At 41.7% G+C, this 144179-nt stretch overlaps 2 protein-coding genes across 3 annotated transcripts in view; both read right to left on the reverse strand.

Moving 5' to 3' along the window:
* The window catches only part of ccdc142 (coiled-coil domain containing 142), a 48765-nt gene extending 46502 nt beyond the window's left edge, over window positions 1-2263 (reverse strand). Inside the window, exons 1-2 of one of the 2 annotated variants that reach the window (XM_049586257.1) lie at window positions 1855-2263; window positions 224-303 (exon numbers count right to left, since the gene is read on the reverse strand). In XM_049586257.1, coding sequence (XP_049442214.1) covers window positions 224-284 — 61 coding nt within the window. In that variant the 5' untranslated portion in view covers window positions 285-303; window positions 1855-2263. The remainder of the gene's footprint in view (window positions 1-223; window positions 304-1854) is intronic. The other variant, XM_049586258.1, reaches the window with a different exon arrangement.
* A 9565-nt stretch (window positions 2264-11828) lies between these two features.
* Window positions 11829-104432, reverse strand: LOC125894714 (storkhead-box protein 2-like). Its single transcript, XM_049586303.1, has 5 exons — window positions 103111-104432; window positions 49026-49178; window positions 32484-33032; window positions 30590-32384; window positions 11829-23207 (listed from the first exon to the last, which is right to left on the reverse strand). Exons 1-5 carry the CDS (start codon window positions 103316-103318, stop codon window positions 23003-23005), a joined length of 2910 nt encoding a protein of 969 aa, XP_049442260.1. The 5' UTR covers window positions 103319-104432; the 3' UTR covers window positions 11829-23002.
* Window positions 104433-144179: the final 39747 nt, after the last annotated feature.

Here is a 144179-nt window from a genome sequence, read left to right on the forward strand (position 1 = left end):
TTGTGAACAATGTTTGTGAGGAAATGGTCTTTTGTGTATATAGAAAATGTTTTAGATCTTTGAGTTCAGCTCATGAAAAATGGGAGCAAAAACAAAAGTGTTGCGTTTATATTTTTGTTCAATGCATATGTATATATATTACCATTACCAATGTGTGTGTGTTTGTTTGTTTGTTTGTTTTTGTGTGTGTGTGTGTGTGTGTGTGTGTGTCTGCACATATCACCTGCTGTCAGACCAGGTTCTCCACCAGGATCTTTCAGTATCTCTGGATTGTTGTGATCCATCCCAGATAATGTGGCTAAGCTGTGAACAGACATTATTAGTGTTCCATGCTGCTTAAAGAACACTTTTAAGGGCGATATGTTGTCTGTGATAGTGTTGTCTCATTTCTAACTCAATACAGCAAAGTGTCACAGATGGACATTCTGCCTAAAAGATTACTTTCATATTATATTATATTAAGCCTCACTTCTTAATACCAGTACTGGTAATACTACTAATTCTATGATAACAAATAGGGTTGCAATGGTATGAGATTTTCACGGTACGAATCACCTCAGAATGAAGTGTGGTTTCACAGTATTACAGAATTATCAGTATTATTATCAGTCAGAATGATCCTTAAAGGAATAATAATGGATGTTTTTTATTTTTTCTTGAACAAATGTTTTATGACTATAATTGAAAATTGAAAATTCAGTATATTTTTTAATGGAAGTTATGTAAAAAGCCTACCCTTTGAAAATTACTTAAATAACAAGGAGAGTTGTTGCCCAATTGCATTTTTTCCACCAATTTCGTAAATAAGCAAATGTACATGGTATGATAACCATCAACTTTTTTATCACGGTATACCTTTAAACTGGTAAATCACTGCAACTTTAGAAACAAATTGATGCTGACTGATGTTGGTATACTGACTTATTACAGGCATTATTAGAGCATGGTTTATAATTTTTATTTTCATTTTTTCTGTTTTACAGTTACCAAGAAGTGAAGTGTTTGGTAGAGGTCTATATTTAAATCTCTATGGGGTCTGTTGCAAACAAACAAACAAACAAAAACCAAACACTGTTGTTATCAATGGCTCAAGGAAATATAAAATGAAAAGAAACAAAAATTCCATTGCGTTTTTCTTACTGTGGGTATGAAAGGCTTTGTATGGCAGTTATGTACAGTAATGTTACCTGTATTTAAGCAATATTTGAATGTTAGACTTACTCGTAGAGTTGCAGTGATACACGCTACCGCTTTCAAGGTATACTGTGATGTCAAAGGTGACAGTTATCATACCATGTACAATGGGTTATCTATTATATTGAAAAAAAAATGCAACTAGATGTTGATTCTCCCCTTGATTTTAGTTGTTTTCAAAGACTTTTTACGCATACTTCCATTAACAAAATGGTTTGAGGTTTCAATTACAGAAATAAAACGTTTGTTCAACCAAAACTAACCTTTCTGTTATCATTACTTTGAGTCATTCTGACTGATATTTTCTAAGACAGTTATCGTAGTGTAAAAATCTCGTATGTTGCAACCTTACTTAGGCTATTTGTTATGGTGTATCTTTACATTGTTGCTACGTTTACTACAGTAAAGGGTTTTAACAGTTCCTCCATTACTAAATCTTCCAGGAGTCGTACATAGGCTATTATAGTGAATTCTGTTTAACCAGTGGCACTGATTTCATGTGTAACTATGATGTGTCAAAGAACAATAACATTCATATCAGTAAGACCTAAGGTACCCTTCTCTATAACAGTTTTTATGTTTGACTCAAATAAAACAGGTGAGAGGAAGAGACGTGATTCTTTACAATCTCAAAGCATTATCGGGTCATTTCTAACTTACTCAACATGAGAAATGGCGTCCAAATGTCCATCCCCGCTGCATCCTGACGACTCGACAGAAACACCTGTGTGACCACTAACCTGTCTGTATCACTGAATGAGAAGCTGGTAGCTCCACAGTCAGTTAGCCTTATTGTTGTTAATGATGATAACAGAGCTATGTTCAACAGCAGCTACAAACTTTTAGCAGCTAACGGCTTTTTAATCCGTATCTACTGTTAATATTTATCAGATTCCTTCAGTCCTTCAGACCGCCAAAAGCCAAGTGTCTTATTACAGACTTACTCCTTTTCTAAGATGTACGTCTACCTGTTAATCCACTGCTCACGGAGGAAGTATGGTTTAAAATAGCATCTGTTAGCGAGGCCTGAAAACAGGATGTTCATCAGCCAATCAGGAAAAAGCGTCCACGGTTGTTATGGAAAATAGGGGAAATGGCGTTGCGTGCTTCTTCTTCTTCTTCTTCTTCTTCTTCTTCTCCCTCTTCTTCGGGCTTTTACGGCAGCTATGAGCCTTTACGTTGCAATACTGCCTCCCTCTGGTTTTCCTCATCCATTATCATCTTCCCATCCTGTTACAGTCTTCTGATCAGTTTCATTGCTTTCAAAAACCCAATATCCGTCTTCACCCCTCCGTCGTGTCCCCACCTCTATGGTCCCTACACTCATACACCTCTTTAATCCTGATCCCCGTCCGTCCTAACCTTATCCTGCAATCAGGACTCCTTTCTCTTCATACTTCCTGCATGAAATCACTCCCAACTAAAGAAATAAACTCCATCAGTAGCCTAACTGGTTTTGATTGTATCTGAAAGCCTCATTTGAATGACTGTAATCAGATGAGCCAGTGTTTGCGCAGACTATATTCCCAACTTGTTGTGATGTTGCCCTGCCACAAAAGAGCATTTTGATTTGAGAGGAACAACTTTCTAAGTGGCATTCCACGTTCCCAAAGCCAGTCCACGACGCTAGGGATGCCTCCTGGGCACCTCCCACTGGAGGTGCCCTGGGCATGTCCCACTGGTAGGAGGCCCCGGGGTAGACCCAGAACACGCTGGAGAATATCTCGTCTGGCCTGGGAATGCCTTGGGGTCCCCCAGGAGGAGCTGGAAAGCGTTGCTGGGGAGAGGGATGTCTTGGGTGCTTTGCTCGGGCCTGCTGCCCCTGTGACCCAGCTCCAGATAAGCAGATGAAAATGGATGGATGGATGGAACTTTCTCTGTCTGGACAAGTTCAATAAATTATTCATTAAGGTTGCTGGAGCTGCAACGATTAATTGATTAATAGTTAACTATTGAACTGATCGCCAACCAATTTAATAATTGATAAATTGGTTTGAGTCATTTAAAGCTACTCTTACCTTTCTTGCATTTCACACAGCACTTAGAAGAAATTTGAACATCCACAACTCCCGCCTCCCTCCAAAGTCCCATCCCCCTCCTCCTGCTACTCCACCTCCCTCCACAGGCCTACTCCCCCCTCCTCCATTTCGTCGTCATTACATGTATGATAGACGTAGGCGTTGGCAAGGTAATGTTAGATACACGAAGAGGAGAGCGAGTGTAACCTTACAACCAAGACAGTCAAACATAACCCTGGAGTTTTAAAACTCAACCAGAGTCAGTGATGACTGATGAGTTTTAGAATAAGGTTACAGTGCTAACGTTAGATAGTAGCGTTAATGTTACTAGTAAGTGGAAACGCACAAGGAAGATAACGTTTATGTTTCAGAGGCTACGCTACAGTAGTTAGCCATTAGCAACTGGTGGGGGGGATGTTACGAGAGCGGTTACATCGGTCGGAGGCCTCCACGTGCGGAAGACAGATAGGACGCTTGGCCAATCATTGCGATCTGTCCGAATACAATGATTGGTCGAAGTTTTCTTAGAACCATATGTCAATGGTATAATTAAGCAGTGGCCTGTGGCCTTGTGCCTACGACGGAATCACAGCCGTGATGATATCACAGTACAACATCACGAGCTCGAGTGTGATATTGCTTTTATACAACAGTTCAACAGTTAAATAAGCAAGGCTGATTAAGAAATGTTGAAAAATGAGGACAAAATAGATAATTTAAGCATTTTATTTGTCTTCTGCTAACAAAAATAGTTCCCTCAGGACTCCGCTGTCACCGTTGCTATGTAACGCAGACATGGTGCGCCAGGCACTTACTCTTTATACACATTTATCTGCACGTTTCCATTAATCGTGCAGCCGGTGAAATAAGTCTCTGGTGACTGCATGGTGGACTGTTGCTTCACAGGCACAGGTGACTCTGCCTTCTGATCTGACAGCTTGCTCCATCGTTTCCTGCTCTCCATGGATGGCTTCTAGTAGCTTTTTAACAAGCTCTCAGACCGGCAAGACAAAAGATATATTTTAGGGCCTTAGGGACTCCTAATTAGAGACTAACTTTACATATAGGCTACGTTAAAACAACATCATACCTGTGCCCACTCACTGTCATGATCTCTCTAGCTTCAAGACCTGCATCTGACTATGGCAAGCTGTTTTAACATTTAATCGCTAGACTGGATATTCATTACTGATATCTGCAACATAATTTTGCCTAGTCAAAACTTTGATTCAAGATATCTGTAATTAGATTTTGCCTAGTCAAAACTCTAATTACAGATATCTGTAATTCAGTTTTGACTAGTAAGATTCAAACTATTTTTGCCATTCATGTGTATGGGGTTTGTCATTATAGATATCTCCAATGTAGTTGCGGATATCTGCAATTGTTATTGCGGATATCTGCAACTGAATTGTGGATATCTGTAATTCCAGTTTGAGATATCTACAATTTAATTTTGACTAGTCATAATTCAAGTTCAAGATATCTTTAATTATCATCAGTTGAAGATATCTACATGGTCCTTTCTAGATATCTTGAATTGAGTTTCAGATAGTCAGAATGACGTTGTCGATATCTTGAATTCGAATTATGACTAGTCAAAATGACGTTATAGATATCCGCAACTGAATTATGACTAGTCAAAATGACGTTGTAGATATCTTAAATTAAAATTCATACTAGTCACAATGACATTACTACTAGTCAAAATGACGTTGTTGATGTTAAAACGGCTTGCCATAATCTGACAGCTTCTGTATGGCAGTCATCCTGAGGCTGTGATTGGTGTAGATAGCTGTTGTCCCCGCCTCTTTACACATCTTCGGCAGCATCTGTGCGGGTGAGTTTATTCCCAGCGAAACTTTAGTGTACCAGATATTGTCTGTGTAAGCTGCTGTCATCCTGGGCTTCAGATAAAGGGCATTTGCATCTTATGGAAATTTGTTTAAATACTTTCCCAGGGATGCAACGCAACTGCTGACCTATCTGACACTAACCGCCAGTTTTGATTTGATTGTTGATTGCAATCAGCTGTGAGGCGGAGTGATACATACACAGTGAAATAACCGTGATGTTGTACTCCAATATCATCACGGTTTTACTGTCTCTCGACCAATCAGATTGCAGGGCCGGAACTAACTGTTGTATAATTATAAGTTTGTATCTCTGGTGGAATTCACTTACATTTTAGTGTGCCATGATCAGCTTATTAATAACATTTTAACCTAAACAAAGAAAAGTGTAAATTTCCAGAAAGATAAGTGTCGCTTTAAAAAAAAAAAAAAAGAAAGAAAGAAAAAAGAGTAAAAATTCTCTGATTCTTAAATGTGAATATTTCCTGGTTTCTTTCTTCCTCTTTGACAGTAAACTGAATATCTTTAGGTTGTGGACATTTGAGGGCATCATCCTGACCCGACTGACATTTTTATAGACCATTTCATAGATCAAACAAACAAACCATCAGTGGAGAAAATAATTAACTGATTAATCAACAAAGAAGTTAATTGTTAGTTTGAGCCCCTGAAGTCATTTACAAGTAGCCACCTGCTGTTTCTTCCCCAGTGACTTCTGGACAATTAAAATACTTCTATTATAAATATACCCCAAGAAAATAATGTTTTATATTTCTCTTGCATTTCCACTTTAGGTTGTAAGTTACATTTACCATGTCAATGTTGCATATTTAATTAAAACTGATTTAAATATTTAGTCTGAATGTAAACTCAACATCATTGCTTTAGGGAGGTCACGTGTCCCCCAGCAGTACATCAGTTATTGTAATTTTAGTAATTTTTTAGTAATTTAGTAATTAGTTTTTATTTTTAGTATTTGTTTTCACTTCAGTTTAGTTTCACTTAGTTTCCAGAGAGTGGGTTTGCTTGTTTCAGAAGTTTTTATTGTTTTAGAATGTTTACATTTAGTTTAGTTTTTATTATTTAAAAAAAGATTTAAGAAGTAGGTATTACAATACCAGTGTTGGGGGTAACGCGTTACAATAATTTATTACTTTTAAGTAGTAATGAAGTGATATAACATTTCAGGTAATATTATTACATTTACAATGACAAACATATTATCACAGGAAATAAACTGTTGTTTTCATTTTTCATTTATCCACACCGCTCCTCTTCCACCAGTGTGTCATCAGAAAAAATATCATCTGAAGGTTGCTGTGTGTTGTCATTACACGCTACATTATAGGCCAAGAAGGGTGCCGGTGATCAGCACATCTGGGACTGTGTGTTATCATGTTCAGTGTGTTTCCATTAATACGCCTGCAACATCTAACGTATCCTATTTTGCTTTTGCGTCCTAAGGCTGCTAGAAAGTAGCAGGGATGAGGTAAGGTAAGGTAAATTTTAAATTGCCGTGGGGCAATTTGAGATACAGACAGTAGTCATGAGAACATCAAAACAGACAGTATGATACCTGACACACAGTATCCAGTATCACACACTGTCAGGAGTAAATCATGGACATTAATGGTCACTGCCGGTCAAGATAAACGAAGCAGACGGGACAAAGAACTGTCTGTAACACCTAGTGCTGCATTTAGGGAGCTGGCCTCTGGTTTGTTTTTTACTCCTACCAGTGATCCGCACATCTGGGTGATGTTAGCTGTTGGATATGTTTCCCTTCACATTCCCTACAACTGCACAGCAACGCAGGCACACAGTCCCATTCTTATGCATAACTCTCTCTCCGGTGCTGCTGTAGCTGACCAGCACACAGGTGGGTCTTCCAGCTCCGGTGTATTAACTTAGGCTCATCATAATGACTGACTCGCACGCCATTCTACTTGTGCTAACCTCAGTATTTGTTTATTGTGTTTCCTATCATAGGCCCAGAAATATTTATCTCATAATTATCAGACTTTGGTCCTCTGCCTGATCCTCCCTGTGTCCAAGGATATTCATTTATTTTAAAAGGTCTAGGCTATTTAAATGTTCTATACCATCAGGCTATTATTAATATAGGCAGGGGACTTTAATACAAAGTGGTAACCACTGTATGTGAATGCATGGATGGGTCAGACCTGCGCAGCACTGGATTTGAAATGAACTGTAATAAACTGGAGCTTCTGTGCTTTGATTACCTGCTGTGAAACAACATGACCCCCATCCATTTCCATTTAAAATCAACATTAGTTCTTCTGAGCTCATTTTGGTCAAAATAACACACAAGTAGTCTAATAAGTAACTTATTACTCGACACAGACAGTAATATTGTAAAGTAGCATTACGTTTAAAATGAAGGTAACGAGTAATATGTAATGAATTACACTTTGAGTAACTTGCCCAACATTGTACAATACAACAGTTTGTGAAGGCAGGTGACTCATAGTGCCAGTCTCAATAGACACATGCACAGATGCCCCTCATGCTTGTTGTTTTGACAAATTTGACCAAACTGACAAAGACTAAAGCTAAAGATATTTCCTTTAGATTTTTTGTTTTATTTTAGTTAGTTTTGTTAATATGCAATATTGTCGTTTATCATATAGTTTAAATTTTTTTTCTTAAGTCTAGTTTTCTTTTTTTTTGTTAACTAAAAAAATTTTTAGCACTTAAACTCAGCTTTCAGTTTAATTTTAGTTAGCTAGAATAACCTTGCAGTTTACAGTATAACCACAGCAGAAAGAGGAAGGAGGCTTTATATTTTGAGGTTGCATTGTTTTATCAAAGCAGAAAGGAACGAACAAGAAAACCTCTAAAGAATTCATTTTGTCTGTCTTCATTTATGGGTGAGCTGTTGGTGTTGAGAGTTGAATATAGCTGGATAAGATTTGGATGAAATCATTTGCATGTGATAATTTCATGTTTAGTGTAGGTTAGGAGTTGAGGTGAGGCATGCAGTGGAGATGGTCCATCAACATTACACTTGACAAGACAAAGGGATCATTCAGCGCATGCATCAAAGCATTTATGTGCAGCTCTGACAATCAACAGTTGTGCAGCAGTGTGTAACTGCATTGATCAAATAAACAGTCAGTATCATTTCATCTTTAGCATGAGGTTATTGCTCCTCAGAGTCAGACCAAAGCCAGCATCCACTTCATCTGTTTAAAGGCATTTGGCTCCTCCAGCAACCAGATTATGAAGAGATTATAATCTCTTTATTTCAGAAAAACAAGGATTTACAAGATTATTTTAATTCAAGAAAATAAGGGCAGAATTTTACCCATGAAAACATTTCTCGTAATTCTGAGATAATAATCTCAGTAATGCAGAAAAATAGAGCAGATATTGTTTTCTCAGTGTAGTGTAATTTCTCTTAAACTTTGTACATATGAATTCCACCCCAGACACAACAGCATTTAAGAAAGAAAAAAAAAGAGTTCATTAAAAAAATCAGTGAAATTCGTCCTGGCTCATGTTAATGCTTCTGAAATTGCCTACACATGTAGAAACTCACCAGTGAAGGTTCATGGAGCTGCTTGGGTGTGTGCATTATATGTTTTTGATATATTCACCCAGCATTCATTTCAGCAGTTTGCTTTGTTTTGGCACCATGGTCCTGTAGCAGCCTGCAGCTGTTCTGTGGGCTGACAAACATGCAGCTCCAGCAGCCTGTTGCCTGCTTGCACCACGCGTTGTGTCCTGTAATGTACTGTGATTGATTCTAATACAACAGCACCAGCTACTGGGTTATTTCAGTAATGATGATGGTAGTAGCTCTAGCAGCAGCTGGTTTGTGTGATTGTTGGCCAAAATGAATCAGTCAGACTCTGAGTTAAGTGTCTGGCTAATCTTTTATTGAGGAATTCCCAAGATAGTACGTGTCCTTCTAAACCAATTGTATAAACAGTGGGTACTAGATACAAATTTAATAATATCACACTCTCAAAGTGTCCATTAGTGACTGCTTTGAATTTTAATACTGTAAGTATGTGTTGCTAAGGATTAGTTGTAAATTGTTCTTCATTAAAACTTTGAATGCAGGACTTTTACTTGTGATGGAGTACTTTTAACATAGTAATACCTCTACTTTTACTGAAGTGAAGGATACTGGATACTTCTTCTATCACTGTGTAATACATACTAATTCTCATAGTTTTAGATTATATACAGTACAGGCCAAAAGTTTGGACACACCTTCTCATTCAATGCGTTTTCTTTATTTTCATGACTATTTACATTGTAGATTCTCACTGAAGGCATCAAAACTATGAATGAACACATGTGGAGTTATGTACTTAACAAAAAAAGGTGAAATAACTGAAAACATGTTTTATATTCTAGTTTCTTCAAAATAGCCACCCTTTGCTCTGATTACTGCTTTGCACACTCTTGGCATTCTCTCGATGAGCTTCAAGAGGTAGTCACCTGAAATGGTTTTCCAACAGTCTTGAAGGAGTTCCCAGAGGTGTTTAGCACTTGTTGGCCCCTTTGCCTTCACTCTGCGGTCCAGCTCACCCCAAACCATCTCCATTGGGTTCAGGTCCGGTGACTGTGGAGGCCAGGTCATCTGCCGCAGCACTCCATCACTCTCCTTCTTGGTCAAATAGCCCTTACACAGCCTGGAGGTGTGTTTGGGGTCATTGTCCTGTTGAAAAATAAATGATTGTCCAACTAAACGCAAACCGGATGGGATGGCATGTCGCTGCAGGATGCTGTGGTAGCCATGCTGGTTGAGTGTGCCTTCAATTTTGAATAAATCCCCAACAGTGTCACCAGCAAAACACCCCCACACCATCACACCTCCTCCTCCATGCTTCACAGTGGGAACCAGGCATGTGGAATCCATCCGTTCACCTTTTCTGCATCTCACAAAGACACGGCGTTTGGAACCAAAGATCTCAAATTTGGACTCATCAGACCAAAGCACAGATTTCCACTGGTCTAATGTCCATTCCTTGTGTTTCTTGGCCCAAACAAATCTCTTCTGCTTGTTGCCTCTCCTTAGCAGTGGTTTCCTAGCAGCTATTTGACCATGAAGGCCTGATTCGAGCAGTCTCCTCTTAACAGTTGTTCTAGAGATGGGTCTGCTGCTAGAACTCTGTGTGGCATTCATCTGGTCTCTGATCTGAGCTGCTGTTAACTTGCGATTTCTGAGGCTGGTGACTCGGATGAACTTATCCTCAGAAGCAGAGGTGACTCTTGGTCTTCCTTTCCTGGGTCGGTCCTCATGTGTGCCAGTTTCGTTGTAGCGCTTGATGGTTTTTATGACTCCACTTGGGGACACATTTAAAGTTTTTGCAATTTTATGGACTGACTGACCTTCATTTCTTAAAGTAATGATGGCCACTGCTTTTCTTTAGTTAGCTGATTGGTTCTTGCCATAATATGAATTTTAACAGTTGTCCAATAGGGCTGTCGGCTGTGTATTAACCTGACTTCTGCACAACACAACTGATGGTCCCAACCCCATTGATAAAGCAAGAAATTCCACTAATTAACCCTGATAAGGCACACCTGTGAAGTGGAAACCATTTCAGGTGACTACCTCTTGAAGCTCATGGAGAGAATGCCAAGAGTGTGCAAAGCAGTAATCAGAGCAAAGGGTGGCTATTTTGAAGAAACTAGAATATAAAACATGTTTTCAGTTATTTCACCTTTTTTTGTTAAGTACATAACTCCACATGTGTTCATTCATAGTTTTGATGCCTTCAGTGAGAATCTACAATGTAAATAGTCATGAAAATAAAGAAAACGCATTGAATGAGAAGGTGTGTCCAAACTTTTGGCTTGTACTGTATGTCAATCACCTGTGTCGATCACACACAGCTGGTGTCTGAAATCCCATTATACGGGACTAATAACACCACAGCTGAAACAATGTATAGTGGTGCAAGTGGAAATAAAATGTTGTCTTTCCTACCTTACTTTTACACAACAACAAGCACTCTTTTATGGATTTTGCTATAGCACCTAGAGGATACATAACACAGTTTGAACTGTTGATCATTTTAATTCCTCTTTACCAAATAAACTATACTGAAAGTCATTCTATTCACACTTTAAGCCACATCTCTACGAGGTGAACAGCCTGGCACATAGCATTTTCTTTTTACCTTCATCACTTTAGGACTTTCGGCTCACTCTATCATTCAACACACATCTTTAAATGGCAACTCATTTGATAATATGTAACACACCTTTCAGACCTCAGTTTGATGCCTGCTGGAGAAGAAATGTTGACACCATTAGCACCACAAACATCATATTGAACATGTATCCCACCTACTGGATATTAGATAAATGTATGTAATGACTAGAATTACTGCCTCATGGGTGTGTGCCTCTGCAAACCAGTCAAGCTGTAGTTTCAGTTTACTTACTATTACTTACTTACTAACCCTAATCCTAACCCAAAAACATGTTTTGTGAGGTGACAGTGAATTTGACCTTCAACCACCAAATATCTAATCAGGTCATTGTTGAGTCCAGGTTTGTGCAGAATACGAAGAAGCTCCTTCAAGGTGTTCTTGGAATACTGCGCTCACAAGACCAGCTGCACACTGAGCAAACACACAGGGTCCTAAGTTCTCTCCCGCCATAGCCCTGTTCTGCTGTCCATCTTTAGACTCCTTTTTCAAACTGGGCTCCAATTCCTGCTGTATTGTGTTCTCATAAGGTAGTAATGTTGACCACATTAAAACACACAACAGTGATATAACCAAACATTGTTATTTTATTATCTTAAAAAGTAACACAATCCCAATAGGGTATCACATACACTACAACAACGGTAACACCATTACTACACATCAAAGGGACTTTCAGATATTATAGACATTTAAAAAATCCCTCTTTTTATTGTTTAAATTATTTGACTAGGCATGACAGATAAACATCATTTACAGGTATGACATACCGTCACCATTAGAAACAATGTTATTGTTGAACCTCCATTTTTATAAACCACCACCGATGTTAAGGGAAGACATTTCATGGACTGTCAGTGTAGAAAAGGGATGGAAGGTTACAGGGCTGTGGCTGGAGGGGGCTAGGGGGTGATGGTGGGCCACTGGGCCAGACAGTAGCAGGGAGGAATCAGGTAGGGGGCAGTGCAATCATCAGACATGAAGGACGGAACCCATGACCTCCACCATGCAGGGGACAACAGCCCTCTGTTACTGGTCGAACAGGGACAAGAACCCCACTGTGGCTGTAGAACAGGAGCTAAAAACCCCAAAACTGTGGTACATTAGAGATTAAACTTCACTGTAGGGACAGGAAGTCAACCTATAGTGGTAAACCCAAAATTAGTGGCACAACAGGGTCTGAAACGACTGTATTTGTAGGAACAGGACACCTCTCTAAATGGTAATGGTGGAACAGAGACTAGATCTTGACTAACAGAATCTGGACTTATCCCTCCCCCTCTGAGTGTCTTTCTGTAGTCATAGGAAATAAAGCCCAACTACGTGGGTACAACTGGTACTACAGACCCTTCTGTAGAGGTTTAACTTTTACTAGAAACCTAGAGCAATTGTATAGTAAAGACCAAAGCCTACTGTGTGCTCTGTAATGGACTGGAACCCTTCTGTTGGGATAGAGCAGAGACAAGAACCCTATGACAAATACATAATACTCCTCGAATATTGCCCTAGAACCCTGCTGACATTGTAGGCTATGGGCTACAATCCTAGATGCTTGGAGAACAAAGGTTAGAATCTGAATTATTGGCAGCACCCCCAAGGGTTTCAGTCCCCCTTGGACCTTTTTTTCAGGCACCCCAGGGACTAAGACCCAAGAACAGCAATGAAACAAACTGTAAATCTCTTTAAATTGTAACACAGAGATTAGAATTGTTAAGTATTGATGGAATAGTGGCCATATTTGTAGAACAGAAATATCAGTCCACTGGGGAAAGAATATAAACCAGTATCCGGGTACAAAGGGAAAAGAAGGTGAAACTCTAGTGTAAGTAGTTTGATGCAAAGCATACTCAACCTTTTATTGCAGTGGTAAGACATTAGGTTGTACCCTTGAGTAGTGGCAAGATGCAGAGTAGGACTGAATGTAGTGGTCAAATGAGAACTAAGACCCAACAGTCTATAAGGGAGTAGAATCCTACTCCAGTGGTATGGATAATACTTCTTACGTCATACACAGAGACATTTGACTTGTTCTTTAATGGGATCAAAGGAATTTTCATATGAGAAGTGTTTGTTACATTTGTTCTGAGCACACGCTGGGGATGAGTTAGGGCCCTGTCACACCTATCTTGTTTGGTCTGGACTTTTCAGTTTGATCTGAACTGAAATAATAGGTGTAAAACTTTCCCGATCACAGAACAGACCAAACAGCCAAATCTTGGTCCAACAGAAAGAGGCGGTCTTGATCCAGATCAGACTAAACCATGGTTCACCTATCGTCAAGTGATAAGAATAGCGTAGTGTTTGTTTGTAGTGTGTGTTTGTGTGAGTGTGTGTGGTTGAATGACAGAGAGAGTGACGGTGGCTGCACTCGGAGCAGAGAGGTGTTGGCGATTGAAGCAGAGGAGAAATTACCAGTTAAGTTGTTGATGTACAGTGTAGGTTTTAGATTGTCCATGAACCATGCAACATAACAAAATGAGCCGCGGCAGAACATGGGCACAGAAGGAGATGACTTTATAAAGAGTCAGTTGGAAAAAAGTCACAAAAACTCTGATACTTTTCTATTATTTTCTGAGAGGATGACAGAGAGGGGATATGAGAGGATGGGAGAGCTTGTCTATTAATCAATCAGTGTCAAGTATAGGGAGACGTGACATTGCTATGCTACGTATGGTTCTTTAGTGTGTTCGTATAACGGCAATCTTAAACCAAAACTCAATGCGAACCGTAGTTCAGACTTTCAGGTGTGAAAAGGCCCTTAGAGATCCAGTCTACCATTCAGGAGTTTGATCCTACAAACACAATGTGTTTGAAGCTGGGAAGCCAGTGAGGGTTCTTGTCCTCGTTGCTACACTAATGACATAGTTGCCCAGACATCCAGTATAGTTAGCTGCGACAAGGACTGCAGGGCATAAGGAACTGAGCACCTCACATTGAGCAAACATGAGGAAATCTATGAAAATAAATAGAATAAAAACAAAACAAAACAACAGGTCCTACCATAAAGCGGGCAAGTTAAGTTAACTAAGTGAGAGTGACAAGTATTCTGATACGTCATCACTCTAACTAAAAGCAGGGACACTTGTATCTTTTGCTGAGGCACACTTAAAGGGTCAGTATACTCAAAACAAACTGAAAAAATGTCTAATCAGTTGGACGCCATAGTCAGATGACATGTTATACTCTATGAACTAGTTTATTTTAAGCATACTGAACCCCTTAAGGCTAATTTGCACTTTACACATAGCTATGAGAATCCATCTGCAGCTCATGTCTGCTGGCATCCATGCAGACATTTGTGTGGGCGACAGCACACTGACCAAAATGTATGGTCATGAGGAACTGGCTTTGGAGTATATCTGGAGTCTTACATTGTGCATATCCTTACTGAATCTGATCATCACAGTGGGTTTGCTTGCATTGCTGTATGTCAGGGTATTGTGTTACATGTCTTATTGGTGAAAAGGCCAACACTATCTGAAGTCCCTTCCTGGATCAGGACAGAGGTTCATTCTGCAGAGGAAGTCATGTACCACTAGAGGCTGTATTAAGGAGGAGTAGTAGTAGTAGAAGGACACTGTGTGTGTGTTTGTGTGGTGGGTTGGCAGATGACCGACAATGCTATCATGTACCATTAGAAAAAACCTTGTTAGTGAAGAAAGGGATACAATAGGGAGTCCAGCACTTTGATGTGTAGTGTGTTAGAGTATATATGTATGTGTATGTGTGTGTGTGTGTGTGTGTGTGTGTGTGTGTGTGTGTGTGTAAGTGTGCAGACATTCACAGGCTAGAGGCTGATGACAGTGTGATAGTAGAAAGGACGGGCTGTGTTTTTGCTGCTGTGGAGGTAGTTGTGGAGGAGCCTATAGGACGACAACACTGGGTTGACTGACAGCTCCCTGAGCCTATAGGAGGATGGGAAATGATTGACCTATAGGACTGCAGGATTTTTTTCGAGAAAGGTAGATCCAACTCAGCTCAGGTCTAGTTACAATGAGACCAACACGTGGAATCTCCCTGTGCCATAGTCAGTGGTCGCCCTGTCAGTCTGTCCTATCACTGTGAAATCCCAGTCGTGTTTCCCCATATGCTTCATAGAAGGGACTAAATGGCCGTTGTCAAATGTATACAGGTGAAACCTATTATACAAGTTTAAGCAATCATTTATTATACTTCAGCTCTCTCATCACCCTTTTTATTATGACAATTATCATGACCGTCACTGACCATAATACATCTTAGCACCAGGAGTGAGAGTGGCTCAGGGATCTGATTCAGACTGGTTGGAAAAAAAGTAGTCATGAACTTGATAGAAATGTTAATGAATGGTTTAGCTGTGTATGAATAAAAACAATACTGAAATAAAAAAAGTCACATCCCTGCTTTTTGTGTATAACACTGGCCTGGTTGAGTTTTCTGAATCCACCTCGTATCTCATAGTCTCTGTTGGACGCTCAGCCACTTTAGGTGCCAGTACAGCTGCTTTTGATAAACGTACACCTGTACACCCTGCGCTGGCCTTTAACATGCGGCAGCATCTACTTTCTCTGATGCCAGGATTTAGACAATTCATTTCAAATTCACTTCCCATCCACTGAAAACGGTCAGTGATATTTGCTGGTAAAAAACATTCCCAACTCTTCGAGGAAGTCAGCTACTCACTTTTCACAGCCTAGATGTGAAACTCAACAGGGTTATGACTGTAACCTCTCATGTCCGCTGGATACAGCTGCATCACGCCTTCAAGCAGTCTGACATTCACACATTTACTGTTTGATTTGGCTTCAAGTGTGTACTGAAATGAAGGTGCTTTGTGTTTAATGTTGTTTATTTTGTTTACATTTTCTGCGTATTTATCTTTATTCCAACCCGTTCCCATTCCAAGGTCACCAAATACTGAAGCTTTGTAACGCGCCTTGGCGTCTCATAGCAATGCACAGGGCACCTTATAGGGTTTCTATACGAGACAAAGCTGAAGCATTGTAACGTGAAATGGTCATAGTTGGGTTTAGGCAATAAAACTTCTTGGTTAGGTTTAAAAAAAGATGATGTTTTGGGTGAAAATAAGTATGTTTGTTACGTAACATACTCTGATGTCATGTTAATTCATCTCATGAGTGACGTCAGTGGATGACATTTATTGTTGCATGAAAACAATGTTGACTTTTGGTTTCACACAGGACAAAACTCTTCCTGGGTGAAGGTTTTGTTTTGTTTGACCCATCTATCTACCCTCCCTCCCACCCTACGTGATCTCCGTCGCTCGTTACACTACATCAGCTGCTCTCAGTGTCAAGTACAGAGAACAGGCAACGACGTCATAGCGCATTGCATTTTGGGTAGGAGCAGCCCTATTTTAAGACATGCTTCTTTATTGTAGACCAAAAACAAGGATAGACCCGTCATTCCCTTCCAAGAGAAGATGAACAAGGAAGCCAAGGAGTACTACTCTGAAAAATGAAAGGAAACAAACAGCCTCGATTCGTACGAACCCAAGGAGCAATCCGGTGATCTCAACAAGCTACTGAATGTAACATTTCTGTACAAGTTTTCCTACCTCAGTTGTGGTGTAAGCTATTACACATTTGAGCAGCTCTGACATTATAAATATTTTCAGGCTCACCTTCAGCTGAAATATACATGGTGCAGGACCTGCAGGTTTTAAGAGTCAACGACCAGAAAATCGTCATTTGCACAAAGGTAGGTAACCAAATTGCTACTCACCACACACACCTCTCTGTGTCATCACTAACAGCATTTTCTTCCAAGGCCAACACTGCATCACTTCTTGTCATTACAGCTTTTCTTTCACTTTGGCTACATTTTGGTTAACACTAAGTTTGTTACTACGTGTGATTTCCAGCCAAGGTGGCAGTGGCTCTGATGGTGTCACTGCTGTTGTTGCTGCTGTTCTTTCTGCACTGTTTCAGACTTACTTCCATTGTGGTGATTAATGTTAGGTGTAAATGTGGAGGCTACTGTGATTGTATTTTTTGTCATTAATTTTACATTCATGCAAATGATATTCATGTCTTAGGCTTGAACTCCTTAATGAACCTCTGCTCAAGCCACATGTGATCCTCAGCTCCAGCGGTCAAGTGGAGCGCGCACAATGTCCAGTGCTAGCTAGAAGGCTGAAATATTGCACTCCATTAGCGATCTGTTTCCCACTCCAGTCATGAGAACGGTTATGGTAGTTGATAATGCAGCAAATGTTCACCATTCCACCATCTTTTCAAGCAGGATAAGATATAAACTCAACCGCATCGCCTACTAGTCCTCAGTCTCTACTGTTGGTTCCATGTCCTAAAATCTCACACAGTGTGTGCTGCTCATTACTGCTCATGTCACAATCCTATTCTCTATTGCCACGGGTAGGTTTACATAAGAGTTACTCGAAAGCCTGGTGCTTTGAATAAAGATGCTTAATGTTGCATTTGGCTTCAGTATCACATGCAGAGGATGTTACAATGTGTCAGTGTTTGATGACTTGGGAAGGAAAACAGGCTGTTTTTTTTCTCTCCACCCACTCCCCATCCTCCTCTCATTTCATCTGAAAAAGTTTATAAGAATTAAATAGAAAAAACTGTCCATCTAAAAACAAAACCAATGAGTTTCTCAATTTCTGTGTGCTCTCTGTGTCAGTAAGTTTTACTGAAGTCATGCTGTCACATTGCAACATTGTGCTGAGTGCCATACTGAGGGACAGAAGCAAATCAGCAGATCCATAAGCAGCCATGGCTAATCCACAGTTTTTCCATGAATTAGTCATTAAGGGTTAGGGTTAGGGTGCTCGAATGTGTGTGTATCTACATGTAACCTTAGCTCATCATTGACCATAGTTTGCTAAGGTAGTAAAAATAAATCATGAATATCACTAGAGCCTGCTGATGTCTCCACCTTTTGTATATATCACTATGGGTCCATCACACAACAAGCTCTCTTAGTGAGCTTTAGTGGCTAACATTACAACAGGCTACTGGCTTTATATGATCAGAGCATGGCTTAAGCCCTTTAACACAGAGATGGCGCTATGGAGCCTCTGTGAGTCCCTTCTTTATACCGCTTTTGCACTTTTACACAGAACGACTGCAGCATCATTCCACTTCAGTGTGTGATTATAGACAGCATCCCACATCATGGAATCAACAGGCGTGACAGGCGTGACATTTAACACGTCAGCCTCTAATGTGACATATAACATACACATCGTCAGCACTTTCTAAACAATTACAATGACATTAACATGTCAATAACAATAATTTACCATCCCTGTTGTATAGCGGCTGATCGCGTCCTCTGCTCAGAGGGTAAGGAGCTCCTAAATCTCATTGCTTCCCCAACTTACAGCCGCTATTCTCCTTCTTTAAGTTACCCACTAACTGGTATTAGCTGCTTTTTAAGTCTTCTGCGTCAGGTTGCATGTGTAACATGTCGTCAAAATGTCACACCAGTCCTACCCATGATACCGTTCTGCCGGCTGTCCTGTTTATACAGACACTGTTTCGGCACTGTCACTACCTCCCATGGTGACTTAAGCCTTGTTCACATTACACGACTGGCTGACCAATCTTGAGTCACGGAGATCTTTTAAGTGTTCATCTCTGGCGACGTGTGTTTCTGTCATCGGGAGTCTCGCCAACTGCATTACGGCCTGTGTGTGCACACCACAAGATTTCACTACCGAGCCCCTGGCAGACAGAGCCCCAGATAACGCGGTGACGCCACCAAACTACGTTTTGTCACACGTGACCAAAACAGGATAGCTCCCCAGCGCTACTTGTCAACATGGATGTCCAATAGCTCGGAGCTCTGCAGGTCGTTTGTGCCCTGCTCTGCGCTGAGAACAAACAGGATAAGAAGAAGGAGATTTGGTCTATGCATGTATTCTGACAGATTATTGTACCTTTCATAGCTGAATGATCGAACGGGTTGCTACGGATGACAGCGGAGGACTTTGATTTCTTGCTGGGGCTGGTAGAGCCGTACATCGCAAGGAAAGACATCAGATTTAGGCTTGCTATATCCCCTAGAGAATGTCTGTCCTTGACCCTGCGCTATCTGGCTAAAGGTGGGTTATTTACATTGCGTGGAAGTAAAAATAAATGAATCAGATGTGCCGCCAGAGCCTGGGTCCAAACACAACGGGCACTACGTGATCCTCTGGATGCCGCTATTGTTGCTGTTGCTTGCCGGCTTGTTCTCACATTTATTCCGTCCTCCTGCGTGCTGACGTGGGACGTATCCCGCCTCTCATTGGTGGATGCTCTTTGTCAGTCGTGTCACACCTCTCCAGTTTTCTAGCATGCCAGATATCCAGTCCCAGTCTCAGATGAGGGGGCGACTGGCTTGGAGGGTTGTTCACACATGAGGGCAGTCTATCTGCCGACTCACCTCCGACCCAAGGTGGCTCTCAAGATCCTCTGCGACGTCAACATCGCAGTGAAAATCGTGTAATGTGAACTAGGCTTTAAAGGAGAGACAACTCTGTTCCTCCATTCTCCGATTGTACCGTATATACAGAACGGCAAAGCGGCATAACAGAGCAATATTCTCACCTCAAACAAGCAGTGTTAAATAGGCTTTAAAACAGACAGTTCAGTCACCAGAAAAAAATGTTGACATTGTATGTTTCTGCAAACCTCAAATACATTACATTTGCACGTTTCATATGTATCATATCAAAGTTTCTAATGTGATGTGGTGTATGATCTGACTAATCAGGAGGTGGAGGGAATGGTGGATTGTGTGTCATCTAGGCGAGACACCTGCCAAGCTGCAGGCCACTGTTAGAGACCAACAATCAACAAACTGGTTGTATTTTAGCAAGTCATTACTATGCTTTCACTGCGGATAGTGCCATGAAAAAGCAGCTGCTTTTTACTGAGACTGTGTCCCCCAAACTGGGCATTTTAAACCATAAACATGATCTGTTTCATGTCTACAGTTATCTTTTAGAAGAATGAAAGCCACTGCAGTGATTATCAACATAATCACTGCAAAGTGTAACCACAACAATAGTCCCTTCCTATGCAGCATCTCCACCACCACACTGCTATTAATCACTTATATCCATAAATCGTATGTTTATTGAACTGTGGGTTTAGTATTGTGACTGGCATAGTGGAAATATTATGTCATGTGAGATTAGCTCCCCCAGCAGTCAGTATGAATACATTTACATGCTATCAGGACAGAAAAAAAAAAACGGTTTCTGCTTACTGGTATGGCGGCTGTTACAGGTTGTGACTTCATATGCAGGATCTCAACAGCTTCTATTTGAACACCACTGTGAAGTGACTCCATAAGCAAACAGGTTAGCTATAGAGCCTTTTAGGGCTGGCGTCACAATGAAGTCAGTTTGTTAGATGGAGGCAAAACGTGATTCACCACCACAGGGCTGTAGGCTACATAGGAGTCTTAAAATGTTGTCTTGTTGTGTTATTGGGAGCCAGAATAGTAGGAGTCATGGCTCGAAACTTAAATTTCATCGCATACCAGCTGCCACTGCCCATCAACAAAAATGAAGACAACTATGTTAAAAGTGATATGACTAAAGAACTGGATGAAGGCCATCATTAAAAATGCTCACATGTGCAGCGCACACTTCATATCAGGTTAGGGAAAAAGTATGAATAATGTAATGCATTAGGGGTTATCATGTCCACCTCATCAGAAATTGGGGAGGTATTAAGAGTAATATTGGATTTCTCTGTAAGGGTACCTTTTTTGCACATTTGCTAACATTAGCTTCAATAACAAAACAAATCAAATGAAACCATTCAAGGGTCATCCTCCTATGTAAGATTGGCACGGTAATCAACCACAAAGCTGACCATCCCACTTTCGGCAATCATGTCAAGTCATCCATCCACCGAGTGAGAGCATATGGGTCAGCCAGTCTGGTCCTGTTAGTCCATGTTTACTTATTCAAGTAACACTTGCGGAGTGTTATGTACCTATATGTACCAAAACACTAAGAAGGCAAGTAAAGTAATTTCATGTCAACTGTTAATAAATATAGATGTTTATACACTGTATATATAAATTCAATTATATTGTGTAAGGTATGTATATACTGTATATTCCTTTTTAAAGTCACCTCTCTAATTTTTTTTAATACCTTATGTTTTATATTTTTCAATAGTTTTCTGTTAATCTGTTCTCCAATCCAGTGGTTCCCGACTGGTCCAGCAGCGGGATCCAGATTTCTCCTTAGTCATTACGTCAAGGTCCACAGAGATGGATATATTCAGCATCGTACTTGCGTTTGTCCATGTTGTCCAGCTAGTTTGCTGTCTTTGTTAAGTAGCTGTCATTCACTCACTCTACAGAAGGAAACATTCACTTCAAATTCACTGTACTTCAAAATAAAGATTTTTTTTTCTTCTTCTTCTTTTTTTTTATTTTTATAAACTTGACACATTCGTGAGTCACTTGCGGTCCATTCAAAATGAACCCGCTACCCACCAGTTGGGAACCACTGCTTTAACTTGTCAGCCTGTCTCTGTACTGCTGTACCATGAGAATTTCCCCTCAGGGATCAATAAAGTCTTATCTAGGGTGGCCCTAAGAACTGTCCTATGTTTTCATCATTTGCAGTGCGTTGAGCTCTCAGGGCCAGTGTACTGTTTCGGTCTGTTATGATAGCGGAGCGGAGAAAAGAGCATGTCTCCAGTGGACAGTGGTGCACTGGCTGGAATGCCAGAGCGCTGAAACATGACGCAGTTAGATCTAGTGGACATGAGGGGTAACAAAAAACAGAGAGGAAAAAGTGGGAGAAGATCTGTCACCATGACAGCCTTAACAGTCTGTAATTAAAAACCTCTGTCATCACCTCTGGAGCTAAAGTGTTAAGGCATTTTTAAATGGGCATCATGGCATCCAACAGATACAACAACTGCTCAGCTTCATTCTACAGAGAGTGTTACAGTGAAACAGTCCTGCTTACAGGTCACTCATTCGACTGTCTGACCCCCTCACATTGTTGATGCATTTTGGAGTGATGGTCAAGGGTATTAATTATCATAGTCACTTCTTGTGGCACTGCACCTTACAACTAGTCTGCCTGTGGTGAATTTAGAACAGAGACACTAACAGAGACAAAGTGAGTAGGAGCTGGATCAGTGAGAGTGTGTGTACCATCAGTAACAGTAGTCAGCAGAGCTGCATCTCTTCAGTGTGTAATACCAGGAGACACCACCAGAGGGAGATGCGCTGATCTGGAGCAGCTGGAATGGGAGTGGAAATAACATGACCTGAGATTACAGATTATACAAACATACACCCACCCATACACACACACACACACACGCACACACACACACACGCACGCACGCACGCACGCACGCACACACACACACACACACACTGCACACACACTGCACACACACTAGAACCCACGTGAAAGTGAAACAACACAACAGCAGTGTGTAAACTAGAGGCTGTAGAATGACATGGTCAGAGTCTGCCCAGTGGCCTGGTGTGTATATGTGTGTGTATGTGTGAGAGAGAGCAGTTTCCTGGTAGTCTAAATTTCGCTGTTTGTATCTGTCCAAGTGTGTGTGTGTGTGTGTGTGTGTGTGTGTGTGTGTGTGTTAATAGCTATAGTTCCACAGTGGGCCTGTGGCAGCTCCACTGATTCAGTCAGTCTAAAGATGTAACAGTCCTTAGGGGTGGGACTTTTATTTTCTGGCCTCTTTCCATTGGCTCTCGGCGCTCCACCCAGCCCTTAGTTCTGCCCCTAAACGCTGGTGATTGACGCAAGGCAAGCGCTGGGCTTCTGGAGTTTCTCTGGTTGGGTGCCGGCAGGTTCTGGGATGGTGCGGAAGGAGAAGGGGGGGCCGTTGCCTGTAGTGATGCCGAGGTGGCCGGGGCTCAGTGCCAGGTTCTGCCGACGGTTACTCTCCACTATGGAAGAAGTGTTTGACGCTAGGCTCTCCCTTGTTCTGCAGAAAGACAGTGATACACAATGAAAAACCATAACAACCACAACTTCAGATGAGGTGCTTGAAGCTTCCAACAGACAACAAGACTAAATATTTTTGTACTTTCTTGTACAGGTTTTGGTTCATCATCATGTCACAGAGGAATATGCACTGAATGACCAGCTGTATATAAATTCATTCGCTGTCCCAACTTTGTCCATACATTCATATAAAGAATGAACAAAAAAACCTGCCTGATTATGTCTAAAAATTATGTAAGTGTGTTCACATTAAAGGGATCGCTTGGATTTTTTGAAGTGGGGTTGTATGAGGTAATTATCCATAGACAGTATATTACATACACTAGATATCAGTCACCACATACATAGTTTGGAGAAGCAGGCTGGAGCACCACAACAGAAGCTAAGCAATATACTACTGTGGAGATGTCAGCAAAACAAATTTTAGCCCCCTAAAAAAAGTCCAACCTAGAAAAAATATTTAACAGTTTAAGTGTACACTATATTGAAAGTATTTTCACTGCTTTACCTTTCAATCAGACAGCCTGTTTTGACAAGAAAGCTGTTAATGTCTTCAGTTCCCCATCTACGCTTTTGTCAAAGTCACCAGACTCCATTGAGAAAAACAGTAATTTAACATTGCTCAATACTAGAGCTCCTGGTGTACTGCTGCCTCAGTCAGTTAGTTAGTTTGTGTTGTTGTGTGACTTTGGTGAATCTGAATTTACCTTTTGAAACGCCAAAGTCACACAATAACACAAACTAACTAACTGATTGACGCAGCGGTTGTCCAGAGGCTCCTGTGTGCAGCAATGTTAAATCACTGTTTTTCTCAATGAAGTCCGGCTTTAAAGAGAGAGCTATAACAGCTTCAGTTATCCGTGGGAAATCACTGTCTGACATTAAAGTAAAGCAGGGAAAAGCTTCTAAATGTAGCACACACTTAAACTGATATTGATTTTTTTGGCAGCTACAATACATTTTGTCGCTGACTCATCCAGAGCAGTACATTGCTTTGCTTCTATGTTGGACTCCTTCCTGCTTCTCCAAAGTGGGGGCATGCTGACCGACATTACCTACAGGTAACACACTGACTATAGATAAGTACCTCATACATCCCTGCTTCAAAAATGTTATGTTGTATTTGTCAACCATGATTATAAAATAAGAAAGTTTATTACTGTAGCACAGCAGCTTGGGGAAAAACTACTAGTTAACAATAGGGGTGGTAACGAATTACATTCACTCTTTTTACTGTAACAGAGTCATTATTTTGTGTACTTTTTCTTTTTTGAGTATTTGCAAAACCTGTAAATTTACTTTTACTTAACTACTTTTTATCAAAGTATTGCACTGTGTTGAATTAAACATTTATGGTTAAGACACTGATTATGAGCTTGTACATTAAGATTTACAGACGTACAGTCATATGAAATAAGCTACTTTCACTGAGAGGCATTAAAAAAATAGTAAATAGTTAATATTAAATCTATAAAGAATAATAACAGAATGAGCATATAAGAAGTTATAGAGATATAAAACATGCTTTTGAAAAATGTTTAGGCTACATTCAGATAGGAGAATGACCCTTGATCTGATCATTAGCATATACTGACTATACTAATAATAACTCAAAGGCGCTGTATGTAAGAATGTGGCCTCCCCTACAGACTTGCTGGACTGCGCACGCTGGCTGATTTTTGCCACGCTGGCAGCTGCCGGGCAGGCCGCTGGCGCCCTGATCTTCAGTTTTCCAGCGGACCGTTCGAGCAAGTCCGGCTTCTCTGCTGCTAACACTGCTGCCGGGATACAGCTGAGGAGACTGCTAATGCTATGTACTGGGACACTGCTAATGCTGCTGCTGGGATACAGCTGAGGAGGAGCCAGCTGCTAATGCTATGTACTGGGACACTGCTAATGCTGCTGCTGGGATACAGCTGAGGAGGAGCCAGCTGCTAATGCTATGTACTGGGACACTGCTAATGCTGCTGCTGGGATACAGCTGAGGAGGAGCCAGCTGCTAATGCTATGTACTGGGACACTGCTAATGCTGCTGCTGGGATACAGCTGAGGAGGAGCCAGCTGCTAATGCTATGTACCGGGACACTGCTAATGCTGCTGCTGGGATACAGCTGAGGAGGAGCCAGCTGCTAATGCTATGTACTGGGACACTGCTAATGCTGCTGCTGGGATACAGCTGAGGAGGAGCCAGCTGCTAATGCTATGTACCGGGACACTGCTAATGCTGCTGCTGGGATACAGCTGAGGAGGAGCCAGCTGCTCATGCTATGTACTGGGACACTGCTAACGCTGCTGCTGGGATACAGCTGAGGAGGAGCCGGCTGCTAATGCTATGTACTGGGACACTGCTAATGCTGCTTGCCGTGCTGCTGTAGCTCAGTCGTAACTGTAACTGATGCTGAGACTCTACTGACTGCGTGACTGGTAGATGGCGGTGGGTGGCGCAACAGGCCAAAACACAAATTCAAAACATAAACATGATTTGCGGACCGTCTCTGTGACATATTAGGAGGATTTTATGACTATTTGCTTTAGATTTCTTACATATAGCTCCTTTAAGAACCAGCTCACAGCTTAGTAAACACCTGTCATGTTGACCTGATTGTGCTTTTAGGTTGTTGCCTGATCACAAAAAACATCCACACATAACAACCAACTGGTGCACTGCTTTAAATGCAAGGAATTGTGGGTTGGCATTATCTCCTTTCCATAGTAAGGGATGGTCCAGTATATCCTTTGCTAAAGGAGATTATAAATGAAACACCTTTCCTAAATAATAAGGGAATGTGAAACAGCTCTTATTATGGCTACGCCTTACATACTTCTGGGTCATTTCACTATACTGGGACAGAGAGGCTGAGGGGACTGGTTATAGTGGGACAGATAGGCTGTGGGGACTGGTTATAGTGGGACAGATAGGCTGTGACAGAGAGGCTGTGGGGACTGGTTATAGTGGGACAGATAGGCTGTGGGGACTGGTTATAGTGGGACAGATAGGCTGTGGGGACTGGTTATAGTGAGTAAAACATAATGCTGAATTTAGCTGGATGGATAGAAGTGTGTTTCCTGCTCGGACCAAAGCTGAACGCAGCAAAGTCACTGTTGGTCAGATTTGGTCTGAAACATCTAAAGGAAGGTCTTCAATAAGACCAGTAATATAAATAGCTTGAGGCATTTATAATAGTATGATATGGAAAAACAGTAAGTCAGTGACACATTCTGAGCCTAAATGACTTAACAGTTTAAGGTATGCATACTTCTCACTGGAACTTTTACAGACAGGAGAAATAACATTCAGCAAAATCCATTACACTATAAAACTGTCAGAGAAAATGATGACAAAAACACTGACTAAAACTAACAATCAGTCCCACAAAACTAAAATGGACCAGAACGTGCCTTTAAACCAACTACAATTTTCAGTAAGTGACCGAGACTTGACCTGAATTCCCAGTTGTTATTAAAATTAACACTGAAGTGAAGTAACATTTGGGTAGAAAATTAGCTAGTGATACTGTATGTCTTCTCTAGCTCACACCTCATGTCCATTTTGGGAGCTGTATTCTCCCACTTAAATTTTCATTTATATGAAATCTATAATTTAGGCTTACCAGTTAATTTGCTTGGAAAACTGACAGAACTTTGAATCATGTCTAAATCCTAAAATGGAAAATGCCATCATTAAAGAATCGAGAGTCAAATCACACTGATGACAAGATGTCACATTTTCTAATATTCTAATTAAACAGTATCACGCTTTATTTTGTCCCATTATTGTAAGATCAATTTATCAAACAAACAGAACATTAAGTTGCAGTGATGTGACATGTTTGACCGACTCGCTGTCCCAACTTTGTCCATATATGTCTATGTTGAACACAGACATATGAAGTTCTGTATGCTGATAGTGAGGTGAGGATCGTAGATCAATTCATCTTGTGCTTGTGATTCCTGCTTCTCCTTACATAAAAGTTTTTTTTCTTTTGTTTTACACATAGTCAATAATATCACTACTTTTTCTTCAATAACCTGACCTATAATTATGATAAATATATTATTCATTTCTCCCCCAGTTACAGTCCAGTCCAGCACACCTGTAGACCAGCTGTCTCACAGTAACAACCACAGGAGTCTCATGTTTTACCTTTAAAGGTCCCATATTATGCTCATATTCAGGTTCATACTTGTATTTTGGGTTTCTATTAGAACATATTTAATGTACAAAGAACACATTATTTTTTTTCATACTGGTCTGCCTGAATATACCTGTAATCACCCTCTGTCTGAAACGCTCCTTATGGACCCAATCTCAATGTTTATTTACAATGATTTCCAAAGTAGAAAATCCTCACCTCACATACATTACAAACAGCGCTGAGCAGACAAAGCCCATAAAACAAACAAACCAAAAAAAAAAAAGCTGAAGTGTATAAATAAATAAAGTATAATAGTAATAAAGTGTATAAATATTTACAAAATTTTCACCACTTTACCTTGGGACCTGACAGTCTTCCCCGACAGGTAACTGAAGCTGTTATATCAAGGCCACCGACTCCTCTGACAAAAATGTTAATTTTACTTAGCAAAACACAGAGTTGCTGGTCTACTGCAGCCTCAATTAGTTAGTGTGTAAGGTAAAGTGGAGCAAATATTCAAATATAGCGTACTCACACTGATATGGATTTTCTTAAGGTAACCATAATACCTTTGCTGCAGCCCCGTCCACAGCAGTTCATTGTTTAGCTTCTGTACCGGTAGATTTGGTTTATCAAAAACGTGAGAAAAGCAACACAGTACTTGAAATAAGCACAGCAGAAACATCACATGGGTTGAACCACTGTGTTTAACTATATATCTTTAAATGTTATAGTTACATCTGAAAATGAAAACATAAATCAACAAGTTTGCAGATTTTACATATCTCTGCAATTGTATTCAGTTGTCAGTTTGCTGCTTATGAGTGATTATTGCTGTTAGCGCAATGTCACGGTCATTTGGTCTATAGAAGGTTTCTCTGGAATTACATTGCTAGGCAACAGCCTGGGTCCATGTTGGCTTCCTGTCTGCTGATTTCATTCACATATACTGCAAAAGATGACAACAAGAAATACAAATGGACCCTTTTAGAATGTTTCTATTGCAAACATGTCTATATTGTATAGTTGTGACATCACAAATTCATAGAAATCCTGATGGCTTGTTTAGAGGCACAGTAATAGGAACTGTGTGCATTTCTCTGTGGACTTTATAAAGCACTTACAGTAAGGGAAATAATTATTTGATCGCCTGATGATGTAAGTTTGCCCACTGACAAATAAATGATCAGTCTATAATTTTAATGGTAGGTTTATTTTAACAGTGAGAGACAGATAATCAATTAAAAAATCCAGAAAAACACAGTGGAAAAAAGTTATAAATTGATTTGCATTTGCTCGAGTGAAATAAGCATTTGATCCCCTACCAACCAGCAAGATTTCTGACTCCCACAGACTAGTTATGTGTCCACAAGGCACTCAAATTACTCCTCTCCCTTTAAGAGAGAAGCCTACTCCGTATCTCAGCGCGTTACCTTTATAAAAGACACCTGTACACAGCAGCAGTCAATCAAAACCATGGCCAAGACCAAAGAGCTGTCCAAAGACGTCAGGGACAAGACTATAGACCTGCACAAGGCTGGAATGGGTTACAAGGCAATCGCCAGGCAGCTTGGTGAGAAGGTGACAACAGCTGGTGCGATTATTCGCAAATGGAAGAAACATAAAATAACTGTCAGTCTTTCTTGGTCTGAGGCTCCATGCAAGATCTTGCCACGTGGGGTTTCAATTATCATGAGAACGGTGAGCACAGACAAACAGCCCAGAACTACATGGGAGCTTGTTAATGATCTCAAGGCAACTAACCACAGTCACCAAGAAAACCATTGGTAACACACTACGCCGTAATGGACTGAAATCCTGCAGCTCCCGTTAGGTCCCCCTGCTCCAGAAAGCACATGTACAGGCCATTCTGGAGTTTGCCAATGAACACGTGAATGATTCTGAGAAGGACTAGGAGAGGATGTTGTCGTCAGATGTGACAAAAATCGAGCTCTTTGGCATCAACTCAATTCGTCGTGTTTGGAGGAGGAGGAATACTGACTATAACCCCAAGAACACCATCCCCACTGTCAAGCATGGAGGTGGATGCATTATGCTTTGGGGGTGTTTCTCTGCTAAGGGGACAGGACAACTTCACCGCATCAAGAGACTGACCTGACCTCTGATTGCCAACACAGGTTTTGCCACCAAGTACCAAGTCTTGTTTTGCGAAAGGATCAAATACTTATTTCACTCGATCAAATGCAAATCAATTTATAAAAAAATATCTAAAAATATCTAATTTTCATTATTAGACAAATGAGAGAAATAACATGTCTGTGTCCTGGTCATGGTTAAGTTAAATTCTAGCACACGGTGGAGCATCTCTCCTGATCACACTGGACAGCAGTAGTGGAGGTTGTACCAGTGTCTGGTAAAACAAAAGGCCTATTTGGCTGACTTCAATAACATTTAGTATCTGAGCTGAGAGCATCACAGCAATGAACACAATCAAGGTTTCTTCATTCTAGGGATGGTAAAGGCACGTTGGTGCTGTATTAGAAAAATCACTGTCACTCTAAAGATACACACCGATCAGCCAAAACATTAAAGCCACTGACAGGTGAAGTTAATAACATTGATCATCTAGTTACAGTGCAATGTTCTGCTGGGAAACCTTTGGTCCTGGCATTCGTGTAGGTGCTACTTGACGTGCTCCACCCACCTGAACACCATTGCAGATCAAGTAAACCCCCTTATGGTGACGACATTGTCGATGGCTACTTTCTGCTGACAATTCCATGAATTGCATATTGCATATATGAATTATATATTGCATCTGATAAATACAAAATGACTGTCATATGACACTGTACCTGCCAGTTATGACACAGAATATGATAATTAGTAAGCAGCAGAACTATCCTGTCACAGGTCACGATAGAGTTAACTGCTGTATCGAGAATAATGAATGAGTGAATGATTTTTACCCAGCCTTTGAGTTAAAGTTACTAATAAAATTATATATTACCAATTGTTTAAGGCAAAACCTAATTAGATTTAATAAGGAATCTGATACTGGATTCAGACTCATAAAATTGTATTGAATGCTATCTTTAGACGTAGGCATGAGTCTTATTTCAGACGGACCGAAAACTTTTTGCTAACAACCCCATAATGCAAACTGTTGAATTCAATAAATGGTAAATGAGAATGTGTCCATAATGTATCAGGAACAGAAACTATCAGGTATATATGCATGCAGTATGTGTAATCATGTTCTCACCGTGGTGAGTTGAATCCACTGTCTACAGTGACAGAGCTGGAGTCCATACTGTCCAGTCTAGCAGAGTGGGCTGACTGCTGGTTCTGACTGGGCTCTGGAAGGTTCTCTTTAGCACCAGGGAAGGTGAGGGTTCTTTCAAACCTCCTCTGTAGGTCCCTCTCCTTCTCTCTCTCCAACAGCCACTGCATGGTCCCTGCTCCACCTCCTCCCATCCCAACAACACCTCCTCCAGTTTTTTCATCCTCTCCTCGACTTTTACTCCCCCCCTCCTCGAGTTCATCGTCATCTGAGACATTGTAGTAGTCAAAGGAGGCCTCTGCAGCACTGGTTGTGGGTTCAACCCCCTGTGGGGGAGCAGATGGTGTGGCCACCAGAGGTTTGGGAGCATCAAAGGCCTCCTGGGAATCAAGTGCATCGCAGGACGAGGACAGAGTAGAGGAGGTGAGGGCTGGGGGTTTTCTCAGGGAGCTGTAGCCGGGCAAAGGGAGGCTGGGAGGAGGTTTGAAGAGTGTGTCTTTACTAAAGATCTCCTTACGTTTCTCCTGACCAGAGGAGGCACTGTGGGGAGGTCGTCCATTAGGTAGTGGAGGGTCAGGGATAGAGAGGGGTATTGGAGGCAAGCTGCCACCCTTAGGTCCCACCTTTGACAAGTCCTCCTTATTTTCTAGAGTATGGGGAGTCTGTCTGTCCGTTTGCCTATCAGTGCTGCCCAGTTTTAATCCATCATGGCTACTTTTGCCCAGAGTTCCCAGCGGGTTTGCTGCTGTGAGAGCAGCTTCAGAGGAACCGGCACACTGGAAGTAATCATCAGGAGGGATGGCGGTGGGCAGTAGTTTGGGTGAGTATGCTGGCAGACTGTCCCTGCTCTTACTTTTCTCTAAACTCCTGCCACCATCCAACCCCAGAGAATCCACAGGCAGCTTAGCTGAGGGGGGCGTGGCACGAGAGTAGTGAGAAGAGCTCTGATTGGCTCGCAAGGTGCCGTCGTCAGTATAGTAACGGCTCCGATCGTCATAATAATCAGGTGGTCCGATCAAACCCGCTCCAAGAGGTCCTTTAGAATTGTCCATGGATCTGGAGCGTTCCTTGGCCTTGTCACTGCGTTCATTTCTGGACTTCCTCTCCTGGGTGTGGGAGTGTGAGCGGTGGACTTTGGAGTGGTGGGCTGAGGGGCCATGGCTTGGCTCGGGGAAAGGCATTTCTGTGCGCCGCTTGGCAAGCTCTCCAGACACATCCCACTCTGGCGTCACAGGCAGGTGGGAAGAGTCGAGGATGTTGGGATTGCTGTGTGCCAGGTGAAGGCGGGCCCGTTGCCGCTCCATGGCCAGGGCATGTTCCCTCGGTGACCGGGCCAGTGAGGATGAGTAGGCTCTGTAGTCCCTGTCCGCAAGCTCTAGGTGAGAACTGTCACTTGGCTCACCGCGGGACGCCCTCGTCTTGCTATGTGAGCGGCTGAGTTTGGTTTGAGACTGCTTCCTGTGTCTACCCCCACTTCTCCTACTCCTGGAGCTCTGATTGGCTGATGACGCTTTACTCCTCTGAGCGCGCTCTTCTTCGAGGCGCTTCATGACGGCTGTGTGCCGGGCGAGGTTCTCCACAGTGAGGTCAGGGTTGATTCTCCGGATGATCTCCATCTCTACATGGCGTGGCAGCTGGCTGGGTGCCTCCTCATCACGGAGCGGCCACTCCTCAGGGGGGAACTGTGCGGAGAAGGTGGCCAGCTGCTTGGCCTTGTCCTTCTTAAAGCTCAGGCGGAACAGCTTCAAACCAAATTTCCGACTTCCTGTACCACTTCCTCCACCTGTTTGTTTCTCTATCTCTCCAGTTCCTCCTCCTCCCCCTCCTCCTCCTCCTCCTCCTCCTCCTCCTCCCCCACCTCCCCCTCCTCCCCCACCTCGGTGCTTGGTGAGCGTATCCGTCTTGAAGGGGAACCCAAGGGTGCTGCGACTCTTTTCTGTGTTGCCTCCTGCTTGCTGAGGAGGTGTTTGTGGGGAGTGGGGGGATGAGTAAGCCTCCCGGTGGTCTTTGGGAGATCGACGCTGCAGGGTGGTGTGGTGGCTAGGGGGATCGTCTCCACGGTAACTGTTGTTGTAAAAAGAATCCCCACCTCCTCCGCCTCCCCCGCTGTGGTTTTGGTTGGACTTCGGGTGTGTTCGTTCTCTCACGGCTCCGGAGGTGGACGGGGTGATGGTGCCAGAGAGAGGGGAGGTGCACTGTGTCTGCTGATGCTGCTGTTGGTTCTGATGTTGCTGCTGTTGGTGACGGTCAGCCGATCGCTCATCTAAGTGATACCACTTGGAGCTAGTTCGGATTAGGCTCGGAGTGATGAAGTAAGTCTGAGGGGTTACAATAAAATATCCGTCTGGTGTTGGGTAGATCTTCCGCTCACGGACCAGCATACCCAGTGTGTGGTGCAGAACCTCCTCCGTTGGTGTGGGAACACCTGAGCAAAATCAGAGACAAGAAGCAGTTAGAGCGGACACATGTCAGAGAAGTTTACATTACATTCTCCTTTCATCACCTTTAACTCCAAGAAATCCCACTTCAGATTTGTTATATGAGAAAAGTTATGATTATGTGTTAACTTTTGGGTTGACCTACAACAAAAGGTCATTCATGCACCACTCTCAAGAGTCTTCTTGTTCTTCTAAGTTTGACAGAGAGGGACAGAGGTGGAGCTCTGATTCTGTGCCTGGACCCAACTGGACCCAACCCACCAGCTTTGGGTCGGGCCGGGCTGTAATACCTTATTACTGAGCATTCTCTTATTTATTGAGAACGCATGTGACAGAGAGAGAGAGAGAAAGAGAGAGAGAGAGAGAGAGGGAGAGAGAGAGGGAGAGAGAGAGAGAGAGACAGAAAACAAGAGAAAGAAGGAGAGAGAAGAGACTGGAAGGTGACTTGGTCAGCAATGTTTCCTTCTGCTTCTCCAGCAGTGGGAGAGATATGTGTAACATGCAGTGAAAAGTGGTGATCATCATCTGCACGCTGCCTCGTAATGGATTGCTGTGCAATAGATGCACCAAGGGGTGAATCTGTTGCGCATGAGACAATAGACTACTGAAATAAAGAGGAGAAGAAGGAGTAATAGTTTGAGGAAACATGTCAGCCCTTAGCTTGTAATAAATGTTTGTCAGGCTCAGGTTGGGCTTAGACAGAAACTGTGCGGGTTCACATAGGGTCGGGCCTGAATTTTTGGGCCTGATTAGAGGTCTAGACAGAGGCCATCTATAGGCCCTTTTCCACTGCACAAAAAAAAGCCAACACCACCTGCTAACATCTGTCTTTTTAATGTAATTGGAAAGGCCACTTTTTTATAATTAAGCACAATTTTTTGTGTATATTTTTTTGTCTTTGGAAGTGTTAGGAACTAACATATGTATACGATATAAAGCATCAAAAACATTCCAGCTATGTAAAAAGTAGTTTAAAAAAATGATCATCCAGTTGTTACAAGGAATTGTCCACTCTTAGTAAACTGAAGGCAGATATAAGAGGAATCATCAGGTGGGCTTAATGAACCTGTGGATGACAGTGTCTGCATTCACTTCAGTAAACAAATGTCCAGACAGCCATTCTGCCCTCCTCCTATTTTCTTCTGTTTCTCATTTATCCTCTCTGCGTCTTCTTTATTCTCCTCTCCTGCTTTCTCTCATTCTTGCCCCCCCCCCCCCCACCCCCCCATACCTCTATCCCTGTCTCTCTCTCCTCTCAGTATCTCATGCACTCTCTCCCTCTGTCAGTCTCGAGGTATTACTTCCAGTTACATCATAGCAGCCTTTCAGCCCAGCCAGAATGATGCAACACCATGCAGACAGACAGACTGCACACACAGAAACACACACATAGAAGCACACACAGAAACACACATAGAATGTTTGTCCATCCCCTTCTCTCTCAATCTTGTTGATCAGAAGGCTGAGCAGAAAAAAGGAGGTGGAGACAGAAGCGGGCTGTGTCTGAAAGCTGCTGTTCTGGAGACAGGATGGGCTAATCCTGACATCAACACACTCTTACTTTCACATTGTCATACACATCTAAGTGTATGGCATAACATTGATCACTGTCTGCTCTCAGTGTACTGGCAATTCAGGGCAAAAGTTGTACCAGCCATCTTCCATTAATGAGGAGAGTTGTATGAATGAAGGTTTGTGAGAGTTCCAGGTCCACACTGGTTTGTTCAGTGAAAGCAGTTAGTGCACAGCACAGCTATTGATTTCATCTGTCTGAAAAACGAAGTTGCAAATAATCTCTCATCTCATCTGGTGTGAAGTGAAGTGAGTGTGTAAACTGAGGGATGTTTACACAATGGTTAGTTTGGAGAATAATTTTACAGTTCTCCTTCATTTTCCTAATAAGTTGGACTTCTTTTGTTTGCCCAGCCTGTCTGATCGTCTGACTGCTCGAGCTGACCTGTTACACTTTGTACTGGTTATCTTATTGTGTTCCCAGATGTGAGTAACTCAATTGGTAAGTATAATTTTATTATTACTGACAGTACTAGTTTGCTTAATATTTAGAGTACGAAAACAACACTGATATCTAGGGGTACTCGATATATCCAATAATATTTACAATAAACCCTCCCCCTCCCCCCCCCCAAAAAAGAAAAATACAATACACAAGGGAGGCGTGGAGAAACTGTAAGTCAGCAAAGTATTTTCAGAAAAGTACTTTTATCCTGGACTTTTCACACCCTTTTAGCAGCATGCTGGCTTCTCAGAGTAACTCGGTCTCAACTCTCCCTCTCCTCTCTCATCGTGAGCAGGTATGCAGGGGAGAGTCACTATGGTTACACGAACCAGCGTCGCCAGCATCGCCAGACCATTTTATGTGATAGTCTTTGTAACATGGATGTTGTCATGCCCATGAAAATAAATGCAGGTCAGTGTGTGTGCATGTGTGGGGCACAAACAGGTGCATTCACTTGAATGCAGGAAATGGAGTGCTTGACACTCGAAAAAGAGCTCAAGGACGCCTCTTTTTTACGTGTCCCCTCAAATGTTGAAAGAAACCTACACCTTTGTATCATATACTATATATATATATGACTGATATTTGTGTGATCAATTGGGGTGAGCCGATCTAGGTCAAAATTCTTTGTTGACAATTTTTTTGTCCCAGTCCACCTCTGGATACAACAAACACACCTAAAGCATACCTTAAACATTATTTATTAGTGACAATATTAAACACAAGTATAAAGTTTTGCTCCATTATAATTCACAAGGTTCATGGACAAAACATTTCCCCACATATATAACATGCTATCATTATTAGCATGAGTCTATAACATTTTACATTGCTTAAGCTTAAATAAGCAGAACAGCTAGCATACTTTTCCTCTACTCATATGAAGCCAGGATAAATCACACACAAGACTTCAAATGATATTTTGGGGGGGCTTCATTGTCTTCATAATTTATTTTTTCTTATCTGTAAAATAAGAGTTAAAAAAAAGGTTAATTTCCACTGAGGGAAATGTTATTTTTTATGTTGACATGTGTGACAGTTTAGACACAGACATGAGACTGTTATCAACATCAATAAGCTTATTTGTTATTTCTTTCTCATTTCAAATGTTGAATGATCCCTTTAAATTAATGAAGAATGGGAAAATTACATCTTGTTAGAAATGGTTATAGAGATAGTGTGCAATGTGTATACTCTGAAAACAATGCCCATGAGAAGGGAACACTATCAGCACCACAATATGCAACCAAGGGCTGAAATGCTAACAAAATGCCTGTAGTGAGCTAAAAACATTATTAGAATTATTTTAACACCTTGGCCTCTAGTTTCCTGGCGTGGCGCAGGGTGGTGCAGGGTGGGGAACCCCGCGCAGAGCTAGTTTCGAGCAGCGCAACCCGAGGTGCGCTCAATTTGGTAGTTTGGCAGACCGAGGTGCGCTGAAAGCTCGCCAGCTGAAACCAGGTCTACTGTCAGCGCGGGCGGAGCGCAGCCAGTGTAAGTGGAAGTTTGGCTGACCGGTGGACAGTGCGCACACGTCACCAAACATTCCAGAATGTGAGGCACATTAACAATGCAATAAATACCACAAAAACCACTATTCAATGCAACTATCTGCAATCAGCACATAAATGTATCTCTATATCAACTGTCCTGTCACATCTGATGTCAGATCAAAGGGGATTGGCACCGTTTGGCACGTTTGGCACGCGTAATGGAAACCCAACCTGATTTGATTAACACAGCTGCAAACTAATAAGTTCACATCCCTCTCAGCCAACCACAAACAGCCACAGCATCAGATAGGGAGTATATATTCAGCATCTGTCATCTTAGAAAAGTCAAAAGAAAAGAAACAGAGTGAGACTGCGAGAGAGAAAGAGAGAGCGCATGCGCGCACACAAGAGAAATACAACATTGATTTACAATTGTGGTGACCTCCTCCTAGGCTACCTTTGCATCATCAGCACGTGGAGGACAGTTCGCAGTTCTGTATATTCAGATACTGCGAGCTTGGATCTCCCAGACCAAAACATCAATTTCCTCCTGGGAGAAGTGTGGCTGTCTGATGCTGCTGCTCTCTTCTGCCATGGCAAATTGAGTAAACTCTCATTACGCCTTTGCGCGGCGCATTTAAGGGTGAGGAGAGGGGCTCATTTGATTGGTGTGATGTGTGTAAAACCCACTCCACGCCTTCTCTCGTCCCTCTTTCCGACTTGCGCAGGTAGGAGGGACGGAGGTGGCAAAGAGGAGTAGCTGCGCCAGGTGCACGGCGTGCCAAACTTGCAAAATCCGCCTGGCCGCACTCAGTTGGCTGCGCCTCCGCCTCGCCCGGTCTGCAAAACTAGAGGACCTTATGTCTACCAGACGGAAAAAAGTTACATTGAAAAACTCAGTACTGTCCGTCTATCTGTGCTTTCTCTTCTCCTTACAGCGCTCGACAGTGCGAGCGTTTCACTCGCATTTGCGACTAAAAATAGATGTGTGCGAACTGTAAAAAATATTTAGGGGCACATGTGCGCATAAAAAAATCAGCTGAAGCAGCCTATATTTTTGTCAACAAAAAAATATGATAATCTAACCGCAAATGTTGGAGGAACTCCAGCCGCCTTCCCTCTTCCCCGTGTGACACGGTTATGGGCGGTTTTCCAAGCCACTGTCGGCACAATGAATATAAGTCCCACTGTTGGCAGGGTGGAAATAAGTCAAAATTTGGCGGAGGAGACGGACCGGGATAAGCGGCGGACATCCGGGGAAGCCCTCTCCCCTCTCCCCACAGTGAGGGACTGTTCTCCAAGCTACCGCTGCTGGGCAGCGTGGAAATAAGTCGAAGTGTGGAGGAGACAGACTGGGTTAAGCGGTGGACCTCCGGGGAAGCCTGCTCCGTTCTCCCCGCAGTTAGGGACCGTTCTCCACGGCCAGGCTGTCGGCTGGGTGGAAATAAGTCAAAGTGTGGCAGAGACGAGGGACTGGGAAAAGCGGCGGACCTCCGGGGAAGTCTGCTCCGTTCTCCCTGCAGTCAGGGACCAGTGTCACGGTACCACTGCTGAGCAGGGTGGAAATAAGTCCTGCAGAATTTCAGAGGACCTGGAGAATGTTTTAGGATAGTAATAACATTATATAAGATAATATATAAGATAATAACATTAAAGACAAAATTAAATTGCAATACTTTTCAAAACTTGATGATTTTACCTTTCTGTACATTTTGTATACAAATTCATTAAATAATTTTGCTTGTAAATGTCTATTTGCATCACGTTTATTACGGAAAACACATTATTTGATCAATTTACATTGTGCCCCTAAAGTTCTTTGTGCGCTCCTTACTTTTTCAACTTAGGAGCACATGTGCTCCTTGGGAAAAAAGTTAGTGTCAAGCCCTGCCTTAACATACTGATCTTGGAGGAATGATCCTACTGAATGGCCAGTAGTGTCATACTTTAATATTTACAACTATTTGATCAAATCACTGATTAAATTCATCATTTACGCTAACAAAGATCAAAAACAGGCATCACACAACTTAGTTAGCTTCAATCTCTACAGAATTTTTGGCCAAATTAATAAACAGCCGCACGTATAGGCATAGTGAGTGTCAGGATCCCACAGTTTTTCCTATTTCTTCTTGCCGATGCCTTGTCTTATTACTTCATACTTAAACTTGTAAAACCTAGTTATGGATACTTTACCCTGATTAAAGTGCATCACACCTCAAAGCGCTTTTAGGTATTTTTGTGGTGTTTGCTAGCAGAGGTTAATGACAAGGAAACACCTTGTCGATTGACGTGCTGACGTATTGCAGTAAGCGAGTTGTGTCATTTCCGGTGTTTCTGTGACAGTGTCTGTGTACTGCTCTAGTGAATTCTACTAGCCTGCTTTCTGCTTTCAGTGGCTTTAACATCTACTTCAAGTCTTAACCCACACTAGCTCTGTTTAAGCACTTATAGCTCTCCTCTTTTTTACGACTTCCCTGCTAATCTCTTAGCTATTGTTTGCACGTTACTAGCCTTGTTAGCTACATTAACGTTAGCTTTACAGTTAGCGATGGCTTCTCCTTCTGCTCTTTCTTGCTCGGTGTGCCAAATGTTTAGCTATGCCTCTGCCTCCTTTAGCGACAGTGGTAATTGTAACAAGTGTAGTTTATTTGCTGCGTTGGAGGCGAGGCTTAGTGAATTACCATTCAGTAGCTGCGGTAGTTAGCCAGTCCCCTGTAGCCGGTGCGGAGCCACATAGCATAGCCTCTGCTAGCGGTCCTCTGGTAACACCTGTACAGCCGAGAGGTTGGGTAACCATTCGCGAAAGGCGTAGCTCCAAGCCGAAGCCCACGGCTCACCACCAGCATGTTCACGTTTCCAACCGCTTTTCCCCACTCAGCGACACAACTGCTGAGGATACAACTCTGGTTATTGGCAGCTCTATTCTGAGGAACGTGAAGTTAGCAACACCAGCAGCCATAGTCAAATGTATCCGTGGGGCCAGAGTGGGCGACACTGAATCAAATTTAAAACTGCTGGCTAAAGCTAAACGTAGATTCAGTAAGATTGTTACTCACGTCGGCGGCAATGACACCTGGTTATGCCAATCAGAGGTCACTAAAATTAAAATTGCCTCGTGTGTGAATACGCAAAAACGATGTTGGACTCCGTAGTTTTCTCTGGACCCCTCCCAAATCTGACCAGTGATGACATGTTTAGCCGCATGTCATCATTTAATTGCTGGCTGTCCAGGTGGTGTCCAGCAAACGATGTGGGTTTCGTTAATAATTGGCAAACTTTCTGGGGAAAACCTGGTCTTATTAGGAGAGACAGCATTCATCCCACTTTGGATGGAGCTGCTCTCATTTCTAGGAACCTGGCAAATTTTATTAGTAATTCAAATCCCTGACAACCCAGAGTTGAGATCGGGACTCAGAGTCGCAGTCCTATACGCCTCTCTGAGCTTCTAGTTAGTCAGTCAGTTACCCAGCCATAGTTTTCATAGTTTTATACAAACGGTGTCTGTCCCCCGACTACCTAAATTATTTAAATCCAAAATTAAACAAAGAGGAGTTGTGCATAACAACCTCATAAAAATTAAAACCTCTTCTGTGACAAAGACAAAACAGGAGAATTAAATGCGGACTGTTAAATATTAGGTGTCTATCGTCTAAAGCAGTGTTAATAAATGAATTAATATCAGATAGTCATATTGATTTACTCAGTCTCACTGAAACCTGGCTGTGTCCAGATAAATATGTTAGTCTAAATGAATCCACTCCTCCCAGTCATAATAATACCCACATTCCTCGAGGCAGCGGCTGAGGAGGGGGAGTTGCAGCCATTTTTAACTCTAGTCTGTTAATCAGCCCTAAACCTAAACTAGATTATAATTCATTTGAAAGTCTTGTTCTTAGTCTTTTACATCCGACCTGGAAAACCTCGCAGCCACTTTGATTTGTTATAGTGTACTGTGCTCCTGGCCCGTATTCTGAATTTGTATCTGAATTCTCAGAGTTTTTATCCAGTTTAGTTCTTAAATCAGATAAAGTTATTATTGTAGGCGATTTTAACATTCATGTCAACGTTGATAATGACTCCCTGGCTACCGCGTTTATCTCATTATTAGACTCCATTGGCTTCGGTCAGGGTGTACATGAACCCACTCACTGTTTTAACCATACCCTCGATCTAGTTCTGACGTAGGGAATTGAAATTGATAACCTAACAGTCTTTCCACAGAATCCCTCGCTATTGGATCATTATTTGATTACTTTTGATTTCTTTTTACTCGATTACACGCCACTCTGCAACAGCTACTATACTAGATGTTTATCAGATAGTGCTGTCGCAAAATTTAAGGAAATGATTACTCCGTCGTTAAATTCAATACCATGTCCTTCAGTAACAGAGGCTTCCCGTACCGACTTTAACCTCTCCCGAATTGATCATCTTGTCGATAGCACTGTAAGCTCGCTGCGAACAACACTCGACTCTGTAGCTCCTCTTAAAAAGAAGTTAACAAAGCAAAGAAAGTTCGCTCCTTTGGTATAACTCTCAAACCCGTAAGTTAAAACAAATATCGCAAAAATTTGAAAGGAACTGGCGATTAACCAAACTGGAAGAATCTCGTTTAATCTGGACAGTCTCAAAACGTATAAGAGGGGCCTTTGCAATACCAGAGCAAACTATTACTCAGCCCTAATAGAAGAAAACAAGAACAACCCCAGGTTTCTTTTCAGCACTGTAGCCAGGCTGACTGAGAGTCAGAACTCTATTGAGCCTTGTATTCCTTTAGCCCTTAGCAGTAATGATTTTATGAGCTTTTTTAATGACAAAATTCTAACCATTAGAGGCAAAATTCATGATCTCCTGTCCTCAGATAGTACCTATCTAACCTCAAACACAGCTGTAAGACCTAATATATATTTAGATTGCTTCTCCCCAATTTCTCTTCAAGAACTGACCGCAGTGATTTCTTCATCTAAATCATCAACGTGTCTCTTAGACCCCATCCCAACTAGGCTACTTAAGGAGGTCTTACCTTCAGTTAACACTCATATATTACATATTATCAATATATCCTTATTAACAGGCTATGTACCACAGTCTTTTAAGGCAGCTGTAATTAAACCTCTCCTAAAAAAGCCCACCCTGGATCCAGAGGTGTATATATAACTATAGACCAATGTCTAATCTTCCCTTTCTTTCAAGGATCCTTGAGAAAGTAGTCGCAGACCAGCTGTGTGATTTTCTCCATGATAATAATTTATTTGAGGAATTTCAGTCAGGATTTAGAGTGCATCATAGCACTGAGACAGCTCTAGTTAAAATTACAAATGACCTTCTGATTGCTTCAGACAAAGGACTCGTCTCTGTACTTGTTTTATTAGATCTTAGTGCGGCATTTGACAATATTGACCATCAAATTCTGCTGCAGAGACTGGAACATTTAATTGGCTTAAAAGGTTCTGCACTAAGCTGGTTTAAATCTTATTTATCTGATCGTTTTCAGTTTGTTCACGTTCATAATGAATCATCCTTATGTACTAAAGTTTGTTTTGGAGTTCTGCAAAGTTCTGTGCTCGGACCAATCCTATTTACTCTATATATGCTTCCTTTAGGTAACATCATTAGAAATCACTCTGTAAATTTCCATTGTTATGCGGATGATACACAGTTGTATTTATCTATGAAGCCAGAAGAAAGTAATCAATTAACTAAACTTCATGATTGCCTTAAAGACACAAAAACTGGATGAGCACCAATTTCCTGATGTTAAATTCAGACAAAACCGTAAGAAACCTCGGAGTAACATTTGATCAAGATTTGTCTTTTAATTCTCATTTAAAACAAACCTCACGGACTGCATTTTTTCATCTGCGTAATATTGCGAAAATTAGGCCTATCCTGACCTGAAAAGATGCAGAAAAATTGGTCCATGCTTGTGTTACCTCAAGGCTGGATTACTGTAACTCTCTATTATCAGGTAGTTCTAGTAAGTCCTTAAAATCTCTCCAGCTAATTCAGAATGCAGCAGCACGTGTAACAGGAACTAAGAAACAAGATCATATTTCTCCTGTTTTAGCTTCTCTGCCCTGGCTCCCTGTAAAATCCAGAATTGAATTTAAAATCCTACTGTTAACTTATAAAGCTCTAAATGGTCAAGCTCCGTCATATCTTAGAGAGCTCATAGTGCCATATTATCCCACCAGAACACTGCGCTCTGAGAATGCAGGGTTACTCGCGGTCCCTAAAGTCTCCAAAAGTAGATCAGGAGCCAGAGCTTTCAGCTATCAGGCTCCTCTCCTGTGGAATCATCTTCCTGTTTGCGGTCCGGGAGGCAGACACCGTCTCCATATTTAAGACTAGACTTAAGACTTTCCTCTTTGATAAAGCTTATAGTTAGGGCTGGCTCAGGCTTGCCTTGTACCAGCCCCTAGTTAGGCTAACTTAGGCCTAGTCTGCCGGAGGACCCCCTATAATACACCGGGCACCTTCTCTCCTTCTCTCTCTCTCTCTCTCGTATCCTATTACTGCATCTTGCTAACTCGGTCATTCTGGATGTCACTAACTCGGCTTCTTCTCCGGAGCCTTTGTGCTCCACAGTCTCTCAGGTTAACTCATATTGCAGCGGTGCCTGGATAGTGTGATGTGTGTGGTTGTGCTGCTGCCGTGGTCCTGCCAGATGCCTCCTGCTGCTGCTGCCATCATTAGTCATTAGTCATACTTCTACTGTTATTATACACATATGATTATTGTCACATATGTATACTGTCAGATATTAGTATATACTTTCAACATATTGTATCACAGCAGCCAGAATTATAATTATAATATTATTACTTTCATTAATGTTGTTGTAAGCTACTGTCATTACCGTCTGTCCTGCATCTCTGTCTCTGTCTCTGTCTCTCTCTTTTTCTGTCTCATTGTGTCATACAGATTACTGTTAATTTATTATGCTGATCTGTTCTGTACGACATCTCTTGCACGTCTGTCCGTCCTGGAAGAGGGATCCCTCCTCAGTTGCTCTTCCTGAGGTTTCTACTGTTTTTTTCTCCCCGTTAAAGGGGTTTTTTTGGGGAGTTTTTCCTTATCCGCTGTGAGGATCCAAAGGAGAGAGGGATGTCATATGCTGTGATATTGGGCTTTATAAATAAAATTGATTGATTGATTGATTGATTGACCTTTATGTAATACAAAGACAATGGAGAGTGATGAATAGTTTTCTCCTCTGGAAGGGGCAGGACTTAAATGTGCTCTGTCTCTATACCGGTTCAACAAAAATAAAGAAAATGCTGGATTGAACAATAAAGCTGGCTGGTTCACAGAAATGATGTTTCTAGGTGAACAGATCACTTGGGGGAACAGCTTGGCTTTGTTCAATGTCAGAATGATCACATCAGTGCTAATGATTGACTGAGCCACAGATTGACACATTAAAAACGTATTGATAGACTGCATCACAGCTGGGCAGACAGACTGCGTGTGTGTGTGTGTGTATGTGTGTGTGTGTATATGTGTGTTGCCTGGCATTACATCATACAAGCGCAGTTGCTTTGGTGACATGACGCAAATTTTCTAAAGAGGGGAACCCATGCAATGTAAAAAGATGAGGTCCACTATGATACATGACATAAACCATTTACTGCCTGATCCAAAATGAAATCTAACATGACAAGAATTACTGCTCAACATTTAAAATTGGAATTTAATGGAATTTATCAGCGTATTGACACATAACTTAGCAACAATTTTAATGACTGATTTATTGTTTAACTTATTCTAAGCCTTGTCTGATTCCAGCTTCAAATGTGAAGATTTCCTGCCTTCTCTGTTTTATATCACTGTAAACTGATTCTTTAGGTTTAGGACTGTTGATCAGACAAAACAAGAACTGAAAGCAGTACTTGAGCAGTGGAAAATTGAAAATGCACAACATGACATTATAGACCTAAAGAATGATCGATTTACTTCACAATTAATTAGCACATTTGCCAATGGTAATCACTGGACTGTGCTGAGGACTTTCAATTTTTTAATTTCATTATAACTGACAAACACTGAACCTCATGCAAGAAACAATACACATACAAATTTTCTCTTACTTTTGTTCGTATCCACGCATTGTTCTTATTTTGTTAATAACCATGGGTTAAATGGATTCACCTTATTTTCATTTTATATTTGCTCGCCTTCATTAAGAGAAAATTTACGAGTGGTCCAGAGCACTGTTGCCATGATAAGAGAAAAACATCTCATTTTCACAGTCCACTAATTGTTGCCTAACACAAGAAAACTTAAGTTTTACATTTATGGAACAATTAAAAATGCATGAATTTCATATAATCCGATTTAGACTATGTTTCAGAGTAAATATAATGATTGGTTTATTTAACTTCAGGGCTAAAGACATGCTTCCAGTTTGTCCATTGATCCCAGTTACTGTAGTTTCAATTACTGTGTGACCCTCTGCTGACCAGTGGTTACTCAAGTACTGCACTGAAGTACAAGTCTGAGTAGAGCTGTGCAATTAATCATCTGGTGATTGCGATTACGATTTTGAGAACAAACGATTTCAAAATTAATGAAATTGAGGGTAAGAGATTTTTGGTCACGGACACCTGGAGATGTTATTTTGTCTTCTACGGAAGCTGTGCATGCGCAATACCGCCCCCTCCCCTCCTCTCCTCTATTCACTCCACGAGCCAGTCAAGTAGGTGAACTATGAATAATGGAGGAGCTGGTGATTACGGAAGATTTCACAGCATGCGGAAAATGGCAGAGGGAGAACGAGAGAGGTTTGTCTGTGTGTGTGTGTGTGTGTGTGTGTGTGTGTGTGTTTGTGTGTGTGCGCGCACATGTGTGTGTGTGCGTGTGCGCGCTATCAACACACTATGTAGAGATAGAAATGACATGCCGTCGTGTAAACGATATAAGTCATCAAGTGCGCCGCATAATCATTTGCATAATCGTGATTTCAATTTTGACCAAAATAATTGCGATTATGATTTTCTCCATAATCGAGCAGCCCTAAGTCTGAGGTACTTTTATTTTACTTGAGCATTTAACCCGATGTCGCTGTCTTCCTCTACTCCACTACACTATTTTTGCACACAAGCAATATGAAAATATACAGTGCAGCTGAAACGATTAGTCGATTAATTTGGAAATCAACTTGCAACTATTTTGCTACTTTCTTCAGTCAAGTTATTTTTATGTATTCAATTAATTTAAACTGTTCTGCATGAGTAAATTTACTTTTAATATTTAAATACATTTTCCTGTTTGCACTTCTACTTGAGTAACATTTTCAATGAAGAACTTTTACTAGTAACATAGTAGCATTTTTACAGAGTGGTATTAGTACTTCTACTTACGCAAAGGATCTGAATACTTCCTCCACCACTGCTGCTGACACAACATTATGTCATTGTTGGGATTTTGATTTTCCTGTAACACTAATACTGACACATCACATTTACTTTGTTTAGGTTAATTTGACAGAACGTTGATTTCACTACTGCTGACATTCTTCTTGCAGCCTTTTTGGTGGCACCTCTTCAATTCTTGGACGTGTATTAGAGTCTTTACACACGGCACAACACATGCCCTTATAAAGCGTTTAGTGTGTGTTACCTATGCTAATACGTAACTTACGATCAAGTGGGATTCATGGTTTGGCACACCTGGGTCAGAGCAGATTTGGATGGTTGAGAACGTTTGGTGCATCTGGAATTTTTTTTTTCTCTTAACAGAAAATTAAGGGAAAATATAAGAGACATTTAAGAGAATGTTGCCGCACAAAGCCCAGTGACTCTACTTAGGTCCCTGCAAACTTCACTCATAAATATAAACACAGTTCAGTTTCTGGAATTAATGAAATCTCCTTGGACAGCCACAGGTAGTCAGGTGCTGGTAAGCAGCAGGAATGTGTGTAATCAGCTTGACAAACAAATCCTCCACACACTGACATAGACTTTACTATACTTTATTTGAGGGAACAACGCGTCTCGCGTTCAGTGTCATCAGGTACAGTTCAGCTTCTGTTCAGTTCCTACAGCAGGTAGGGTTGGGTATTTGGTTGTTTTGATTAAATTTTGATTCTGCTGTTAATTCAGGTTTTGAATGATTCTTGACTCGATTCTTTGAGGGGTGGGGTCATAAGAGGTCACATGCTTATTTCACAGGAAAAAATGCACATTTTCTAAACTTTTACACATTCATAGTAATATTTCACTGTATACAGTTTATGGAGCCTGTAAATTAATTGTCTTGGAGAAATCAGAAAACATGGGTTGAAAATGACGGCTGATGTTATTCGAGTACAGCTCAGTACATGGTGTGCTGTAACGAAAATGTGATTGAATGAGAGAGGAGAGGCCCTGTTTACACCTGTTATTAACATGCCTCTCAGGTGATCAGTTTACAAATGGACAGCTCTAAGCACAGGTGTGAATGCACCAATGCGTCCTAAATGCATCTGGAGGTCTAATTACTCAGACCACATTCAAAGGTGGTCTTGGTCTAGTTTAGCATAAAGCCTGGTAACAGGAGAAACAGCTAGCCTGGCTCTGTGTTAGGATCAAAATTCAATCAGCAACACTTCATAAGCTCGTCAGTTAACACAGTGTGCCTCATTTGTTTATTCCAGTGGTTTCGAAACAAGGGGTTGCCCTTATTGCAACAGGTGAGAAAGCTGGAAATACGTCTTGACAAACAACAGCTTATTAATCTTTACTTCTATGAAGCATCACTTTGAGTAACCAGAGAACTGAAGAGTAACAATCAGCTTCATGATTAATAAAGTTAAAATAACATTTTTGGATAGTGTCTACTATTCATTCCATACTTGCATGCTCCCTGTCTCTCTCCCTCATCCTCTCTCTCTTTCTTGATGTATGCCCTAAAGAAAAGGTCTAAAAGTTTTACAGCGTTTAATTTCACATATGCTTAAAGGCATTTAAACAAAGTTTTGGTAAATGGACCTGCATTTGTATAGCACCTTTCTAGTCATCTGACCACTCAAAGCGCTTTTTACACTATGAGTCACATTCACCCATTTACACACATTCATACACTGGTGGCCGAGGCTACTGACACACTCACACACCGATGGAAGCATCATCGAGAGCAATTTGGGGTTCGGGATCTTGCTCAAGGATACTTCGACATGCAGTCTGGAGGAGCTGGGGATCAAATCGCTGATCTTCTGTTTGGTGGACGACCCGCTCTACCTCTGAGCCACAGCCGCCCCGAATGTAGTTTTGCGTTTAAGTTTTTTTTCTTCTATTAATTTTGAAGCTGAGGGGGCTTTCACATCAAGGGCCCAGGCCTGGATCTGAGTACACTTGACCCCAAAGTCCAGTTTGTTTGATTAGTGTGAACATTTTGTAACATACCTGAGCATGGTACGCCAATCTGTGCCCGAATCAGGTCATCTCACGTACAGTTCATGAAATGATCTCACAAGTTATATTGATGCCTCTGTATCAGACAGCAGCGCACCCTTCCCTGACAGACCCAGATCCAGCTTTGCTGCTGCCCCCGACCTGCAGTCAGAGATACTGTGGAGGCAAAGTGCCCTGATGATGGTCCAGGGGCAGCAGTGTCCATTGGCTATGTCATTTTTCTACACTGTAGCACAACAAAAATGTAACGAAGATGATGACATAAGTGTACTAAGGTACGGAACAACATCAAAAATATATGATATGGGGGGCAATCATACTCAAGTGGAGTACAAATCAGTCGTACCTAAATAAAAACGGTAAATTCCCTAAGTTTCCCAGGCAGCACCATCCACCAAGCATGAAGCAAGGTCTGACACAGGCCTAACAGCATTACCTCCTTGACTTCGCTTCTCAATGAACACAGCTGGAGCTGTTTAGAGGTGGAAACACTGCTCGTACTAGCCTCATATTCCTGCTTGTGGTGCTTTCCATTCAGATAATGTGGCTCCTCGCTTCCCTCACTCATATTTCACTCATGTGTTGACTCCTGCATACATAACACCCTCCAGGTGAAACTGCCATGTCCATCAGGGAACAGACACCCTACTCACTTCCCAGGTCAACAACACATTTTTCAACAAAATTCTATTTAACTCAGAAACATTATCTGGAATATTCAGTATGCCAATGATTCATTATGAAGATTCCTTTATGAAGGTTCCTTTAATGGTGTCACATTATTAATGTATTGATACATCAGCAGTGTTTGAATGTTATGGGTGGTCTTGAGTGTCGAAAGGCCTTTGTTCACCAAGTCCAACTTATTTTATCACTTGGGCATTAAAAAAATAAATACTAACTCAGATTTCATCCACTAGTGTGCAATGGAACTAGTCACTAGAGCAGTCACATATATAGGCATTAAGAAATACATTTGTCAAACTGTTTTGACTTGAACTGCTGTGCAGCAGTTGACAGAGGCTGATGGGTGGTGTTAGCTGTTGACTGAGCTGGTGTGTGAGCTCGACTCACCTGGAAAACATGTCTGCAGGTGTTCAGTTAGGGCCTCCTGAGTGACAGGCTTGTGGGCGGAGTTCATAGCAGAGATAGCCAATAGCAATACCTCTCCCAAAGGGATGAACTGCGATTGGCTGATGGGGGACATGCTGATGGGTGACACATCACCTGTGAAAAGACAGAAACCAGTCGCTTTTGAGTAATACTACTTGAAAATCTGCATTAACAAGGATCTGTAGGGCATATGAACACATTGCAGTCTCATGTCTCAGAAACATGAGAAATAAAATCCCCACCCAAACTAAGGCACAATATGTACTGAAATAGACCCTCAGCAGCAAATGTGAAATATTGCAGTTTGATCAAATGTAATATAATTCAACTATCTATGCCAAGAAGGAGCTTCAAAGAGAACCATAGTCAACTATTAGACCATTTCTCAACACTGTCTAACTTCCCAACCCCTATCTGCGGTCAGTGGCCTCCCCAAGTGGCGACCATGGGGTTCCATGCCTCTCCCCCTAGTGAAAGTAATTCGATTTTTACTGTCTTTAAGAGGCTGTGGCATGCTTCTTTTTAATGCTAGCGTGAAAGGTATACTTCAACAGCATAATCAAATTCTTGAAATTCAGTTGTGGCTTTTGGTTTTGGTGTGCTACCCCAAGATTTTCTGTGGATCCATTTGGCACTATGAAAACTTTCTGAAAGCACAACTGTCTGTCACACTCAGCTCCAAGCCCACTGGGTTAAAAACAGATCACAAATGTTTTGCTTTATTTTTACAACAAGGTTCATTAGTTTCCTAAAACAGCTGGTCACGAAAGTTCTTACCAAACATTACTCAAACAGAAGGAAATTTGAGTATTTCTGGCATCAGGACTGTGTATGTGGGAGAAGAGTCCTACACTAAGTTGGGTACCTATGGGAACCCGACGGGTAGCCCGCAAAAGCTGTGTAACAGGTAAAAATATGTATCGTGAACAATACTGCGATAATAATGATAACCGTTACATCTCTAGTAACAGGTTTGTTCTGGTACTGAGCTTTACAGGTGTGGGCAGGTGCGGTTTTCAAAAATGGACCAGTGCAGGACTCTGTGTGGGAATGAGTCAAAATAAACTACAGTGCATTTGTGTGGCTCACTGATGTGTTTTTAATCATTTTGGACATCAACTTGAGATAGCAGGAAGAGCTGCAGTTAGATGACCTCTCAACCTGTGTGTTTAATTTCTTTCCAAAGATTATGGCCAAACTGTACGTACTGCACTGAAACCTGATTGAGATCTAACCACAGTTTGGCCCAGACCACCTCTATATGTGGTCTGGATGATCTAATCTCATTCCAATAACAATGCGTTCTGCTGCAAATACCCCTGCATTAACATGTGTTTTTGCTTATGCAGATGTGATGGCTAAAGAACACATAAACACCAGGTGGTAATGGGGTCTAAGTGCACAAATTAAGTCAAGTCCCAAAAATTGTCCCATACTCTGGCTTGTTGTTAAATGTCACTTTGCAGTTCCATGTCCAATCCATTCGGTGAGAAAATGCATGCGGACACTATAAATGCAATGTCAGTGGAAAGGTTAATGTTTGTGATGAATCTGACAATGTCCTCCATACAAGGGCACTTAACAACCACCACACAGTCTCAGCCGGATCCACAACATCTGATATTTAACTCAAGGGAAAAAGAAAGGAGACCACCTGTTGCTTTAGGCTGGGAGGACATATAAATATTAGTTTAAATCTACAATGAAAAGGCCTGCACACAAAAACACACTTCCACTGTTAATGAGAATGCAGAAGTTTTTGGAGAAACAAAGTAGACTGAAGACAACATACTTAAACTGATTAATAGAGTTTTTGAAAAAAGGTAAACCATCAAATCCTTATAGAACAAGCACTGTTGAATTTGACTGAACCAAAACATTGATGGAAAGTATAGTTTGGGTGAAACAGTGTATGCAGAGATGTAGGCAATGTACACTAAATTCTGTAGTGAGAACTGGAGGAGAATAAGGTGAACTTTGGAGTCTATGTGAGGGATAATGTGCAGCAAGCAGGTCATTATGGCAAAATAAAACCTGAATGGGTGATGCAGGACCCCGACATCAAGTGGACCTTTCACCCACATCTCATGGTCTTCATCTGTGGCTGAAACTAGCTCAAGTCTTATCATGTGACCTCAGTGTGAAAAATTGGCCAAGTGAGAACAGGTGGTTGTATATGGGTCAGGGACTGTAACCCTGAGCTGGCTCCATTCACAATGAACACTGTGACATACAGTTATGAACCCCGACAAAGCATAGCCATGTTATAAGGCTCACAGAAATATTGTTGGTCATTGCTAAAAAATGTGTTAAAATGAAATCAGATGTCCCCCCACTAACTGGAATGTGACTCTGAAATTAATAGCAGTATACTTTTAGAGAAAATAACTTACCGTTTGAGGAATAAGAGTAAAACATAAAAAAAGATATGGCAACCCTTCGTGAATTATATGGAAAACCTCCAATCGCAGCAGATTGGTTGTGTCTCCGTATAGTCTTCCTATATTAAGGATGTGCTTCATTGTAGGATCCTTGAGGTCAGATGTTGCCCTGTGTCTTGTTTAGTTGGATTATTTTCTAGTCTTTGCTGAAAGTGTCTCTTTGATTTGGATTTGTTTATTGTTAGTTGTCTTGTTGACTCTGTTCTTTCAGCATTAGATGGTGTTGTTAATGTGCTAACTGGCTAACTAGCATCAAGATGGTCTTCCAGTTTCTCTTTTTGAATGAGCATTACAGACGCCTACTGTCTGTTGGTATAGAAGGTATTTCCTCTCATGCAGGCACCACCATATGTGCCAACAAGCCATTGGTTTGGTGTTTTTTATGTGCAGCTTTTTGGCTGAGACACATCAACATGAGGTGATGCAGCAGAGGGCTCTTCAGGGCTCGACAGTGCGAGCGTTTCACTCGCATTTGCGACTAAAAATAGGTGTGTGCGAACTGTAAAAAATATTTAGGGGCACATGTGTGCATAAAAAAATCAGCCGAAGCAGCCTATATTTTTGTCATTAAAAAAATATGATAATCTAATCGCAAATGTTGGAGGAACTCTAGCCACCTTCCCTCTTCCCCGTGTGACACGGTTATGGGCGGTTTTCCAAGCCACTGTCGGCACAATGAATTTAAGTCCCACTGTCGGCAGTGTGGAAATAAGTCAAAGTGCGAAGGAAGCGGCGGACCAACGGGGAAGCCTGCTCCGTTCTCCCCGCAGTTTGGGACCGTTCGCCATGGTACCACTGCTGGGCAGGGTGGAAATAAGTCCTGCAGAGTTTCAGAGGACCTGGAGAATGTTTTAGGACAGTAATAACATTATATAAGATAATCATATTGCAAAGATAATATATATAAGATAATAACATGAAAGACAAAGTTAAATAGTAATACTTTTTCAAAACTCGATTTTACCTTTCTGTACATTTTGTATACAAATTCATTAAATAATTTTGCTTGTATATGTCTATTTGCATCACGTTTATTACGGAAAACACATTATTTGATCAATTTACATTGTGCCCCTAAAGTTCTTTGTGCGCTCTTTCAACTAAAGAGCACATGTGCTCCTTGGGAAAAAAGTTAGCGTCAAGCCCAGCTCTTGTCACCGATACTTCTCCAATGACGGTTTTGTGTGTCTGGGTCTCAACATGTCGTCAAAATGTCACACTTGTGCCACCCATGATCCCGTCCTGCCAGCCATCTTGTTTATACAGACATTATTTCCGCTCTTTTACTACTCTAATGCTGGCTTAAAGGTTTGACAACCCGGTCCCCGAATTCCATGATTGTACCTTATATACAGAATGGTGAGGAGGTATAACGGTGTGAAATTCCTGCTTTAAAGAGGCAGTGTAAAAGTGGCTATAGAGTACATTTCAAAGACCATTAAGTTGGTAATTATACCATACTGACTTCTACAGTTTTGTACACAGTATATGATGTGAGTTTTGTTCACTTGCAAAGAGTTGCTGAACTACAAAAAGATTAGTAGTGAATATATGTTTTCAAAAATGATGAATATACATAACAAGATTGAAGAGACAGATGACAAACCACAGAGTACAGCTATAGAGGACTCTGCTTGAACACTGACCACCACCCTGCCACCTCCATACACTAACTGCACACAGCTGCAAGCCTCAATATGGAAAGCAATCATGGGACAAACCTAAAACCTTTCACACACAGTGTGTGCTGTGAAGAACAGCTGACTGAGAGGCCATTTCCTGTTGCTTCTCATACACTTAAAGGGCCAGTATACGCTCCATCAGAACTGCATGTCAGATGGTCAAATAGCTTCAGAACCTCCCCCACCCCCACACACATCTAATGTTGGATTTGGGAGGCTGTGTCCGACCATTTCAGAAACTTTCCACAATCAACAATCCGACATTCACAACCACTTCATGCATTGATTGGTAAGCTGTGTGGATGTGAGGAAGGAGTTAGGGTTTGGACTCTTTTTTCATTCTTGACACAACTATTTCTGTCACTTTTCATGTGACCAGTGCAACACTGTGAACCTCTTCCAGGAGACACTGTCTGTTAAATGTGTGCTGTTGTCCACAGATTGGAACAATACAATGTCTTCCTGTTTTTTGAACAGCCAAAAACACTTTTGAATCCTAACTTTCCCTGACAACATGTTATATGGTGAGCTCCTTCCCTCTGAAAAGGTTTAAAGGAAGTCAAGTGAAGTTTGACTGAAATAAAGAAAAGCTTGTTGACAAATCTATTGGTCAAATGTACGTGTGGCTGGCTACTTATGATTTATACCTGCTTTACCCAGTATAGTCACTATCAAAGGTATGCTATGCAGGATTTTCTTTAAAAAAGATGTATACACACATACAGAAGTAATATCTCTCAATGATCCTTATGAGCCACTCTCAGTGTGTGGTGGTATATGTATCTGCAGAGACTCTGCCCACTGCCTGGATTTTATTAATGTTCTTCTTATTTTGCTGTGTCGGGGACGTTCCAAGACACAGCGCACAGGTGAGGTTGGAACTTTACAAAAAAGTAGCGACCAGGTGACAGACCATAAGCAGCATCAGAGAGAAGCCTACAAAAATCAGACACAGTACCAAAAAACAAGCAGAGTAAACCTTTAGATGTCCATACTTGTTAATGATTATTTGTTAACCAAATTGCAGTGAACTACTGTAACAGGTAGGGCTGGGTATTGGCACTGATTTCCTAATTTCGATTCAATTTCAATTCACAAGGTCCTGATTAAATTCAATTTCCAATTTGATTAGATTTCCGATTCAATACGATAATGATTTGATTGGGGATATTTCAGTTACAATACCAATTTTTGCTAGTATGTGAAAGAGATTGTCAGGGAGCAGCTAATACTGTAAATTTTACAAGGAATTATTCAAAAAAAGAATAATTTCAGAACAGGAATAAAACAGAATATCTGATAACTAAATGTTGTTTCTAGAGCAGCAACAGTAATATTGAATTGGCAAAGTCACAATATAAACTCAATATCTCACTGGATACAAATCTAAAATGTCAATAAAATAAATCATATTCCTGACATCACAATACTGAGTGAAGTTTAGAAAGAATAAAGAACACAGATGTCAGTCAGTATCAGTCTCTCTGTCCTCTCTGCTCCTCCCTCTACTGCTGAGGAGAATCACTCCCTACAGGTCACATTACCGTTTTTAAGATATTTTTTAATACATGGCAAACTGAGCAAAACAGTTGCGGTTGTTTCAGCTTGTTAGTAACAATTTGCTATTAGAAGGAAATCTCTCTGTGCTTGTTTATAACACAATATTAGTGGTGGTGGATGACAGACTGCGGACAGAGCAGATCGAAATATCACTTTTCTACATGTTTACATGTTGACATACTGCTGAACAGGTGTATTAAAGTGACACTTAACCTCTCCGGAAATTTTACATTTTTCTTTGTTTAGGTTAAAATGCTATTAATAAGCAGATGACACACTAAAATGTAAGTGAATTCCACCAGAGATACAAACTCATAATTATACAATTCTCATATGGTTCTAAGAAATTTCTGACCACTCATGATTGCCAGAGCGTCCTGTCTGTCTTCCCCACGTGGAGGCCTCCCACTGACGTAACCGCCTGCATAACATCCACCCCCTGACCCCCTTTCTGGACAGGTATTTTTAGTTTGCCTCTAATTTAACATAAGCTATAACGTTATATATGACAACACAGCATCCAGTTGCTCACGGTTAGCCTACTGTAGCCTAACGTAGCCTGAGAATCTGTATTATCTTTCTTGTTTGTTGCCAGTCAATGCTACTATCTAACGTTAGGGTTTATGTTAAATAATAAAACTCATCAGTCACCACTGACCCCCGATCGTTCGACTCTTACTGTGCAGGACAGGTAACGTTATGTTAGTGTTAGTTTGCTTCTAATATAATATACCACGTTATATGACAACACAGCATCCAGTTGCTAATGTCTAACATTGGCCTACTGTACCGTAGCCTCTGAAACATTAACATTATCTTCCTTGTGCGTTTCCACTTACTAGTAACATTAACGCTACTATCTAACGTTAGCACTGTAACCTTATTCTAAAACTCATCAGTCATCACTGACTCTGGTTGAGTTAATCAGCAGCATGTTTTACTCCTCTTCTCTTCTACTCTTTTCTTGGCATGTTACACTCGCTCTCCTCTTCCGTGTATCTAACGTTACCTTGCCAATGCCTACGTCAATCATAGACGTAATGAGGACGTAATGGAGGGGGGGAGTAGGCCTGTGGAGGGAGGTGGAGTAGCAGGAGGAGAGGGATGGGACTTTGGAGGGAGGCGAGAGTTGTGGATGGTCAAATTTTTTCTGTGCTGTGTGAAATGCAAGAAAGGTAAGAGCTGCTTTAATAAAGAATTTTCTTTTTCCTTGTGGAAGATTTATTGCACTTCCAGTAATAAGCACAGTTGTTGTCAACTCAAGTTTTCTTAACTTCTCTATCTCCACCGCGGAATCTCTACTCTATGTTTGTGTTTCTGTGCGTAAAAGTGGCACAGCCGCCCCAATGCACAGACAGCAGGAGGAGAGGCTGCTGCACCATGATATTATATTATACCAAAACGCAAAACAGATAAAACAACAACAGATAAAAGAACTAGTCATGTCAGAGCTTCTCAGCACTATGTTCAATAATAATTTAGCGCCCGGGCTCATTTACTACCGGCAAGATTAAAAGGGTTAAAGCTTCACAAATCTGTGGAAAAAAGCATATTAAAAGCTCAATCTCAGATTTTATGAATTGATATCAGGTCATTCAAATGAAGATAGGTTTGAATCTGATGAACTGATTATTTTAACCCAGCCCTAGTAACAGGTAAGACTAGTTCTACCGAAAGTGCAGCTGTTACTGCTACTTCTATTGATTGTATTAGAACTGCTGTTGCAATTATCAGCCCTACTGCTGCAATAACTAATAATACAACACCACTACAGTTACTACAACTACATCAGGGCCGGTACTACTATTGTTAGTACGACTTGTGCTACTACTATTAGTACCACTGCTGCATCTTCTACTGACACTGTACCACTACTATACTTTGCTACAAACAAATATACTCATGCCTACTACTGGGGCATGCGATATGTGATAATATTGTTGAATATTGTACACACACACACACACACACACACATACGTACATGTATATATACATTATTTTCTTTTATTTATTTATTTATTTAAAAACACAACCCAGGAACAGGATGGGACAGAGGCATTGATCTTGGGATGGGATGTCGGACTTTTTTAACTTTCTCATGGGATTGGGAAAAAGACAGGAGTGAAAATCCACTCCTGTGTCACCCTCTGGCAGTAACATGGCTCTAGTAATGGTATTGTCTGTTTTTCTGTCAGTGCACCATTTCAGTCTGCACTGAAATCTCCACTACAATTGGACTGCCACGATATTAAGCACAGACATTTCTGTCTCACTCATCATTCATTTTAATAAGTGTGATGATCACTTAGCATAGTGCCATCATCAGGTCAAACTTTTATGTGTCAGATATTGTTATTTGACCTAATACCAGCAAAACTAAAGACATTCCCATCAGCCTCAGCTGTACTGTTTGTTTACTTGCAAATGTTAGCATGCTAACACACCAAGATGATGTGCATGTTATGCATCATTCCTGCGAAACATCAGGGTGTTAACATTGTCATTGTGAGCTCCTGTTAGCATTTAGCTCAAAGCACTGCAGTGCTTAACTATAGCCTGACAGAGCTACTAGCATGGCTGAAGACTGGACAAACCATACAGAAAGATCGTTTGCACAAACTTGAATAGATTTTTAAAATATCTGACAATCAGGCAACAGCATGAACTTAGCCATGAAGGAATGCACCACAAAACATAATGAATCACTGGAGTCCTGGAGGTAGATGACCCTGCAAATTCTGCAAATAGGCAAGAACCATGTTCTCATACCAAAACAAATATGGACGCCAACCAGTAGCTCTCACTATTCATATGCATGGATATTTGTGCCGAAAAGGCCAAAAAAGGAGGAAAAATGAATTTTGGTGAGATCCTGATGGAAATGCATGTAGGACTGTAGAGCATACAGAGAGAACTGGAGGTGATTGGACTTTGTATAAAAAAGCTAACTTCAGGTAAAACTGTTAATTTACAGGTATGTCTCCATCAGGTGACACACGTGAGACATCATCCGTCAGTCACAAATATCAAACATGTTTTAAAAATCTTTAGAAGAATGAGTGGAAGCAGCTGCATATGAAGACTTCAGATTATAATCTACATATCACTCACTATATGATTTTATCCGCTGACTGTCAACAGCAGATGATCCAGAGTGGAACAGACCCTTGTGGAGTAAAAGAACAACTGAAGATGAGACAGCAGTGCACAGGTACTTTTTTGTCTTTCTGCAGACAATTGCTATGCAGCAATACACAGAATCTTTGGATGTGCCTGTTAATGATCCATGGCCGAGCTGAAATAACACTGATATTATCATCAGGGCTATGCTTTTCAGATACGACAGCTCATCCAGAGCTAATAGTCAGAACGTTGTCATACCTTTTTTTAAAAAGGCTGACTCCATCTGTGTCCTTTTCTGTGTTTTTCAAATGGAAACTCCCACTCAGCCCTAAGCAAAAAACAGTGACGTAGGTTACAGCACTGGTGCCTTCCCCTCCCGCAGCCCTCACACAAGCAGTTTGCTGACAGCATGACTGACTGTATCATGTGCAAATGGAGGTGGAAGACGGTGCTATTTTATCATCATTAAACCTTTATTTAACCAGGTGAAGACACACTAGGATTTAATTTAATATATAAACTGCTACTATTTAATATATAAATAGTATAAACTGCATTTATACTGTAAATTTCAAGTAATGTTATACAGCCATAGTTAGCCATAATAGCACAGCCATAATACAACAGTGTATTATCTACAGTAGATGTCAGTTGGCTCTAGTGTGGAGAAGCAGACAGGAGTACCAAGGCACAGACCCAAGCAATGTAGCATTACTGCAGTGGATGCCCAGGTAGTTTGGGTCCTTAAATCACATAATAACACAAAGAAACTAACCGATTAAGGCAGCAGTGGACATGCAACTCACTGTGTTCTGTGAGGTAAAAATAACTGTTTCTGTCAGAAGTGTCTGGTGGCTGTGGATGACGGATGAAGCAAAAGGTTATTTTAGCCACATAAAATAAGGACCATCTAAAAAATCAGTATCAGTTACTGTAAAGCGCACTCCATATTTAGAATATTTTTCCTGCTTTACCTTGCTGTCAGACAGCTCTTGTCAACAGGGTACTGAAGCTTTTGTATGGCTCTCTCAGACAAAAGACACCTTTGACAGAAACAGTAATTCTGTCCCAAAGAACATGTGGAGTTGATGGTCTACTGCTACTTGGATCACTTTGTTTGTGTTATTTTGGAGCTGTGCAGTCCACGGCAGTATTTCAGTTAGTTTCCGTGCCGGTACTGTATATATTATGTACATAATGCATATGTTCCTTTATTGATGTGAGATGTTGTGCTACATTGTCACTAAGGACAGAAACACTTCTCCTTCTTCTTCTGCAGTTAACACCAACTCCAGCTTTCCTGTACCCACAGCTGTCAATCAAAGTAGATTGACAAGTAAATCCTTGTGTTGATGTGACTGCACCGAACTTGACCAATCATAAGAGGTCCAGTGTCTCCCATGGTTTCTGCCCCCAGCTGTCAAAAATCAGTTTGATTCACGTGAGCAGAATACAACTTCGAGAGCACCGTGACGGTCTCGCACAAGTGGCGGTAGCTCTGTGCACATGCTGTTGAGTTCTACACACGTAGATACTATTCTTTGCCTCTCCCTGTGTTTGGTTTCTCACTCGCAGCTGCCTGTATGGCTCTCTCTTGTTTAATTGGTGCCCAAGGACTTACAATGCGCAAGTGACAGTTAATGCACATGTGATATAACATAATGTGCTCATGAGCTCAACTAATGACATAAATGTGACGCAAGAAAGTTGTAAGAATTCGCCCAGCTGCACACACACAGTGACAGGGCTAACATTTAGCAACACACGGCTTTTCTTCAATGGGTTTAACGACGGAGACAAGCCATTTCGGAGTTGGTGTGAGTTAGTTGGGACCATTGGGACATGTCACTGACCATTCACCGGGAGGATAGTGGCTCTGGATATGGCTATAACAGAAAGTCTGCTGTTCCCGCAAGGAAGCGGGAGGGTCTAGGATCAGACCCCCTGTGCAAAAGGGATCAAATGCAGGTATAGTTTGACTGAAGATGTTTTGATACTATTTAAAGGTATTGAACACTGATACCCAGCCATAGCGTCCGCTATGTCAGATTTATCTCATCAGTCCTGTTCAACCCTTGGTGGTGAGACAGACTCTAGTATGCAACTCAGCTGGAAAAGCTCCACTTTAGTGATACATTGCACACTTTATTTTCAAATAACACTGCATCACATTTATCTTTCATTTGTCTGATTGAACAACTGCCCAAGGCATTCCACTTGCCCAAACATAGACTTTATTTGCCCCCGACAAACATAAATGTCGAGCCTTGTTATCCATGCCATTTTGCTTCTATTTTTTTCTTAAAAATAACAAGAACAAAAAACAGCAAAATTACAAAATTAACAGAAACTGCCATCCCTATTAGCAACGACATCATATTTAATCCTACGTCAGTTGTCACTGCGATAAAAAATTTCGTTTTTGAATGTGAATATGTAAGGAATACTACTGGAAGCTACAGACTGATATAAAAACTTTAAAAAAAAGGAAGTAATGAAGCTGTCCGTTAAATCTGCACATCCATATCCAGATCAATGTTGAACAAAATCTGTATGAAGAAGGTGCATCCCTATACTTTGTTTTGCACATTTTGTTTAAATATTTCACATCGAACAAGGGACTACTTATGCTCTGATGTGCTCTTCAGTTAAAGGCGCTGTATGTAAGAATGTGGCCAAAACGGTTACTGCACTCAAATTCAAAATACTGCTGCGAGTCGTGCCCCCCCCCCCCCAGATTCGAGGTCGCTGGACAGCAGCACGCTGGAGACTGATTTGTTTGCCCACGGGCGCGTCACCGCGTCCTTGATCTTCGGTTTTCCAGGAGACCGTACGAGCAAGTCCGGCTTCTCTGCTGCTAATGCTGCTGCCGGGATACAGCTGAGGAGGAGCCAGCTGCTAATGCTATGTACCAGGACACTGCTAATGCTGCTTGCCGTGCTGCTGTAGCTCAGTCGTAACTGTAACTGATGCTGAGACTCTACTGACTGTGTGACTGGTAGATGGCGGTGGGTGGCGCAACAGGCCAAAACACAAATTTAAAACATAAACATGGTTGGCGGACCGTAAATTTTTTTTAAAATGCGAATATTCTGGCCGTACTATTGTCGTTGGTGAGATCAGTATGTTATATGAACATTATTCCTTAGTCTCTGTGACATATTAGGAGGATTTTACGCCTATTTGCTTTAGATTTCTTATAGCTCCTTTAATAGAGCCAGTCACATAGAAGACTGCTGTGGACAGATTTCCTCTCTAGGGAGAAATTAGGGCATTATATTACTGTTTTCATTGGCTGACTTATACTAACCCACAACTCAGTTGGTATCTTTGAATAAATCTGTGGAGTGTCCCAATAACTTAATGTTATTAGACCCAAGTTGTGAAAAAAAGTTAAATACCCTAACCCTTAAGAACAACCACCACTAGCACTACTATTGTTGTTTCTAGAACTGACATATTTGCTTGCTGTAGCTGCAGTTTAACCAATTCTGCTGCTGTTACTTCTGTTAGCACCACTGCTTTTCACGATGTCTGCATCTGCTTCTTTACAGCTGTTACTGCTGGTGAACAATGCACAGACTGACGAAAGTCACATGGCAGGCAGCTAGCTCACGTACACAGAGGCAGAATGTCATTATAAACACATGTCATCAGTTTGGAGTCAAAGCATCAACTGTTGGATTTCACAATCTGCAACAGCATCAGTGTTTCTGATCCAGCCCTGCCAATGAAATCACTGAATTCGAGGTAAAGAAGAGCCATTTTGTAACAGCAGCCGTTAGCTTATAGCCCTGCTCACTCCATTACTACTACACTATCCAAAGACAGAGAGAGGGAGAGAGAGGCAGACATAGAGAGAGTGAAAGCTATTCAGGAGAGGAGGAAGAGAAAATGATATGTAGGGGGAGATAAATTAGGAGAGAAAAACTGTGATGCAGAGGAAGGAATGGAAGAGGGGAGCAGCTATGTGAAGCAGAGTGGTGAGAGAATAAAATAAGACAGAGAGAGAGAGAGAGAGAGAGAGAGAGAGAGAGAGAGAAAGAGTAGTACAGGGAGAATGATGGAACATTGATCGTCCATGTCTCTCTCACTGCAGTGGTAGTAAACAATCAGCCAGCCTCCTTTGTCCACAGCACTAAACCACACCCCCTCCTTTTGTCATGCACTCCCTCCCTCACTCTCTCACCCGCTCTGTCACCCTCCATTTCTCTCCCTCCATCCCTCCATTTCTCTTGTTCTGTGTAGGCCATTATCTCTCTTACAGTACGTTTGCATCTATCCTTCTATCACTCGTCTCTGTTTCTCTCTCTCTCCCTCTCTCTCTCTCTCTCTCTCTAGAGCTGAGACGCTATGCTACTAATGCTAACTAGCAGCTGCTGCTGCTAACAGGCTAGCTAATGAAACAGTGATACAGACTGAGACAGACCGAGTCAGACAGACAGACAGACAGACAGACAGTGTGAGAGGCAGATTCAAACCTTGGCTGATAGTAATCCAATCTCTTAGTTAAAAAATAGAATCCAGTTAAAAAGCCCAGTATAGCTTCTGATGGTAGCGCAGCTCTCTCTCTCTCTCTCCCTCTCTCTGTCACACACACACACTAACTCATCCTCCTTTCTCTCACACACATATTCTGCTCCTCCCCCTCCCCTCACACACACACACACACACACACACACACACAGACACACACACACACACACACAGGCGTCGTCCTCTGTTCTCACACACACGTACGCACGCACACGCACACACACACACACACACACACACACACACACACACACACACACACACACAAACTCTCTGCCCCCCCTTCACTCTTTTCCCACTCACACACAAATGAGCATTCAGTCAAGGGCTTCCCACAATCCCTTGCGCCACACAAAGACAAGGGGGTGTGACCAATCACACACTGCCTCACTCTGCACCCATGCTTTTTTTTTTTCCTCCCTCACTGTGTGATGCCCACCGACATACAAGCTTGTGGGCGGGCTGCCAAAGGGGTTGCCATGACAACGCATCCCCAGTTGCTTTTTGTTGCTATTATTCACACACGCACGCACACGCACACACACACACACACACACACACACACACACACACAGTCTCTACCGTCTTTTCCCTTTTAAGATCTCTGTAGCATGTCCCTGCTCTTATACATCTCTGCTACACTCTGTGCGTGTGTGTGTGTTTCTGTGTGTGTGTGTGTGTGTCCGCACATGCTCTCTTAGCCGGTGTTGCAGCACTGCAGCTGGGTTCTGGTGTGACCCAGTTAGAACACTAAGGCTGGATGTAGGACACACACACACACACACACACACACATACACACACACACACACACACACACACAGCCAACAGAATATTCCAGAACTATGAAACGATTGCTTATATAAATAAAGCTGTGCAGTTACAGTATATTATCTATCTATCTACATGTATAGATGTTTATAGACATATTCAAATTGATACTGAGTCTTGAGGCCGGATACAGATTTGATTTTAATTCAAAGTCAGGTTTATTGCTTGCCAAGAGAGATAAATAGATTCTGTGTGTAACTCCCCCATTAAACCGCAAGGTACATGGTGATAGGTGTATTTTTGAACTTTGGACGGAGCCAGGCTCACTCTTTCCCCTGCTTCTTGTCTTCATGCTAAGCTAGGCTAACCACATTGTAACTCCTGCTCTTTACTGACATGAGATTGATATCAGTCTGAACATCTCACACTCAAACATAAAGCAAATCAGCACATTTCCTAAATAATTTAACAATAAAATTTTCGCTTCCACTTCACTTCCTGTTCTGGTAGCCATCACTTGTGTTTGCTCTGTGTACCGTCCCTGGCTTTTTGAAAGTAATTTCGCTTACTGATCACTGATTTTGGATTACGGACCTTGGACTGTTTTTTGACAGAGATTACTTGCAGCCTGATTGCTGTCAGGCTGCAGCAGAAGAACATCCTGGAGCAGGTGGAGGAGGTCAAAGCTCTGTGGCTGCAGAACATAGAGAAAGGAAAAAGGATTGTCTTGCGAGAACCGAGTGGCTGATCTGGACAACCCAAAAACATACTGGCTCCGGCCATGGCTATCACCAGCATGGAGGCGTAAAAATCTACAAACATCATCATCATCAGCACCACAAAATATCAACCTCTTTGCTGGTACAAACATGAAGACTTTGAAAGGGTCATTTAGACACTAACATATAAAAAGAAAGTGCACCTTTAAAGACATATTTCACCACTGGAAAGAAGGCCTTCATAAAACTAGACTGACCAATAAATGCTCCTACTGGTAACATAATGCAAACTCGTCTATTTGAAATAATGGCAGCCGGCTGGTAACAAATAGTCTCATATTACATTAAACAGTGAGCTAAAATATGTTTCTGAAAACATCTGAAGCTAGAAATAGGCAGCTCAGTAACAGAATTTTGGATTATATTTGATCAGCACTGCCTAGCTTTACAGTTTAATCTCATTGTTTTAGCCTCCGTTTTCACTATTCAGGAAACAGTATGGCACCCACTTCCTGTTCACAATCTCTAAATATTACAGCTAAACAGGGCACTAAAGTATGTTTCTGGAAACATTTTTGGTGAGAAATAGGCAGTGCAGCCACATAACCTTGGTTTAGCACTGCCTAGTTTTACTGTGTGACTGGAGTTTGGTGTCTGAGAGAAAGGGGGACAGGTCTGTCTGTTGATCCACTTCTATGCTCTTTGTGTCTACGATGGCAGCATGGGTGGCAGACAACACAAAAATGCAGAAGTACAGCCTATAGTTCGAGCAACAGCCCAGGAGCTAGCGAAACTCAGTTGAATGACAGAAAATACGTCATCTGGCAGAGTTTTGCTGGAGTTTCACAGGGGAGAAGGGAGATCTACTCCCTGGTTAGATGGAGGGAATTTTACCAGCTCATTTCCTCGCACTACCCACATTATTATGGGCTGGTTGAATATTGGCGTAGTATCCCTTTAAGTAGACATGTCAATGTGAGAGGGAGAGAAGGGCTGAGGGACAGATGAAGGGTTAAGTGACAGAAAACCAGAGGCAGAAACAACAGATCGGTAGAGAAACATTGGTGGTGTATTGAGTGTTATTAGAAGGCAGGCAGACAGACTCGTCTGTGATAATGTGAGAGTGATTAGCATTTAAAAAGACAGCTCTGCTTATCAGGCTGGTTGGGGCTTGTTGAACTGGGGTGGACTGCTGGGGTTAGCTGACAAGAAAAAAAAAAAGAGGCGAAATGAGGGGAGGAGGAACTCTCTCTTTCTTCTCAAGGGCCCCTGATTTGCACTTCCCACAACTCCCATTGCTCCCATATTATGCTGCAACAAGCAGCCACCATACAGTTCCAATAGCAAGTGAAGCATTCTAATCTGCAAACATTTACACAGTGCAGCAAGGGAGCATGTCAAAGCTGTCAAAGTGTTTTTCATTATGCCTTAAAAGTTTTCTGGGAAACGTGAACGTTGAAAATGTAGCTGCATTCGTTTTGGTCAGATTGAAGGGATGTACCATCTCCCATAAGAACCTGAATGATTCAACATGGCAATCAAATATTTCCAACAGTTTTGACAAGACTTGAAGGCCTAATAAGACTGAATTCAAAAGACTACCAGGAAATGCTAAGAAACAGAACAGTGATTTCATTTCGAGAGGTTTTCAATGAGTAATTAGTGCTAATTGTTACTAAGAGTTGTATTTACCTCTTGAGCAGAACAAACCCTGTAGTTATTTGGTAAATGGATCATTTTAACACCTTTAACAACATTCAATGTTTATCAGTCTCCATCAATAGCATGTAGCTTCTTAGCTAACTAGCTATTAGTAGGAGAGCATCAGTATGCATCACACAAAGCAGTCCTTTTTTTACACTGCCTGTTCAAGGTGGGAATATTGCACCATTATGCCGCCTTGCCACGCTGTATATAAAGTGCGGTCGAGGAATGTTGTTTGGCTCTGTATTAAAATGCCAATGAAGAATAAAGAAGGAACTTCACAGCAGCTCTATACCGCCATCTCTGTGTAAAAAGGGCTACTGCTTGTCGGATGCTCAAACAGGCATTCGGACTGAAAACTATCGAAGACTAGAAGGGTCATAATTATAAACAATAGACCACTAAATTAATCAATTGTTAATTAAATAAGTATATAAACCATTAATTATATTAATAAGTAATCAAATGAATACACATTGAAAGAAAAATATAAATACATCTGCCTGAATTAAATTTAAAAGGCAATGATATAAATAAATAAGCAGTATAATATATCTGCATAAATCAGTATGCACTGCAATTAATAAAGGTTTCACATTTTGAGACTTTAAAGTTTGACTGCTGCTTTTTTAATTACATCATCTAGTTGCCGTCTCTTCTTCAGTGGTGCCTGATTGAGATAAGCAGAAGGTGGTGCTAATTCTTCAATCAATCAACTCCAGATATTTGCCTATCAGCAGTGGATGGAAAAGGGCATGATTCACATTTTCTTTTGCTGGCATTCTGAAACTTCGGTTCAAATTTGCACTTCACTTGGATGGAAACCCGCCCTTAGTCTTGACCAAAGTGGTAAATCGACTGATTGACTATCCCAAGAGCCATGCTGCTAGCAGTGACACACCACATGACCCACTTTCTTTGAAGCATATTGAGGCCCTTTGCGCTTCCTTTTATGCATTAGAGAAAATGACACAAACTAAATTAGATCCCTAACAGTCCTTCCTGTTTGATCAACAACATGGAACATTTCTGAAACTAATATATGTTTGCTTGAATGTCTAAAAAACATTAGTGCCAGATGAAGACAGCCATGTAACAGATCCACATCAGAAAGAGGCTTTTCTCTCAGCTGTCCACATCTGTTGAATATGACTGATAGCTGATTGGTCAATAGGAACAAGTCTCAACCTAATCCACAGACAAGAGACTCAATGCCACTGCTTAAACAGTACTGGGCATGTATGTATTAAGGGCAAGGGTGTTGTAGAGTTTGTGTGTGTGTGTGTGTGTGTGTGTGTGTGTGTGTGTGTGTGAGTAAAGGGAAAGAAAGAGTGCATTGGGGACAGGCTGTAATCTGGAGGTCAGCTCAACAGCTGGATGTGTACATGAACTCTCCTCCATCCCTCTCTGTAATTGAGCCATCTCTCCAACATACACAACAAACAAGGCTCCCTTCTATTGAAAAGACCGTAGTGTGTCTCTGCAGCAATTAGGGCAACATCAGTGTGAGGTCAACAGTGCTAAGAAATTTTGAGGGTTTAAAAAGTCTTAATATTTACCACAAATATTAACATAAACTAACACCATAATACACATTAAATAGCTTATTAAAGAGCTGTGAAATTTGAAATATGAAATTATGACTACTTCAAACTGAATGTTTTTATAAATATACTAATGTTTACTACACAACTGCTCTGCCTCTCCATTCACCTCCTTCACTACCTTTGCCTGTGTACTTGTCTAATACACAGGGATGCAAACAGGTGTATGGTAAAAAAAAAAGAGAGAGCTTGTCGAAGCGAAATAAATATATAAATATTAAAATACACTAATGTGTAAGAATACTGTGTATTCCAAAACAGAAGAAATTCATTGAGCAACAGTGTTTCCCCTATATGCAACTAGCAGCGGTGAGCTGCTGCTGATGATTTATCTTCATTTTTTTTGTCTCAGCTCTTTAGAAACTACCATTATATTATTTTGCGCTACAGACACTTCATATCCAGGTCAATTCACACACTTTTGAGTAAAGCACATACAGTAAGAGGAGAGGAGAGGGCTCTGTCTTATCTCTTCATAAACTAAAGTTATATTATTTTGTGTGATGGACGCTTCACATAATAACATAACATCATACTATTTATTGTGTTATACGGTGAAACATTTCACCTTATAATGTGATGACTTATATTGTTTACATGACGGTATGTCATTTCTGTCTCTACATGGTCATGCCTTTACAATTCTCCTCTGCTCTCTGTATCGCGCACGACGGAGTTTGGCCCCGATGCGCGCGCACACCCACAGACACAGGTGAGCGCGCGCACACACACACACACACACACACACACACACACACAGAGACACAGACACACAGGTGAGCACACAAGAGCACGGCTTGGGCCGCATTTTTTGACTGACAATTATAAATGGCACCGTGCACACAGTCAGTGGAGCGCAGCCTGTGTTGCGTTCAGGCATTAACATTAACATTAGGGTTGTTTTCACAGGCTTGAATAAAATTTTTGCATCAAACGTAACCTTGCTTAGGTAGGCTACCTTTCTCTCACCCTCTTCTCTCCCTCTACTTTGAACTGTCGTCTCTTTGCCTCCCCTCCACTCTTGAGTGCGCCGCAGTACAGCCAGGCAGGCAGGTGGTGACTCCTTTTTTTAAAATAAAGTTAAGCAGCGTAGTGTCACATAACATTTCACGATATTTGAATGAGTGAATGAATGTGTTTATTTCAGTACATTTCAATAATCAATGTAACTGAAAGGGTGTAGGTAGAAGCTAAAGCTTATAAACACCTACTCCTTTTACCTTACAAAATTAAACTCATCATAACAATACAAATACAAAAGAGCAACGTGCAAGAATTTGAAATTAATCATATCAATAAACTTAAATGTTCCATCACACAATATAACAAATAGTGCACAAATCTGGAAATAACAGTAAATTTAATTTTCTTTACCATAGCAAGAAATAATGTAGTTTTTATTGAGTCTTTTAAAGATGTGAAATGTACAACATGACTTAATACTTTCGGGACAGTTCCAGATCATTCCAGATATTAAAATTATCATTTCAAACTCTGATTATGGTAAGTATATGTGCACAAATATAGGCTATTATGTAGGCTGTATATATATATATCCATTCATACAATATACTTTACATTGTTTTAACATCTGAGAAGAGGAAAAAAACAAAAACAAACCATCATTCTGAAGGCGTGGCGGCTTTTATTTTGCCGTGGCGGTTGAGGAAACCCTGTGAACACATGCAACTAACATAAATCAGGGTTTCCACTAGGATACCAGTCATAGAGGCAGTAACTGCCCTTGCTCCTCTCGGGCTAACTTCACTGTCAGTGCACATGTTGCGTTGTTAAAGGTGTAGCAAGGTCTGAAGGACCAGACACACTAAACCGACTCCAAAGAGTTACAGGTAATGAAAGACAACTGTTGCCTCATGTCGCCTATGTCTTGGCCAAAAAGTTGCACATGAACACGCTGCAAAGATGACAGCTGACAGCCAACCAGCATGTATGTTCGGCATCAGTGTGAGAAGAAATACCTGTCCACACCAGCAGACAGCAGTAGTCTGTGTTCATCATTCAAAAAGGGAAACAGCAAGACTGTTTTGATGCTAGTTTTAACAACACAATCCAATGTTGAAAGACCAGAGCATATTTACTGTGGGCCAGGGAAAAATGACCCTACTTATAAAGAAATGTTTCTGCCAAAGAGCTCGATGGCTTAAAAAAAAAACTTACCTTATGTAGCAAATTTGTTTCTTCTCAGGCCCTCAATTTTAGCTTTTTGCTTGCTTGTTTTGTAAAAGCCAACGGGGGCCGAGGAGAGAGGACAAGGGCCAACGGTGCAGGGCACACCAAAAAGATTAGGGTGACAGATGCTCACTGACTGCCTGACACTGACCAACGGCCGACAGTCGGCTTGGTGTGTCAGGGCCTCAAGGTTGCACTGGCAGATGTTATGATACCATCACATGTTTTGAAGCAGCATTGCACACAAGGATCCAACATTTCTTTTAGTCCACACCCACACTAATACGATTTCATCTTAAAATGGTGTTTTAAAACAAAAACAATCTCTATACACACCAGCATTTTAGCACCATCTCAGAAATAACTTTCATACCAACATGCCTGAAAACGCATATCACATAACCATTCATGTACACTGGGCTTGTGCGTACTGGTGTAAACAGGCAGGTGTAAACAGGCAGATTGTCTGTTCTGCAGTGGGTTGCTTAGTTACAGAAAATAGTACGGAGATGGCAAAAGTCAGACCAGAGATTTCTGTGCTTGGACCGAAAAGGTGGAACAGTCACTGAAAGTAACACATAGGGATGGGTACCGAACTCCAGTGCTGAACGAGCCCCGGGGCTACATTCTTCTAGACCGCAGTATTGATAAGCTCTGACCTTAACGGTTCTGCTATCGGTACTGGAGCAGTTGCCGTTCATATTTCTCTCTTTGTGTCAGGTAACAGCCCACAAACCTCACCGCACTTTAGGGACTGTTCTTTACTTATGGAGGGACTGTTCCCTTACTTGTCAGGGGAGGAGGGTGGTTGGTTGATTTTTATTTCATTTATTTATTTTATTTTGATCCCTCCTATGTTAATCACTTATTGATGCTGTTTTTGAAGTATGAATAAGTCAATAAGTAATTTATTCCATTGAAATATCATTGATGTATTATAGAAAAGTGATTTATCTTTTTATAAATGACAAAAGGCACATCTGCCTCATTTTTGCTGTGGTATTGTGATACTACTCAGAACTGTGATACTTTCACTGGTATCGTACTGTGGGTCCCAATTTTGGTACCGTGACAACACTATTATTTTATGTATTTTACATTTCAAGTTGTAAAAAGTAAAATGTTTTGTTAAAAAACTATTTTGTTGCATAATGAGAATTGAGAAAATAAAGCAATTTATATTCTAAATTTTTTAGGACAAGTGTACCCGGCCCGGAGGGTTACCGGGGCCCCGCCCTGGAGCCAGGCCTGGGGTTGGGGTCCGTGGGCGAGCGCCTGGTGGTCGGGCCTTCGCCTATGGGGTCCGGCCGGGCCCAGCCCGAACCGGCTACATGGGTTCGTCCCCCTGCAGGCCCACCACCCGTAGAGGGATCCAGAAGGGTTCGGTGCAATGTGGATTGGGCAGCAGACCAAGGCGGGGGCCTTGGCGGTCCGATCCTCGGTTACAGAAGTTGGCTCTTGGGACATAGAATGTCATCTCTCTGGCGGGGAAGGAGCCGGAGCTTGTGGAAGAGGCTGAGCGTTACCGGCTAGATATAGTCTGCCTCACCTCGACACACAGTTCCAGCTCTGGAACCCTAGTCCTTGAGAGGGGTTGGACTCTCTCCTTCGCTGGAGTTGCTCCGGGTGAGAGGCGGAGGGCCGGGGTGGGCTTTCTGATAGCCCCCAGACTCTCTGCCTGTACGTTGGGGTTTACCCCAGTAGACGAAAGGGTTGCTTCCCTGCGCCTTCGGGTCGGGGAACGGGTCCTGACTGTTGTCTGTGCTTATGCACCGAACAACAGTTCAGAGTACCCGCCCTTTTGGAGTCCCTGGGACGGGTGCTGGACAGTGCCCCAACCGGGGACTCCATTGTTCTGCTGGGGGACTTCAACGCTCATGTGGGCAATGACAGCGGGACCTGGAGGGGCGTGATTGGGAGGAACGGCCTGCCCGATCTGAACTCGAGTGGTGTTCAGTTATTGGACTTCTGTGCGGGTCGCAGTTTGGCCATAACTAACACCATGTTCAAACATAAGGATGTCCATCGGTGCACGTGGCACCAGGACAGCCTAGGTCGCAGGTCAATGATCGACTTTGTAGTCGTATCATTTGACCTGCGGCCATATGTTCTGGACACTCGGGTGAGGAGAGGAGCAGAGCTGTCAACTGATCACCACCTGGTGGTGAGTTAGATCAGATGGTGGGGGAAGGCGCCGCAGACCTGGCAGGCCCAATCGAACAGTGAGGGTCTGCTGGGAACGCCTGGCGGAAGAACCTGTCCAGATGATCTTCAACTCCCACCTCCGGGAGAGCTTCAACCGCGTCCCGAGGGCGGAGGGGGACATTGAGTCCGAATGGGCCTTGTTCCGCTCTGCCATTGTTGAGGCGGCGGTTGTGAGCTGTGGCCGCAAGGCCGCTGGTGCCAGTCGCGGTGGTAATCCCCGAACCCGCTGGTGGACACCAGAGGTGAGGGGAGCCATCAGGCTGAAGAAGGAGGCCTACAGGGCATGGTTGGTCTGTGGGTCTCCGGAAGCAGCTGACGGGTACCGGCGGGCCAAGCGGAGCGCGGCGGCGGCAGTCGTGGAGGCAAAAACTCGGGCGTGAGAGGAGTTCGGTGAGGCCATGGAGGAAGACTATCGATTGGCTCCAAAGAGGTTCTGGCAAACCGTCCGGCGCCTCAGGGGGGGAAGGCGGCAACTTGCTCACACTGTTTACAGTGGGGGCGGGGAGCTGCTGACGTCAACTGGGGACATTGTCGGGCGGTGGAAGGAATACTTTGAGGAGCTCCTCAATCCCACCAACACGTATTCCAGTGAGGAAACAGAGACGGGGGTCTCAGGGGCGGGTCGTCCAATTTCTGGGGCAGAAGTCGCCGAGGTGGTGAAACAACTGGCGGTGGAGCCCCGGGTGGATGAGATTCGTCCCGGATATCTCAAGGCTCTGGATGTTGTAGGGCTGTCTTGGCTGACACGCCTCTGCAACATTGCGTGGACATCGGGGGCAGTGCCTCTGGAGTGGCAGACCGGGGTGGTGGTCCCCATTTTCAAGAAAGGGGACCAGAGGATGTGTTCCAACTACAGGGGGATCACACTCCTCAGCCTACCCGGTAAGGTCTACTCCAGGGTGCTGGAGAAGAGGGTCCGGTCGATAGTTGAACCTCGGATCGAGGAGGAGCAATGTGGTTTTCGTCCCGGACGCGGAACCGTGGACCAGCTCTTTACCCTCGCCAGGGTGCTGGAGGGGGCATGGGAGTTCGCCCAACCAGTCCACATGTGTTTTGTGGATTTGGAGAAGGCTTACGACCGTGTCCCCAGGGGCATCCTGTGGGGGGTGCTCCGGAGTATGGGGTGGGTGGCCCCTTGCTAAGGGCCATCCAGTCCCTGTACCGAAGGAGCATGAGTCTGGTTCGCGTGGCTGGCAGTAAGTCGGACCTGTTCCCGGTGAGGGTTGGACTCCGCCAGGGCTGCCCTTTGTCACCGGTTCTGTTCATAACTTTTATGGACAGAATTTCTAGGCGCAGCCGAGTGGTGGAGGGTGTCGGGTTCGGTGATGGGAGAATCTCGTCCCTGCTTTTTGCGGATGACGTGGTCCTCCTAGCTCCATCGAACAGTGACCTCCAGCTCTCACTGGGGCGGTTTGCAGCCGAGTGTGAAGCGGCTGGGATGAAAATCAGCACCTCCAAGTCCGAGGCCATGGTCCTCAGCCGGAAAAGGGTGGATTGCCCACTCCAGGTCAGGGGGGAGGTCCTTCCTCAGGTGGAGGAGTTTAAGTATCTCGGGATCTTGTTCACGAGTGAGGGTAGGATGGAGCGGGAGATTGACAGGCGGATTGGGACAGCGTCAGCAGTGATGCGGGCGCTTAACCGGTCCGTTGTGGTGAAAAGGGAGCTTGGCCAGAAAGCGAAGCTCTCGATTTACCGGTCGATCTTCGTTCCAACCCTCACCTATGGTCACGAGCTCTGGGTAGTGACCGAAAGAATGAGATCGCGAATACAAGCTGCCGAAATGAGTTTCCTCCGCAGGGTGGCTGGGCTCAGCCTTAGGGATAGGGTGAGGAGCTCAGACATTCGGGAGGGACTCGGAGTAGAGCCGCTGCTCCTCCACATCGAGAGGAGCCAGTTGAGGTGGTTCGGGCATCTGGTAAGGATGCCTTCCGGACGCCTCCCTTGGGAGGTGTTTCGGGCATGTCCAACCGGGAGGAGACCTCGGGGCCGCCCCAGGACACGCTGGAGGGATTACATCACCCGGCTGGCCTGGGAACGCCTCGGGGTTCCCGCGGAAGAGCTGATGGAAGTGGCTGGGGAGAGGACTGTCTGGGCTTCCTTGCTGAGGCTGCTGCCCCCGCGACCCGGACCCGGATAAGCGGAGGACGACGACGACGACGACGACGACGATGATTCTTAATTTGTTTTTTTCTTCCTCAAAAAGTATCGATAAGAGTACCGTTAAAATACCGGATCGATAAGCCAATAAGAGTAGTAGTACTGTTAAAATCTTAACGATACCCATCCCTAGTAACACATGACTATAAGGTGGTCAAGGCAGCAGAAAACCAAATGGGAGTCATTGCAAAACAAATCTTGTGACATATTAGAGTGGTATCAGGAGCATTATCCATCTCCAGAAGAAAGTCATGGCAATGGGAGAGGTGTACCCACACAAGGATGAAATCACAAAAGGTATGTAGGTGTGTAATGTTTTGGGCAAAATTGGGCACCTTGGATCAACTCGCCAATCCTCTTAATCGGCTCTGTGTGTCTAAGTGCTCGCAGCTTGCCGGCAAAACGGCCCGACATTCGCCGAAAATCTGGCAGTGTAAAAGGGGCTTTTGTCTCCCCAGTTGCTCATCTTTACAGTGTCAGGTTTGCGTTTCCCTCTTGCTACTAGCTGCTCATTTCTGCTATCAGCTGTTTCCTGTTTATCCATGGCCAGTGGGTCGCACGTGTGGCGTCATCAACAGCCCCTCCTGTGGCGGAAGGGCGCCTCGTTCTTTTTAAACCACAAAGGTTCCGCCAATATGTCTACCCTTCGAGGGGGAAAATTGGGCACCTCGGATCAGCTTGCCAATCCGGTTCTGTGTGTCTAAATGCTCGCAGCTTGCCGGCAAAACGGCCCAACATTTGCGGAAAATCTGGCAGTGTAAAAGGGGCAAGTGTCTCTTCCTGTTTGCAGGAGGGCGGGGCTGAGCTCCACACAGCAGTATAACCTCAGAGCAGAGCCCAGAGAAGAGGCAATAGCCCCTTTTAAACTGCCTCTTCAAGGCGGGAATTTCACACCATTATGCTGCCTCGCCGTTCTGTATAAACGGTACGATTGAAGGATGGGGGACAGAGTTATCTCTCCTTTAAGGCAATATTGGAGGAAGTAAAAGTGCCAAAATAATGTCTGTATAAACGGGACAGCTAGCAGGACAAGACCATGGGTGTGTGACCTTTCAACGATGTATTATGTGTGCAACCCATTGGCGGGAGATTTAAAAGGCAGCTGGAAGCAGTTAGCAGCTAACTCAACAAAGAGGAACAGCTGCCAAAAATGTCTGCAAACTGGGAAAATACTGAGGTCCAGGAGCTCCTTAACCTCCTAGCAGAGGACAAGCTCAGCTGCCATATAACAGATAAGGTAAATGATTGTTATTGCCATGTTAATGCCATTGCTACTGTTTATAAAGCACTGCTGACATGTATATTACATGTCACACCACAGGCCAATGTTGTTGTGTTACATGTCAGGCCTGCTTGCTGGCATGCTGTCCAAAATCACACACTGATGCGTAATGATGCCGCCATTGTTTAATTCTGTGTAAAATGCAAAGGAATTATAAAGAAGGGACTTTGTAGCAGCTCAATAGCGCCATCTCTGTGTAAAAAGGACCAATGAAACAGGCTTTAGGATATATTTTACTGCAGTCACTAATGACCATGTTTATTATCCACGGGTGTAACAAATGAAGACAGTATGAACAATTTATCAAACACCTCATCAAACAAGCAGAACACATATTTGCAGAAATGTGACATCACGGACACCCTGTGTATATATTTTTTTATTTTTATTTTTTGCATTGCACTGATTGATTGCAGGGAGTGTGGATATTTAAAATGGCGTTTCCACATGTACTCTGTTAACAAGTCTGAGGAAGAGCCTGCGTGCTCGAAACATAATGAATGACAAAATAAATTATAAAGTAATGGGAGCTCTATTTGGTGTGCGGATCATCTTCTTCTTTTTCGTCTTCACTTGAGTTTTTTGACCCAGCACCCAAATGAAATTTTCTTTGGGATGTGCATGTCGCCACCTCTTTTTTTTTTATCACAGACACCCTGCCCACAGTAACCGGCTGGCTCATCTTAAAGACCCATTAAGCTTTTTTCAGGGTCATATTGACATAAATATGTAATATTGGGGTCTAGTGGAATAGATTTATGTGCGTTAATATTCAAAATGCACATTTTATGTCTTGTACTGTTCATTGCTGCAGCACGTCTGTCTGAAATGCTGTGTTTGGGCTTGTCTCACCTCCCCAGCAGCCCAGTCTGCTGTGATTGGTCAGTTCGTTCAGTCTGTTCTGATTGGTACAACGCTTAGAGCATATGTCGGAAACGTCACGCCCCTTACCTTATCTGACTTCACCTCAGGAGGCTGCCACAAAACATCAATTTGAGTGAAGAAACGTGAGCCGACAGACTCTGAACCTTTTCAAAACACTGGAGTTGGACGTTTCTCTTCAGTGATAAGTTTTTATTTTGTAGCCGTCTTATATTTCAGCTGTAACATGATAACTGTAACTCATCTGACGTCATGGTAACAACTGTATGTCTGTTCTCTGACTGAATAAAGTTGGAAATGCCTGCTACAGACAGCGAAAGGTTTCTAACAATATAGTCAGTTACTACATAATGTGGAAACACCAACAGCAGCACTCAGCTGTTATATGACGTGGTGTAAAGCATAACTCCTTGTTTTTTATCTAAGCAGGCTTATCTATCAGACTAATGTAGCTTGTATTGGGTAACAATTCCAAAGTTATTATAAATTCTGCTACTAACACATTCCCTATCAAAACCACAAAAGTTTTAACCCGTGAATTCATCAGTTTTACCACAGCAGATTAAGATGACAGATTTATGTATTATACAGAAACGAATAGAAATAACTGGTACATTGAGATGTCTTAGTTGTCATGTTTACCAAAACCGTTCTACTAAAATGTAGCTGTATTTTATATTTATCTTCACCTTGTGTTTGTAATCTACAATATGTACAATGTACCAATCTATCGCAGTTTCTCCACATCATTTATATGAAATCAAAGTTTCATAGTAAAACACTATGACACTAGTCATAGCAAACACTATTGCTTACTTATAAAATAGTATGCCTTGTGTCTTTTTTACCTATTAGCTTTTGGAGTAATGAACCAGGTTCCAGTTCACCCTACATGTTTGCATAGAAACATGCTGTTGGCATAGAACTGAAGAAGAGTAAGTTTTTATGACATGTAATGAGATACAACTGTGTAAACTCAATTCTGAACACTAAGGTTTCATTAAACCAAAAAACCCACTTACAAAGAAATGACAAGTAAGTCTTTTGTCAAAATAACTTTATTTTTAGCAAATGTAAAAAACCAAAAACTACAAAAAACGTACTAAATAATATACAATAGATAGACAGCAGTGTTTTATCTGCAATGCTTATAGTGTCTAATTCTTTCCATTCAGGCGTCCATCCTGTCCTGTGTTGGATACGCCAGGAGTTTCCTGATCCGGCTGGTCACTGCGTTGACCTCCAGCTGCCCCTTGGCTGAAGTAAGAGACGTGTAAGGCAACCATTCCTCCTTTGAGGGTCTCTCATACTGGAATGCCAGGTCATTTGGGATGGGGACTTTGGGGAAGACGAGCCTTATCAGGTCATCTACAGCCTGTAAAATATTGATTTTGAATATTGATTTCCTTGTGTTTTTAAATTAAGTGTTTCCCTGAATCCACCTTTCTTGTATATAATTCAAGTGTTGTCACAGTTATTTCATATCTATCAGGTACTGTATCTCAAACACAAAAACACATATAATTTCTGTGTTACATACCTTTGCTTCTCGGGCTGCTCCCTCACAGCAGCCCTGTACAGCTGTGTGCTGATCACTACCATCTTTTGAGATGCCACAGACTGTGTGCCCATTGAGACTGTTTGTGGAACTCTTTGGCATCCTAAATCCTGGAATCTGGGCACCAGGGCCCTGCTGTGATGTACTCTAAAAGACAAAGGAAAATTAAGTATCTGAAACTGATATTGCACCAAATGAAAACAGTCAACATTAGGGATGGGTATCTTTAGGATGTTATTGATACTACTGCTTTTATCGATACTCCTTATCGGTTCTTTTTGATTTCTAAATAATTGCTTTTTAGGAAATATATTAATTTAAAAAGAATAAATTCAGAACAGGATTACTGAATATTTTGAATGTAACTAAATGCTGTTTCCAGTTTTACGACAGCAACATCACTATATAAATAATATTGTGACATCACAATACTGAGTGAAGTTTAGTTTTTATCAGTCGCTGTCAGTACTGCTGTCCTCCTGTCCTCTCTCCTCCTGTTCTCCTGTCCTGCTCCCTTTCTGCTGATGTGATTCACTGTGTGCAGGTAACATTTGTGTTGGTAGAGAGAGGAGGGGCTGTTTGTCTCAGGCAGCAGCTGAATTTAAAAGTATCTGCCCAATTTTACGACAAGTGTCAAAGTTAGTCTATATACAGACAGCTGTCATTTTAGCTAATTAGTAACAATTTGCTATTAGCTGAACTAGCGTGCTGTCTAAATCAGTGTATAACCAGCCATAGTCAACATCTAAAACACTTAATAGTGTTGTCCCCTCTCTGTAAAATCATCAGACCAAACATACGTATTCAAACACATGTAGAGACAGACAGACACACACACACACACAAATACCTCCTCAGCTCTATAACGCAGACTAACTACAATGTTTAGTAACAATATAGTGAATGGCCTCCATGTAACAGAGCTCCAAGTAATAAAAACACGTTGTACATTTTCCATAAAACGTATATTAAAAGCCGATTCACAATCAAACTCCAAGTACAGCCACACATTTTGACAAATAAATGCAGGTCTGACTGCTGCCTGTTGGCCAATCGCTCGAGCTAGTGGCAGTAGCTGCTTAGCTTGAGCATCACACATGTTGAAACTTTTGTCAATATGGACATGCTGCACATCTTAGCTCTGTTAGATTCTCCACAATTCAGTCATTAAATCCATCTTACTGATACCAACCAGCTAGCGGTTTAACTTGCTGTACACTGAGTAGCAAAAGCATTTTAAAACAATAGCTTTGGTTAGCCAGTTAGCCGAGGCAGACAGTTAAGCACTGGGTGAACAGCCTAACTTTAGCTCCTACAGCCATCCACTCCACACTTCAACACTCGGTAGCAGCTTCCTAGTTTGTTTTTACACAACAAATTAACAACTCATAAAGCATACTTACAGGTTGTGATCCCGAATCTCCAGATTTGTCCAACAAAGGGAACTGCCCCGTCTTTAAGCAGTAACTGCTGTGAAAATCCAGCAATAATCTGTTGCTAGTTTGTGAAGCAGTCCTCAGGAAAATAGAGGGAACACAATTAAATGTCCGGATTGTATTATGGAGGAATGGTATCAAAAATAAATTCCAACACTTCTGCTTTGTTCCTTTGTCCTTTGGCAGTCCAAACAAGGGTAACAACAAAGCATGCAACAGATTAACAGCACCCTGCTGAAAGTTAACATATCACTATGTTGACTTTCAACATAAAAAAAAGAGACATTCAGGAGTCTCATCAACAATAAGGATGGATCTGTAAATACAGCATATTTCTTTATAATTGTTTCTGCAATTATAGTCAGACATAATTCTGACAGACATTTTGTTACCACTGTGTGTGTGTGTGTGTGTGTGTGTGTGTGTGTGTGTGTGTGTGTAATAGACACACACACATACAGAGGGAGTGGACAGAAATTGCCCCAGCTGCTGCAGGCCTGGGACTGAAGGGGCCTGGCCCTTTCTAAAGCAGGCCAGGGCTTTGAGGATGAGAGGATGTGAATTGTGAGAATGGATGTGAGTGTGTGTGTGTGACAGAGAGAAAAAACAGGGCAGGATGGTGAGGGATAAAGACATTTGGTGCTTTTGTGTGTGTGTGTGTGTGTGTGTATGTGTAGCCCTGAGCATAACTCAGCAGACAGAGAAAAGGAGGAGCTACGATTGCATTACAGGATAGGAGCACCCATTACATCAGCTTGTGTGTGTGTGTGTGTGTGTGTGTGTGTGTGTGTGTGTGAGACACGTCCGGCTGCCAGCGGCTGCAGCTCAGTGAGGGTTAATGAGTTCACTATTCCCGCATGCAAAAGTGCAGCTTTACATGCTTCCAGAGCACTGGAGAGAGGTGAAGGAGATAGGGAGAAGTTAAACATAAGTATAACAGCCAAACTGGATCAGCCTTGGTTATTTCTTGAGAGCATTATTAATTTAAATTATAGATAACATCCAAACTGTATGACATGGAGAATGACACTGAAGCTAAGAAAAAATTTCATCTCCTCATCCATAATCAGTGTGAACACTACACTGAGGAATAGTTTAACAGAAATTTTACTAAAGAGGGAGTGAAAACAGTAGAAGCCTCAATATTTATTTCTCAGAGATGCAACATTTTCTGATTTTCAGTCTCTATTTTTCCTGCCTTTACTTTTAAGCTCATATCACAGTCATTATAAAGGCTACATACACATTGTTAACTTGGAATTCTCTTCTATTATGTTATTTACGGTTCTCATCCCTGCGCCACTCTAGAGGAAAACTGGTTCTCCTCCATGTGGGCTCGACGCATGTGCGGAAAACTGGGAGGGAATGTATGTAAACTGTGAGTTTGTACGGATACGGGTGGCTATGACCACATGGTGAGTCAATAAAAGTGACCAAAGGAAATAAACGTCGTGTTTATTCAAGTATTAGTTAACATTGGTAGCAGAGATGGCTGCAAACTACAAAGTACCGCCGAAGTTTGACGAGACCAGGCCGTACAAGTGCTGGAAAAATGAAGTCAACATATGGACGCGGGTCACCGAACTCGACAAGAAGAAGCAGGCACTGGCGGTTACGTTGGGACTGGAAGGACGAGCCAGAGAAACCGCCATGGAGATACCTGCGGAACAATTGGACAGTGATGGCGGTATGGCGACATTATTAGCGAAACTGGACAGTGTATTTCTGAAAGAGGAAAAGGATAGAGCATAAGAAGCGTATTCTCATTTTGATGGCATAACGAAAGACAGTTCAGTTTTAATGGCTGACTACATTATCGACTTTGAACAGCGATACAACCGGATGAAAAAGTATAACATGACGCTCCCAGATGCTGTGTTAGCCTTTAAACTGTTGGACACAGCCTGTCTCGACGAGAAAAACAGACAACTTGCACTGACAGCGTGTACGGAGCTGACGTTCTCATCAATGAAGTCGGCACTCAAGCGGATTTTTGGAAGGAACACGGCAGTCTCATCACAAGGAATACAACTAAACCGAGAGGCAGCTTTCTTCACAGAACAACGACAAGGAAAAGTCAAACGTCGTTTCAAAGTGGACAACAAAAGCAACCGCTGCCAGGTACTAACCCACTGGATAAGTTCGGTAAGCGGTCAAGATGTGCGGTGTGTCAAAGTACTTTTCACTGGGCTAAGGACTGCCCCCACAAGAAGAGCGAACAAGTAAGATTAACTGAAGATGAAAATGTAGAGGAAGTTAACATCACGTTGTTAACTAAATCCCCCATGTCTGACTCTGAGATTTTTCTGACTGAATCCTTAGGATCAGCTATTATAGACACTGCTTGCACTCGTACAGTATGTGGGGAGAAATGGCTTGACAGTTATGTTAATGATCTCACTGAGGAACAAGTGTACAAGATTATGGAAACAGAAAGTCCCAGTTGTAGACCATTTCGGTTTGGAGATGGGAATTTAGTGTATTCCACCAGAAAAGTGAGGCTACCTGCTAAAATAGGACAAACAAAATGTCACATTGAAACTGAAGTGGTGAAAGCTAACATTCCACTACTGCTGAGAAAAACATCCCTGAAGAAGGCAGGAGCTGTTTTGGACATGGAGAATGACAGAGCAGTGATGTTTAAGCAACATGTACCACTGGAATTCACTAGTTCAGGACACTACTGTGTGGACATAAGAGACAAAGATAGCATAAGGAGTCAAATCAAAGATGTGATACTAGCAGCTACAGATGGAGAGAGTCAAACTGAAGATGAGGCTCTGACAGTGACAGAGAACATGTCCCCAGAAGAGAAACGAAAGTCCTCCTCAAGCTTCACAAACAGTTTGGCCATGCCTCAACAGACAGGCTGCAGAAACTTATTCAAAGTTCAGGGAATAAAGACAAAGAATGCCTCACTATTTTGCAACAAATAGTACATGAATGTGACATATGCCAGAGGTACAGCAAGACCAAGCCAAAGCCGGCTGTGGGTCTACCTCTAGCTACTGAGTATAATGAAACGGTGGCAGTGGACCTGCACGAGCTAGAACCTGGTCTATGGTATCTACATATTATCGACCATTTCACACGTTTTAGCGCAGGAAATATTGTGAAGACAAAGAAATCCTCTGAAATTGTCAACTCCTTCATTCACACATGGAGAAGCGTCCATGGTCCCCCACGGAGATTATACAGTGATAATGGCGGAGAATTCAACAATGAGACGAGAACAACAGCAGGATACAGTCCATGGAGCAACGGCCTACTGGAAAGGCACAATCAGACTCTCACAGACATCATTCAGAAGGTTAAACGAGAAAATGGATGTGACTAGCACACAGCCCTAGACTGGGCCCTCATGGCTAAGAACTGTATGCATAATGTTCATGGTTATAGTTCACATCAACTTGTTTTTGGTCAGAACCCTAACCTCCCCTCTGTATTAGTTGATAAGCCACCTGCACTAGAAGGCACTACAGTGAGTGTGAGGGTAGGAGAACACATATCAGCTTTGCACACTTCTAGGAAAGACTTCACTGAAGCTGAATGTTCAGAGAGGATTAGAAGAGCACTGCGCAAGCAGCTTAGACCCACTGATGAAAAATATGAGACAGGAGACAAAGTCTATTACAAACAAGCTGACAGTGCAGAATGGAAGGGACCAGGGGTAGTTATTGGTCAGGATGGAGCTGTTGTATTTGTTAGGCATGGTGGAACCCTTGTTAGAGTGCATCACTCAAGGCTTAATAAGGTACACACACACAAGAACAGGAAAAGCAAACTGGTGATGCTAGCAGTGAAACGAAAGGTGAGAAAGGCATCGAAAACAGAGTAGTAAATAATGAACAGGACACAAACAGTGACAATGAACAGGACAGTGACAGAGAGGTAACTACTGAAGGAGCAGTACACCCACTAGTGAGCCAAACCACTGTGACGCAAACAGCAATGGAGCAAAATGTCAGTGGTAACCTTGTTTCTTCTACAGGTATGAAGTTGAAAACAGGACAGACTGTAACCTTTATGAAAAGTGATGAATGTGTTCCATACAGAGCCATAGTTTTAGGCAGAGCAGGCAAAGCCACAGGACAGCACAAAGATTGGTATAACCTACAATATATTGAACCTGATGGCAGTTATGGACAAAAGGAAGCAGTTGACATGTCACGTGTCGATGAACTCAACATTGAACCAGAAGTCAGGGATGCTGATGTTCTTATAACAAAAGACATCTCATTTGACACAGCCAAACAGGACGAAATAAAGAACTGGCACAATAATGATGTTTTTGAGGAAGTGGAGGATGCAGGTCAAAAGTGTGTTTCCACCAGATGGGTCTGTAGTCTCAAAGAAACTGACAAAGGTGTTGTGCCTAAAGCCAGACTGGTAGCCAGGGGTTTTGAAGAATTTAATATCCAAGAGCTACAGAAAGATTCTCCAACCTGTGCCTCAGAATCTCTAAGGTTACTGTTAACAGTAATTTGTCAAAATAAGTGGCAAGTCCATTCCATGGACATCAAATCTGCATTTTTGCAGGGCATGAAACTGTCTAGGGATATTTATGTCCGTCCTCCACCAGAGGCAGGCAGTGTAGGAGTGTTATGGAAACTTAAAAAATGTGTATATGGTCTTGCTGATGCATCATTGTATTGGTATAACAAAGTGAAGGAGATCATGCTGAGCACGGTAAAGTGGTAAAGTGTCACAGGTGGATCCTGCAGTCTTTTATTGGTTAGACGAGCAGTGTAGGGTGACAGGAGTACTTGCATGCCATGTAGATGATTTTCTTTGGGCAGGCTCACAAAACTTTTCCACTGATGTGATTCCTCAGCTAAAGTCAGCGTTCCATGTGGGACGCGAGGAACATGACAATTTCTCCTATGTAGGGATGGATTTTGTTACCGTTAATGGTGTAATACAGGTGCACCAGCACAGCTACATTGAAAACCTGCAACCTATTCACATGCAACCAGCACGTGCTGTACAAAAGGATGCTCCCCTTGCTGAAACAGAAAAAGAGCAGCTTAGGTCAAAAATAGGACAGATCCTATGGGTTGCAAAGCAGACCAGACCCGATATTATGTTTGATTCTTGTGGTTTAGCATCCAATCTAAAAAATGCTACAGTGCAATCTATTCATGATGCAAATAAGGTGATTCGTAAACTCAAAACTGAAAAGGTGACACTCAAATTTCAATATTTGGGAAATAACAATGCTTTGAACTTGACTGTTTTCAGTGATGCCTCTCTGGGAAACCTCCCAGATGGAGGCTCACAAGGGGGGACCCTGATCACCCTCACAGGAGAAGGAGTGAAGTTCTCTCCTCTCTGTTGGCAATCTAAGAGGATTAGACGTGTGGTGCGAAGCACCCTTGCTGGAGAGACTCTTGCTATGTCAGATGGAATAGACAATGCAATTTTCCTGGCCACTCTCTTTTCTGAGCTCACTACCGGGACTGCTGGACTGAATACTCCCCCGTTGGTCTGTGTGACTGACAATCACTCCCTGTTCGATGCTCTTAAGTCAACAAAACAGGTCACAGAGAAGAGGCTTCAGTTGGACATAAGTGGCATCAAAGAGCTTATACAAAGACAAAAAATCAAGAAGGTACTCTGGTCAGTCACAAAAACTCAACTCGCTGACTGACAAAAAAGGGAGCATCAGCTCTGGTGCTTTTGAAAGCACTTAGTGAAGGACTGTGGGATCTAAACTAAAGGTTTAAAAAAAAAAAAAAAAAGGATGGAAATGTTTAATGATTGTTTACAATGATGACATACTGTTTAGGCTGTCTGTTAAGAGGTTTATTTGTTTACAATGATGACCTACTGTTTAGGCTGTCTGTTAAGAGGTTTATTTTGTGAAAATAATTTTGAGCACCCACTACAGGCACTTTTCTGTTTTCTTAAAAAAATGATAGGGAGATCGTTAACTTGGAATTCTCTTCTATTATGTTATTTACGGTTCTCATCCCTGCACCACTCTAGAGGAAAAGTGGTTCTCCTCTATGTGGGTTTGACGCATGCGCGGAAAACTGGGAGGGAATGTATGTAAACTGTGAGTTTGTACGGATACGGGTGGCTATGACCACATGGTGAGTCAATAAAAGTGACTAAAGGAAATAAACGTCGTGTTTATTCAAGTATTAGTTAACACACATGCTATATCCTGGGTTTTTTTCAGGACAATCTAGGCTAACCAGATTTGCCATCATTTCATGTCCTTCTGTGTGCCTGTACTTTATATTAATTTTTATAACATTGAAAAAAAAACCCACAAATCTGTGTTACTAAATTCTTACATTTTTACATGTATCTCACCATAGCAAGTTGGAATATGACAAATTCTGCCATATATGAAGAGGGGAGAGTCTCTGGAATCTGGCAATATAACAACCATGATGGTGGGACATTCTGTCACTTCACAGCTGTCCAAAACATGTGGTTTGTGCCAGGCGGACATGATTGCCAGTATTTTTTCAATACTGCAAGAAATTCCATTTACTCATTCACAAGTCAAAAATGTGTTTTATCTGAAAGAAACATGCAATATTTACATCTAAGATAATAGAAAAATAGTAATAATATTATTCCTCACTATATGAAGTGACTGACAACAAGATCTGTATAATGGGTTGTAAAGAAATTCGTCAGGTTTTTATTTTGTAGACAATTGATCTGTATTTATAGCATGATGGGATGACAGCACAATGATGTGTGCGGTATCACTGGAAAGCTTTGGTCCTACACTTTCATGTGATATGTGTGGCATTTCTGTGCGAGCCTGCATTCGCGAGTAATCCATCCAAGAGTAATGTGTGTGCAGAGCTGTATGAAAGCTCTGCTATACATCATTTTAGTGTAAATTTATCATTTTTTTTCACTGTGAAAACACTGGACTACCGACAAGTGCTTGGTTTCGTTGGAAAGCTACGGTTCCGCTGCTTCTCGCTATGATGAATGGTTGCAGAGAACAGATGTGAATTTGGACGCACTATGCGTCTTTCGGGTCCATTGGGTTAAGGGATATGATGTGGCTTTTTTTATTGTCAGGATTAACTTTTTTTTTTTTTCTCTCTATCTGCCAATGGCTGGTAAACAAACAAACACACAAAAAAACAAGCAGGCCCTGTTTGCATTGTTAGAATGTCCCTAAGTGCATTTGCTCAAATACTGTACTTACAGGAAAATGAGTCAAAATGATTTGAGAGGAATGTGCATGTTGAGTGGCATAAAATGTTAAAAAAATAATTTGCCATAAATCATAAGAAAATTCAAACCAGAAATTCAAACCTTGGACATATTTACTGAATTTGATAGATAGCCAGTTAAAATATGAGCAAGAACCCTGTAAGCAGTCAGTGAACACCAGACCAAAACTGCTCCACTGCATCCACTGGGAAAGAGGTCAACGGTCATGGATTGGGAGTCACTGGACATTGATATCCGACACCAGAGATAATCTCTAGCCCCTTTTACACTGCCAGATTTTCGGCTAATGTTGGGCCGTTTTGCCAGCAAGCTGCAAGTGTTTAGACACACAGAGCCGGATTGGCGAATTGATCTGAGGTGCACAATTTTCCGCCTCGTAGGGTAGACATATTGGCGGAACCCTTTTAGTTTAAAAAGACCGAGACGGCCTTCCACCACAGGAGGGGCTGTTGATGACTTGTGGGAGGAGCTGTTGATGACACCGCACGTGCAACCCACTGGTGGTGGATAAACAGGAAACAGCTGACAGACACTACAGTAAAGATGAGCAACTGGGGAGGCAAAGAATTGCGTGCCCTCCTTGTCCTCACAAATGAAGAGGCCATTAACCGCCAAATGACGGGGACGGTGAAGGACGAGCCAACTTATGAGAGAATCGCCAAAGGACTGACAAGCCGCAACTTCCCTCAGAGCAAAGCTGTTTACGTCACACGCTGAGCTACACGTTTTTTTACTTGCTCACGCCCCCCCATTGCCCTGAAAAAGGCACATTCTCTATAAACAAAAGTAGGCAGGCAGCATTTTGCTGCACTCCCCGATTTTGTTTTTATACTGCCAATGCTGAAAAAAGACTGATTGGGATTTCCTGCAAATCTGCACAATTCCTATTTAAAAAGGGCTTCTGTTTATCATATCCCTATACAGCCACCTGTTGTCATGTCACAGATGAGACTTGAGCCAGCCCCAGCTGGCCACCAACATTATAAGGCATTGATATTTGGTTGAATTTATGTTGTGACATCAGGTGATGAAAATTCAATGTCAGGACATCTATTGCCAACATCAAAAAATATTTTTCAATACTCATCTGTGTGAAGAAGTGAACATCCAACGTCAGAGTTAATTACTAACGAGCAGAACCACACGGCTGGGCTCCACCGGCTGCAAACCTACGTCACGTCAGCGTAGCGTCGCGGCGTATTCATCTGGGCTCCACTGACTGCGTACGGAAGCGACACATAGAGACGCCAGCGGGGTTGTTTACTGTTTGCCGAGCCGAGAGGCTGCATGTAGGCTGCATGAAATGTTAAAGCATTTTCCACCTAAGTTAATTACATATATTTGAGTTATCTACAAGTTTACTGTTCTGTTTGTCATCTACTCGACTGACTGATAATTATTTATCAAAAACCTGTGTAAATATTAAAAGAACCAACAGTCAACACTACAATATATCACAATATCGATATCAATATATGTCAAAAATACTGTAATTTTTGTTTTTCTTCATAATGCCCAGCCAGAGTTGAAAGCTCAGAAAAAATTAGCAAGTGAACCTTGAGTTGACATTATTTTATCACAAAACAATTAAGTTTGAAAGCAAACTGCAATCCATTCTTTTCTGTTTATTTTAAACTGCATCAGAATGTTTTTAGTGTTTATTAGAATAGTTTAAACTCATGTATAAATTAATGTTATTATTTTCTATAAAGTGCATACTGCATTTGGAATGTAATGTTCTACATACATTCATTTTTGCTTTTGTTAATTAAGAAAGACTTCACCCACAAAATGACCACTTATAACTCAGTAAGGAGCCGTACACATGCCGTACTTATTGCGCCCCCAAAGTCATTGTTTTCATTCGTTATAGAGCAGCTATTTTTCAGGGCAGGACAGGTGCACTCTGAGATAAACTGAGTTCAACTTTTGGAACGCAGCAGCACACACTGCATGTCATGTGACGAGGACCAACAAATCAATCTGGCATCTTTCCCTTCTTTTGTAAATATATGTGACAGACTGTGACCACACAGAAACAGCGCCTGGAAGAAGATCGGCTCTGCATTCCGGATTTCTGGTAAGTAGGCTATGCGCTGGGCTGGGTCTCAGGAGGATATGATGCATCTTCAGGTTGCCTATCAACTTCAAACGCAACCTGTCACTTTGTTCTTGAAAGCAGCGAACACATGCCGTGTTTTTTGTGCCCCCTTATCCATTGTTTTTAATGTAGACGCATGTCAGACGCACTCCAACACCAGAGTGACACCGTCGCGACACGCACATGTTCCTGAGCGCCTATCACAACTTTTCGAATGCAGCAGCATGCACCGCACAACCAATCGCAACTGACAGGTATCTTTCCCTTCTTCAGTCTATGGCAAATACGAAGGAGAAGTTGATCATTTAAGTGCAGGGCTGCCCACAACTTTACATGTGTCCCACAGACAATATTATAGGGCTACACACTAAAAATCATCGCCTGGAGGAAGATCAGCTTTGCACTCGGGATTTCATGTAAGTGGACTTGTGCGTGTTATGGTTAATTAGCAGCTTTAGACGCAAACTGCCTCTGTGCTCTTGAAAGTTGGCACAGAATAGGCACAAGAGTTGCACACAGTGCCAGACTTCGTGTTTCCCAGGTACTTAAAAACGCAGCATGTATACCATAAATGAGACTTGTATTATACTGCACGAGTTGTGTGAGAGTTTGTAAATAGATGTTTTGATATAGTTTTGCTGTTGTTATAGTGGTCCTCAATCAATCAACATGTTCGCTGTTTCCTGTGGAGGCATATGAGAAACACAAAATTTTCTTCACATATTCAAGGTAACACAGCATAACTCATTTATTAACAAAAGGTCACTTTGTGGGTGAAGTATTCCTTTAAGAGTCAAAAGATGAATCGTATGTATGTGAATAGTTGTCTGTCTCCCTGTGTCAGCCCTGTGATAGTCTGGCAACCTGTCCAGGGTGTGTCCAGCCTCTCACCCAATGTCAGCTGGTTTTGGCTCCAGTCCCCTTGTGCTCCTTAAGAGGATAAGCAGTTACAGAAAATGGATGAATGAATGAATGAATGAATGAATGAATGAATGAGTACGTATGCTTACTTTCTGTAGTTTCCACTTGCACCAGAGGGGGGTGAAAAAGCTGACAAATGCAGAAGTGTTTTTTTATATCAGCAAAAAGTTATATCACTTATCAGTTTAAGTGTTATCAATACTTTGGGATCAATCAATAAAAGGCACCAGCCTGACAAAGAGTTGTGTTTGGCTGCTGTGGCATCAGGTTCAGCATGTCAGCACGTGAGAATAAACATAGAGCACACAACTGCACAGTGACACTGCAGCACTGGAACAACTTATAAAGCAAAGAGAAATTCCCTGAACCCCAGGGAGGATGAACATGTGATGTGCATCTGGATGATATTTGATAATGGGCCTTTGCAGTTACATCTGGTTCTAATACATGTTCTGACACATTGCTCCTCTGCAGAAGAAGGGCTCATCTGTAGCATTCTGACAGGCAGCTTGAGATAGCAGGAGGAGGCGGAGGTTGGTAATCTTTTGAATTTGTTGGTCACACTATACAGATGTCACCAGGCTGAGATCTGAATACAAAGAACCTAATTCATCTGTCTAACATACAAACCCGAAATCGTCTAATTAGACGGTTTGAGACTGATTCATGAAATGTTCTTATCTCGCCGATCACAGTGTAAGAATGATCAGGTGTTAAATAAACGAGGCAGCTGAAAACAATCATCATTTAAATATCCCACAACAGTATATTCTGGGTTTAGAGGCCTTGTCCCTTCTCAGCTACAAATGGAAATGCTGATGTCCCAGGTACAAATTTACCAACTGGTTCTATCTGGCAGCCTGAAAGCCGGCATAAAAGGCACTTGGAAAAATGCATTAGGGAAAGAAACCAATGTTGCGGTCAACAAAGTGGACAATCGACTCCAGCTGAGGTTGGAATATAATATTTATGCATCCATGATATGTACACACCTATAGGCTACATATTAATAATATTAGTCTATACTCTATATGATATATAAAAGCTTATAATTGACCCAGTTCCGGGAGCCAGTTCCACAAAGCCAGTCCCACAGAGCCAGTCCTACAGAGCCAGCCCCACAGAGCCCATCCTAAAAAGCCAGCCCCACAGAGCCAGTCCTACAGAGCCAGCCCCACTGAATCAGTCCCATAGAGCCAGTCCCACAGAGCCAGCCCCACAGAGCCAGTCCTACAGAGCCAGCCCCACAGAGCTAGTCCCACAGAGCAAGTCCCACAGAGCCAGTCCTACAGAGCCAGCCCCACTGAGTCAGTCCCATAGAGCCAGTCCCACAGAGCCAGCCCCACAGAGCCAGTCCTACGTGGCCAGTCCCACAGAGCCAGTCCTATAGAGCCTGTCTCACACAGTCACTCCCACAGACCCAGTCTTACAGAGCCAGTCCCACAGAGCCAGCCCCACAGAGCCAGTCCTACCCGGCCAGTCCCAGAGAGCCAGTCCTCCAAAGTCAGTCCCACAGAGCAAGTCCCACAGAGCCAGTCCTATAGAGCCAGTCCTACAGAGCCTGTCTCACAGAGTCACTCCCACAGACCCAGTCTTACAGACCCAGTCTTACAGAGCCAGTCCAGAAGAGTCAGTCCCACAGAGCCAGTCCCTGAAGAGTAATATCTACAACTAACAATTATTTTCATTATTAATTAATCACTCTTAAAATATCAGAAAAGAGTCAACAATGCACACCACAGTTTCCTTGAACCCAAGCTGACTTCTACAAATAGCTTTTTTGGACCAACTACGTTGAAACCACCAAGATATTCAACTCAGAATTCACAAAATGCAGAAAGGCAGCAAATCCATTTGAAAAGCTGAACCTAAAACAGTAGCTGATTAATTGTCTGTTGATCAACTAATTGTTGCAGTTCTAATGCCATGTATACAGTACAGGCCAAAAGTTTGGACACACCTTCTCATTCAATGCGTTTTCTTTATTTTCATGACTATTTACATTGTAGATTCTCACTGAAGGCATCAAAACTATGAATGAACACATGTGGAGTTATGTACTTAACAAAAAAAGGTGAAATAACTGAAAACATGTTTTATATTCTAGTTTCTTCAAAATAGCCACCCTTTGCTCTGATTACTGCTTTGCACACTCTTGGCATTCTCTCCATGAGCTTCAAGAGGTAGTCACCTGAAATGGTTTCCACTTCACAGGTGTGCCTTATCAGGGTTAATTAGTGGAATTTCTTGCTTTATCAATGGGGTTGGGACCATCAGTTGTGTTGTGCAGAAGTCAGGTTAATACACAGCCGACAGCCCTATTGGACAACTGTTAAAATTCATATTATGGCAAGAACCAATCAGCTAGCTAAAGAAAAACGAGTGGCCATCATTACTTTAAGAAATGAAGGTCAGTCAGTCCGGAAAATTGCAAAAACTTTAAATGTGTCCCCAAGTGGAGTCACAAAAACCATCAAGCGCTACAATGAAACTGGCACACATGAGGACCGACCCAGGAAAGGAAGACCAAGAGTCACCTCTGCTTCTGAGGATAAGTTCATCCGAGTCACCAGCCTCAGAAATCGCAAGTTAACAGCAGCTCAGATCAGAGACCAGATGAATGCCACACAGAGTTCTAGCAGCAGACCCATCTCTAGAACAACTGTTAAGAGGAGACGCGAATCAGGCCTTCGTGGTCAAATAGCTGCTAGGAAACCACTGCTAAGGAGAGGCAACAAGCAGAAGAGATTTGTTTGGGCCAAGAAACACAAGGAATGGACATTAGACCAGTGGAAATCTGTGCTTTGGTCTGATGAGTCCAAATTTGAGATCTTTGGTTCCAACCGCCGTGTCTTTGTGAGGCGCAGAAAGGTGAGCGGATGGATTCCACATGCCTGGTTCCCACTGTGAAGCATGGAGGAGGAGGTGTGATGGTGTGGGGGTGTTTTGCTGGTGACACTGTTGGGGATTTATTCAAAATTGAAGGCACACTGAACCAGCATGGCTACCACAGCATCCTGCAGCGGCATGCCATCCCATCCGGTTTGCGTTTAGTTGGGACGATCATTTATTTTTCAACAGGACAATGACCCCAAACACACCTCCAGGCTGTGTAAGGGCTATTTGACCAAGAAGGAGAGTGATGGAGTGCTGCGGCAGATGACCTGGCCTCCACAGTCACCGGACCTGAACCCAATCGAGATGGTTTGGGGTGAGCTGGACCGCAGAGTGAAGGCAAAGGGGCCAACAAGTGCTAAACACCTCTGGGAACTCCTTCAAGACTGTTGGAAAACCATTTCAGGTGACTACCTCTTGAAGCTCATGGAGAGAATGCCAAGAGTGTGCAAAGCAGTAATCAGAGCAAAGGGTGGCTATTTTGAAGAAACTAGAATATAAAACATGTTTTCAGTTATTTCACCTTTTTTTGTTAAGTACATAACTCCACATGTGTTCATTCATAGTTTTGATGCCTTCAGTGAGAATCTACAATGTAAATAGTCATGAAAATAAAGAAAACGCATTGAATGAGAAGGTGTGTCCAAACTTTTGGCCTGTACTGTACATCTTCATCATGGTTGTACAATATGACCTTCAAGTTCCAGCCAGAATTGAATTTGAACAGTTGCTGACAGACCAGTGTTAGTTCGCTGAAAACTGAATATTGTGGATAGATTGTTGTCAGCAGAGACAGGGAGATAAGTCAAAGAGTACAGTGTAGAGTTCATCTGCTCTGTTTGTCTCTGAACTGTACACACTGTTAACACAGTTTGGGGAGCACACTTACACAAAGGCCAGAAGTCTGCCTGTTCACCCTCACAAGTGTGACGGCCCTGGCCTGTATGTTCTTGATGTTGCCTCTCAGTCCCTCTCTCTCTCTGTTTCCTCTCTGAGGTGTGGCCTGATTGCCTGATCTGGAGCACCTGGGGTAGGTGCTCCTGCAGAGGATAAAAGACAGAAGCTTCAGTGCTTCTCCCTCTCTCTCCATCCTGGCAGCACCCTTGTTGGTTTTGTTGAGCCTTTTGCACACACACAACACCATACAGCACATTCTCACACACCCACATGCGCACTACTGATCCTACGGACTTAACACATCTTATTCTTTATCTCATTAGTTAATATTTGTTTACTTTAATAAATTACTTAATTTACTCATATTCTGAGTCCTTTCCCTTCTTCACCAGGGTGAATGACACAGCCCAAGTGTAGACTCTGTCTGTACCAGACTGTACGCCGCAGTGGATCACCACAGCAGTAACACTAACACACATCAGGCACTTCATGTTTAGAGTTCACAAATGTATTGTTGTTGTTTTGGTGTGTCATCCAGTTGAGTGACCAATAAAACAGCATGATGGTGGGGCATGGCAAGATCATGCGTGTTTGCATTACTGTCGCAAGCCCAGATAGATTGGTAATGTGTCCTGGTTGGTGATATTTCCGGGTTTGGAAAGAGGATATTTAATATCTGGAACATCATGGGACTTGCTGAGCTGTTCCATGAACATGCAGTAAGAACTGCTGCATGGAAGGTGCCAGGTCCTGTGTGAGTAGTCCTACAAACAAAAAACTGGTTCAAGCTGCAGTGTGCTATTTCATTCAAATGCAGTCTGAAGTGCTATATAGGCCTGCCCCCTGAAAGTCAGAGACTCGAATCATCAGTTAGAGACCCCTCAGTTGACAGTTTTGGCTAGTCCGTGTGGGGACGTTTTGGTCGCCAGAATTTGCTGCAGAGTGAGCACTCTTGACATTACGTACTTTGACATACTTTTTGGAACAGATGGCTAGAGAGACGATGCAGGGATATGGAGGAGGAGGGACTTTGCACTGTGAGGCTCTGAGATCATGTTATCTTCTCTCTTCTGCTTGGAAGTGGTGAATTTACAGCTCACAGTTAATACGACATAGTCTCTGGCTTTTTTATATCTAGTGTCTACAAAAATTGCACACTTCCCCTCCGTTGTTAGAGCAGTTAGCTTGTTTATTATATTAAGTGAATGTTATTGTCATGTTGAACAGCCAAATTTTGTTCAACTCACATAATTCTAAGTCGGGTACAGCCCTATTTACATGGTAAAAAAATAAAAAATAATAATCAAAAGGGAAAAGAGTGGCATTTTTGGGTTTTTTTCAAAGTCTGTAAACATTAGGGGTGCATGACGTAATAAATTATTGGCCAATAATAGGACATTTTTGTAATTATGCATTATACCGATAATTAAAATTAAAGCCAATAAATAGCGCCAACAGTGCAAAGCCATCCTGCTTTCATTGACTTAACAAGGCAACGTCTACACACCTGACGCAGTGGGTGTCAGTACATGTACTTTTAAACATGGTCTGCGAGCTGCCAATAAACACAGAGAAGAACAACGCTGTCTAGATGGCAAAACATGCCGCAATGTGGACCTCTTTCACAGTTCCACAGGAAGACAACAGAATTGCATGGAGGGTCTGATCTCCAACCAGCGAAAAGGTTAGACACAGCACTGAAGGACCATCTCCAGAGTGTTAGTATGAGCCAATTAGCAGCAGCGGCTTACATCCAACATCAAGATTTTAAAAGGCTCAACTCTGCTGTTAAATGTATTAATAGCCGCTAGCCATGTGATGCTACAGTTAGCGATTACTTGTGTTGTTACTTGGCAACCCAGTCTGGAGCACATCTCTCTCTCTCTGTTTGTCTCTCTCTGACTGCGTGCATGTGTGACACACATCCACTTGTTTGTCTGAGTTAAGGGTTGATGTGTGAGGTGAATCAATAGCACATTGTTATTCTACTCTGTAGGCTAGTCTATCATGGGATGGTGAGACAGCACCTGAGTGTGTTTATAAAAATGCAGCATGACAGTATACACCAGATGTAATGCGGACCTGCCGATCTGCATTGAAATTGTTCATATGAGTCAGCTGTCACTGTAGGGTTAGATGGGGGCAGGGTATTGCAGGACATTTGTCAGTACCCCAGAAAATCTCCCTCTTTTTCACAGGATAATGTTGGCAGGTATGGAAGAGTTAAGGGCCGTCCACACCAAGAACTATAACTATAAATATAAGTATAAATATACAGTTTTAAAAATTGTTCTAAACTCAAGTGGAAGGCAGCGTCCACACTACAACTATAACGACAACGATAGCGGTGGACAATATCATTCGGATCACTTTCAGAGCGATTTGATGAACAATAGAAACAGTGACAGCCAATCAAAATCCATCCGAAATGACAGGTCGAGACGTTCATCACGTCACTATGTCACTCACAGACTCATTCAACATGGCGGACGACGTAGGAGAGAGGCAAATCACCGAGGTACAAAAAAAATCCACCCCTCTATGATAAGAGTGAGTGACTTTATAAAGATGCGACCAAGAAGAGGGACATCTGGGACGCAATCGGGTGCACCCTTGGCGTAAGTGGTGTTTTTGTTCACGGAGATAAGACATTTATGAATAGCCAACGCTAGCTGTTGTGCTAACTAGCATTACCTCACGTAACTAAACATGAATGACAACAGCTGTCTCGCCTCCTTATGATTATTATTATCACCACCGTTCACGGACAAAAATTAGCACCATTTAACGTTACTAGCTGAATGCTGGTGAAATATGCAAGTGGCTGGTAGATTTGCTGTACTCATCCCTCCCCTGCTGACCGCACCGAGCAGTTGTGTTTGGCGTAACCTAGCAACATAACGATATCGTTCATTGGTGTGGATGCTGCCATTGTCATCATTATAGTTAACGTTACAGTTATCTTTCTTGGTGCGGACGGCCTTTTAGAACTGTTCTTTGTTTATGTTGTGTTATCAGTACTGATGTCAGTTAGATTTGGTTAGGTCAGGGCTATAGAATATTAAGTCGGCCGTATTTTCTCACTACATCTTAGCCTTTATTACCCTCAGGTGTAAATAAACTACAGGTTATACACTTCTTATTGGTACATCCCTAGTAAACATGCACAGTGTGCACACCTACAGAAGGATTACACATACCCAAAGTAGTTTGTAAGTGTATTTTCACACTTGGAACAGAATCAGGCCAGCTATATCCCCCTGCTTACAATCTTTATGCTAAAGCCGCTACTGCTATGCTAGCTTGTGCTAATTGCTAATTGCACAGACATTGAACTGACCTTTTGCCGCCACCCCAACTGGCAACTGCACACACTCTTGATCATCTATGACACAAGATACAACATGATACAGCGTTGTTATACTATTGGCTTACAAGCCTTGTTAGCAGCGGAACTTCAGACATCTTACACAGAGATAAACATCACATTCATTTTGTACAAAATTTTAGAAATGATTATTAATCCATTATTTTTAAGGAAAACCAATACTTTTACTCCGCACCTTTCTAAAAGCTCTGTGGATGTATTGTTTTATAAACCACCACTGTGAATGAAAGAGAAACCTTAGAGCAGCGCAGATTTTATGATGGTGCTGGTCAGTCTGCCTGCTTTGTGTCACATTTTGCTGCAATTAAAAATGGTTAAAGTCGGATGAACAGACTGAAAACTTTATCTTATGAGGTAAAACTGATGTTGACATAGTTTTCCTTTGGGGAAATAATTTGCAGTTGGAAAAACAAATAAAAAGTCACAATATATTACAATACATTTAATCGCAATATATTTAATATAAGGCTGTGCAATTAATCCCCTGGTGATCGCAATTACAATTCTGAGGTCAAATGATTTCAAAATTAATGAAATCGAGGGTAAGCGATTTTTGATCATGGACGCCTGGAGATGTTATTTTGTCTTCTACGGAAGCTGTGCATGCGCAATACTGCCCCCTCCCCTCCTCTCCTCTATTCACTCCATGAGCCAGTCAAGTAGGTGAACTATGAATAATGGAGGAGCAGGTGATTACGGAAGATTTCACAGCATGCGGAAAATGGCAGAGGGAGAACAAGAGAGGTTTGTCTGTGTGTGTGTGTGTGTGTGTGTGTGTGTGTGCACACGTGTGTGTGTGTATGTGTGCGCACGCATCAGGGCCGAACCCAAAGATACAGAGAGCAATTGTAAATGCGCGACCACGTAGAGATAGAAATGACATGCCCTCGTGTAAACAATATAAGTCATCAAGTGCGCCGCATAATCGTTTGCATAATCGTGATTTTAATTTTGACCAAAATAATCTCGATTATGATTTTTTCCATAATTGAGCAGCCCTAGCAACTGCCTGTCTCTACAACCATGACAAATCAGAGGACTCAGCCTAATTACTCCTGCGTGTATACAATACATTGGACCCAAACTGGCATAGGTGCTTTATGCACGCTCCAAAGTTTCCACCCTGGGCTTGACCCAGAAGTCGAATAGCATTGAATACATAACAGAAGAAGAAGCTGGTAACAACATGGTGAAATCTTCATCCAGAGCCGTGCATTTTTGGATGGATGAGGAGACACAGTTCATGCTGCTTCCGCTGAAAGAGCTAATTTTTATTATTTTTAAATACATCAATGGCATGCGGGTAGCTAACCGTAGCTAACTTCTTTGTCGATTGTTTGGTCTGTGATGTAATAGGTAAAAAAAAAAAAAAAAAAAAAAAAAAGGTCCAATACTAACAAGCGGAAAGGGGGCATATTGCCACAAACTGTAGCAGAGTGGGACCTACTTTGGTTAAGAAGTTGATTGCCCTTCCCTGCTTGTATACTGTGACAAGGACAGTAGTCCAATTAAATAGCCTGGTGGAGCTATAACCGTAGCTCGACTTAACTGTGCATGTTATCGTACTAACAGAAACTGGGGTAAAAGGTGTAATAAAGTGTGAAGACAAGACAACAGAATAGAAGCACTGCATGGTCCTTGTGGTGATCACATACAGGTGCTCTTTGGATACTTCAGTTGTGTTGTGCTTATTCCTTTTTGTGAAGAGCTCATTGTGGAATATGGTTTCAGGAAAAACTATAAAATGCAAGTCTTCTACAAAGTTTATCCAAGGCACACTGATAGGTTTGTGCAAAATCTAAATGCCTTTATTTCACCTGGAAATATTGCAATATAAGGTAAAGGCATTTTAATTTTGCACAGAGCACCAGCCTGAGGAAGTATCACCGTGGAGGTAAAAATAAATAAACAGAATAAATAAATAAAACAAAATAACCATAGTTTATTTTTTTTCCGTTGTTATGTTATGTAGGGCTGCAGCTAACGATTATTTTCATTGTCGACTAATCTGTCGACTATTTCTTCTATTAGTCGACTAATCATTTTATCGAAAAATGTGTTAAAATGTTGAAAAATGTCAGTCTGTCTTTCCCAAACCCCAAAATTATGTCATCTAATGTCTTGTTTTGTACTCACGCCAAAGGGTTTTAGTTCACGTCATGGGAGAGTGTGTGAAGCTGCCAATATTTGAACATAAGAAGCTGCAATAGGAGTATTTTAGGGTACCTTTATAGTACTTTTCTATGAAAAATGACTCAAACCGATTAGTCGACTACTAAAATAGTCACCGATTATTTTGATAGTCGATTAGTCATCGATTAGTCAACTAATTGTGGCAGCCCTAATGTTATGTAGGAAAAGACCCAAAATGAAGACTTTTATGTGGACTTCTTGTGGACTTCTTCTATAAGCAACTTACTGAAACAGAATCTGTATGATTCTGTCCAAAACTTTAAGCAGTTAATCACTGTAACTATTATCATTATGAGCAGTTTCCACTGTAACAACAAATACTGTAACAGACAGCTGTTATTAGTCATATGGAGTGTGAAAATGAGGAAATTCTGGGTATCCCCTCAAATACTGAGGAATTTTTACTCCTGCACCACTGAGAGCTTCCTGACGGGAAACATCACTGCCTGGTACAGAAACAGCACCGAACAGGACCGCAAGACCCTGAAAAGAGGGGTTTATTTACTTACAGCTGTTTCTTTACTGCACGCTACTGTGTTTCTAAACTGAACTGTACTGTGATTCTTAACTTGCACTCTAATGAGTTTCTCTATTGTGCTCTACCGTGTTTCTTAAGTGTTCTCTGCTGTGTTTTTTACTGCACTCTACTGTGTTCCTTTACTGTACTCTGCTGTGGTTCTTCACTGCACTTTGTATGTCTTTACTGCACTATACTGTGTTACTTTATTGCACTGTGTTTTGCCTCTGCCTGCTGGTGTTGCAGCGCTGCTCTCCTTTACAATAACTGGGCTTTATGGTGCAGCGTTTGACTGACCACGAGACTGAACATTAGAGTGTGTGGAAGTAAATGTATCCATGCATAGTGGTGCATGAAACTCTGAATTCTGAAACCTGGACTAGTAAAATAAGATCACACGAATCTGCGTGTCTCCAAAGCTCTCCTTTTCATCATGTGCAAAGTTCAGTGTACAAAACATTCAGTTAGCAGCTTTTCATTTTTAGCCAGCACTGACCACCACATTCACCAATTAAGGTGATAAACTTCTCTGACAGCAAGTCATATCAGCTGTCAATAATTAGCATAAGGTACTCTGTGAGTGGTTTGATGAAAGAATAAAATGAAACTTGTTTGTTGGATCTGTATCAGATTGAGAAGTCACCATCTGTATTGATTGGAGCTTACTCTTCAGGTACCAATGTTCAACCAGGATTAGGGCCAAAAAACATCATGGAGACATCCCTACATGTACAAATGTATCAGTGTTAAGCTAACAAGACTTTGTACTCAATCGGAACTGGCACAAATGGTAGTGGTTAGAGTTACAATACAACAATCATCATCAGGTCCCTTAGCCTAAGCTGGCTGTGAACAGTATATATATATATATATATATATATATATATATATATATATATACAGTACAGGCCAAAAGTTTGGACACACCTTCTCATTCAATGCGTTTTCTTTATTTTCATGACTATTTACATTGTAGATTCTCACTGAAGGCATCAAAACTATGAATGAACACATGTGGAGTTATGTACTTAACAAAAAAAGGTGAAATAACTGAAAACATGTTTTATATTCTAGTTTCTTCAAAATAACCACCCTTTGCTCTGATTACTGCTTTGCATACTCTTGGCATTCTCTCCATGAGCTTCAAGAGGTAGTCACCTGAAATGGTTTCCACTTCACAGGTGTGCCTTATCAGGGTTAATTAGTGGAATTTCTTGCTTTATCAATGGAGTTGGGACCATCAGTTGTGTTGTGCAGAAGTCAGGTTAATACACAGCCGACAGCCCTATTGGACAACTGTTAAAATTCATATTATGGCAAGAACCAATCAGCTAACTAAAGAAAACGAGTGGCCATCATTACTTTAAGAAATGAAGGTCAGTCAGTCCGGAAAATTGCAAAAACTTTAAATGTGTCCCCAAGTGGAGTCGCAAAAACCATCAAGCGCTACAACGAAACTGGCACACATGAGGACCGACCCAGGAAAGGAAGACCAAGAGTCACCTCTGCTTCTGAGGATAAGTTCATCCGAGTCACCAGCCTCAGAAATCGCAAGTTAACAGCAGCTCAGATCAGAGACCAGATGAATGCCACACAGAGTTCTAGCAGCAGACCCATCTCTAGAACAACTGTTAAGAGGAGACTTCGCTAATCAGGCCTTCATGGTCAAATAGCTGCTAGGAAACCACTGCTAAGGAGAGGCAAAAAGCAGAAGAGATTTGTTTGGGCCAAGAAACACAAGGAATGGACATTAGACCAGTGGAAATCTGTGCTTTGGTCTGATGAGTCCAAATTTGAGATCTTTGGTTCCAACCGCCGTGTCTTTGTAGACGCAGAAAAGGTGAACGGATGGATTCCACATGCCTGGTTCCCACTGTGAAGCATGGAGGAGGAGGTGTGATGGTGTGGGGGTGTTTTGCTGGTGACACTGTTGGGGATTTATTCAAAATTGAAGGCACACTCAACCAGCATGGCTACCACAGCATCCTGCAGTGACACGCCATCCCATCCGGTTTGCGTTTAGTTGGACGATCATTTATTTTTCAACAGGACAATGACCCCAAACACACCTCCAGGCTGTGTAAGGGCTATTTGACCAAGAAGGAGAGTGATGGAGTGCTGCGGCAGATGACCTGGCCTCCACAGTCACCGGACCTGAACCCAATCGAGATGGTTTGGGGTGAGCTGGACCGCAGAGTGAAGGCAAAGGGGCCAACAAGTGCTAAACACCTCTGGGAACTCCTTCAAGACTGTTGGAAAACCATTTCAGGTGACTACCTCTTGAAGCTCACTGAGAGAATGCCAAGAGTGTGCAAAGCAGTAATCAGAGCAAAGGGTGGCTATTTTGAAGAAACTAGAATATAAAACATGTTTTCAGTTATTTCACTTTTTTTGTTAAGTACATAACTCCACATGTGTTCATTCATAGTTTTGATGCCTTCAGTGAGAATCTACAATGTAAATAGTCATGAAAATAAAGAAAACGCATTGAATGAGAAGGTGTGTCCAAACTTTTGGCCTGTATTGTATATATATATACATATATATATGTATATATATATATATATATATATATATATACATATATATATGTATATGTATGTATATATGTATGTAGATAGGTAGATAGATAAATAGATAGATTTCTAATCTATGGTACTGATGCAGATACTTTGCCATCAACAGCAAATTAAAGGGGCAATCCACTTTTTTTTATGTTTATTTATTCAGATTCACTAAGAGTCCTGACCACATTTACACAGTTATACCTGAAGCTGCCCAGTACAACTACTGTCTGACCTGATGGTGAGTGAGCAACTCCATTCTGGGAACTAGTGTTGTCAAAACTATTGACTTATCAATATAGATTGCTTCTTAATACTTGAACCAGTTTCAATAATCATTTTCCTCAGTATCGATACACCAGTACCAGCTGCTCTTTCTTGCTCTCTCTTATTGTTAATGTGTACTAGTCCATCTGCTGTTCTCTGTTATTAATCAAGAAAAGAGAAGTTGTCATTGTCATGTTATAGCCTTGATATATTTAATCAATCAATCAATCAATTTTATTTATAAAGCCCAATATCACAAATCACAATTTGCCTCACAGGGCTTTACAGCATACGACATCCCTCTGTCCTTAAGACCCTCACAGCGGATAAGGGAAAAACTCCCCAAAAAAACCCCTTTAACGGGGAAAAAAAAACGGTAGAAACCTCAGGAAGAGCAACTGAGGAGGGATCCCTCTTCCAGGACGGACAGACGTGCAATAGATGTCGTACGTATTTATCTTGTAATACAAATTTTAACTTGTATGCCCAAAATGTCAATTTTTCCCCATGGTATTGAAAATGGTATTCAATATCGTTCTTTTTTTTCCGTATGGTTAGATATTGCGGTATTATGACAACACTACTAAGAAGTCAAGATTAGAATATTCCAGAAACGGCTTAACAGATCCGTAAAGCAGAGTCTGGTGAATGTCTTTTTGAAGACAGAGCACCCAAACCAGTCATGTCTAAAGTCTGGCCCGGAGGCCAATTGTGGCCCACAGACCTATTCTGAATGGTATATTTTGAAACAGTCTTTCAAAATATACTGTATAATTAACACAATAGTGGCTAATCAAGCAAGATCACTTTGCATTTATTTTCATTCACCTCACTTCGGCAGGACTATCATACAGTTTGTAGACATGCACCAGAACTACGTGGGCAGAACTATTGTGTTTTCACAGACGGTAAACAAGCAAACGGGTTACCTAATTCCAGATATTTTCTACTGGGTAGCAGACATGGCCACAGCAAAAATGGTTAAAGTCAAGAGGTCAAGAGGGCAGCAGCTCTCAAGTGGTGAAAAGTTGAATACTTTCTCACTTAAATATTAAACAATTGCGCCTAAGTGTTTTTTAAGAACCCATATGATGTGAGAAGCAGCTGGCACCCAGTATTTTCACATGATCTAATCTGGACACCCCTGACCTAAACAGTACACAGCATGTCTCACAGTCTCCACTAACCCATTCTCAAATGGTGGTAAAGCCTGAGCAGTGCTTGTGTGGTTTTACAGTACCTGTGTGTATGTAAGCAGGTGGACTCTGACACAGATACTGTGGAGGGTAGTGGCTCCTCTTGCTGTGTTTGTGGATTCTGTAGTCCTTCTCACTGCGAGAGCGTCGGCTCCTGTGAGGCTCTGCAGAGGATGCTGGTGGCAGCAGGCGCTCTAACAGTTCAGAGCTGGGCCATGCTCGCCTGAGTGTGCGGCTGCTTGTCTTCTTCATCCTTGCCACGCTGGGTGGCAGACAGATAGTAAATCTATCCACAACACTAAGTCAAAATAGTTTTTTCCACAAGCAAACTTTTGAATATTTGGGCCAAATGGTTGACCCAAGGCTGCAAGTTCCCAGTTCCTCACGTAAATTCCATTCTGGAGCTTTTGTGGTAACAATTTGACTTTAACAATCACCATGTTGTAAAATAAGGAATATTCCAGTCCCAGGCTGACCAGACTTTCTCATGGTCATGTCATCAGGAGAGCACGTTGAGCCATGAGTAAGAATGGAGGGAGGATTACTTCCAACTCTGCATACACACCTTTCCCTTCTACTGTTGCCTTCCTCCCTCCTCAGGTCACACCAAATGCACGATGGAATGACTGGTCAAGTGTGAGCCAATGCTTCTGCCATGACGTCTAAATTCATACACTCACACAAACGCACAAGAAACGCACACTTCGCAGTGACAAGCTGAGGGGTCTACACCACTCCAGTGGCTAGCAGTTAGCCTAGCCTGATGCCTTAGCTCAGCATAAGACTCGTTTGGCTTAAGCTTTCGCAGAAGCACAAGAAAAGAGGGAACGGTACTTTTTGAGTCGGTCAAAGGGGGTAGGGTAGGAAGAGCAGCAAAAAGACAAGCCTGGATCCCTGTCAGAGAGACAAAAGCCTGTACAGCCAAGGGAGGGAAGAAAGAAAGGAGGGAGTAAGGGAGGGGGCGCTAATACAAAAGAAAGCAAGGGGAAAGAGGCTGCGCAGCTAGCAGAAGGAGGAGAGAAAACGACACAATCTCCATGGGAAAAGCAGACACACTCCTCCCTTCTACCTCCATCCATCCATGATCATTCCTCCAGGACTCCATTCATACACACCAGTAGTTGATCCTCTGGGAAAAAAAAACTGTGTGTGTGTGTGTGAGAGAGAGAGAGAGAGACAGTGTACCACAGCTGAGCAAAGGGATGATGTAGAACGTATAAAAGACAGAAATCCACAAAAAGCAACATTTAGTAAGAAGAAAGGGTTAATCCAGAGCAGAGCAAGCGCTGCCTCGGCTTCTCCTTTGTCTTCTCCTTCGTCCGCTCGCCTCTCTCTTTCTGCCTACTGCTCGCCTGTCTGCACTCACTCTGTCGCTCACCGTGTTGTTGTTGGAGAGGAGGGAGAGAGAGAGAGACAGGGAGAAGAGGGAGGAGAGCAGGGAGAGTGAGGAGGCGGGGGGAGTGCAAGAATCGTTTCCCCCCACAAATAGACACACACACACACACACACACACACACACACACACACACACACACACACATTCCCCCTGTTGTCAAGGCTGAGCACTGCTACCCATTCATAGAAAGCACACTTTTACAAACTGATATCCTTTAGCTGAATGCTACTTAGTGACCTGTGTGTGTACGTGTGTGTGTTCAAAGTCTAGTTTGGATAGAAGCCAAGTCCACAAGCCAGCCAATCAGCAAGCAGTACACTGACCAATGTTGCAACACACAGCAACACAGGCAACAGACAGTGTTTGGAGTTAATAATGTGCTGTCGCTTCATGTCAACACCACTAACACACTGCCAAGTGCTGTAAACTGTCACCTCAATATCCCCAAAGAACAAACACCCCTTCTTTAGTAATACTACCTCCATACACATACACTGTAGCAACATGCGCTCACCTAGCAAAGAACACAGACTAGGGGTGTAACAGTACACAAAAATCACGGTTCGGTACGTACCTCGGTACACAAGTCACGGTTCGTTTTTTTTCGGTACAGTAATGAAAAAAAAAGACAACTATTAAATATCTTTTACTTATTGGTAGCCTTATTAAAACATACCACCACAGCAGGTAACTCTTTTTACACAATTTTTGAATGAAACAAATATATATAAAATCCTGCTTTTTCACATTGTTTGAATGAAAATAGAAATATAAATTTCTGCTTAAACAGTTTTACTCATTTAAAATAAAAAGTATAGTGCAGCTGGTCAGCTTTACAGCCTGCTCAGATTCAGTTTTACTAGGAACTTACTTAGCTTTCCCACTTTGTTAAAGTGCAGTAAACAAAACATGCTTATATCTAAAGTGCAGCTTAAACAATTTTACTCAACTCCAATGGCGTTGGTTATTTCTTTAGCACGATGGACAGGGAAACGCTCTTTCTTTTTAAACGATGATATCGTAGTTTGCACCAGATTGCTTTTTCTAGTCATGCCAGTTAATGTTCAAACTCGGGTGGTGTTGCTTTAGATGCGTTAGCATGTTAGACGTGTTTCCAAGTACATACCCGACCGCTGTTCTGCAGTGTCGGCACACTGCTTTTGTCTTGTCAACTTGTTTATTTCCATCTTCGTATTTTACCCTGAAACCAAAGTGTTCCTGAACGGAGGACTTAAGGTTTGCGGGTGGGTCTTCAGGTTCGTCAGGCTCCCTTGCCATGTTGTCAACATGCGAGAATGCGCTGCACAAAGTGAAAGCAGAGATTTACAGTCGGACTCGGTCTGTCACTCAATTATGTCCGTCGGGGAACTAGATATTTTAAATGGTTCGGATCGCAAAAACGGAATTAAAATAAAACAAAATAAAATAAAATAATATCCTGCGCCCAATAATTCGGTACAGGGTCGTGCCGAACCGAAAGTCGCATACTGAACGGTTCGACACAAATACATGTACCGTTATGGCCCTAACACAGACCCAATGAACACACTGATGTCATCAACACAAGTCCAGCCTGTCCATGCAGTAGGTGTCAAGGTAAGACCTAGAAGAATCAATGCAGTCATTGTCATACATGCTGTCCTCATTGTTTACTGAAGTGTACAGTAGTGACATTAACCCTATGAGCACCACAACTAATCATTATTCTTTGGGGTCCAAGCAACAACATGCGCTGCTGAAGCCCTAATGGTTTTGTTCACATTCACACTGATTCTTTCTTTTTCTTACTTTTCTCAAATAAAACTGTAAGACAAAAACTTTTGCAGGTGGGTTGTAAATTCCACCCACTACTCAGGCACAAAAAAAATGTAACTCACTGAACTACAGTGGTGCAATAACAAAAACATTTTCATTTTTGCAATGATCTCAAAAAAGGCATGGCTTAGAGTCAAAACTCTTTCATCATTTTAATCTCTCAATTCATCTGCATCTTTGGTTCAATGGTCTTCTGCTCTTAAAATGTCAATTTTTTTTTCTCTCCATTTTCTTAGTCACCGTCGCGGGGGGGCTGGAGCCTATCCCGGCTGACATCGGGCGAGAAGCAGGGTACACCCTGGACAGGTCGCCAGACTATCGCAGGGCTGACACATAGAGACAAACAACCATTCACGCTCACATTCACACCTATGGACAATTTAGAGTTACCAATTAACCTAGTCCCCAATCTGCATGTCTTTGGACTGTGGGAGGAAGCCGGAGTGCCTGGAGAGAACCCACGCTGACACGGGGAGAACATGCAAACTCCACACAGAAGGGCTCCCACGCCCGGGATTGAACCGGCAACCCTCTTGCTGTGAGGCGAGAGTGCTAACCACCACACCACCGTGCCGCCCTATTTCAGTTCAATTTTACATAAATACTCATAAATCGAAAATGGTTCAAGCAATTGTAACCAAACCTGGTGAACATGTGTGGACGCTTTGTCCGAGTTTTGTCTGAGCTTTGTCCAATCTTGAGATATTCTGCCACTGGGGGGCACCACAAATGCAGAAAGTTTATATCTTATAGCCAGCTTTCATTCATATGAAATTTGGTTTTCACCATCTAGGGTCATGACTTAGTCAATGAATAAAATTTGGTAATGACTCTAAATAAATTAATCTAAATTTCAAGACATTCACATTCAAAGCTAAAGAAAAAATCAGAATAAATCACCAGTGTGTCCTACAGAGCTGAATTTCTTTAGCACATCCTCAGAATTGTGATAAAAGTTTGCAGCACAGCAACCTATAGTTAATTCAGAAGTCCATCACTCTGTATTTTTAAGAACATGCAAATTCAATTAACATCTACATCTCCACAAGTTTTTATTCAAATACTACCAATATGAACACAGACATTCTTTGCATACTAGATATAACATGTTTTAAATGGTGTTCAGATCAGTTAAACGGTTAGCCCGCAGTTATATCTAATATACTGTTGTAATTTGTATTGTAATGCGCAACATTTTTTATTTCATCCCATTTTTAACCAAATGTCACTAAACTATTTGACAATACACTTGAAACCAGCAGATTGATGTGAGATTTATTTTCAGAATTTTATCACCAATGCTTTTTAAATGCTTTAAGACTAAAATGACAAAAAACAAAACAAAACAAAATAAGGTTTTGCTCATGTGATATCATTGCCTTAAATCATCAGAAGGAGGTGTCTAAGCCATGTCTTTCAGGTGGAACAGTGAGTAGGTCACCTGCTCTGGTGATATAGAGGTCAAAGGTTCAAACCCCTAGATGGGCAAGCATTATGCTTTCTGAACAAATTCACTAAAGCCTTGGTAAAAAAAAGGTCAGTGTATGAGTTTTTTTAAGAATCGTAACCCCAACAGTTAAATTGTTGTGAATATTTCAAGTTGTGTGACCTTCCGCTCTATGCCATCTGCTTCTGACTCCCCCCGTGTTACTTAATCACCCAGTGGGCAGGGCTGAAAGGGGCTGCACCTGGGTAGATGACGCAAGCGGTGTGCATCCTCCTGTTTTTTGTCCATCTTTTGTGAACTGTTGAGGGTTAAAAGTTGACATGTTTTATCCTGCCCTACTTTATCGATTTCCAGTGAAACAGTTCAATCTCCTGTGACAAATCTCAAATATCCAATCATCATGTCAAAACCTACTAGCATGTCTCCAGGTATTTTTGATGGTTGTAGATACACAATGATCAGGTGCTTGGTTCAGTACTTTGGTGGTAAGGTTGATGAGTTGTAATGCAAAGGGAAAGACTTCAAATCCCCCTTTGCCATTCTGCAGGTGGTCTAAATCTTTGCATTTTCCAGGATAACTTTTCACATGGTAGCAATATTTGTACAGACATTAATAGACATGGGATGCATTTCAGTTCTTGAAAGAAAAAGAAAAATAGATACAAATATAGTAAAGCAAAACACATTTTCACGACCGCAACATCAAACATTTTGCTTCTTGTCAAAAACAAGCACTCAAATGCTTGCAATCTGCTTGGACCCCGATAAAGCCGCTTGCAGCTTTAATCATTATTGATCTGACTGCTGATTATTTTCACATGGTTTTGTCAATAAAAATTCAGAAAATAGGAAAAAGCTCAATTACAATTTCCCTGAACTCAAGGTGACGCCCTCAGTTTTCTTTGTCGCGCCTAACCACCAGCTGACCAACTCACACTGCAGCTAAAAAATTCCCAACCATATAGCTCCCAGCTAGACATGTCATTTTCAGCTAATTTTACTTTCAAAATGCTGATACCCATTAAGCGGTAACTAACTAGTTAATTTTTTTTGAGAAAAAAGGAGGAAAAACAAAAACAAAAAACAAAAAACAAAACGTGAAATAAAAGAAGCCTTTCCTTTTAATCCAGTAATCCACCGCAAATTGCTGCAATGAGCTTAAGCACCACATTTCAAAACGCAACCCATTTAAAGGTGAAATGTTCATGTTTTGTGTTGCTAATGTCTTGCATTTTTAGTTTCTGTTGGCCTTGCTGACAGACAGCTGGCCAGCTGCCTTAACAAGTGAAAACATACTCACTGCCCAAATACCATCTCCACTGGTTTCTTAGCCGCTTTGCAGTGCACACCATCCCAGGTCAGAAGGGATCTAACATTAGCTAGCTAGCTGCACTGCTCAATCAGCGGAAAGCATTCTTGAGGAAACATTGTGCCTACACTCCGGTCTCTCCCCAGGTCGCCCTGGTGGGTAAATGGCTTCCAAAATCCTTAAGCTTTGTCTACAATGCTAGCACCACTTACCATGCTGACACCATTAACCGTGCCAACAGAACTAACAGTAATAACATATTAGGGATTTAAGGCTCAAAATTGAGCTGCTTACTGACCGGTGTGAGCTGAACTGCTAACCGTTGACATCCCCTCTCCCACCGACTCTATAGTCATTAGGGGCTGCACATCCTGTATGGCAGAATAATCTAATTGTGATGTTTTTAGACCAATATTGCAATTTTGATTGAATATGCAATGTTTTTTAAGTTCCTTATCTTATGTATTATCACTATACACAAGCAATAAATCATTCTATAGTATGAAATAACACAAAATGACAGAAATTGACAGGGTTTCCTCCAGGATTTTTTGAAACTGTGGGGAAGGGCTCCAGCGATGACAGAAACTGAATGATTTTATAAATAACCTATTTATTCACTACACAGCTGTAGCACAACTATGTACACAACTATAGCCTAATCTAATGGCACAGTTTGCAGCATGGCTGAGAGCACTTTATTTTTCTTGATGATGACAGCGTGATGAAAGTGAGAGGAAGAAACAGCGGGAATGTTAATGTTAACATTAGGGTTGTTTTCACAGACTTGAACAAAAACTGCATCAAACTTAACCTTGCTTAGGTAGGCTACCTTTCTCTCACCCTTTTCTCTCCATCTACTTTGGACTGTTGTTTCTTTGCCTCCCCTCAACTCTTGAGCACGCCACAATACAGCCAGACAGGCAGGTGATGACTCTGGTGTTCGTTTTTTAAAATAAAGTTAATTGCAGCGGAGTGTCAGGTAACATTTCATGATATTTAAATCATCATTTCAAACACTGATTATGGTAAGTATATGTGCACAAATATATATATACAGTACAGGCCAAAAGTTTGGACACACCTTCTCATTCAATGCGTTTTCTTTATTTTCATGACTATTTACATTGTAGATTCTCACTGAAGGCATCAAAACTATGAATGAACACATGTGGAGTTATGTACTTAACAAAAAAAGGTGAAATAACTGAAAACATGTTTTATATTCTAGTTTCTTCAAAATAGCCACCCTTTGCTCTGATTACTGCTTTGCACACTCTTGGCATTCTCTCCATGAGCTTCAAGAGGTAGTCACCTGAAATGGTTTCCACTTCACAGGTGTGCCTTACCAGGGTTAATTAGTGGAATTTCTTGCTTTATCAATGGGGTTGGGACCATCAGTTGTGTTGTGCAGAAGTCAGGTTAATACAACAATATATATACTATATATATATATATATATATATATATATATATATATAGAAAAACCGATTTGTATTTGTAAGTTATGGATAGTTGGTGACTTATATCATATACTAAGACAGGTTTATATTTTGTAAGACAGATATTTGGTAATTAATGTTATATATTCACATGGTGGTATTAAGAATTGTATATATAGGAAAGTCTAAGGTATAGGTGTATCTATATAAGAAAGCTGTCTACTTCATTTCACTCAATGACTTATGGAGAAGGGGTGGGATTTAAAATGGTAATACTTCCTCCCATTCCTTTTTGGATGTGTATATCAATCATACACTGACAATAGCTTTTACATTATACCTTTCGTTATTTGTAAATACTATTTTGTACTGTCTGTCTGCTTGTTTGTATGTTCATGTCTGTTTTACATGTTTGAAAAAAAAAATCAAGTATGTTATTGGAGCTATGGCTGTAATCCCCCCTCCTGTCCATACTAGCTGTATAAGTAGCCCTTAGTCTGAACTCGTCCTTTAAATATCTTGCCTTATGTAACATTTTCTCACCCCTCCACTTTGTTCTGAGCTACGTGGACAAATGCTGCAACACACACAGCAACAGAAGCAACCATAACCAACCTAAATTAGCCTCTCTTTAAACACACAAAGCAACACACACAGCAGTTTCAGAATAGACACTCTTACATCACCCAGCCTGACAACACACAGCCTAGCATTAGAGTCCAGTCTCCAACAGAAGTAGTCAACAGGCTGCTGTCATTGAACATACACATCCAAACAATGGTTAATTATCAGAACGTGAGCACATCTGTACATGAGCAGGTCTGTCTACTCATTGCTGTCTCCCTGTTTCCTCCCAAATGTCTCAATTGTTTTAATACAAAACGCAGTCCCTAGAGAAGCCTTGATAAGGTTTTCTAGCCCTGATCCCAATCCAGGTCCTTAAATATTGGGTATCTACCAGTACCAAGTACTGTACCATTTACAGGGCTCAAAATTGTGAGTTTTGGTTTCATCTGTGCGACCTGGTCACTCAGAACTAACTAGAAGCCGAAGCTAGTTCATACCAGAGAGAAGAGAAAATGAAGAGAGCGCTGAAAGACTTTTTAGAAAAAAACACCACTGAACCACCATTGAACTAGCCTGGTGAAACCATCCTAATCTCGCGAGCTCATATTCTATTTCGCTCCACAGATCAGTCTGGCCATGCAATCACAAAGGCGCATTCTGGCAGTGGCTATTGTTGTTTCTCCGCTAGTTGCTCTCATGGAGGAGCAGGTCAGGGAAGCGACCAAGCTGGGAATCACAGCCATGCAACTCGGAGTCCACAGTGAGGAGGAAATCCACAAAGACGGCAACACTCTTTCCCAGACATCATCGGAGCTCATCTCCGCTGCACGCTGCACTTGCTTGCTGGTCTGTTTACAGTGGCGTTGTGCTAGCCTACATCACATGTTTCGTTTACTCTGATTGGTTTTCTGTCTTTCCAATTGCGTGAAGGGGCACTTTGAGTGACAGCTGTTGATACCGTCCCTCAGGAATAGAGGAAATGTACACTCCGTGTCCAGACCCATTCGCGTTTTGCAAATTGGGTCTGGCAACACCAGGCTACCACTGAACACCACTGTGAATGAAAGAGAAACCTTAGAGCAGCGCAGGTTTTATGACGGTGCTGGTCAGTCTGCCTGCTTTGTGTCACATTTTGCTGCAATTAAAAATGGTTAAAGTCGGATGAACAGACTGAAAACTTTATCTTATGAGGTAAAACTGATGTTGACATAGTTTTCCTTTGGGGAAATAATTTGCAGTTGGAAAAACAAATAAAAAGTCACAATATATTACAATACATTTAATCGCAATACATTTAATATAAGGCTGTGCAATTAATCCTCTGGTGATCGCAATTACAATTCTGAGGTCAAACAATTTCAAAATTAATGAAATCGAGGGTAAACGATTTTTGGTCACGGACGTCTGGAGATATTATTTTGTCATCATTGTTTGCATAATTATGATTTCAATTTTGACCAAAATTATCGTGATTATAATTTTTTCCATAATCAAGCAGCCCTAATTTAATATCACAACAATATTGTATCATGATACATACAGTCAGGTCCATAATTATTTGGACAATGATACAGTTGTCATCATTTTGGTTCTGTACACCACCACAATGGGTTTTAAATGAAACAATGAATACCTGCTTAAAGTGCAGACTCTCAGCTTTCATTTAAGGCTTTTTTCAAAAATGTAATATGGACCGTGTAGGAATTACAACCATTTCTTCACACAGTCCCCCGACCTTAAGGGCTCATAAGTATTTGGACAAACTAACATAATCATCAATTAAACAGTCAGTTTTAATACTTGGTTGCAAATCCTTTACAGTCAATGACTGCCTGGAGTGTTGGACACATAGACATCACCAGATGCTGGGTGTCTTCCCTGGTGATGCTCTGCCAGCCCTTACTGTAGCTGTCTGCACTTCCTGCTTGTGTTTTGGGTGTTTTGCCCTCAGTTTTGGCTTCAGCAAGAGAAATGCATGCTCAGTTGGATTCAGGTCAGATGATATGACTTGGCCATTGCAGAACATTCAACTTCTTTGCATGAAAAATGTCTTTGGTTGCTTTTGCAGTATGCTTCAGGTCATTGTCCAACTGCACTGTGAAGCATCATCCAATGAGTTTTGAAGCATTTGGTTGAATCTGAGCAGATAATGTAGCCCCAAACACTTCAGCTGTCATCCTGCTGCTCTTGTAAGCAGTCACATCATCAATAAATACAAGAGAACCAGTTCCACTGGCAGCCATACATGGCCATGACATAACAGTACCTCCATCATGCTTCACTGATGAGGTGGTGTGCTTTGGATCATGAGCAGTTCCTTCCCTTCTTCCTTCTCTTGTCTTCCCATCATTCTGGTAGTTGATCTTTGTTTTATCTGTCCATAGTATGCTGTTCCACAACTGTACAGGCTTTTTAGATGGTTTTTGACAAACTCTAATCTGGTCTTCCATTTTTAAGGCTAACCAATGGTTTGCATCTTGTGATAAACCCTCTGTATTTATTCTAGTGAAATCTTGTCTGGCTTACAAGAGCAGCAGGATGAAAGCTGAAGTGTTTGGGGCTACATTATCTGCTCAGATTCAACTAAATGCTTCAAAACTTATTGGACGATGCTTCACAGTGCAGTTGGACATTGACCTGAAGCATACTGCAAAAGCAACCAAAGACATTTTTAAGGCAAAGAAGTGGAATGTTCTGCAATGGCCAAGTCATATCATCTGACCTGAATCCAATTGAACATGCGTTTCTCTTGCTGAAGCCAAAACTGAGGGCAAAACACAAGCAGGAAGTGCAGACGGCTGCAGTAAGGGCTGGCAGAGCATCACCAGGGAAGAAACCCAGCATCTGATGATGCCTATGTGTCCAACACTTCAGGCAGTCATTGACTGTAAAGGATTTGCAACCAAGTATTAAAACTGACTGTTTAATTGATGATTATGTTAGTTTGTCCAAATACTTATGAGCCCTTAAGGTCAGGGGACTGTGTGAAGAAATGGTTGTAATTCCTACACGGTTCATACTACATTTTTGAAAAAAGCCTTAAATGAAAGCTGAGAGTCTGCACTTTAAGCAGGTATTCATTGTTTCATTTAAAACCCATTGTGGTGGTGTACAGAGCCAAAATGACGACAACTGTATCATTGTCCAAATAATTATGGACCTGACTGTATGTATCATGATAATATCGTATCATGGGTCCTCTTGGGATTCCCACTCCTACTTACAGTACAATTCAAAGCCTGGAGTGAACTACAGCACCTGTATCATCAGGATCTGTGGACAATGAGGACTAAGTAGCATTTTAGATATCATCTGATACCTTCAGCTTTCATTGTCAGATGTGGCTTGCCATGAGTAAAAAGCTACATAGCATTTACATTTTGTGATAATTAGGATAATGAAAACGTAATATTACAGCAGTTTAGACATCATCAGTTAAGGTGAGCTACATTACATTAGTCTGGTTTTGTAAACATTGATGAACTATCACGCTCTTCAAGATTGATTTCAAGCAAAATACTGATTAAACAATTGTTCGTAGCACAATTACACCACAGTGAGACAAAATGGTGTACAAAGCCACCCATTTCTGATCCATATGATGTTATAATTACCAAATCATTTTATTTTGTTTACAGTGATTAAAGTGAAGCACAAAGTCTAAAAGAACATATCAGATATCAGTTCTCATATCATTTTAATATTATTCTACAGAACTCACCTGGGGCCTCATTTATAAACGAGTGCTTAGGATTCATACTCCATACATTTATTGAAGGTGGAAGCAAAAAGGAGTATGTGCCAGTGCCATCTTGCGCATTTACACACGAGGGTCACCGCAGTATTTATATGTTTATGGCAATTAGTCTGATCAGACACCCGGCCTGAATTACAGCATGAACCAGTGGTATCCATGTCCCATAATACAACGTGTAATTTGAAATACAATTCAAAGATGAAAGTGTCATAGGCGAACACGATTCTTCATGGCGGTTTTGTCATGAACAGCACAAGACTAAGTAGGGCTGATGAAATGAGTGTAAGAGTTGTGCTTAATGGCTGGATGTCGAGACATTACAAATGCACTGGAAATATTTAGCTAAGTAAATAAATATATTCCATGCAGTCGCGCCATCCTCTCCCCCTCCTGCGCTCACAGAGTGGACAATGAGACGTTAGAGGCAATGCAGATTAAATATGTATTTAGAAAGAATTTCAATTCAGGATTTGAGTTGGATTTTACAACGTTTTTATGAAACAATTATCACTCACTCCAAGCGCAAAATAAGGCTGCTGGATTTAATTTCAATGATAACATGGATCTAAGGTGGATATAGCGTGACATTAAATTTGTGTGAGACATCAATAAAAATCTGACTCCACTTCTCCACCTTGCCGTCTGCATCGCCACTTCCCAGCGTCTCCAAACTGTGTGCACGTATGACTCAGAGTTTGCTTACAGGTGCGCACATTCTCCTGCCAAGTGTATTTTTATAAATCACAACCTTTGCGTGGGAAGTGGCGTACGCCACTTTGCTATTGTTTGGATAGAGAGGTGACCCTCTATAGTACATCTGAGCCCATTTGAACTGTTCCCCAGACAATCCTGACTAGTCCTGCACGGGGTCGAGTACCTGCGGGTACCTAATGTGTAACCCGCAAAAAGCTGTGGAACAGGTAAAAATAAAAAAAATAATTCTTATTTTTCAGATGAGGTGGCAGCCTACATCAAGTTCAAGACACCCAAGGAAGATCCTTTTGAGGATTTATGGTGTTGGGGGAACATGCTAAAATGTTTCGGAATCTGGCAGTGATTGTGCAGAATGTTGTCACCATTGCGGCATTGAGCCCAGCCAGTAAAAGAGACTTTTCCTCTGCTGGATTTGTAATTCAAGAAGAGAGAACTCAGTTTAATGTGAGTGACTGTAGCTTGTTTGTGTTAAATCACGGGTTGTGATGGGTTCAGGGACTTTAATTAACGGGTGCGGGTTTAACATACATAATGATGGGTAAAGGGTTGGGTCTGGTACTGAGCTTCACAAGTATAGGTGGGTGGTTTTCAAAAATGGACCCATGCAGGACTTTCATTCAGACACATCAACTACATCTGGTGGTTGAAGAAAAATTACATTTTTAAATGATCTCATGTTGTTTATTCTGGAGCAAAACAGCCAGATGAAATGAGAAACCATGACACTACAGCACTTAAGTATCTCACTTAAATGTACCCCATTGAGTTTGTTAGCCTCATGTGAAACAATGTAATGTTGTAATGAGTGGGCCCACTTTCAATGATATCATGATCTACTAGAACACACACACATACATGACCATGCAGGTTGCATGACACACACACTCCTGCAAATGCACAGTGCTTTAATGCACATGTATGCTAGTGCACGCAAGCCATGCTATTCCAATGATAGACAACTGGTGGCAGTAACCCTGCTGCAAAAGGCAGGGAAGAAGAAGACCTCTGGATGATTTTGAAGACCAAGCTAACATGAATGTTATCAATGTTTCAATAATTCAACAAATGAGATCTTGAACTCTTTTTTGTTATGAAAGTATTAGCCCTAATTATCTCTATCTGAATCATGGTTTGGTTTGTTATTGTATTGTGCTCTTAAATTATATCATATAATATCATACTATATTACTTTATTATACCAAGATATATCATACTGAATTGTACTCTGTTAACATTACGATCAATTATATAAGGTTATGTACGTCATGTTATGTTTTATTATTTATTCATTTATTTATTTATTCATTTATTTTTCTCTCTCTCCATCATACGCACCAAAGCCCAGCCTCCCCTCTTTCCCTCCTGCTCCCCTACAAAGACACAATGAACTATGTTCTCCATAGAACTGAACATGGACATTTGACACTTAACTACATTTTCATTTCTTGTTTCATTCTATGTTATTGTCTGTAGTTATGTATGTTCCCCCCGTCATGTCTGTTTATGTGTTCACCATGTCATGTCACTGTTGTTGTCATGTAATTTCACTAACTAAAAAAAAAAAAAAAAGAAAAAAAGAATCATGGTTTGGCACAGTGGTGGTGTCACAGAAAAATCTATGACACAAGTTTGAGAAGATACACTGACAGTGATACAAAACGTGCAGTAACAAGTGACAGACAACAAGTAGGCGACCTCTGACAATGTCAAAGCTCCTAACATGTCACTAACTGATGCAGCTTCAAAGCAGTGTTACCAGAGGAACAGGCAGAACTGCTGCCATCCAGTGGACTAACAGGGTTACAGCATGAAACAGAATTTAAACAGCAACTTGCAGGTTGAGGGGTTTTTTTTGTTTTGTTTTTGTGTTACAGAAGGGAGTTGCTGTCCAGGACCAGGGTTATTATAGTTTTGTATTTTTTTTTTAATTATTATTACTATTATTATTATTATTTTTTTTTTAAATTTGTTTTCAATTCAGTTTAGTTAGTTTCAATAGTGGGTTTCCTTGTTCAGTTGAGTTTTTGTTGTTTTAAAATGTTTAGTTTAGTTTTTATTAGTTTCAATATTAGTTTTAGTTTTTATATGGGGGGGGGGGGGGGATATTTGTCAGGGGCAAAATTTAAGAAGTTCAGAATAGATATTACAATACAAACACAACAGTTTGTGAAGGCAATCACCTCACAGTCGTGTAGAAATCCAAGGCTCAATTAACATCTGCACTGATGCTTCCTCACAGCCGTTTTAACAAATTAACAAAGATTACAACTAAACACATTTCCTGTAGACTTTTATTTTTTTCGTTACTTTTCTAAGTACACAATATCATTTCACTTAGCTTGTTTTTTTTTACTTTTTTCTTAAATTGAGTAAAATGTTTTTCAGACTTAAGTTTCAGTGTTGTACTTCAGTTTTAGTTACTCTAATAATAATAATAATAATAATAATTTTATTTATAAAGCACTTCTCAAGCCATGCACAAAGTGCTTTCCAAAATAAAACAAACAAGCAAGCAACACAAAAACAAGCAAACACAAAAGAAAATAAAACAATAAAAACCATAAAACATAATATGTGATGAACTGTAGGCCATAGCGTAGAAGTGAGTTTTGAGAAGGCTTTGAAAGTTGTGACAGAATCTGTTGATCTTATACAGACGGGAAGACTGTTCCATAAGCGAGGGGCCATTACAGAGAAAGCACGGTCACCCTTTGTTTTTAATCTCGAGAGGAACCATTAATACATTTTGCTCCTCTGATCTCAAAGGTCTGGCTGGTGAGTACCGTGTTAGAAGTTTTATATATTCTGGGGCCAGACCATGAATTGCCTTATGGGTGATTAATAGAATTTTGAACTGAATTCTAAGATCAACGGGCAGCCAGTGCAAAAATGCTAAGATTGGTGTGATATGACATGACCTTCTTGATTTGGTTAATAATCTAGCTGCTGAATTCTGAATAAGCTGTAGTTGTGAAACTGAGTGAGAATTTAAGCAGTTAAAGAGCGAGTTACAATAGTCCAGGCGTGATGATATAAAAGCGTGAATAACTTTTTCTGTGTCATTGTAACTGAGCATCTGTCTGATCTTTGAAATACAGACCCTTTCCAAAAAATTAGAATATCATGGAAAAGTTGTTTCATTTCCATTCAAAAAGTTAAACTTTCATAGATTATAGATTCAGGGCCCACAATTTAAACGATTTCAAGTATTTATTTGTTTATTTTTACATAATTTGGGCTTCCAGCTCATAAAACCCACGAAAACAGGAATTCAAAAAATTTGAATACTGTGAAGAAATCACCATTTACTTCTCAGTTTTTGCAGAAAAAAAGAAAGAAATTAGGATCACATCAAATCAATCAAAATATGGTACTTTCAAAACGATATGTCAATCTTCAATACCTGGTTGGGAATCCCTTTGCCTTAATCACTGCCTCGATGCATCGTGGCATTGAGGCTATCAGCCTGTGGCATTGCCTGGGAGTTATGGAAGCCCAGATTTCCTTGATGCTTGCTGTCAGCCCTTCTTTTTTGGGTCTGGTGTCCCTCATTTTCCTCTTGATAATACCCCATAGATTCTCAATGGGGTTTAGGTCCGGCGAGTTGGCTGGCCAGTTAAGCACTGTGATGGCATGGGCATCAAACCAAGTTTTGGTGCTTCTGGCGGTATGGGCAGGGGCCAGGTCCTGCTGGAAGATGAAATCTGCATCTCCATACAGATCCTCAGCAGAAGGAATCATGAAGTCCTCTAAAACATTCTGGTAGACTGTTGCGGTGACCTTGGATTTAAGAAAGCAGAGTTTACCAACACCTGCACCGGACATTGCACCCCAAATCATGACTGACTGTGGATATTTCACACTGGACCTCAAGCAGCTTGGGTTCTGTTCCTCACCCGTCTTCCTCCAAACCCTTGGACCTTGATTCCCGAATGAAAGGCACACTTTACTTTCATCGGAAAAGAGGACCTTGGACCACTGGCCAACAGTCCAGTCCTTCTTCTCCTTGGCCCAGTTGAGACGCTTCCTACGTTGGCTCAGGCCCAGAAGTGGCTTGACCCGAGGAACCCGACAGTTGTAGCCCATCTCCTGGATGCGTCTGAATGTGGTGGTTTTTGAAGCTGTGACTCCCGCCTCATTCCACTCTTTCTGGATCTCTGCCAGATTCTTGAATCTTCTCTGTTTGATAATCCGCTGAAGCCCACGGTCATCTCTTTTGCTGGTGCATCTTCTCCTGCCACATTTTGCCCTTCCACTAGACTTTCCGTTGATATGCTTGGACACAGCACTCTGTGAACAGCCTGCCTCCTTAGCTATGAACTTTTGTGGCTTACCCATCCTATGGAGGGTATCAATGATGGTCTTCTGGCCAGTTGTCAAGTCTGCAGTCTTCCCCATATTGAACCAAATTGAGACAATTGAACCAAACTGAAGCAATTTAATGACACCTGGGGAAACCTGTGCAGGTGCTTTGAGTTTAGTAGATGATTAGTGTGTGACACTCAGTTTAAAGCATTCATGCCCTGCAAAATTTGGGCTGATTTCTTCACAGTATTCTAATTTTTTGAATTCCTGTTTTCATGGGTTTTATGAGCTGGAAGCCCAAATTATGTAAAAATAAACAAATAAATACTTGAAATTGTTTAAATTGTGGGCCCTGAATCTATAATCTATGAAAGTTTAACTTTTTGAATGGAATTATGGAAATGAAACAACTTTTCCATGAATTCTAATTTTTTGGAAAGGGTCTGTATTTCTTAACTGATAGAAGCAAACTTGAGTTGTCTTTATGATTTGGTGTTCAAAGGATAAGTTACTGTTGAAAATTACACCAAGGTTCTTTGCAACCGGTTTAACATTGTTACTGAGTGAACCAAGAGAAGACTGTATCTGTTGTTTATGACATTCTGGGCCCAAGATCAAGACCTCAGTTTTGCTACTGTTGAAATGAAGAAAGTTAGCTGCCATCCAGTCCTTGAGACTTTATAAGCAGGAGGTCAGTGTGGTGAAATTGTTTAGTTCATGTGGCTTTAATGATTAACTTAATTAATACCCTTGTCTGTGACTCTGCTCCAATACAGTGTGTGGCGGTGGGTTTGTGTGGCTGTAGTTAAGTAAATCTGGCTTTTCCCCAGCAGTTTAACAATGCATTTCACCATTTGTCATCATGGTGAGTAACAATTTAGATTGCGCCAGTGCAAACAGTCTCCTGGGCTCGTGTGTGTGTTTGAACTCTGCTCAAGCACATAAGCACATGCATGCTCAGGCATGCTCAGGGGACACTACTTGTGGGCAGAAATGTTTTACATTGTAATATTTTAAAGAAAATGCATGTTTGATAAGTACTGAACAGACTAAATAAATGAGAATTGGATTATATTACGAGTTGTGTGAGAGTTTGTAAACTGATGTTTTGATATAGTTTGGCTATCGTTAAATTTGGACCCTGTTTACTTCAACTCATGAAGTATGTTTGCCTTTGTGGATTCTCCGTTCACCATGGAGCCATGTGAGATAAAGTTTTCTGCATGAATTTAAGGTAACGTGGTGAGTAACTGATACACAAATTATTTTGCAAGTGAATTATTCTTCAAATTAAGGCTCACATGGAAACAGTAATGGAGATGACGTGCTCTCAACAAACAAGAGAAGAAGTCAATCTTGACACACTTGAAGCTGTCAGTGACAGACTTTCATTAAATATTAGGGATGCATAAGATTACTATGAGATTTTTTCCAACTGATACTGATAACCAATAACCAATAAGAAAACTGATTATATCACTTTTTTATTTTAACAAGAAGTATATAACCTGTAGTTTATGCACATCTGAGGGTAATAAAGGCTAAGATGTAGTGAGAAAATATGGATGATTTAATATTCCATAGCTCTGACCTAACTAAATCAACATCACTATTGTTAACACAACAAAAAAAAGAACAGTTCTGACCCTTCCATACCTGCTGACATTATCCTGTGAAAAAGAGGGAGATTTGCTTGGGTATTGACAAATGGCCTACCCTCGACGTCCCCACCCTCCATGACCCCACACTACATGGATATATTAAAGCAATACTATGTAGTATTTTCACCTTAAATTATCAGTTTTCAAAGTCTTTCAAAGTCTATCTATTGGTGTGCTGGATTATTACAGAGAGAATGGCACTTCTCCCATTCCCACAGAGCGGCCCTGGTGGCCTGCATTTAGACTATGTAACTTTTGGAACTGGGACACGGCTCTCTCGCGAGAAGTACCTTCTGCTTTACGGTACACACGGAGCTTTTGAAGAGAGCCAGCTAGCCCAGCTAGTTAGTGTTTAGAAAGATGGCTGAGGCTAAGAGATGCAAGAGGACGATGTCGGAGGATGCCAGGAATAAAAAAAGAGAGAGTGACTGAGCACAGAACAAAACCAGAGTTAATATAGGATCGGCTTTTTCACGTTGGAGAGAGCTAATGGAAAAAGAGGGCTGCAAGTCCGACGCCGAGATGGCTATGTTGCTGATTGAGAGGTGAGTTATATGCTCGTTTTCATGCCATTTTCAATTTGTCACACATTGTTTTTGTTGGCTCTGTTATCATGTGTAGTCACAGTCACTATATATAGTTACCAAAACGTTATTGTTTTAAACATAACCCCATTCAGACATCAAGCCAACATTTTGTTTACATACTAACATGCTCCACATGCAAACATTATGCTAATAACAGGCTAAAAATGCTAGGAAAGTCATATTTGTGGCAAAATCCGGTAATATTGCTGTACCTTGTCGGTCGACTTTGCTCCTCTTTGTATTAAGAACTCTGTAAGTCTCAGGTTGCAAACAAATACACAGTGTTTCTGAGTGGGAGGCAATGTCTCAGCTGGCAACAGCGCTCTGTGTGTTTTACGACAGTGGTGTTGCGCTTGTACTTGCTCTAGTAGCCTTTAGTGGCCGCTAAAGCGCACGGAACTGGATTTCTACATAATGGAGCTTTAAATACAAGGATGTGAAAGTAAAACTTAAAGACTTTTAACTCATTTTCAGTTTTAACATCATAGCTAATGTCAAAATAAAAATAAAACCATAGAAAATGAACAAAAACAATTGCGTCAAAAGTAGGCCATAGTGTTACCTCTTTGTTACTGAAAGTGATGGGCTGTTGATTACACAAGCCACTTTTACACACACACACACACACACACACACACACACACAGCAAGAGATAAAGATATTGTCAGTGAGTGAGCAGAGGGTCAGACTGGGTTACCAGGTAACAATGCAAATTAAGGGTAATGTAGCATCACATGGATATCAGTTATGAAAGGGTTTAACCACAGAGTGGAGCCTTTCTGGTCTGAGTTTGGTGGTGGATGTAAGCCGCTACTACTGTTTTAGCGTCATGCTAACGAGGAGTCTGGCGGTTGGGAACCGTGTTGTCTTATGAAAGAGCTTGCACTGGCGACCATGTCTTGCTCTCTATTCCGCATGCTGTGGTTGTCATTTTTTTTCTCTGTGTTTACTGGTGGCTCTCAATCCAGCTTTAAGGGTGAATCACCACCCACTGTTTGGGGGTGTGTAGATGCTGCCCTTATTAAGTCAATAAATGAATATACTGGCTAAAATTCTTTATTGGCATGATACATAATAATAAAAATGTCCCATTATTGGCTGACAATTTATTGGCATGACTTATATCATACATCCCTATTAAATACATATAGCCCATATATTAGGGGTAAGGTGATTCATCAATGTCAGCGGTTACGACAATACGTCAGTTTGCAAAACGTGCGTCAAGGCGTTGCAATTAAGTAGGCTGCGCCCTGTGAAAGCACAGATTCCTCCAGAGAACAAGCTGCAGCTGAAAACCTCACCTACAAAGTGACTTCTCACAGGAGTGCAACTGCAGTGCACAGACACTCAAAGTCAAAGCATCCCCGGCGCTCTTTGTCAAGACGGCAGCAGAAAGCACTGTCCTGTTTAATTTGGATCCCCACCCAAGCATGATGTGCTAGCATTATCATCACGTGGAACATTTTACTGTCAGTATTAAGCACCTAAACTTTCTGCCCTGCCGCTAATGAAATCTCATGCATCATCTAATGTTGTTATTCAGCTGTTGTATACTTTCTTTAACAGCCATGCACAAGCTTAAACTAACATTGCAGATGGCTGTTAAAGTTACAATGTGTAATTTACATGGTTGTTTATTAGCAAATATCAACTATTGCTTTCATAAATATATATTTACTAAAGTGTAACACAATTCACATACAAATGGAAGCTTTCTCGTAGGCTTAGAATGATTTCTCTATATATACACAGGCAGGGCGCGGTCTGCTGGAGGCTGCCCTCTTGCGTCGCCATATTTGAATACAGTGGCCGAAAGAGATACACACGCTTCGCCTTTCGCGTTTACCTAGAACTTGCTGTCACTGGAGACAGAGAAGGTGAAGATCAATCCGGGGTGCTTCTGCGTGAACCTGCTTTGTACTTTTATGACTCTGTCGCACTTTAAATGGAGGACCACACATATGTTTTGCCCTGTAAGAGGGAAACCATGCCCAGGACGGGACAAAACGCGAGTGAATATCAGCGTTGCTTATTCCAGGTGGAAAGAACTCCTGTGGAAGAACACTCTGGAAACGCATATATTATAATCGTACCAACATATTTGCCGCACTATGCCATGACTATCACATAAAACGTGTTATTTTAGCATTACTGTGGTAATGTTTGCTCGTGTTACCAAAAGAATTAGAGATAAAACACTCCTAACATAACGTTATATCTCACAGATAACCTGTATCTCACTGGTAAGCTATAACATAGTGTAGCGTCCGCCAGGACATGTGGAAAGGATGACACAGTTATTCGGCAAACCACCATTTATTACTGAACAGTACAGGTTACTGTTGGCCGTAACCACGCCAAAACAACCAACAAACAACAAATTAGCTGTAACTCCAACCAAAGATACTGGATTACCATCTTTGCTCCAACTGTGCACTCCTGCTCTCTCCTCCAGCTCGCTCATACACACACCAGCACGCGCACTCACACAGCCCTCATCCCCATTACACTCGCCCCCCGCCCCCCTACCTATACTCCTTCAATCCCAAACACGCCATTAACTCACAGAACATTGACATTATAACAGAACATTTACTGCAGGGTCGCTACAATATCGTAACATGGTTTAGATTGCTAAATAAATATTCACCTCGTCGCTAGATAGGCCTACTCCTGAAAAACTCGAAAAACTCGTGGATGATGCTATCTCTGCTGTGAAAGGCAAGGCTTTTTGTCCTACAAGGCCACCGTTACTTACCCGACGGGAGGGGTGAGCAAGTGAGCACTGCGATCTAGAATTTGACCGCTGATGTCACTGTTACTCACCATTTTTACACACTGAGGCTTTAAAGTCTGTGACTTTTGTTCCTGTCTCTAAATAGTTATTTTCCTTGCCCAACACTGATGCAAAATTACATTTGCCAGTAACTATCGAAACTGCGTATTATTCCAGTGATAAAGTAAATCCATGTCGGAGCCATTTTAAGTTTAAAGTCAAGTACTTAACAAAACATAATGATTCTACAGCTCAGGGAAAGGATCACTGTGATATACAGTGATTAAATTAATGTATGTGTTACAGCAATGCTTTTGAATTTGATGTCCAGTACTTTCTGATCTGGTATCTGACACATAGGGCCTATTATTTTTGTTAATATAATCAAAACACAACAGCGATGTAGAAATTAGATTAATTTAAAATATGCTGCTATTGTCACTGTTTTCAAGAGAAGATGATTGAATAAAATATTTATATATTTATGAGACAAGTTTTTGTTATTTCTTTTTGGGTTATTTAAGTGTTATATTAATTGAATAATAAAACAATTATCTTTAGAATAATCTATAAATTAGTCATTAGATTAGTCAATCAATCAAACAAAAAAATTGTTAGATTAATTAAGAAAAAATAATCATTCAGTGCAGCCCTAATATGTGAAGCTAAAGGGAACACCGCCTAAAAGAAGAAATAAAGAATTCCAGTATGTTATTTCCATGGTCTAGGAAAGTTCAGTCAATATTAGTGAATATGAGGTGCTCTCTCTCAAAGCTAGAAACCAGAGAACAAAATCTTCTGATGTCATTAAGTATAAGTATTCCCTGTGTGCTATCAGTGAGGCCGTTTATATGCACACAATAAACTGATCATTATCTGATTTCTGGAGTTACCAGATTATTCAAGTGGTCATGTAAACAGCATAATCCGATGTGCTTTATCAGATAAAAGCCATTATCGGATTATGAGAAATCGGATAAACACACCTAGCTTTTTCCCCAATAGTCCGTTTTATTCGGTGCACGTATACCATTAATCTCGTATCTTTGGTTCTTTTACATCTGCGCATGTGTGAAAAGTCGTAGAAAACGGATGTGACGTACAACAGACAACAAAGAAAAATAGCTAGCAGCAGCAGCGGAGATGGGAGCATCAGCAAAACTAACAAAAGTCACTTTTGGAGTGAAGAAGAAACAAAATTCATACTCAACGAGATGAAAAACCTCAACATTGTCCAACTCCTCGACGGGAGAAAATATCGAAATTGTGACACAGTGAAGGTGTCGGCGAAAATGGCAGAGATGGGTTTCACAAGAACCATTGAACAAATACGCTGCCGTTGGAAATCACTCAGGCTAGCTTACTACAAAGCTAAACGACAGAAAAGCAGCAGTGGGTCCGATCCCGGGACATGCGTGTTTTTGATGCTCCAGACGAACTTTTGGGTCACAGACCCTTATCAACCACAGAGAGTGGAGCAGATGTGGGCTTTGCTGACGACCCTACTCCAGGCCAAGGGGACAATGCAGCTTCGTCCATATCATCAGGTAGGCATGAATAGCCGTGGTTAATTTTGTCTCCCCTCGATGGAAAGAATAGACTCACACATTGAATTACGTTAATGTTAATGTTATAAGACATATATGTGTCATCCGCACATAAGAAGTGTAAGAATGTTTGTGTTTCCCCTTCAGCAACAAGTGATACTGTAGTCACAGAGGACCCAGAGAATGAACTGGAGAATAGTAGTCATTCGAGACTGAAGAAGCTGACCAGCCACATTCAGCACCCCAGCAACCAGGTATACAAATTGCTATTGACCCTCCTGTTATGTTGTGGATTAAATTGACCCGTTTCAAAGTTTAAAAATACAGGGGAAGAGAGACAGAGAGAGAGGGGGAAAGAGAGAGAGAATGTGTAACTGTTAGTGTGTGTAACTGTTAGTGTGATGCTTCTTTCTTATAGTAATAAGCCTGCCAGCCTAACTTAATTTCCTTGTGCCAGGTCCGACAACCAGACAGGTTAAAAGGTTAAAAGGAGTGCTCAACAACATAATGAGAACCTTGAGAGGCTGCAGCACCAGCACCAAGCGTGGATGGGAACCCAGATGAGACAACAACAAGAGCGGGACGAGCAGTTCATATCATCCCTGGAGGAGTCCAATGCACGGACCACAGAACGGGCTGTAACCCTTATGCTGGATGGTCTCCAGCGACTGATGCCTCAGATACCCCCACAAATGTACAGCCCCCATCCTTACACACCGTTATATCGTCCTCCAAACTACACATCTACCCCAAAGCCACCAAATAATGATGACTTAGGTGATGCAATGTTCTACCAGTCCCTGTAGTTTCAGTTTTATGAATACCTGTGTTTACCTACATCACAGAGTACCTCTGTTTACACTAAAAGTTCTATTGCACAGATAACTTTTGTTTACACTGTGAATACACAGGACTTTTTATACTTTAAAAAGCACAGTGCGTTACTGTTAGCACTGTTTAAACTGTGACAGCCCTATTGCACAGAGAACCTCTGTTTACACTGAGTGCACAGGAAGTTTTTTATACATATATATATTTTTTACTATTATTAAAGCAGTTGGTTAGTGTAAGCACCACCGATAAAGCATGTATATTTTGTTTTCATTATATATATGTATAAATATGTACTAAAGAGGTAAATAAAAGTTTTGCAAACCAATGACACTTGTTCATTCAAGTTAGACATGTGCTCAGTGCACATTGTTTATTACATGTCACATGTCTGTAAATACTAAACAAATGTTTTACTGCTTTTACTAAATAATAATAATATGTTTTACTAAATAACACACAGTTGTGTTCAAACTAATAGCAGTGTCAAAAGTATCAAGTCAAAGCAAAAACTGTAGGCCAGTCACTTTTCATAGTTCTTGCATAGGAAGTGGGAAATTGCTGGCCATATACTGTGTGAGGACTCTCCTAACAGCTTCATCTGCACTGCGTGATGGAAGGTGTGGCCGTGCTGCAGGCTGGGGCCTGGTTCTCTCCATGGAAGCTGCCTCTTCCATCCAGGTTGGGTTGAGAATCTCATCTTCTCTCTCACAGAAATTGTGCAGAGCACAGCAAGTGACCGCAACGAACGGTGTGAAGGTGAAGTGAAAGTCACTCCGCTTAAGAAGAACCCGCCATCTTGACTTCAACCTCCCAAATTCAATCTCGACTGCTGTCCTAGCAGCACTGAGGTAGATGTTAAAGGACTCTTCCTGAGGGGTGAGAGCAGAAGTGTGGGTATACCCTTTCATGAGCCATTCCAATAGGGGGTAGGCTGGGTCACCAAGCACAAAGAAACTGACAGGTGTTCCACTGATATCCCGAACATGCTGTAAACTATGACAGACACAGTACAGTGAGTTGAGGATAACGAAAACAGCTTCCTTTAGGAAAGAGCACGGTAGTTTCAGTTACTTTTTTCCACAGGGCTTGTATTTGTTTCCACAGGTATGATAAGTAAATACAAAACATTTGGAGAGTTTGATTTTTTCTTTTGTAGCTCTGTACTCCAGCATATTAACCATGACTATGTGGGATGTATGCACTCACTGTGGGCCCATACATACCTTGGGAAGAAGGTGTGCCTTCTTGAACAACTGAGATTCCCTGAGCACCGTAGCATCATGGGCACTTCCAGGGACCTTGCAGCTAGCACTCCAAAAGCTGTCATAAGAACAATACGGAATAATATTACCTATTAAACTACTTCAATATTGTTGACATTTATTGCTGTGTCTACATAATGAGTACTTTTACAACTGATACTTTAAGTACATTTTGCTGATAATACTTCTGTACTTTAACTTAAGTAGATTTTTTCATGCAGGACTTTAGCTTGTAATTGAGTATTTTTAATACTTTTACTTAAAGGGAAATTTCGGTTTATTTCAACCCGTCTCCTATTGTCCTAATTTGTTTCAAGTCACTAGTGACATAGAAATAATAGTTAGCATGTTAGCCGTTAGCCTAGATACAGCCGTAGTGTCAGACCTGTTAAAACGTAATTGAACGGGCATCCTTTCAAGTGCCATGTTAGTCCACTAAACAAGCTTTATTTCCACAAAGACCGCCTCATATCGTTAGGATAAATGAGAACATAGCCAGAATACACTGATGAAGAGCTTCATGAAATTGAAGAACGGAGGAGGAGAGAGAGAGAGGCACAACAGGTAGAGGATGACAGAGGAAGAATGGCTGCTGGAAGGCTTTAGCTCTGGAGATTGGTGGTGTAACGTTACCTGTGAATGCTGTACCCCAATGCCCACAGAAGAGGAATGCCTCTGTTGCAAGGAAAGGGACCGGTTGCAGCTAAATGGTAAACAACAAACATGGCACCACACCGGTAAGGTAAGACAACACATTTACATGTCGTTTTCTATATGTTCTCTGACATTTATCCTAAAGACATGAGGCAGTCTTTGTGGAGAAAAAGCTTGTTTAGTGGACTAACTTTGCACTTGAAAGGATGCCCATTCAATTACGTTTTAATAGGTCTGACGCTACCGCTGTATCTAGGCTAAATGGCATTTTTCCACCTACCTCTAGTAATCAATACAACTATTGACTAAGTAATACAGGTTTTCATTTTTAATGGAAGTCTGTCAAATGTGAAAGATGTTGAGTGTGGTGTACCTCAAGGGAGTTGTTTTGGGCTGTTATTGTTTTTAATTTTTGTTAATGATCTTCCTTTTGTTTTTAATAGAGCCAGAACTGCTATTTATGCAGATGATTGTACAATCTATGCAGCGGATTCATCGATAGTTACTTTAAATAATATCTTAAAGCATAATTTAGAGCTGGTGGCAGGATGGGTATCTGACAATAAACTTGTATTAAATGTAGACAAAACCAAGTCTCTTATTATAGGATTGAAATTTATGTTGAGAAATAACCCTATTTTGGGTTTAGAAATTTATAACACTCCCATAGAACAAGTTCAACAGACTAAACTCTTAGGTATAACAACAGACCAGCAATTAACATGGACTAAGCATATTAACAATATTGTGAGTAAAATGGGAAGAGTCCTCTCAGTTGCGCGCAGGGCCTTAAAATTTATGCCACTAGATATCGCCAAACAGGTAGTGAATGCCCAAGTCCTATCACAGCTGGATTACTGTTTCATTATATGGTCGAGTGCTTCAATAACGGACTTAAATAAATTACAGGTTGCTCAAAATAAGGCAGCTTGTTTTGTTTTACAGTGTTCTTACAGAACGAATATAATATATATATATGCACAATAGACTTGGTTGGTTAACTATCGATAGGAAAATTTCTTTTGTTTTGTTAAATTTACTAAAGAATGTCATTGTAACAAGGTCTCCTTCTGTTTTGTATCATTATTTTGGATCTCATATTAGTCATCATGATCATTTAACACAACATGCTACAGAGGGGAGGTTCATTTTGGCAAAAATTAAAACAAGTGTTATGCAAAAATTTATATAGAGCAATAGTTAAATGGAATTCATTACCATTTTATATCACCCAAGAAAATTCAATGGAGAAGTATAAATTCCTGCTTAAACGGTATTTACAAATGTTGCAGCGGCAGTAATTTAATTTAATATACTACTTGCCTGTTTTCTTGCCTTTATGTGTGGTATTATTATTAAAATACTTTGTATGTTACTGTAGGAAATACTGTCTTCCTTTGCATCTAATTCTAATTTTGATTTAATTATGTATATTTTTTTGTATGTCTTGTTTTGTTTTGGTGTTGTGAGTATGTGTGTGATTAGATGTATGTGATTAGATTAGTATGTGTTTATGTTTATATGAGACTCGGAATGTGTTGCTCATATAACTGTATTTATGGACTCCAGGAAGAATAGCTATGCTACTGTGCTGCTGCTAATGGAGATCCAATAAAAATGAAAATGAAAATGAAAGCATAAAAACAGCATAGAGACTATCTAAACTTACCAACACTTGTCATCAACGACGCCCTGCAGTACATAAGATGCCCATCCTTTTCTGTTGACGAAGTCCCTGTAACCATCACTGGGCGCCAGGACAGGGATGTGGGTTCCATCAACACATCCGATGATTTGAGGGATGTGGAACTTGCCTTCAAACCGCTGGGCTATGGCGCAGGCTTCTTCGAGGGTTGGGACTTTGATGAAGTGTTGTATGAGTTGTGTCACCATGCCTTTACAAAACATGCACACAATGTACACAAGCCCATCGTAGTTTTCTCCTCATGGAAAATAAGCGAAGGACAGCAGCAGTGTGTAGCCTATTTTGCAGGCTTAACAGCTCCCACATAAGGACAGCCCTGACCGTTAGCGTCGCCTCCATATTCTTCTTATTCTTCTTTGTGTAGCGTTGCCATGGTGAAGAAGACAGGATGTTTTGAAACTAACAGGAAGTTTCTTCTTCTTGTTCTTCTTTTCGGTATTATGGCAATGGCAACCAGCGTTAAGGTGCATTACCGCCACCTACTGTAACAGGAAATTTGAGTTTTACATCATGTACTTGGACAGAAATCCGACTAACGGACTGAATCATGTAAACCAGGGTTTTCTGATTATCGCATTACTGAAGTGCTTGTAAACGCATCAGATCAGATTATTACCATTACCTGATTATTCCCAGTTATCTGATTATTGTGCATGTAAACGGGTTCAGTGTCATCTAGAACATCTTTCAACATTCATTGTCTATGAAGCAGCTCCAGACTTTACATCCTATCACAAATTTAACTTTTAGCACTCTAGTTTTTGGATGTGGGTGAGAGATGTTCATGTTTACTAATATTTTTGGACTGTCTAAGATAACATGTATGAATTTTGAAAATGGGCATAGATTCCTTTTTAATGGACACTGTACAATGAATTTAAGAGGGAACTGAGCACCTCCATAGTTTGCTTCTGTTCTGTGGTTTTTGTGGTCATTGCGGCATCAGCAGCATTAACTATTCACTATTTGAAACTACTTTGATTGTCACAGAGCCACATACTGTAGAGGACACCACTGTGATGTTGTCATTAAGGCTCAAACTATCAAGGGACTACAACTCAACACTTCCTGTAGTTACTTAAAAACTAAACTCCCTCCCTGCAATGATGTACTGTAAAAAGTTTCAATAGTAACTGTTTTGTCTCTATCAACTGTATGCTAACATCACAAAAGGTCTGTTAGTTCATTTTCCCCAATTCTTCAGCAGGACTTTGTCTCTGTCATACTCAGTCACACTACAATATTCTTCTAGCTCTGCTTTTTTAGCTGGTTAAATAAAGCTGGAGCAGAAGAAAACCAATTTACAGTTGAGTTGCTGTGGTTGTTGATTCTGCTGTTATGTTTTTGCTTTGGTGACACTGGAAAATCCTGTCCTGTCAGCACACGGCTTTGAATTTCAAATGAAATGAATTAAAAGGTTGCAAAAATGAGAGTCAGACAAACAAAAGAGGAGAGACAGTGAGAGAGACAGAGAGAGACAGTGTGAGGCAGAGCGGCAGGAAACTCCATGCTCCCAGGCACACACAGCTGGCACCAACACAGAAACATCATACAGCCCTGTTATACACACACACACACACACACACACACACACACACACACACACACACACACACACACAAACACACACACAGAGATCTGTGAGTGGTAAAAGTAATTTTCTCTTGATGAAAGGCTCAGCTCAATTACTTTCAAAATTCAGTTCATCTGTCTGTACATGATCAAGTGTGTGTGTGTGTGTGTGTGTGTGTGTGTGTGTGTGTGTATAGAAAAACAGACACATAAAAAGATGTGTAGTAAGCACATAGTTATTGTAACTCTGTCTTCTGACTAATGGCAGCTGCTTGAGTGCCCCTGAGCCAAATACAGACACCCAAACAGACATTAGGTTGTTATTAATACTGCAGAGGAGAGCTGCACAGGGCAGAACAGAAGACAAGCAGTGGAGTAAGTGAGGACAAGTCTAGCAATATTCCAGATTTTTCTTATACAGCAGATAAAGAACAAAATAATGGCAACCTTATCCTTTAAGACTAAATCACTCCACATTATCTAGCCTATCTTCATCTGTTGGAAGAGGCGACTGCCTTCCATGGTTCCACTATTAGTACACACACATTCACTTTTACTAACCACACCATCAAGTTAGCCTACAGGCATTACATTACATTACAATACAGGCATGCAAACTCATCAGGGGTGAAAAGGGTCTCGTACTTCAAAACAAATCCAAAAGCAAACTGTTTAATTACATTGTGGTTATGATAGTATTAGCATTGCTAATGGTATCTTAGCATAAAGAAAATGGAGCCATGATGGACTAACGATAAGGTTAGTTGGCACTTTGGCTAAGGAGCCCAACTTATGTTCTAATCAAAATGGTAACATTATACACATAATGTTAGACTGCGTGGAAATGACATTAGCACCAAATGTTACATTGGCTAGAGTTCACTATATCAAAACAACTCAACTTTATCACTTCAGTAAACAATCCGTAACTTGACATACTTTCATATAAGTCAGTTAAAGTTATCAAAAAGTTACTGTAAAGCTCGGTATACAATGTGTGATTTTGGGCCGTCCCAGATGAAAGATGAGCAACGTGAAAGAAACGTGGCAGTATCTTTGGTCGTGGCTCTACAACAGTAGTCCTATGTCGCACAGTGAGAGAGGTTCAAGGACGGTTGTTGTCACGGTCTTGCCATCAAAGACACCCTGGGATAAAATTCTGACAGTGTTAGAAATTTGGGATGACCATCTCAGTGTGACTGCTGTTACCACCTACACTGACTAACCAACCTATAGAAATGCAGCATGAAATGACGCACTGGCACTAAACCCAAACAAACAGATGGATAGCAGCTCACTATGGAGGCAAAACGGGCTAAAAGAAATGTGTGGGATTCCAGCAAAGAGGAAAACCTTGTGGAGATGTGGCAGCAAAAGCCTTGCCTGAAGAAGCAGCTGCCATCTTGCGCGCTCCGCTCTGTTTCCTCAGTGAAAATCATCTGGGCTATTTTGATCAGCTCTTGATCGGGTTTTATTGTTTTATGTTTGCTTAATCAAACCCGCCAAGATCATATCAGTTAGTGACCCACCTGTCACAATCTTTGAATCAGACTGCCTTGGCCGCCTATGAGGACGCTTGTCACCGGACCTTCTAGCCACAGAGAGGACTATCCCGAACCTGCCGGAATTCTCAGTCATCTCAGAGGGCCCTGTTTCTGGGCCCGTGCCGGTATGTTTAATTTCTGTGCCTGCTAAGCTGACTCTCTTCCCTCTGCATAAGCACAGACATCGCTGTGGACCCCCTTTGAGTCCTCACGTGTAAGTCTCGCCCTGCAGCTCTGGCAACAGTAGCTTTTGTCATTGTCCACTACGGCTGCAACACACATGATATACTAGCAACACTTTGCTGCCGTAGCTGTTTTAGTGTTTCCCCATCTCATCTGACCTCATCACAAGCCATGCCTTCACTCACCTCACGATCTGGATGTGACAGCTGCCTCTGCCTGACACAGAAAATCTCCAAACTGGAAGGGAGGATTTCCATCTTGTAACAGATCAAACATGAAGAACAGATCCTGGACTCCTTGATCACCATGGGTCCCGCTGTCATCACCACAACCAACGGAGATCTGGATTCGACTGTCCCGTGTCTGGATGTCAATTCTGCCCAACCTGTAGACCACTGGGCCCCGCTGGGAGCAAAGCCCAAGGCACCGGTTAGCTCCAAATACTCCATTCTGGTCTCCTGTTGATCACCGCTCTCAATGTCACGCCCCCTCATCACGACCTGGCTGTGTACAGTTCACCCCCCCGCCCAGTAACCTGCTCTCCCGCAAGGTGCTGCTCTGCTGGGAAAGACGCCGCTCAGTTGCTTCAACGGTCCCCGGTGAACGTGGTGCACAGTGTGGAGACTGAGCCGAGCAGAGCCAAGCCTACATCACTTCAGCCGCTTATTCCCCCTACCACACTGATTATCGGCGACTCCATAATCAGGAATGTGTGCTTCCACAATGCAGTTACTCATTGTTTCCCCGGTGCCACAGCCCGTGATTTCCACAGAAGGCTCCAGAGTTTACTGCCTTCCATTATAAGAGTTATAGTCCATGTGGGAACCAATGACACGGCTTTTCAACAGTCCGAGCTGATCCCATCTCCAAGCTCCCATTCCTGTCCAAAGTACTGGAGAAAACTGTCTATTCACAGCTTGTGTCTCATCTAGCTAACAACAACATCATGGAGACTTTTCAGTCAGGTTTTAGGGCTTGACACAGCACAGAATCTGCTCTTCTTAAAGTGTCAAATGACTTACTGCTGTCATTAGATAAAAGGTGAATGTGCCATTTTAATACTGTTGGACCTCTGTGCAGCCTTTGACACTGTTGATCAATGCATACTATTGAACCCTCTTCAAGAACTGGTTGGCATCCAGGGAACTGCCCTCAAGTGGTTTGCCTCCTATTTATTGGACAGGTCTTTTTCTGTTAACATTGGGGGCCTCTCTTCCTCACCTGCCTGTATCACTTGTGGTGTACCTCAAGGTTCCATCTTAGGGCCAATTTTATTTGCACTATGCATGCTTCCATTAGGCTCCATTTTCCTGTTTCTTTTCACTGTTACGCCGAAGACACACAAATTTATCTTCCAGTAAACCCAGGGGATTCCAGCTCAATCACATCTATCCTGAACTATCTCCAGGATGTGAAATCCTGGATGGCAACAAATTATCTTCAATTGAACAATAAAAAAAAGAGGTTATTGTTTTTGGTCCCCCCAACAACACAGCCAGCATTTTCAGTCACTTAGGACCACTCGCACCATATGTTCATAGCCATGCCAGGAATCTTGGTGTCATTTTTGACTCTGCCTTTAAATTTGACAAACAAATCTACACTGTGGTAGGGCTGCTCGATTATGGAAAAAATCATAATCGTGATTATTTTGGTCAAAATTGAAATCACGATTATGCAAATGATTATGCGGTGCACTTGATGACTTATACTGTTTACGCGACGGCATGCAATTTCTGTCTCTACATGGATGCGCGTTTACAATTCTTCCCTGCTCTCTGTATTGTCGGGTTCAGCCTAGTGTTGCACCGATACCGATACTAGTATCGGGAGGGGCCCCGATACGGCACTGTGAGCAAGAGAAAGGGGGATGGACCGCAGCAACAAACCCTGGTCAGTTCACTTCAGAGGAAGGACCAGTGGGACGAGAAGAGTGAAGCAGCAAGAAAGATGTCCGAGAAAATTACCGAAATGACTGTACTCTGTAACCTGCCCCTCTCCTTTGTTGACAACGTGGGATTCCGGCTTTTTATGGCTCACGCAGTACCAAAATACAAGGTCCCAAGCCGCAAATATATCACAGAGACTGCTGTCCCTGCACTCAAAAAGAAGGTAACGGAGCATGTTTCAAGGAAGCCAGAAAAGGTGCAGGCCATAAGATTCACTACTGATATCTGGAGCAGCGACGTCTCCCCACTTTCCCTGCTTAGTTTAACTGCTCGCTGGGTGGACACTGAATCGTTCAATCTGGAAAGCGCGGTGCTGCATGCAAACGAGTTCAAGGGATCCCACACTGGTGAAGCAATTGCAGGAGCAATAGAGAATATGCTGCTTAACTGGAACATCCCCAAGTCAAAGGTAACGTTAGCCTACTCTTGTCTAGAATTTGCTATTTTCTCTTGTTTTTTCACTTGTCTTTTACTGGAAAAAATACTGCAGCAATTTGAGATCTATTTCAAAAGCACTGTACAACATACAAATTTTATAATGTATTATTATTATTATTATTATTATTATTATTATTGAAGGTCCATGCCATTCTTCGTGACAACGCCAGCAATATGAAGAAGGCGATGAGGGACCTGGGGATGTCGAGCTTGGTATGCTTTTCCCACTTGATCCAGCTAGTGGTGCATGACGGCTTGCTGTCACAGCGGAGTGTAGGTGATGCGCTGGCAAATGGGAGAAAGATCATCGGGCACTTTAAGCATTCACCACTGGCCACATCACAGCTGGAAACCGTCCAGACGGGCCTGGGAATGCCAGTCAAACGACTAATACAAGACGTGCCCACCCGCTGGAATAGCACGTTCTATATGACAGCAAGCCTGCTGGAGCAAAAGTCTGCTATCTCAGTGTACGCGGCTAACCACCAGCTGCCAGCGACCCTGACTGCAAACGACTGGACCTTGCTGGAGAAAGTCAACACACTCCTGGCTCCATTCAAGGAGATCACAAAGCAGATCAGCTTCGCCACCTCCACCGCCTCAGAGGTAATCCCCTCGGTCGTAGTACTGAAGCAACTGTTGGTCAAAGAGACCCCGGAGGACAGCGGGATAAAAACAATGAAGGACACGCTTCTAGCAGCTGTGGACACAAGATTCCAGACCGTTGAGGCGGAGCCCCTGTACGCAGTTGCAACCCTCTTAGACCCGCGTTACAAAGACAGGTATGTCTAATTGTGTGCTGTTTAGTGTAAAGTTAAACATTTTATGTTAGTGTGGAAGTAAATGCAGCGCTAAATACAATAGCATATGAGCTAACGGCTAGGTTATGCTAGCCTCTGTAGCCTGTGGACTGTACTGTAACTCAGGTTAATGATGTCACTGTGTGTGCGACACAATCACAACAACCGATTAGAGTAGGCAAATTCTTCTTGAATTATATGAATTAGAATCACAGAATATAATAATTTAGATGTCCAAATGTTGCACCTTGCCTTAATACAAATGCACATATTATTAATGCACATTCATGTGAATATCTAGCCCATGTCTCACTCTCACCAGCATGAAGAACTATGGAAATAGGCTGTTTATTCAACACATGTATTTACTATGTTACTGCAGATACTTCACAAGTGCAGAAAGCAGCAAGCTTGCAAAGAGTGCACTGACCCAAGAGGTGGAGAAGAATGAGGAGTCTAGATCACTGCAGACAACCACCACTGAGGCGGCAGACCCAGCCAGTAAGGCCCCACGGATGGAAGCAGAGCCCAACACAAGTAGCAAGAGCTGCTTTAAGGGGCTGTATGAGGAAGTCCTGCAAGAGTATGATGCAGAACAAGGTGGGGCCAGCAGCACAGCCACACAGGTACAGATAGAGACATATCTGGCTGAGAAAACAATCCACTGCATGGAGAGCCCATTCGAGTACTGGGGAAAGAATAAAGAACGGTTCCCCTCCCTGGCTGCTACTGCTGCCAAGTTTCTCTGCGCTCCCTCTACTAGTGTAGATAGCGAGAGACTGTTCAGCACAGCTTCCAACATACTTGATGACAAGAGGAATAGGCTGTAAGGAGAGAAAGTAGAAACACTCATCTTCTTAAAGAAAAACCTGCCAATGTACTTGAACTTGAACCCCAAGGACATGAATCCTCAGGAGGACTGAGTAAACATTACTAGGTGTTGCTACTATGTGACATGTCTGTCACTAATGTGAACTTTATTTTGTTACTGCTCATTTTAGTTTTTTGAAAGTGGATTTTAGAGTTGGAACTTGTTGTGATAGGACACTAACATTTAAAATGGCCTTTTATTTGTTTTACCAAATTCTGGCTGCACTTAGAGGAGCGCACATCAGCCTAGACCTAGGTTTACAGGAGGAAATAATGTCTTACATTTTATATTGCTATATATTTGTGTGTCATTCTTTTATCTTGTACAGCACTTTGGTCAGCTGCAGTTGTTTTTAAATGTGCTAAATAAACTTGATTTGATTTGAATTGAAGAAAAAGCAGAACAAAAGAAGAACAAAACATGGAAGGAAATAACAGCGGAGTCACAGCTGCAAGGTGAGCAACCTAGCAGCTAGCAAACACACATACACAGATTGCTAAAATGTCATTCTGTAGGAGGCTCGAGAGGTGCTCAAGTGTGTTGCACATGCCAAGTACAGAAACCGAGAGCTTCTTCTTTTTTTATTTAAGTGCTCAAATTTTCAAAAACTTCAGATCTATACAAATCATACAGATGACCTATCTGAACAGTACGAAGGTGGTAACTCAGGGTGAGTTTGTGTAAAAAAATCTCTAAACGTTAAGAGTGGGTAATTTTTTTCGTGTAAACATGTACACGGGTTTCACTGCTGGGTGGTGCTATTGCCAGTATATCAGTAAAGCCCCAGTTATCCGAATACCAACTGAACGGGCCATTTAACCAACGCACTGTTTTAATAGAACGGAGCACGTAGGCTACTGACCTATTGCCAAACTCGGTCTCACACCATTTCTTGTCATATTCACAGTTGTTACTGGCCAGCCCTTCGCTTTAATACGGTGGCCGTGTGCATCTTCACTTTGTTTCCACCGCAACCACTTGGCTGTTCACCGGTTACAGTGTTGCGTCGGTGTATGTGTGTGTGTGTGTGTGGAGGAGATCAACGCCGGCACAGAACGCAGAGGAGAACCGATACCGTTAGTGCTTATCATTACTACGGTCTTTGACAATGTAACCCAGAGGCTAATTTAGTACCGGGTTTTGGTACCCATCCTTAATCAAAACACAAACGAAGTGAAGCTTGTAGAAATGAAATAAAGTCTGCAGCAGCACACACTGACATGCAAGTGTGGAACGCTGCATGTGTGTGTTCCACCGATCAGTGTTCCTCGGCACACAGCCCCACCCCCCAAGAATTCCGGGTAATCTGAGAAGTCCTTCCCTCCTACTAGGTACTTTTTTCAGGGAAAGTTTGGGGGTGAGGGAAAGTTTTTTACCTGGGTAGTTTCAGTGGAAATGCGCCAAGGTTTTTCAAAATCCCGGGTAAATGAGAAAAGTTCCTGCGGTGGAAAAAGGGGCTAATAGGGACAGGGGTGTAAATCCGCTCATGTGTCACCCTTTACTACCCATCCCTTGATTCAGACGAGTGATGAGTATCTAGAGAAATCTGACATGTGCACAAGAAATGTCAAGCCAATGTAGGCAATGTAGGCAACAGTGTTAATGATATTTTCATTGGGATGAGCAAAAACTGTGAGCAAAGACGCTCAGCTCTTAAGCATAGGTCAAATGTGTGATACACATATTATCTGTGGTATGTATGTACGTGTGTGTCTTTGTGGTACAATTCCATCCTACCACCAACAGTCCTGTCTAAGTGTGTGTGTGTGTGTGTGTGTGTGTGTGTGTGTGTGTGGGCATGCGCGCGCATGTATGTACATGCCTGGGGTGGTGGGGAGAATAAGACCTTTATTCATGGCACTCCTGCCTTTCTTTTCTTTAATCAGAGCAGAAAACCCCGACATATATGTGTCTCCCACTCACTCACTCACTCACTCACTCACTCACCTTCTAAAATGTAGGAAACCATGCATGCTTCCTCCTTCAAAACACCAGGATAACCACACACCTCTACACACATCAGATGGGTCCATTCTAACTCCATATACTACTTTTTATGTGGGGAAACATTGGATTACAGCAGCTCATCAATCCAGTGCATCACAGCCTCCTTTCCAACCTTTATTTTGAGCAAAAGTGGCGTTTCATATGAGGTACACCAGTCAGACCCGGTCATGGCCAAAGTGCCAAGAAATACACTAAATGGTGCAATAAATAAATTTGGTACAGGTAAAAACTATTTGATGCTTGTAATTTTAAAAGTTAGATGAACCTTTGTATGTACACAGAAAAAGTAGAATTCTTAAGCTCTGCACCAACCCATTTATACTCCACCCCAGCCAGCCCTTTTGCTCTGTGCACTGCTGCACATTAATAAACCAAAACAGGAGGTGGGCTTGGAGATATGCGCGCGCACGCACGCGCGCACACACACACACACACACACACACACACACACACACACAAAAGAGTATAGGTTTGCATATGAACAGTGGGGACACATCTTTACCAATATTGTGGGAGAGCAGAATTTTCCCTACCAATATTTAAGCCAACTCATTAGCATTATCTTTGGAGTGAAGTCATATTAGATCATTTTGATGTGCCCTCAAAGAGGCTACGTCTCCAAAACAACCAATGTAGGCATGCTATCATTTGACTGAGCTATCTAATGGCTGATGTCATGTGGGGCAAATATTGCCAGACATGCAGGAGGGCAGAGCTGTCATTTAGTGCTGACAGCAGGGCTGTTAGTCCACACTATTGCCTGCACTGTACACATATCATTGTCTATACCCACGTTTTGTATATCATGCCACCAAAAGAGAGCGGGAACATCAGGAGTTTTTTCGCCCTCCAGAGCGCAGGTAGGCTAATAGGTAGTAAACTACCTAGCCAGGAGCCATGTTGATTTAAAATTAAAACAGGGCTCAAAAGGAATGGTGTCTCATACGAGAAATATGAAGATTCTGAAATGTTCCTGCAACACCGGTCCATCTTTTTCCCAGGTGTGACACTGTGAAAACCAAATTGGCAGAAGGCGATCTAGCAGTTTGCAGGGAAGTAGGCAGATGCAGCAGAGTCCTGAGGGGAGTTTAGCTAACAGACTGAGAGTAAATAAATGTTTTGTTACTCAAGTCCATCAGCTGAGTGCGATTTGGAGATTAAAGTACTTTTGAGTTCACACCAGTATTTACAACTGACAGCCCTACAAAAACTAGAGGCTGTCTATGAGTGAGTAAAGCCCTGTTTCCACCAAACTCTTTAAGTATAGTACCTTTAGAAACAAAAGTAACCCTTCAGACATGGTACCTAGACCCTTGGTCTGTTGAGCTTTTCCACCAAACAGTACCCTTAAATGTGGCCAGGGTTGCTGTCATTCACTGCTCTGTCGAGCACTCACTGTATTTCCTTATCGCTGGTGACATAAAAGTCTGCACCTCGTTTACTGTCCAGAGAATGAGGCTGCATGCCAACATTTTCAGAGCAAAATAGAACAGGCTGCAGTGAGAGTCTCTCCTGATGGGATTTTTAAAAAGGGCGGGTTTGTTAATTTAGTCCTTCTCAGGCAAGCACAGTGGTTTAGTGTTGCCATAGCCCACAGGAGTAACACTCTGCAACGCTTTTTTTCTCCAAATGAGGATTAGAATATATGCAGTTCACATAATCCAGTCGAAATTAATATATATTTTTTAAACACTTGAAGATCAACTCATTACTAAAAGTGTATGTCATCCAAGAGAGACAATACAAACTCACGGAATGGTCAAAGTAATCATATTGAAATTTAAGATGTGTTGATGGGTTTACGTCGTCAACTCATGCATTGAGTAACATTTGAAGTCAATGTTCCACCTCAAAAGTTGCCGGCAGTCAGCCCAGTGAATTAAGTTATTTTTCTCTCAGTCTACAGCGGCTACGAGAGGCAGCAAAACATCATTTCATTTTGTAGTTATAGCTTACTAATATATGTAAAACCTGCCATAGTATGAACAGTGGTTACATAAGCCTCAAAACCAGCCACAACTCAGCTCTGACCAAGAGTGACTGTGCTTTATTGACCAATCAATGGACTGCAGTGTTTCTAGCTCCACCTTTTGGTACCAGATGTATGTGCTAAGTACCCCCAACAGAGGGATGACCAAAATTGGGAATGGTACCAACCACAACTTTTCACAGTGGAAAGGCAAAAAATGTGTACCAAACTGAAGCTAACCGTACTGTACTACTTGGTGGAAACAGGGATTAAGTGACTGAGTGAGTGATGAAGTTACATCATTGGTTAAAGTGAGACATAAGTGTTGGTTTTTACCTGCTGAGAGCTGCTCTCAGGAAATGAATAAGCGCTGATAGGCTGACAGAGCTGTGGACACTAAAAGTCCTGTATTACTGTATTTCTGTAACCAGTATAGCATGATAAAATTAGCAAGCTAGATGGCCAACTAGCCAGCAAATACATGAGTAACATTCAACAACTTCATGTTTCATCCACACAGCCTCGTCACAGTGTAGGAAAGGACATTGCTATCATCAGACAAGGGAGAACTTTGTTCAGCTCATTTCCTACAACCACTGTAACGTTAGCATAAAAGCATGATGGAATTAGCAAGATAGCTAGCAAACTAGCAAGCTGCGGTAAAAATGGCAGTTTTGGACAGAGGAGATAGACAATCAACTCATCAATTTGTTTGAGGAACATGTCTGTATGACACACAAGCCCCATGTATTTAGACTTTATTGACTACTACGTGTTGCAATGTCAGAACGGGTGTCACCACAATGACAAAACTCTCCTGTTGGTAATCAATCAGAACCCATAGGAGGTTTTATAACGTATTGTTATTGGCAGACCTTGGCTCCTTTTAGTGGACGATGGCTGCGCAGCCTCCACCAGTCATGCAGAGACGTACAAAAAAGTCCTTTTTTCAAATTAAAAGCCATCTAACATTTTATGCTCAGTCCAGTTGTATACTAGCTTTTGGCCTCAACTTGTTTCAACAGGGGTAGCAATAATAATATTGATTGATTCTTGAGTGATTCTTGTAAGATCTTTCCACCTGGGAGTCGTTTGTCCAACTCATATCAAAAAATCTTTATATATCATTCTGACAGAAACATGAATACTTTGCTCTTTTTGCGGAATTGCGCCCTCACTGCCATCTCAGTGTTTCCCCTACAATGCTACAGGCCCGGCGGGCCGCCGTGCCTACGAGGACACATTTGTATTTGCGGAGGTGTGAATTGAGGAAACATAAGTCCAAAATAGGACACAGTGAACCTCCCTTTTTCCGAATGAGGAAATATCGGGAGTAGTAGCCCTGATCTATTTCTTCCACCGGCACAATTCGAATTGTCTCCCGGCTTAAGAGAGAAGAGATTTCGCTCTCCAAAGCCTCGGCAGCTTCCCTTGAGGCCTCTGAAAACACTGCCATTGAAAGACAGAGGTTTCGCTAAAAACTGAAGCTTGTAACCCCTGGCAACAGTTGTAAACACCCAGGGGTTCTTCCTCTTTGACAGCCAGAGGGCCTGGGGGGTTGAAGCTCAAAACTGGGGCAGCTGCGCTCTCTTGCGGCGACAGTCTGCACTGCACTCTTTTGTTTTCTCTCTTTTGAAATGCTCGCTGCGCCCTTGGCTGAATGCCTGGCTGCGACAGCGGATTCTTTAATGACAAAACATGTGAGGTGCTTTGTGTGAGCTTTAACTGAGTCATTCCCATTTCCCTCTGAACTGACCATGTTAGGTGAGTGGGGGGACATGAACCGGGGAGCACTTTGTTTAATTACCTACTGTAACTGGTCTCAGATTGTGCCTTTTTTGTCCTGTGTGAAATGATTGACGCTCAAAATTTCCTGGGGGAGAACGCTGAGACCCCACCCTAAATTTGTCCCCCAACTGGAGCTTGCCACCGGGCCTGAAAAATTTTCTAGGGGAAACACTGCATCTTAACGTCACTGTTGCATGGAACGCGATGTAAT

This window comes from Epinephelus fuscoguttatus, linkage group LG9, assembly GCF_011397635.1.
Source record: "Epinephelus fuscoguttatus linkage group LG9, E.fuscoguttatus.final_Chr_v1".
NCBI classification, from domain to species: domain Eukaryota; kingdom Metazoa; phylum Chordata; class Actinopteri; order Perciformes; family Serranidae; genus Epinephelus; species Epinephelus fuscoguttatus.

What these genes read in the sequence shown, in the direction of transcription:
- LOC125894714 (XM_049586303.1), bottom strand. Translation starts at nt 103,318, where the DNA reads ATGAAGAAGACAAGCAGCCGCACACTCAGGCGAGCATGGCCCAGCTCT. An exon ending in CCTGCAGACATGTTTTCCAG is followed by an intron (nt 33,033 to 49,025) that starts GTGAGTCGAGCT and finishes GATTTTGCTCAG; the next exon opens with GTGTTCCCACACCAACGGAG. An exon ending in TACGCTCACCAAGCACCGAG is followed by an intron (nt 32,385 to 32,483) that starts GTGGGGGAGGAG and finishes AAACAGGTGGAG; the next exon opens with GAAGTGGTACAGGAAGTCGG.